The 131,646-nt window shown below is 42.5% G+C and overlaps 1 protein-coding gene across 2 annotated transcripts; it reads right to left on the reverse strand.

Annotated features, from left to right (window-relative positions):
* Nucleotides 1–40,154: 40,154 nt before the first annotated feature.
* Nucleotides 40,155–121,290, reverse strand: ldlrad3 (low density lipoprotein receptor class A domain containing 3). 2 transcript variants are annotated; one of them, XM_030096828.1, is made up of 6 exons: nucleotides 120,948–121,290; nucleotides 89,801–89,947; nucleotides 78,136–78,261; nucleotides 75,822–75,953; nucleotides 41,938–42,340; nucleotides 40,155–41,703 (listed from the first exon to the last, which is right to left on the reverse strand). In XM_030096828.1, exons 1-6 carry the CDS (start codon nucleotides 121,000–121,002, stop codon nucleotides 41,499–41,501), a joined length of 1,068 nt encoding a protein of 355 aa, XP_029952688.1. In that variant the 5' UTR covers nucleotides 121,003–121,290; the 3' UTR covers nucleotides 40,155–41,498. The 2 variants fall into 2 exon arrangements, with proteins under 2 accessions (XP_029952688.1, XP_029952687.1); XM_030096827.1 differs by having other exon boundaries at nucleotides 75,822–75,956.
* Between the last annotated feature and the right edge of the window lie 10,356 nt (nucleotides 121,291–131,646).

The following is a 131,646-nucleotide window of genomic DNA, read 5'->3' on the forward strand; positions in this document are numbered from 1 at the left end:
GCTGAAATACTGCAGCATGAATGAAATCCTGATTGTGATGCAGCTTGCATGCTTCTCCTCCTAGCTTATGTCCCATGCTGACTTCTTTACCTGCTATTCTGAAGTCGCACTTGTAAACCAAGATAGTTTGTAGTAATTTCATACATAGGAAGTTTTAATTTCTGGTGACTAGTTTTGTCTCCAGAGCTGATGAATGCTGTGTGACACATCGATGTAGGATTGTGATTTTCATTTCATGATTTTTTTCATTCATTTTCATTTTCATTCATTTTGATGTTCTGTTTATTTACCTGTTTATTTACTTGCTGGTTGCTGTTTTTGCTTTCTTTTGTGGCGAATTCAGTTGATGAAAAAATACTTGAAAGGATTTATTAAGCTGTTGGGTTTTCATTTCATTTCATTTCATTTCATTTCATTTCATTGTACTCATTAATTAGTTTTTTTTAATGTTCAAAATAACTTAAAACAAATGACGGAAAGAAAAAGTAAAGAACAAAGATTGAAATAACAAATAATTAGGCATGAAAGTGAAACCAGAAAAGAAATAGATGTGTAAATGAAGGAATGATAGAAGAGAGCAGGCATAAAGTACTCGGTAAATATTAAACATTTCACCATACCAACACAGAAATATATCATAGATAGATTATTTTTGCATTGTTAAGCATGGGTTAGAAGCCCATCACAACTTGCGTTTTTGCCTATGGAAACATACCATTTAATTATACAGACTTTTACAGTATTTATACTATTATCATGGCGAGCTTTTATGAACCTGAAAATTATAACGAATGTTGTGAAAAAACATTGATATCCGTGTTACTTTATAACTTGTCATGATAAGATATTATTCAATCTGAAAACACAAAATGTCCAAACGGTTCAGAGTGTTCTCATGAATATCTTTCAGTGAATTCAAAATGCAAATGACATGTAGCTGCTTTACTGGACGCAACTGCTTTGAAAAAGTGATCGTCTACTGAAATCCTCCAGAATTGAGACTCTGCAGTGGCAAAATCTGTCCCTGTTCCCCACCGCGACTCTATGATTTTTTTTTTTTCTTCAGATATTGTTGCTGCTGACCACCTGCTGCTTCGAAATACAGTCACCTATGCACATAACCAAATATTGGTACTACCTGCTTCAAATTTACAATCACTGTTTAGGATCGTGGAAGAAAAGTGGCACATCTGCAGTAAACAGGCTCAGGAAGAACATGCAAACTCCTGAGAGAACAGCCCTGGATATGAACCAAGGTGTTTCCACCACTGCACCACTCTGCTGGTCACTGGGAGGAGTAAACAAAGTTTGAGCTATTTCATTTGTTCAGTGGGAAAAACAGAGTGATTGTTAACTGGTTAAAGCAATATCTTCAAACTAGTTTTTTTTATACTTTTCAGTAGTTTAAACTTCGATAACCCTTCTTCAGTAACTGGCCAGTGTCACTTGATGCCAGTAGGTCTCTCTGAGGTGTGGCCTTTTATTTGTGGCAGGTGTAAACACTTCTGTGCTGAAGCATGAATGCGATGATACCTTTTAATCTGTTCCTGTCATCTCTATAAACTGACAAAACAAACCGGAGCACAATGCGTAATGTGTCGTGTCCACGCTGTGTGACGAGGTTTACTGTGGTGTTTGCTTTGTTGCACGAACAGCTGAAAAACACTGACAAAAATACTGTGTCTTCTTGATATTGTTCACCCAGGAACAAGTGTCATAACAGGAAGCTATTCAGTTATCAATCTTACCTGAGCGTGTACAGATTCACGGCTGGGTGGTGTAATTTTTAGTCATTGAATTAACAAAGCAAGATCACACATCAATATAGAAACAGGTCATTAGAGTTTTCAGCAATAGGAAAAAAATGTCTGAACAAAACAGCACTAAAACGTCCCTTTGCCTATAAATTTTGCTCGCCAGAGGCGTTTCTCAACAGTAAGTTGAGGCTCTGATAGTTTATGCAGTCAACTCTTTTTCACTCCCTCACTCTGCAGCTTTTCCCATTATCACTACACCAGCGCCCAATCTATTTGATAAACCAAGACAAACCTCATCTCTGTGCAAATGATTAGAATCGTTGTTCAAACATTGACATCAGCTGGAAACGCTTTATTCCCTGCTCTATTTAACCAGACAGGGCTTTCCTAATGCCACCAACACTAATATTGACTCTTATAGACTAATCCCTCAACGTCTTGCCTTGTCTCCCAACTCTGAATGCTGTCATTAAACAGCCCATTTATCATATTTTCAGGGACTCGCTCAAAGTGTCTCCTCCGTGTAACCTAGAGCCCCCCCCCCACCGCTGCCTGCTGATTGTTTAGTGGCAGCGCAGTTCAATGCCAGCGCGCACTTTTGGTTTTGTTGCGCGTTTTCGACACCCCCACCCCGCCGTCCTCGGCATCCCTGTAACGGACGCACAATGAGGTTCATTCTCTGCACTTGTTGCCCTCTCCCCGCATGAGTTGCTTGTGTGTCCTCCATCTTTACACTATATCAACACACGCTTTGTACCTTACTGCCCTCCGTGACCCCGGACGGGGGACACTCTCTTCATCCGTCGCCCACACATCAAACATGTGCACATCAGTGGATTTCTTTCTTACTGTGAAGTGTGTTACAGGTAAACCCCTCCCCTTTAATGTAATTTTTGTTCATGCATTGCCTGCTTTGTGCTCTCCTTTTCTGGGATCATCTGGACATTTTGAGCATCAGCAGACTGCAGAAATACTGTTCCTCTCCTCTGCAGTGTGACGCAGTTCACCTGTTCATGCATGCCGTTTGCAGCTCTGACTGAGTGATACACAAAAAAAAAAAGGAATAAACCTCTTTTTCATGTATTGTTGTCCTTTGCAGTTTTACAAATTGCTCCTTACATATTTTAATGGTTCGACTCTTCTTGGTCTGTTGTGGGCGAATTTAATTCTTCTCTCTCCCCATCAGCCTCCTTCACAACGCGACCCGCCCTCTCTCCTCCCCGCTGCCTCCTCCTCCTTATTTACCGAGTCGCTGGTGTGCCTCCCGCTCTGTATAGGGCCCCACTTTGCATTTCCCTGAGCTTGTGTGTATGTGTGTGTCTATGTATAGGAACCCCCCCCGCTTCGCCGTGCTCGCTGAAAGCGTAGAGACAGCGTCCCTCCCCTTCAGCCCTGAGGATAAGTCTACTATCATGCTAATGCCCATGTCCTGAGACTAATAGGTCCTTTTACACTGGAGGTTTTCATTCCCCTTGCCTCACTAAAGGGTTTAGTGCCAAGGCCCTTTCTCTCCTTCCTAAACTTTCAAACAGGATAAATATTTCTGTGATTCCTCCGCCTGGACGATGGGTTTGGAGACCGTTCTTTGTATAATTGGCTCCAATGGCCTTGTTACGCTTTCTGTAAATAAACCGGGCGAGATGCAGGAACGCACAATTAGAATAAAACAACAAAAGATACAGGATTGTGCTGTGCATTTGTGTGAGATCATGTGCTCACATGGGTGTGTGTGTGTGGATTTGTATGTGGTGCTGGAATTATTTAGATTAGGTCTGTTGCGTCTCTACTGTTGCTCCGTCATCACTTGATCGCAGATTAATGAAACCCTCCGAACAAATGCCGTGCAGGCAAACTGCTCTCTGAACCTGCAGGTGTTAATGTCACTTGAATATTCATATTATAAGTAGATATGGTTTGTCGCAAAAGTTGTAGAGAATCTTTTGATATGTCTCATTTTCTCTACTATCTCACATTACTGTCGCCACACAATGAAGACTTTATAGTAACACACTGCAATAATTACATTGTCCGTTTTCATGAGCATGAATTATTTTAAGCAATAGGTAAAATTTGAACATGCTATAAAAATGAAATATGAATCATAGGAAAAAAGCAACAAGTTAATGCTGAACTTTTACAGCTGAATTAGCACGGTTAGATGGTGCTTTTAAAATCTGTTTTACTTAATTAAAGATTATTATGGTTCTGTTGCTGAAGGGGACATTTTTCCCAAACAGCTTCTGGTAATTGAGCTGTCAATTACACCATGTGAGTCTGAAAAAAGTTCAATCAGCTCAATTTGAAGAAGTTAATAGCATCTTTGACTTTTGCCTCATGACACTGTGAAGTGTGGCGATGCACTTAATTACTTGGCTTGATAACATAACGTACACCAACTTGGCAGCAGAAACATTAGTCTCTTAAACGAGTTTGGGCCTGATTTAATACGACCCTGCATAAATCATGCTCAACTGCATGCTCAAGCAAATAGATTGCACTTTCTTTTTGCAGGTGATTTACTAACACCATGACTGGCATCGTGTGCAAACATGAGCATTCCATTGAGGGTTTCACATTATTCAGACCATCTTTACTCAAGAACAATATGTTGGAAACTCTATCACACAGCTGGTATTCCACAGCCACAACCAATCATGTGGTGAAAATAAAACTGACATACAAACACAATCTGCTCAACGCTCAAAAACATTCTACTCCGGCAGTTGCCACTGGTGTTATAGTAGTATAAATAGTTCTTCTGCACGTGCATGAGTAGGTGGAAAATAACAACAACGGTGGCCTCCAGAGCGTCATGACTCCCAGCCTAAATTCTCCTTGGACTTTGTAATTTTATAGCCGGGAGTCACCCACAACAGCAATTCAAACTGGCCGTCTGCTCATGCGAATGTCCGTGTATTTGCCATTGTTGATGTTTACAGTATGTTGTTCTCGGCACGTGTGTTTGTGGTTTTCATTGTAAAAACAACCAACAGCATTTCTTAGTTGCCCTATATGAAAACTGCATTTTTTTTTTTTTTTTTGAATTTCTGCCGTTTCTCTGGACATCATTTTCATCGCAAAACTTGTCGTGAAGTGAAATAGTCTTTTCTTCTCGTCTGGGGCCTCATACATACGAGAAGTCGTCATACGACCAAAAGCCAAAAAATAAATCAGATTAATAAAACCATCACACGCTCACCTGCATGCCCTTTTCCCTTTTCAAATCACAGCTTGGAAAGCTGCTCAGGTGGATTCTCGTCCTGCTCGGACACGCCCACTTTCTGCCATATACGGTCAATGCAAAGTACCTCCTGAATATTCTGCCCACTGATCAATTGACTTACGATCAACCATGGCAGAGAAGATACAGAAAGTTTAACATAAAGTGAAACAGAAGCGCTTGTGTGGTAGAACGAGGCTGGAAAATTGTAATTGGTGGAGACGGTGGAATCACTAAAAAAGGAAAAAGGAGTGAATGACAGAATGTGTTCAACTCTGCTGCATTGTGTTCTCAGAAGCGGTGGGAGACGAGGAGGAGACAGGTGTCCTGTCAAAGTTTCCCCTGTTGAAAGTGTTTCACTGCTGTGGAGCTACAAGTCTGTGTTTAGATATGAGCTCAGATTATTGATAGAACAAAATGTGGATTGATATTATCATGATTTGATTGGCAAAGATTCACGTGTGACATTTCTGCTGCGCTTCAAGTAGTAACATGGTTTATTCTGCAGATATTTCTAACCATGAAATAGTTCTAGTTACTCAAATAAAGGAAAATATATATTATCTTGTTCCTTTAACTGTATTGGAATAAATTGGAAAAAATAGAAATAATTGCTGATTTCAGTATGCAGTAATATACTGGAATGAATAAAATCTTAAATCTCAGATATGGGGAATATATTACCTGATATATTGCATGATTTTTTTTTTCCATTATACTGAACAGAATATTTATTTTAATTCACTGTGAAATTATGACGTTTTCAATCCTCTTGTGACCAAACTGACTCTATGTTATCAAAACTCACTCTGTTTACACAGTTCCCAAAGATTTCCAACTTACTGCACTCTTCAGGCACGGTGATGAGGATGGGTGTTAGTGCATGTAGGACATTCCTCATGTTTTGGGTTTTTCTTATCTTTCGATACGGTCAACAAACAATGTGTTGGCAGGAAGACAATAAAAAGGCGGACTAACTGCTCCATTCCTTGCTATGAAGCTTGTACACACACACACACACACACACACACACACACACACACACACACAAGCACACGGACACAGAAGTTGGTGTTTTATATTAACATCATCCGTCAAGCAGGAGTCGGGCAGTGACGGCTATTATTGTAACATGCTACCAGTGATCACTCAGGTCTGTCTGGTGACTCAGAAGGATTTAATAAATTACAGCAATTTCAGTTTTTAGAGAACAAAAACCATATCTGAGTAGATCAGAGGAGTATCCGTCACTTTCCTTTGACACTTTTCATCTTTTCTCAGGATCAGCACGTCTTCAGTGAAGCCAACTCCGTCATCTTGAAGGAGTTACTAGTTACTGTTATGGAAAATGATTGACCTTCAAGGAATGTAAACATGGCAGTTATTCAACATAATAAATAAAAAGCCCCCTCGGTAATAGATTTATGTATTTTCAGTTACTTCAATAGGACTGAAAGTACCACTATGTTGTTGCCTACAATAAACACACTGCCTGGCTGTGTACACTGCACACAAGCACACACTGCTTTGTGCATTTACACACACACACACACACACACACACACACACACACACACACACACACACACACACACACACACAGAACATGGTAGAAGTCAGTTGGCAGTTGAGGACATTCCCTCGCAATCCTTCGGGATGCGACAGGCAGGTCTGCTCTTGTCTTCTCGCACGGCGCAGAATGAAAGTCGCCCGCAGCGAGGATGGATTTGACTCTCGAAGCATGTGCGTCGCTTTGCAGCACAGAGTGGAGGGCAGAACATGAAGCATGAACAGGATTGTTGCTGTCATTGTTCGGGAGGACTTCCCAAAAGCAACATTTTCAAACTTTAGTCTGGCCGAATCTGTCCCGCGCAGGAGAAGATGTCACCTTTCGTACATCAGGTCCTGTCGTAGTGTGTGACACTGAGGTGCATTAGCGTGACCATAGCTCGGGGGGGCGTATCCCCCCTCCGCCGACTCGCACTGTCAGATTCTGTATGTTTGCAAGTTCGCCCTACCTTTCTTTGTGGGGGAAAAAAAAAAAAAAAAATGTCTGCCCTCATGGGAGAAGACACCTCCTAGGTCTCATTCTTCCGTTCGCTGATGGAGCAGAGCGTGCCCTCTGCTCCCAGCAGAGCGGGGACGAGTCGATGCATTCTGACAGCTCCGTCAAGCAGGAGAAATGGCTGCCGGCCGCCCCTCGTGCTGCTGGCGACTCCCCGCCCTGTTCAGCAGGAACTCAACGCAGCCCAGCGTCCGTGCACACATGCGAGATCTCATACGGCGCAGATCGAATTAAAATGTAGGTCAACGTTTTGGAACATTTGGAAAATTATTAAATAAAATAGTAGATATATGTCTACTTTTCCTTCATTTTCTTTTCCCCCTTACAGTCTCTCCCTCTCCATGTTTTCACTCATATGAAATAAAGTCAGTGGGCAGGTTGAGACCGAGGAACAGATAGTTTCATAACAAGCCAACACAGCAAGATAGCCGAAAGCATGCTTTATTTCATCATGATTCTTGCTCTATAGATGAGATCCTTCAGATAGATACTTTATTAATCCTGAGGGAAATTCGAGTATTCAGCAGCCCACATACAACAACAAAAAAAAAAAAAAACAAAAGACAAAAACGGGCAGGGTAGTAACCAGATTAACACCCATGTTAACACACAAAACATTTCTAACTTCAAAATCTGTTGAAATACTAAATACTGTATGTGTTGATATACACGGACCGACTATAGTGAAAAAACACATAACAAGATAATTACTTCATTTGTTGATGCAAACAGACAATAAACATTTGAATATACATTTAGCACAATTTATATGTATTAGTTACTACTTTGTGTAGATCATGCAAACTAGATCTTCATAAACATACACTAAAGTTTATCAACACACATTTAAATGTGTTGAGATGGATGGATGGATGTTACAGCAATTCTGGATGAAATTCACATTGTCATAAACAAGCAACAGATAAATAAAAGAAAACATTCTTTTATCCTGATAATTATTAAAGGATAAAAACATGTGTCAAGTAGAAATGATATTAAAAACATAAATAAACATTTGTGAAGAGCTTCAGAAACACAGATGAAGCGTAGTTACAGATTGCGCTCTACCAAAGGGCACAGAGTTCATTAAATAACCTGCAGCTCTTGCTGGTTTTCAGGCTATGCAGGAGGGAATAATTGTAGAGGTGAATCACCTCATCATGGAGTTTATTGCTCAATAAAAGATAAAACTTAGCAGTTTTTATAGCATCTGCTTGATATGCATTCCTAATATGTTTTAGCTGTTTGGCTGAGAAAGAAGAGAGCCTGATTTTATAAAAGCGATGTGAAGCAGTTAGAGGAAAAATGAGAAGGTGAGTTGCGAGCAAATGAAATGTGCCACCCCTCCGCCCCTTCGCCCCCCCAGGGCAGTCATTCCTCTATTTTCCCACCAAACCCTCCTCGAGGTGAGGTATGCATCAGCATGGAAATTTGACAGATAACAGTGTTGTCTTCTTCACATCTCTGACCTTTTAACTTTCCCTCTCTGCCTGTAGCTTCAGGCCATGTTTTAACTGAAATGCAAAAATGATGGTTGAAGCAACTTTAGTTTAACACAACGTGGCCAGAAGAGGATTTCCTTGCAGTGAAAGGTTATATATCTCACATTAAGCAGAAATTATATTATGTCAATGTCCCATATTTTTATAATTTAATAGTTTATTTTCAGGGAAGAATATTTCTATTCTTCCAGTTTTTGATACCTTGCGGTTGTTGATGTTTAAAGTGTGCCTAAAATTCTTTATTTGAATCACAAATTACTACAACAGTTAAAATAGAGAGGCTTATTAGTGCAACCATTGTTTGCAATTATGGTTGGATTAAAAAGTCAGCTATAGTTGCACATGGATGAATGATTCAAATAAAAGAAAGAAAGAAAAGTCATTTATGTGGTTTCTTTTAAACTGCATCTTGAGGCTGCGAGCAACAGACCTGCAACAATGAGAAACAAGCCACAAAATGATTTAACTGTCTCAGTTTAGCGGACGACTACTGTTCGGAGTAACTTGTGACTTGAGTGATTGAAGGCATTAGTCGTGTGTGAGCACTAATCCCCGGTTTACTCAGCAGCGTTCGAGGCAGCGGCGCGCTGATTGACAGGTGACCTGCAGGGAAGAGGGCCAGGTATGTACGTGACGCTTCCCTCTCTCCCTGCATGTGCGAACACCTGATAGCTAGTGACAGCAAACCGCACAGCCCAGACTTTCTCCTCTCTCTCTCCTCCAGCATTTGTGTGTTTTTTCTGAGCAAGGTGAAGCTCAACAACAACTAAAACAAAACACAACCAAGTTCTTATTACGGGAGAAACGTCTTGAAACCCGACTACAAATCTCCAAGATGACTTAATTTGCGTCTCCCGACAGTCACGCCGCGTCGCTGACAACAAATGAACAGTAATTATACGTGTGTATGATTTACTGTTCGGCTCTTTGTGTGCCCGTGTTGACGGACGGATGTCTCCAAGTATGTTTATATTAAACACATCCATGCGCACACAAATACACACAAACACGCCACTGCGACCGTTAACAGCCCTGAGCGTGCCGTTACAGGTACTGAGGAGGGAAGACGAGACGGACGGAGGAATAACGACTGTCATAAAGAGAATTCAAGGCCTTCCTCCTTGCATAATGTGAGAGAGAGAGAGAGAGAGAGAGAGAGAGAGAGAGAGAGAGAGAGAGAGAGAGAGAGAGAGAGAGTGAGGACGCCCAATGCAAATCCAGGGAAGACACGGAACGTCCCGCTTGAACTTACACGCCGTTAATCTCAGATTATCAGCATGTTAGACAGCAGACATAACAGCCTCAGCGTGACTCTGGCCAGTCATCTGAACATGCCTGAATACCACACAGCTACTTATTTGTATTTTCAGGATTGCGATGCAGTCTAGTTTGTGGTGTTATCTCGAAGGATTGAAGACAAACATTTGCATATGTGGCTTTTCCTGTTTGTGCAGACACAGACGGATGAGTCGGAATCAGAGGAGACAGGCGGGAAGGCAGACACAAAGCAGCGAGGCTGGTTATTAATTATCTACAAAAGTGGGTTGAAATGTGTCAGGTGAGAGCTTTTGTGCGCCCGTTTTGTTCTCGGAGTTTTCACAGGAACTATATGCTTGAAAAAGACGACATTGTGTGGTGAATGACAGACAGAAGTGATGTGTAACTGAATCGAGATCACAGAGCTGCAAGAATTAAGGCTGAATGGCTGAGGCTGTTCAGAAAGAACAATCTCTCCCCGAGGGGTGAAAACGCCGCACACATCTATTTCAGAGAACTTTTAAACCCCAGAGAAGAAGCAAGTTTTATTAGTTGTTTTTTGCCTACCTTTGCACTTTGTAGGCCGTGTTTCTTCAAAAACAAAGTAAACAAAATATAGCTAAAGATGTGAAAACGTCACCATATTCCTACAGCCCTCTGGGATCAGGCAATATTTTATTAAGATGTCAAAACTGCAAAATAACAAATGCTGTGCCTGGAAAATGCTTCAGAAAGACCTGTAATTATCCAAACAAACGTTTTTGATTTACGTAGCTTTGAAGCATGAATGTCAACATAACCCTTTGTTTTTCAGCTGAGTTCTTAAAGGTATTGATGATGATGATGAACATCTACACACAAATAACTGCACACACTTGAAACTTGTATTATTCTTGGTGACGATTGTGGTGGTAATGCACAGCCACAGCCCGGTAAGTGTGACCTACTTTAACGCTGCAGCCTCTGTGATAATATGATCTCTACAAGAATAGAGCTTCTACAATAACACCCAGGTGTCCCTGCAGTTTATAGAAAATACACATTTTTTTGGAAATAAGGTAAATTTTATCTACATGTTTTTAATCTCACATGCTAACATCAACAAGATAATACAGCTTAGAAAGAAATATTACAGAAAATCCCAGGTCACAGATCATCAGATCATAGGAAATCGTGTTTTATCTTTATTTGGGGTTTTCCCTCTCGTCCTTTGTGCCACACCAACCTTTCTCGTTACTTATTATCTCTCGTGTGTTTGTCAGGCCTCAGTCGCCTGACCTCAGGCAAAAACACTTTTTACTGCAGTGCTGTTAAGACACAATGGCGGACATAAGGACGCACGCTTGTTTACTTTTCACATTTTGCAGACCTTTGTGATTCACTTTGGTTTTCCCCCCGAGTGGAGACTTTGATACTGCGCCAGCTTCGGTTAGTCTTAAACAGGTACAAAAAAAGAAAAAAAAGAAAACTGCCACTCCTTGTAAACACACACTCCTTTTCTGAGAGGTAGGCAAATGAGATGATGGAAAGAGGAACACACACGTTTTATTTACTAAAGATACTCCTCATAGCGAAGACAATGTACAAGAAAAGCTGCTTTTGAACTCACATGAATTGTTTTTTTGGAGGGCAGATTATATAACTATGGTTTCTTTATTTTATTTAGTTGCTTTGTCATTTTCAAACAAATGGGCGTATTTCTCATGCCGTTAGAATGACACATCGGGGAAATGGTGTCCACATGTGGCACATTGGTGGACGTACTTTCTCTCCCTCCCTTTGCAGCTCTCTCACTCTGTGTGGCTGATGGAGATGATGTGAAAGTAGACAGATGGGGCTGGCAGCCAGACAACAGGCTGTCATCCTCTGTGTGTGTTACTGGGCTGCTTTCCCTCGCTGCCACGTCTCCTCCACCTCCTCACGTCGCCCTGATCTTTCTATTTTGTCCACATCGGATTTTTGAAGAAGTAACTTTTTAGCCCAACATTATCGATCATCATTTCCCCCAATTTCTGCTCCTCTCGCGTTCACCCCTTTCCCCCTCTCTTTCTCCCTCTCCATTCTTTTACCCGGTGCCATTATGGCCCCCACGCCTTCATTAAATGTCAATTATACACCAGAGACCACACAGTGGAAGGAGAAGCCACAATGATTTCTGACCCCCAAAGGTCAACATGCTTATGGGCATTCAGCTCAGAACAGTCTGTCAACTCTGAGGTCTTAAAAAACTTTAGCACGGCCAAGAGCCGGACAATAACTCAAGCATTCAGCAGCATCTTAAAAATGCTTTTAGCTGCTCTGGACTTTCACTCCCCACGCACACACACACACACACTGCTGAAATCGCAATCCCCTTCAGAAACGGGACAGGGGCCGGATTTTAGCAGCGCCAAAGATAAACCAGTGTCTCCATATGTGCACGAGCATGGGAATATTTTGATCACACATCTGTGCACTCCCTGGTGTGTAGCTGCGAGTCTCATGCTGCAGAGAGGAATGGGCCAGATGGTGTGTGTTGGTGGGTAGGGGCCGAGAGGGTGGGGTGGGGGGGTGCCACATGTTGTGAGTCTCCATTCAGACAAGCTGTGCAGTGTGGACATGCCCCCAGCTCTAAATAAACCTGTGGCAGCACCCAGGGTGGAGTCCGGAGCAGCGAGTGCAGTGGATAGGAGGGTGAACCAGAGGATAGAGTAACGGGGGAAGCATAACAACAGCCCGTTTGTTGTTTTTCAGTGACATCGTACCGGCAACATATTTTGTTCTGAGTATATGCTTTTGTGTAAAATGCTGCAGCGCCACATTTCTTTACCCCCTGCATATCTGCCCTCCATCGTCTGGTCTGGAGTGAGTTAAATCCCTCTCATCTGTTTATGCATCCAAATTACACAAGGCTATTTGCACAGGACTTATGTGTGTGAGTGGGAAGCATGGGGAAACCAGAGAAACAGCCTGGGAAACAATAAACGTGTGAGAGCGATAGAAAAATAGGGAGCCATCTGCCAATTTCTGCAGGACGCTTTGAAAAAAAAGGGGGACTGAGATGATATGGTTAACGGTGTTTCTGAAGTGGCGTAAAGCATCCCGACACTGAAATTTACTTTATGTCTGCTGGAGCACGCCGTGTACAGATAAGAGCACCTCCATCACCGGAAAGACGTTCCATTGGGACGTTTGTGGAGAAAGTTCCTGGGGCACATGCAAACCCACCGGCGCAGCAGTTTTATCTTTTCCCCTTCTTTCCAGGGAAGTACTCCCAGATTACTAATGCATCTCCCTGTCAGCAACGGCTGAAAATAGGTGAGCACTGACCCATTTTAATCACACTCTGTACTGACCCCTAGCTAAGGTGAGAGCAAGCGTTTGGTCTGGAGCTGCGGGAGTGGCTCGGATCACGTGTCCTGCGATCTCTCATCTGCAGCCACACAGAGGTGGAAGTTACAGGTAACGTGTGAATGAGGCTGCTCGACTTTGGGATAATCTAGTGTTTCAACACAGAGGTCATGGTGTCCTTTTTGCAACACTTTCCCACCCTCCCCTGCGTCTCTGAAGCCGGGATTCTGGACTCGCAGATTGTTTGTCCGGCTAACTAGTTTAGCGGCTCCTGAAAGGTGCAGAAGAAGTGACAGAGGGGAGATTCTCGTGGGAGACTGATGGTTAAGTTCAGCTGACTTGTTGACCCATGTCTCCCCTTTCTATCTCTCCCTCCGTCCTTGCGGGCGCCCTTATGTGGCCCCTGGCCGCCACCTTTGGCCTTGTGGCCCTCGATGCTCACCCTCAGTGTGCTGCTGTCCACCCACCGCGTCCCCTCACACAGCCCCGGGGTCAAAGCAGCAGCAGTGAAGGTGAAAACGCTCCTCTTTTCGGGCCTGTTTGTTCAAGGCTGCCATTATGCGAGTTGTAATCAAGCAACCAAGTTCAGCTCCAAGATAAACCGACCCCTCCCTCCCCGCTCTTCCCACTGCATCCCCAGGGAGATGCACCCCCAGGCTGAGTGTCCTCTCTCTTTCACTGCACCCCATCTCTGGCAGCGGACCTGCTCCCTGTTTATTCTCTTTTCAGCACCCCCTTTCTTTTGTATCCTCCTTCTTTTTTTTGTTTTTTTTTTTTGCTCCTCTGCTATCCTCTGCGTGCGGGTCTTTCTCATAACCCTTACCCATTTTGAGATCCTCCATCCTCCACGTTCCCTCCTCTTTCGCCGCACTTTCACTTTGTGCGCCGTCTCATCTTCTCCCCTCGCTTTTATCTTTAATCTTTTTGCTTCTCTATCTCCTCTATGATCTTCTTTCCTTCTTCCATCTCCTTTTTTTTTTTTTTTTTCCAGTGTGGCCTAGACACCCCATAGTCTGGAAACAGGCCCATCCTGGGCCTGCCCCTGAGGCCCTCTGCACGGCCCCTTGGGTAATGGCCATTGTGTATTCCCACTGATCCCTGACGGGGCCATATTGTGCCTCGGCGGGATGTCAGGAGCACAAAGCCAACCGGCCTGCCACATTGTCTCACACTCCAAATGAAGAAGTTCCTCCTCTGGCTCCCAACACAGCCTTGAAATGTCAGGGAGAGGGAGGAGGTGTCACTCAGCGGTGGCGGTGGTGTGTTTTGAGTCTTTTTTTGAGAGAATGGATGTGTGTGTTGGGGGGGGTTTATTGTTTGAGATGAGGGTTGCGTGTTACTCATTAATGCACCAACACTCCACTCATTTAGGTCCAAATCCTACAGGCGTCTACAACGGGGACACACACACACACACTCTGGAGGGCCTGCTCTCACACTCACGGACACGGAGACGAGCTCAACGCGGCGCACGGTGGGATCGGAATCACAAGTTCACTGGCAATCGATAGGTTCGGCGGCATCGATCGTCTGCGTTGACACGCTCGCACACAGAGACTATCAAAGACATGATTTAGAAGCTGTTTATGTGCGGGCAGATAAATAGAGATAAGGAGCTTCACAGGCGGGGCTTTACCTTCACACCTATCACCACGCAGGACTGATTGGGAAGAGACGTGCCGTTCAGACTTTTCTGTCTGCCCAACACAAGTCAATATTAACTTTCCCAAGATCTACTCGTACTTTCACACAATCCCAGCTTCTCATTTTGTGTTTACATATATACATTTTCTATTAAAATTAGCCTTTATGTTCCAAATGCTAGAGCATGTGGTATTCCTTCATGTTAAATGTTTCCAGATAAATATTTTTACAGAAATGTATTGTTCATTTATTGGAAATCAGTTATTGGATCAAATCGATTCCATTCTGTAACAAATGTGTGATTATTGAAATCATATGCAGACTCTGTAAGGAACTGATGATTAAATATAGCACAACAGCAAATGATTGTTTTAACCTTGTGACTATTTGTTTTAAATAACTTAAGCTCCATATCTATTCATGGATTAGAGGTGGTCATGATTGATGTGCGATACCACTGATTGTCTTTTACAGATACTTTCACTTTGTACAGAAATCTAATGTGAGAGGGGACCATGAAGCTTTCGATGCAGGATTAAAGAGTTGAATTTTTCTGATATTAAACTATAACGATTGAAAACACCAAAGCGCTGGTGGTGGACGTGAGGAGGAACAGGGCCTCTGTTTCTATCCAGGGGGCCGGTGTGGAATGCTGGAGGACCATAAATCCTTCTTGCAAGACCTTTACAAGACTGATCAAAGCCGTCTTTATCTTTTGAGGAGGTCCTGTCGCACTATCCTGAAGGTGATCCTCTGTCTGTGGTGGTGAGCCGGATCCTCTGTGCTGTTGCATGCTGGGGCAGCAGACTGAGGGTGGTCGACACCGACAGGCTCAACAGACTAATCAGGGAGAAACAGTGGCGTGGCGGGGGTGGAGGTGGTCTCTGTTCAGGAAGTCTCAGAGAGGAGGATGTGGTCCAAACTGAGGTCTATCCTGAACAATGACTTTCATCCCCTCCATGATGTCTTGGTCAGGAGCAGGAGCTCCTTCAGCAACATCTCTGGTAGTCGATGAACTCTCTTGATCTTGATCCACCTGAGTGGAATATTGCTGATTTGCTACAAGAAATGTATCTGTCTGTCCCATCTCTTTCTCTCTCTGTCCCCTCACGCCAACCGGAATAGCAGAAAGCCGCCTCCTCTGAGCCTGGTTCTGCAAAGGTTTCTCCCTGTTAAAAGGGAGTTTTTCCTGTCCACAGTTCCTTATGCTTGCTTATGAGGATCTGTTGGATTTTCTCTGGAAAAGTGTCTAGAAATTACTATGTCACAAATCAGATTGATTTCTTCCAAATGGATTGTGGCAGCACTAATCTTTACATGCCATCAATTAAGTTTTTAACTGAATATGTTGAATATTTATTTTAGTTTTTATCATTTTGATCAAAACTGAACTTGAGTTGTATGAACAAGCATGCACACACATCTTGTATGATGAAAAAAATTTAGGTTGGTGCAAATAAACGCTCCCCAGGATATTTTAAAGAAGCAAAGATACTTTTTGTCTAATCAGTTATTAAAATGCAAGATGGATGAAAAGATCAAAACATGGTGCATTAGGTGGTCAAGACATGTCTTGTATTTAAAGAAAAGAGGTTATTTGTACCTGACGAATGTTTGAAAATGCTTGAAATTGTGTGAGTGAGTGATCAAGGACAAGGACATTCAATTTAGATTACCAGGCCTGTTCAAACAAGACCAACACAGGTAGGTTCTCTGCTGTAGATACTTTTCTGTTCTGACATTTTCGTATGCTACACTGTTGTTTTTTGTTTTTTTTTTTTGCAGAGGAGCAGCACTCTGATATCTTTATTCATTATTCTGTTCTATTCTATTCTAGTTTTCACCATAACCAAATCTCTGGGAAGCGTCTGAGCAGTGAAGCATTCGCCTATATTTTCCTTTGTTTGTCAACATTTCATGTAGATCTGTGAAGGAATGTTGATCCCACTCAGACATACGTTCAAATGTTTAGTGATCAAATTCCAGTCAGCTAAATGAGCTCGTCAACAGTTCTGGTGTTTGTGGAGGACTTCCGTCCATCCCTGCACTGTGCTTTTTGTTTATTTATTTTTATTTGCGCTGCACTTCTACTACAAACCCACACCATGGACTTCCTAGAAGCTTAACAAACTTTTGTTTGTGGACGAGAGTGCAAATGTGTCTAATTGCCTGCCAGCTGGAGCGGCCAGGTCGGCAGGACGGCCGAGGGGAAAGCCTGCAGGTTGAGCAAACTGCCCCCCTGTGAATCCGGCGTGAGGGGCTGTTGACACTGAGCACAGTTAGATTGGCCATGGCTTATAAAACAGACACGGCTCAGGGCTCAGAGGGCTCGACTCGGGGTCGGACCCTGCTCTGCCCGCTTGTTCAGACGCCCTGAAGAGACGCTGTCTGCATGTCTGAGTTAAAGAGTCCTAATCCCTGTAACAGCAGCAGCCGCATCAGAGCCCACACTTAAAGAGATCTCAGCAAAAAACATGGCGACGGCTTTCCTATGCTGCTGTTTTTGAAAAATGATGCTGTGGCAACTTTTTACTGTTTAAAGCTTTCTTGAGTCGTACGACTGAGTTGTTGATTTATAGTACAAACAAAATAAAGTTATTTATTCAGATCATTGCAGATGAGCCAGACTGGGGATAGCTACTTATTTTTGTGGTTTTGACTCAATTCCTTGAGTGGAGTAATTTGACAATATCGGACCCAAATTAGAGTCAACCGAGGCTTTGAAGAAAGTTTGTCTAAACATGAAGAAGCATTGATTTAGTATGATGTATGTGTGAGTGTCCAGTTTGAACAGAGATGATTGGATGTTAAGAGGACTGAGAAATAGACAAGTTTTTTTTCCTGCATTTTTTTCATGTCATTTTTGAGAGAAATAAATCATGGAAAATGACTTTTAAATGCAAGATAAGTAACACTCCAGAATGTTCTCTTTCACTGAAATGTTAGCTAGACTTAGGCGATTTTTACATGACACAAATTCAAATGAAAACGCATGATTACTGTGTTTTTGTTTCAGAAAAGCTTCACGTTTAGACATCAATGCTTTGAAAATGATGCCCGTTTACACTGGAACTGTGGCTAACAGCTGCAAAGTCTGTCGTTTCCCTGCAGGACCACTAGTGGGTGCTGTTTCTTTTTGTAATGAAACTACACACTTATGTGCACAGAGTACAATAATCTATATCCATTAACGATGGTGATACATGGACATTCGTTTGGACAGACAACAAAGTTGGATTATTGGTCAGGGTGACTCTCAAGCTTCCAAGTCCCAGACGAACATGGACAGAAAGTCGCTGTCTCGGCCGCCATTGTTGTGATTGCCCATCTAGTCACGCATGTGCAGGAGAACTGTTTACTCCTCCTGTGGTGCACATGAGTCTTTTCCACCAATTCAGAGACACAATTGGAGTGTTTTCAAAAAGTTTCACCTCTGGAGCTGTTTTCAAAACGATTGTGAATCCAATCCCACCATCACTGAGAGAAAGTAAGGAATAATTGTAATGAGGACATAGTGGAAGCTCGTTGTAAAGAAAATAGTTATGCTGTAAAGTAAGTGTGACAGGTTGGGGAGTTGAAAGAAGCAAAAAAAGGGATTATCATAACTTTCAATATGAAAGCTTCCAGGTGGCCCATGTTAAAAATATATAAAAGTCAGCCATGTTGCTTTTCCTTACTATGCCTTGATCCAGAACCAAACAGACTTATAACAACTCTCAACTTTAAACATTACAGTTATCATGAAGGTAAGCTGGTGGGGAACGCAGGGTTGCTGATGATGAATGTGTGGACTTTATAGGATATTTAAACCAAAAAAAAAAAAGAAGATTTTATTGTAGGTCACTGCTTTTCCCTCTAACACGCTAACAGTCTGACTTGTTATGATAAAATTAATTCAGCCACTGCAATTACGGAAGATTCTACAACCTTGTTTGTCAATTCTACTGTTGTGGATCAGAGACTGTCTCTGTTCTGCCTCCACTCACAACTGTTACCTTCATTACCATACCATTACCATCAGGCAACATTTTTCTTTAACTTTGTGAAGCTTATATTTAAACCTCTCAAAGCATAAGTAGCGGTGCCTCATTATTCATGAACTAACTAAAAAAACTCCAAATGTCCCTAAAATGATCGTACATCCAGATGAAAGTTGGTAGTTTATCAATTGTTTATTTGCAGTTCCTTCTCAAAGTTAGAAGCTCATAAATATGCTTCGTTCAAGAGCAGAACTCAATTTTGGAAGTGCATGCACTGGTGTGACTGCAGTTCAGAATAAAGTTTAATAATGGCTGATTAATTCAAACAGATAAAAATAAACATGTTTGCATCATGTTTGCATCATTTGTTTATATTAAACAAACAGCTTGTCACATGTGATGTGATCACTGAAACACATCATAACGTCAGGGGTTAATGGACCCGTTGACTTCCCCTCCTCGTGCCTGATTGCTGACCTCTGTCCTGATGTGTTTCACCTGTGTCTGAGTGTGATTGTCTGCACTTGGTGGCAGAGGGGTATATATTGGGAGTGTTCCGTGTGTTCTGGTTGTTGGCTTGTCTGTATTTCTGTGTATGTAGTTTTGTAGAGATGCAAATTTATTCTCATCGCAAAATCAGCATTGACAATGTTCAGACTGAGTCGTCTGCGATACGTCATGATTTGATGCACTATGCATTCAAACTGTCGAAAGATTTGGTCAATCAGACAAAGCCCTTTATGCCCAGATTATGTTGACAACAGATTTCATTTCATCATACCTGTTTTTAACAGGATGAAAGCACAAAAATTAAGGGAAAAAGTAAAATCAGTGAAACCAAGAAATGCTGCTGGTGGGAACTGTAGACATGCATGTGACGAAACAAGAAAAACCAACACAGCAGGGGTTCGTCTGGTTTATAGTAAGCATTTGTTGATTTTCTCATTGAAATAAAGGGGAGTATTGACCTCCACCTCTTCTCTTACACTTTGTCAGCCTGTACATTTAAGCCACTTCAGTCAAATTCGCTCCATCTTTCTGCTTTACATTTGAACTGTCCCTGTATTTCTTCCCCCTGTCTCTCCTGCCTCCTGTCCACCCCTCCCTCTGCTCTCTCTGACTTATCTTTCCATTCTGCAGTAATGAGCGTGCTGTAGCTGCGGGCCTGTCCGTGCTCTGTGTTAATCCTTCCTTTCAGCTGGAGGGCCATTTAGAACACAAGCACCCACAGCCTGTTCCAGAATTTAATTAAACATTCTTGGTGTCGCCGTGTTACGTTGCGCTTTGCTTTCTTTCTCTTTTAGGCATGCACACGCATGCATTCGCATACACACACACACACACACACACACTGACACCTACACCAACATGAGTCCTGCTTATTTTCTTCCTTCAGTGGCTTCACTCTTTACCTTCAATTCCAGTTGTTTGTCTTCTCTTCTAACCTGGCACTGACTCTGCCTCATGCCGCCGCTCATACCTGTCCGCATGGCTGATAAATGCTGTCATCCGTCACGCCGATTCCAGCTGTTTCAGTTTTTATAACGCAGGAATTATCAGCGGCGAAATCAAATCACCACGGCGGCGGTGGCTGTCAGTGGAGCGAGGTCATCGGAGCGCGCGTCAGTCACTTCACATTTCTCAGATGTTTACTTTGCGGAGCAACACGTTTACAGCCGCGTTCGGTAATGACGCTTGTGAGGAACTCAAGACAAGATAACGCGTTGCATAAAAGGGACCTTTCAAGCTTTTACCAAGTGATTATAGGAGAGTAATGTTGCCATTTATTTGAACTGTGTGGAATTTGCTCCAGGTGTATCTGCTCTGTAAAGTCACTGCTCGAGCCCAGACTCTATAAATCATCATTTTATCTCACCATCGCCTCTTGGTTTATGCGCTGCTCTTGCAAAGCTCCTACAAATTCAGGTTTTAAGTAGAGACATGCAAATGTTCTTCCTGCATCTTCGTTTTTGTCATCTTCTGGTGATTTGTGTTGCTTGTTTGAGTTCAGCTCCGCTCAGACTGGGTCTTGTACGCGTCTGGCAGGTTGTCATGGCTTCATGGTGAAATGCTTTGAGGCTCTGGTGGCCAATGAAGAGGTGGGAGAAGAGCTTTTCGCCCAGCACACGCGCCTTTAAAATATTTTTACATTCCCTGCGCACGTGCAAGTGCACACAATAAAGGCAAACAGTTGGACAGGTGTAAAACATGTCCCGGTCAGTTATGCTCATCAGCCAATCAGGACTGAGAGTCAGTCAAGATAAATCCTTTTTTTTTTTTTTTTTTTTGCCAATGAAAGAGTGAGGAGGGCCAGAATACACAGCTCCAGTTCCCCCTCACTGTGAGTGTGTGTTATCTTCTCTGGACTAACACAGGCCCTCATTCATACGCCGGTCTTTATAACTAGCCAAAGAAAGACTAATTTGGGTGGAGGTTTTTTTTTTTTTGGCGGAGGGGGCAGTATGGGGGAGCTGTATTGTTTGTCTAATCCGCAGTGACTGGGAAGTTGTACACTGTGCAAATAGCGCATATTTGAGCAGCTCTGCTCCAGAGTAAAGCCCCTTCTGCCCCTAACGTTGAGATAAGCGTTGGGCTTGGTTTTATTCAGAAAGCACAATCTTAACGGTCATTTTTTTTTGGCTCGCTCTTTGTGCCACTTTGTTTTCGATAAGCACTGCATAATCAAATGCTTGCATAGGGAATGATTAGGGTGCTGTTGCAGAGACAATTGTGGATTTCATATCTCACAGCACTTTGGCTTATCGGGCGTTACATCTGCAGAGAATCAGAGAGCGAGAACTTCTGATGTTTGTGTTTTATCGTTGAGCGGGCAGTACAGAGACGCTGCTGGAGGATTTCAATTAACCTATTTCATTCCTTTTGTATTGAGGCTCCTGTTCTCCCCTCTGTTGCTGTGGTTTACAGATAAAATGAGAGATAAGCTGCCATCAAAAAGCAAGTAGTCTACCAGAAAATCAGCATGTTGTATATTCATCCATTCATATCAGCAAAGAACCAGACATCAGTCAGCGGTGAATGTGAAGTTTGGTGTAACTTCATGTAAATGAACCTGTTCTGGTGTTCTGACAGTATTTACCGAATACTAGTACTGTCATTCGATTCATTATTTTAAACTAATTAATTGCAACTTTGACCACAATTAATCGCATCATTTGTTAACTTGAAATCAAGACACAGAATCACCAATTTTATGCACAAAAATTGCTTCATCTGAATCTTTTAACTTGAGTGGAGCAGTTCCTCATCAGATCCCGACATTTCAGGCAAGAATGCATGTTTTCACCAGCTTTCAGAAAAGTTTCTCGTTCCCTTTGCAATGTTTTATGACGATGTCGGTTTACATGGAAATGGCAGAGACACTGAAAACGATATAGTGAGCGTGTGAGCCTCGTGTTGGCTCTGTCAGTTTCTTTTGTAATGAAACCATGCAGTCATACCCACAGGGAACAACACACTGTAAACAACAACAAGAAGACAGACATTTGTAGGGACAGACAACGAAGCTGGATTGCGATTACGTGTGACACTCAATCATAAAACTACCGAGTCCCTGGAGAATATGGACTGGGGAGTCATGACACTGTACTCAACTACAGAGGGAATAAGACCCTCAAACAACACTGGTTAAGCCACTGGACATACAGTGGAAGCAGTTTACTACACACCGGCATGTCCTACTAGTCAGTTTTCTCAGTCACGCCGCAGATCAGATGTGGTCCAGATCCAACAGCGTCATCCTGTGCAGAACACAGGATGAAGCACGACTGCTGTGCTGTTATTCGTGTTGCTGTGCCAGGAGAGAAATAGTTCATTCTCTGACAGTAAAACCAACATGTGGATAAGTCTGAGCTCAGCACTGTGCAGCAGCGGGGTGAACGTGCGAGGGGGCCGTTCGCAGCGTTTGTTGTGTTTTTGACAGTTAGCTGGCATCGGAAGTGTTTCACCTTGTTTAACGTGCAGCAGCCAGGCTCGTACCGCCACCCCAGGCTGCGTGAGGAGCGTTTGACGACGTGTCAGTGGAGATCTGGAGGCTCCGACGTGCCGCCCTCTTCTCCGCATCTTCAAGTTCCCTCGGAACACGGCCCGGGGCTAACTTTACCATCTTGGCCACTATTTGACTTTCAGATCAGTCGATCTATTAGATTACCAAAGCATTGGTTTTCCCAACGCTGCAGACGTTCAGGCTCGGAGCACTTAGGTCAATGACTGCACAAAAAAGGTTTGATAAGGAGTTCGGAACCGGCGGCTAAATCCGCTGTTTATTCTGCAGCGTTTCAAGGCTCAGTAAATTCAGACAGCTGCTGCAGTTAGCGCCATTGTGTCACCTTTTGAATTATTGCGATAGATCTCTGTATCAGAACTTTAAAGGCCTTGTGTGCAGTCCGGGCCTTTCCTAATCTCCCCGTCATCTGCATAGAACTGCATAAAACTGCGGCCCACAATGGCAGCGCAGATCAACACCAACAAGGCTAACTTGTCCAACAAAGTGCTGCTTTATTTCTGCCACCCTTTAAAACACACAAGCTATAATCTATGGGGGGAGTGTTTGGATTTGAGGTCTGAATCTTTCAAAAGCACTGCTCCCCTTTCTTCCTTCGTTGCTGTATTGAGGAATTCCCTTATCTTGCCTCACCAGTGGCGCTGCACAGAAAAGAGCAGGCCGCTTCATTGTCAACCCTTCAGAGTTCTAGTCTTGTTTGATAATGTTTTCTGCGGGTCACTTGACACCCCTCCTCTTTTTTTCCAACACCCCCCCCAATAGTCCCTCATTGTTTGTCTCTTCTATTATTCCCCCTAACCAGATTCAGGGTGTTTTCGGGGTGTTTGGTGGGGGGATGGAGGGGGATATTGAGGAGAGGGATGAAGGGAGGATAGGGAAGTTTGTCATTGGTTTGAAAAAAGTGAAAGGCCTCAGTCTGTTAGAACAGCCAGGGTGAGCCTAAAAGCCACGGAACCATATGGAGCCACCGGACAATCAAATTACCTTTTTGCTCACTTCTTCCTTCCCCCTTTCGTTTTCCTTTTTTTTTTCTATTTTCGTAAAGAAATTAGCCCAGGACCTTTTGGGTATTTTCACCACAAAGCAGAGAAGGCACATAAAAGATGTGTCCGAATTCCTCTGCTTTTAATAAGTTAATGAAATAATGAAATCAACTCTTGTCTGTCACACAATGAAAGGCTTCTTCTGAGAATGCTTTGGATTTAAAAGATTCATGATGCAGTGCAGGCATGCGCCATCAAATTTAGACATACAAATGTTTTTTTTTCTACATCTAATGGTAGTAATAGTTCTGTTAATTACCTTAAACATTTAGTAGCATTTATAGAGGCAAGTAAAATTCTGCGAGCTGATTATCTTGGAGCTGACGGCAGAGGGGCAGCTGATATGAAGCACGCCTGCTTCTGCACCTGTGGCAAAATGTTTTCATCCTCTCCTCCAGGAGCTGCCTCCATCTTTCCATGGTTACAAACTTCCCCCGTGTCATTTAAATGGCAAGGTGAGCGGAGAATAGCCGGGGGGTGTTCCGTGGGACAGAGGAGCGTGCACGTGTTCCGGGGTAGAACTCACGCCAGAGTCAATGCCTGGGTGGCCAATTAGCAAAAAGGAAAGAAAGGACCCTGCGCTATCAACCAATGACAGCCGGGTGGAGCAAAGACGGTGAAGTTTTTTTTCTGTGTGTGTGTCTGTTTTCCTCTCTTTCCTCCCTTCCTCTGTTCCTCTTTTACTCTCTAACTCTGTCTGTCAACTTGGTGTCCACAGCAAAACCCCGTTGGAATACCCAATGAGGATTACTAGACTGGAGATCTACAGACTTGTGTGTGTATGTGTGTGTGTGTGTGTGTGTGTGTGTGTGTGTGTGTGTGTGTGTGTGTGTGTGTGTGTGTGTTTATATATGTATGTATGTGCGGCTGTGTGCGTATGTGTGTGTCTCACTTGTTTGTAGAACAAAAATGTCCTAGTGTGTCCCCAGACAGACATTTGGCTGTGTCCCATTGGCCATAGAGGATTACAAACCCTCTCTTTGCCTCTTCACACTGGTCCACAGTGCTCCACTCCCCCTGGCTAATGACCCAGTGAGACACATTCATTCCTTCAAACAGCCCTCAGATCTGGACCCATCCTTGAAATTTCCTCAACGTTTAAACATCAGTGGCTGATTTCCAAGAAATCGGGGGGAAAATTCAAAATATCCACGTTGGGTTTTTGAGTTTCTTTTTGTTACTCTGTGTGATCACCGAAGGCTACATGTTGCTTCTTGAGAAGCCTGTAGGCTTTATTAGGAAGAACAGATTCCCACTTGTTTGAAGCTCTTCTGAGTTGTTTACAGCTGAGGAAACTTAAATGCTTGCAGGCAAATGTTTGACCTCATTGTTAATTGGTGAGCATCAGCTTCCCTTCAGTACGACGTTTCTCTCATGTTTCCAGAGAGGAACGAGGTGCTTGCTTTAGGTGCTGCCTTCCTCCCAGGCCTGTTCGTTATTGATTCAGGAGGAGATGGAGTGTAAAAGAGACCTGTGGGAGCCTGTCTTCTTCTCTCCTTTTTGCTTCAGCCTTCCGTCTTTTCTCTTATTGCCCCTGCAGTGATTCTGCTGAGCCGATCCTCCCCGACGCCACGCCAAGTCGTGAACATGTTACTTCCAGCAGTACAACTTATTTATCCACATCAGGGCAGAGCGGAGTGCCGCCGCTGATAGAAGCCGTGGAAAGGAATCATGTTAATGGTGGAAATCACTTTGATTATACAACACTGTGGAGTCAGCTGTTGTTAGTCATGGCAGGGTTTGTGCTGCAAAATATTATTCTAATGAGAATAATATCATATGATGCTCTGTTTATCCTGCAGGTATGTTAGTGAAGCTAATATCAGCTGGCCTGCAATATCCCAATTAACCTTTCCTGCAAAACCCTGGTAAATGCATCAAATCGTACTGCTGCCTGTGTTTGCTTGTAAGTGCAGTCTGTGCATGTGTGTGTCGTGTCAGTGCCTTTGCATAAGCGGCCCGTTTTAATGACTCCAGGCCTTTCTGTTGAAATTGAGAATAACTAATGAGTGCGTGCCGGTGGATGTGCACGTCGCTGTGTGCAAGCATGCGGTTTTCTGTGTGTGTGTGTGTGTGTGTGTGTGCCCGTGCATACGGGTGCGTGTTGAGGAGCGCAGGCCTGGAGTGGGGTGCTGCTACTGCATTTGGGTCTTTGTGGCGCTCTGTGAAGCGGGGTCGACCTTGTGGGGCTCTCCTCTGGGGCCCAGACAAAGCCGGTGCAGGATTATCCACCCCGGGACAAAGTGTGTGATTACCATTAGAAAACAGCCAACTCCAGCCCCATAGCCGAGGACTGCCAGGCCTGCTGGAGAGGTGGGCCGCCACTCATTAGCTGCAGGGAGAGGCTGAATGCAGGCACACACTCATCGCCTTACAAGGAAACACAATGACACACACGCACGCACGCACTGACACGCATGCTCTTACTGTTACACATGTGTGCGCATTCAAACTTGAGGTTTCAGAAACCGTCAACTTTTCATACAGTATGCAAACTAAGCCTTGTGTGCCGTGCGAGGACTGCGGCGGAGTTGAAAAGGCTTTCCTGGACCATAAATAGAACCAATTTGGAAGCATTCAGAATTTTAATATGCTAATGAAAGCATGATATTATTTCTACTGACTTAACTTTAATTTTTTTTTTTCTTTTTTTGCAAGTCCTAAACCAGAACGTGACAAAGTATGTCGTATTTCACAATTAAACTTGAGGTATGAAGAATGTGCTGAAAGTGTTTTCATAAAAGTGCTTCGGTACAAACTACAGTCACATTCCACACAATTTCCCATCTTTATATGTTGTTTCTATAATGCCACTGATGAAAAGACAAAAAAATAAGTGATGATACACGTATTGCAGATTACCTGAGATTTTTTAAGGATACCATCAGACGTTCACTTCCGTGCCCTGCCCTACCGCGATGACCCCACAACAACAGCCGCAGGTCTTTTGTAGCGTTCGCATCTTAAGCCCCTGATCGGTGGATTTGCCACCTCTTCACTGAAGAGTCTGCCGTGGATTAAAGGGATGAGCTGGTACTCCTCCATCTCCTCATCCATCCCTCCGTCTCTGTCTGAGGATGAGAGGAAGACGTCTTTTGTTGGAGCTAGGAAGCCCACTCGAGTCGAGCCGGAGAGGGTCTGCGATGGAGAAGGGGGAGAGAAGGAGTGAACAGGGAGGCAAGATAGGAGGAGTGATGAAGATGATGTGTTTAAAAGACACAGATCAGGATGTATTCCACTGCACAGATGCTGAGAGACACGGCCTCATGTGACACCAGGAGAGGGACTGTTAGTTTATTGTTGTAAATTGGGTAGCAGCCCCCGGTCAGTGGAGAGGTCAGGAGTTCGTCCCCCATCGTGCTGACCCCTCGCCGTTACTGCCTCTTTTTGTGTGTGAAGCTGTTCCTTCATATTTCTTTGTCTTTTACAACTTTGTGCTACTTTATAACCTCTTTGTTTCCTCATAGCTGAGAGGGGGGTGAAGACAACCGGCCAGAGCAGAATGAGCTACGACAGAAATAGATCACCAAAGAAGCATGTGTTGCTAAATCTTTACCTCTGATTGCTTTGTTTTTGTTTTCTCATCTAATATATTTAGGGACCGAGCCCCGGAGGGCATGGTGGCCGCAGGCCACCATGCCCGTAGGGCAAGGTCTCTATTGTATTTCGTTCGTTTCTTCTTATTATTATACTAACGTCCAAATAAACGCGAATTTGACCCCCTAAACATGCACGAAAACTCACCAAATTTGGCACGCACATCATGACCGGCGAAAAATTTTATAAAATGGAAAAATTGACCCCATCTGCTCTCTAGCGCCACCTAGAAACAGTAACATAGGCGCCACGGCCCGCAGGAATGTCGCAGAGAGATCAAACCTACGTTGACGCGTTCGTCTCATCGAGATCTACATTTCACGCGCTGACACCCCTGACCTAAATCCAACAGGAAGTCCGCTATTTCCTTTTCAATGTAAAATTTGGCTCAAAATCACTCCTCACGAAAAAATTATCTCCTCCGAGACCGTTTGTCGTACAGACATAAGAGTCACACGACGTGAAAGAGGACAAATTTCTCTACAAAAGTTGTGAACAACTTTGTCAAAAGTCTGACGGTGTGGATTTTATTAGCGTACAAAGTTGGAAGTCTGAAATCCTGCCTTGCTCCGGCCCTCATCCGTTATAATGGGGAAAAAAGGAAAAAAGTCGCCTTTTTTCAGCACCTCGAACAAGTGGCGACTGCGGCTAAACCGTGACTCCTATCAACAAACCGACCACATGGAAAGTTCCAGCAGGTTCTCCCGAACAAGATGATGTAACATAAGTGGGGAAAATATCATGTTATATGTATGTTTTCACAGGTAAGAAAAGGTGTGCGCTCTGCATTTTTTTTGTTCTCAGTTATAATGGAGCCGGATGGGGAAAAATCTTGCGCTTCTCACAAACTGAGGCCTCTGCGGTCCAAACTAAACGTCTGACTGCTCTGAAAGCCTCACCAACTGAAAGAAAACAAATTTTCCTATCAAACGTGATATTTTTGGTTCAGTTTTGCCAAACAGCAAAGGAACAAGGACCAGTTGTTTCCCCAAAAAAGACTTTTATTTTCTCCTCTCTCCACTCTAACTGAAATGACCATATATGGGCATACATTGCAGTTACACAGCTGACAGCAGCTGTCAATCAAACTCTGACACTCAGTGCCTTCATTCAGTGACTGTCAAAAGCAGCTGGGAGAAGCTAACAACTCCATGTTAGTGGATGACTGATGCCACCAGCTCCATGTTAATGGATGGAACATGCTAACAACTCAATGTTAGTGGATGGGAGATGCTAACTACTCCATGTTAGTGGATGGGAGATGATAACCACTCCATGTTAGTGGATGGGAGATGCTAACTACTCCATGTTAGTGGATGGGAGATGCTAACAGCTCCATGTTAGTGGATGGGAGATGCTAACAACTCCATGTTAGTGGATGGCAGACGCTAACTACTCAATGTTAGTGGATGGGACATGCTAACTACTCCATGTTAGTGGATGGGACATGCTAACTACTCCATGTTAGTGGATGGGAGATGCTAACAACTCATTGTTAGTGGATGGGAGATGCTAACTACTCAATGTTAGTGGATGGGAGATGCTAACTACTCCAAGTTAGCGGATGGAAGATGCTAACAATTCCATGTTAGTGGATGGGAGATGCTAACTACTCCATGTTAGTGGATGGGAGAAGCTGACAACTCCATGTTAGTGGATGACTGATGCCACCAGCTCCATGTTAATGGATGGAACATGCTAACAACTCAATGTTAGTGGATGGGAGACGCTAACTACTCCATGTTAGTGGATGGGAGATGCTAAAAACTCCATGTTAGTGGATGGGAGATGCTAACTACTCCATGTTAGTGGATGGGAGATGCTAACTACTCCATGTTAGTGGATGGGAGATGCTAACTACTCCATGTTAGTGGATGGGAGATGCTAACAACTCCATGTAAGTGGATGGCAGACGCTAACTACTCAATGTTCGTGGATGGGACATGCTAACTACTCCATGTTAGTGGATGGGACATGCTAACTACTCCATGTTAGTGGATGGGAGATGCTAATTACTCAATGTTCGTGGATGGGAGATGCTAACAACTCCATGTTAGTGGATGGGAGATGCTAACAACTCCATGTTAGTGGATGGGAGATGCTAACAACTCCGTGTTAGTGGATGACATATGCTAACAGCTACATGTTAGTGAATGGGACATGCTAAAAACTCCATGTTAGTGGATGACAGATGGTAACAGCTCCATGTTAGTGGACTGGGCATGCTAACAACTCCATGTTAGTGGATGACAGATGCTAACAACTCCCATGTTAGTGGATGGACGTCTCAGTCGTGGGCTCGCAGGGAGGCTCGGTCCCGACCAATGCCGCTTGCGGCTTTAATCATATATATTTCTCTTTTACTTATGATTCAAAGCCTCCACACATCTTCTCGTCCTTTAATCCATCTCCTCTCTCTTCCTGCTCCGGGTTCCTTCTCCAGGGTGGGAGACAGGTCACAGCTGCAGGGGGACGGCAGGCCTGTCACGTGTTGCTTTGTGTCGGCCTTCAGCAGAACATACCACCACGAGCTGCCCTGGAAACTGCCTTCCCTTTCAGCCACCCTACTGTAGCCTGGAGGAAGCGCCAGCATTCCTCCTCAGGCCAGTATTCTCCAGTGGCTTCACAAAAGGTCACTTTGACTTTTAATTTCCCGCCTCCGAGTATGATTCATGATTTGCTCTCTTATTTGGGCCTGTTGATGTTTATATTTGACTTTTCGAGGAGCTAAAATAAATTGGGATCTGATTGGACACTCGGCCATTTATCTACCTGGAGATAGATGCCAAAGCGCGATACGCTGAGGCGGGAATTAGTGAATGTCACAGGAGAGAAATGAATCCTGGTGCGCAGGTCTATAAATATTTGACTCTCCTTCCTCCAGCCCTCACCAAAAGAGGCTCTGCCTAATCCTGCTCTCCTTACCAGAGGGAACAGGGTGGCGAGGCGTCTGATTAATCGACTTAAACAGAACATACATCATGTTTTTGGGGAGACCTAGAAAAAGTTCGGGCCTCTCCTCTGTACCGTACAGAACATCTTATTCAGCAGGAAATCTGAGGTTGTTATAAGTGAAAGATTGCACTGATAAAGCATGCCCTGCTTCTTCCAGCATTCTTTTTGTAGTTGCTACTCTGAGAGGAGCCACATATGGATAGAAATCTCTTTCGGGTGGCTACCTACCGTTTCTTTTTTTCGGTTCTATTGTTCAGGCTATTGTAACTTTTGGGTCTATAGCTGCTGGTTATCCAGCTCCAAGCTCCTGTCACTTGAGGCGATGCTCATGGCAGGTGAGGTGCTGATTCTTTAAGAGCTGCATTTACAATTGTAAGAACCCAATAGAGTAGCTTAAATTCACATAAGTAAGGTGCATACAAAAACCAGTGCTGCGATCGGCTGCAGATGATGGAAGGATGAATTCTGCAGTTAATCCTCCGTGGATTATGTGATTGCATTTTTAGGTTTGGCTCAAGTTTTGAAGAGAATGTTGTCCTGATGCTGTCTATTGGAGGTTCAGGGCCTTGCTCAGGAATCTATAGTCAGAACGAATCAACTTTGGAATGAAAACAGTGGTTACAAGCTTGCTAACATAATCTTTAGGCTCATTCAAGATTTTTTTTTCAAGATAACAATACACCAGCTCTAACTTCAAGTTTTGACCAAATGGGAACGTTTTAAGTCTGATCTCAAAAGTAAAGACTGAAAGTGGGAGCTGATTCCACAGGAGGGGAGCTTGATGATAAAGTTTCACAAGACACACCGAAAGACAGAAATAGAAAAAAAATAAGATTTTTGAAGCTGTCACAAACAGAAAAGGGAACGTGTGTCATTTGCTACACATGAAGAGTGTGCATTTTTATACTAGTGTGTGCCGTGCAGCTCCCTGTGAGATCATCTGTGAGTATCACAGATGGCCCAGGGTCGCTATGCTGACATGCTGACATGACTCTCATTTATAACCATCAGGGGTGGATTCTGCACTCTTCGCCTCTCTCTCTCTCTCTCTCTCTCTCTCTCTCTCTCTCTCTCTCTCTGTCTCTCACACACACACATACTGCACTCTACCTAGCAACGCTTGAGACGAGACTCAATGGCATCACACAGCTCTGTGGTCCAACTCTATAGTCAGCGGAATCAATAGACGTCTGATGCTTGAGGATCTGGCCGCTGTCCACAAGGGGGACTGTTTGCTGATCACTCATCACTGTCCCCGCCGCATTATGTCATCTTCTATTCTTCTACCTTTCTGATTCATATGAAAATAACACACTGAATTGTTAATAACATGCTTTTTTCCCCCCCTACATTGTGTCTTTAAATCCTCAGGATAAAACCAGAGTAGACACTTGGAAGCAATCCAGCTTTCTCGATATTCAACAGTTAGCCTGAATTTATGAATTCTCCAAGTGAGGGAACTCAACAAGCTGTTGCCCTGCTTATCCCTCAGCGCCATCCGCCCTCCCACCCACCCATCCTATCCATCAACACAGCAACTGGTGATCAGCGAAGAAAAGGGATCAGCTCCTTCTGGTGTGTTCCCTGGGCCCGTTTAGCATAGGTCCCCACCCCGGGGCCTTCGGGCATGGCTGGCTGCCCTGACGCAGGAGTCTGGGGGAATGCACACCCCGCTGAATGCTTTCTAATGGCTCCGAATGCTCTTTAATGAGCTTGAAGACGCGGCGCTCCGTATGGTGTGGTTCACCTGGGAAAAACACAATCTGTGCGCACTGGGGACCGGACATAGGGCCGCATGTATAAACATGCACGTCTGCACACACACACACACACACACACACACACAACACACGCACTGGCTTTTTGCAGCCTCAGCACACTATTGTCCTGGAAGTGAATGGAGCTGGAACGTGGTCAGTCACGGTGCCATTAGGGCGCTGTGTGTTTGAAGACTGATTGTGTGTGTTTCTCTTACTATGTTCAGCGTTGTGCTCATCGCCCACAGCCTCGCCTTTATTCCATTTTATTCTTTGAAAAGTAATTTCTCCAAACGTTAAGTAATTTAGTATTTTAACTCGGGGCAAATGTTATGAATGGTCGGATACACAGAACTGTTGGGACCTGGTGGCCCCCCCACTCTTCTTCATGCTGGAGCTACACCCTAATTAACAATAGTGGCTCCTTTTCATCAAGCCTCCAGCCCCTCTCATTCCACCAGTCTGCTATCTGCCCCACAAGTCTCTGGGGTCTCATAAACTAGAACACTGAATTTGAACAACTTTCCTTCCTTTGGGCTTCTTTTTCCATTAATAATCTTCTTGTCTTCCAACCTTTTTTCTGTTTAGTTTTTATCCAAAACAGCCTCAGTGGGGAGTTTCTTTAAACAGTTTTATGTAATTTATTTCTCAGTAGGGTTATTTAAAAGTTTTGTGCTTTCTGCTTCACTTTACTTGTGTCTCTGCTTCTTTCTTCTTTCCCTGTACTGTCTTTCTTCGCCCCTTCACCTCCGTTTCTCCCCGTGCAGCTGCAGGACTCCATAACATCCATGACAGCGGTGTGCGCCGCTCTATCAGCGGAGGGTGTGAACGTGACCAAGCTGGGACTTCCCACTCTGCTTTTGGCCACAAAGGCTGGAAAGCCGGAGACGGAACATCAGCCAGAAAGGCACCCGCTTTTGTTTGTATTAAATAGCCGCTGCCCATTCACGTCTAAGCTCCCTTCTCATTCTGCACTTTTTCTAAATCATTATTTCTGACTTCCTTTCTCTCTAATTTCTTTACTCTCTGTCTCTGCGATCACATATAAATCTCTGCTCCAGTCCCGTTGGAGCTGAATGCACATATCGCACAAAGGTCTGGAACGTCTTTGATGTCAACCGATGTAAATCCTCCACTTTATCTTTCTTTCAAAGGATCCCTGCAGATGTTCTCTCTTGTCCCCCTCCTTACCTGCGTGCTGCGGTTCCACTCCACAGAGCACCGCTGGCCAGGTCAGCAGACCACGGTGAGCCCCGGGCCCCAGAGTCAGGAGTTCGAGACCCCTACTGGCCCCCAGAGGGAGTTGCCCGTGGGCGCCAGGGGAGGGCCAGGGCGGCCCCCTTTGACAGCTCAACACACTGGGTTTGCTGGTGACCATGGGGCCACAGAGGGGGCCCTAACTATACCGCTTTAGATAGCACCACACCCCGGTTCCATCCCCCAAGCCCCCCGGCTGTTGTTCGCCCGCTGCAGAGGGTGTGTTCGCCGGGGAGAGCCGGCAATGAGAGGCACGGCCCGGGACAAAAGGCAGTCCTCCAGCCAGCACTGTTCTGCATGGTAGCGGCTGTATTCTTCTCCTTCTTTTTTGCCTTTTCTTTTCTTTCGGTTAGCTCCTTTTGTGGGGACATGATGGAAGCTGAGGGGGGCAGATATGATGGATGGAAGTGGGGGGCAAATGGGAGCAGGCGCAGGGGATATCAGGATAGAGGGGCCCGGTGTCGTGCTCCCTGTCTGAGAGGAACGTGCGAGGCATGGGGTGTCCCTGGGTGGTAGTGGGGGGACTCAGATCGGGGGTGTCCGGTTTTCTATACAGCGTGTGTTTCATGTTGATAGAATGAGAATGGAAACTGGGGGGAAGGGGTGCGAGTGCTGTGAGAAGAAGCACGATGAAGGGATGTGAGGGTCCATGCATGGATGAGGATGCACTTATGAAGACTGATGCTGCTGCGGGAGGGGAATTGTTGGCGTCGACAATATATGCCGAGGAAAAATAACAGCTTCTTAGCTTAGTGGGGGGTTACCGCCTCCCTGATGAATCTGCAAGAAAAGTCCATATAAGCAGATCCAGTTTCAAGGCGACATATATTGGCTATTAATGCTCCAAAAACAACGAAAAGATGCCTTATATTTATGATCTCTTGGTCTGATCTATAAAGTGATCTGAATACATCTGTCAGAATGAATTCATTCAATGTACTGTATGTTGATGGTGAATAAATTTGTGTGTGTGTGAGGTTGAGAATATGTGTACATGCACTGCTGTATGTGGAGCTCGGTTCTCTGGGGGTGAAAAGACGGATGGGGGTACGTAGTGGGGAAGAGGCCACAATATTTCATCATAGACAGTATAGAACCAGGGCTGGATAAATTGTTTAAAATAATCATCATATGACTGTCCTTTAGGCAGCAGCATGTAATACCACACACACGGTGCATGACGCGGCCATCAATTGTGAAGCTTCACTCTGGTCTCGTTCTGCTCATTCGTCCTGTGTAAACCACTCAGTATATTCCAGCTTAGAACATCTGTGGGATTAAAAGTGAGAGTGTTCTCTCAGGATTTCCCTCCTCCTCTGGCCTCCGTGCTGCACCTTGCACTCTGGTATGCCGTCTCTGCCCCTCTCTCTTTCTCCACTTGCTTCCCTCTCCCACCGTTCGCCCCACAACCCGGAATGTCCTCATCCACTGATGGACAAGGTCTCCCCACCGCAGGAACACCTTTCAGCGGTTTGCATTGAAAATCAGCTCCTCATCAGACTCAAAACACTTGATCTTCAAAACATTTCTTCATCAGGTGAAGCCTAATCTATCATATTTGCTTTCAGGTGGTCTGTTTGTATCTGGACCACAATTGGTGATTTGCGGCTCTTTATCTTGTAAGACAACTATTTGTTTCCAAAGCTTGTGTAGAATGCTTGACATTCTTGCTGAGGTCAGTGAATGGAGCAGCCAGTGAAAGTAGCAACTATATACATACCAGCTCTACTGTAGTCTATCAGATTAACCGGGGCTCTTTGTTGACACACGGACCACCTGCTGCATGACAAAACGCCCCTACGACACACTCTGGCTTTCCTCCCACCGAGAAGAGATAGCAGACCTCCTCCCGGCACCTCGCAGTGATGAAAGACACCAAAAAGAAGATCAAGACAGACGCCAATCTTCCGGCCATCAGCCGGCAGTCGGGTCCCCGGCAACCTGCTGGCTTTTCCCCGGAGGACGGAGATCAGCATCTGGCAGCGTCCTGCCTGTCCAGTAGTGGGCAGCCTGGCGGCTGTCAGCGCGCTGCCCGGAGAGAGACATCCTCTGAGGGCCGGGACAAAGGTGGCCGGTCCTCAGGGATTACCCATTAGCATGCAAGTTTGTGTGTTTAACACTGGCGTGAATGGAAAGGACAAGAGCCAACACCGCCGTCTATTCTTAGGCAGGGAAGTGTTACTGTTTCAGCTGCTAATGCCGCTCTGACTTATGCATATATACGCATAAATACATATATATGAGAGGAATGTTTGTCTCCATTGGCATGCCGGACGACTTCATGACAGCTCAGCTAATTCAGCCGGGATGTGAGATGAAGCTTAGATTATACAACAAAAATTGCAGGCTTACAATCTATCCTTCCTGTCCAGATGTGCTGAAGCTGAAGAAACTTTCTTTGATTTTTACTGCATGGTGCTCTGTAACATTGACCAAATGGACTCGACTTAAAATAATGAGCAACCCAGTTGCTTTAAACTCTAGAGTTAGGAAGACTTCAAGACTTAAGTGGGAACTGTGACTTAAACTTACAAGAGTGATCTACTTTCTTTTCTGCTCAGTCAATGCTTTTGCAGTGAATCACAAGATTTGCTATTTTAAAATTACATTATGACTCATATAAAACAAGTATATTCATATATTTAGTAAGGTATGAAAACATAACATCCTTGATCAGTTTAAAACTTTCGTGATTTCAGACAAGAAATGTTTGTAGCAGAAGTAGTATTGGTGATGAACCACATGTATTGAAGGAATTTAAGTAACATAGTTATTGATATTTTTGATTTCTTTTGTGGAGTTTAGTGGATTCAAATGAGAACTAAAGCCTTGAAACATGTTGATGTTGCACAAACACAAAACTTTAAGGTGCCTGACCATTTAGGACCTGGAGACACACGTTACACAACAATTCCTCAAGATCCAGATGTGACTTAAACATGTTAAAGTGATCTCATTGTTTTAAAGACGCACGGCCAGTCGAATGTATTGTCTTCTGCAGGAAACTAAATGATGTTGCCTCCAGCTTTAAGATGAGCCTCATGGATCAAGAATGATGATAAACTGAGAGACGGGGTGTCACTTAGCATACCGTAAAGTCTTAAAAGCAGCAAAATCACCTTTAATTGGAGAGATGAGCGCAGTTTTAATACTTTAGCCACACAAAGAAGTTCAGCTGAATGGACCGAGGGGTCATTGGTGGTTTTATGATCTTTTTTTCTGATTGTCTCGCTGTCATATCTACCTGTTTAGGCAAAGACATGTTTTGTGTTCATCTGTGCAAAATCTAAAAAAAGAAAATATAAATAGAAAATATAGATGATTATAAACTATTTGGATTGAAAGAGTTAGATGTATTGACTATTTTGTCACCTCGCAGTTTCTGTGCTTTGGGGGGGTAATCTGTCTTTCTTCCTGCTTGTGTTGACCTAATGATGTGGAACGACGCCTGTATGGAAATGCGTATTTGCGATTGTCTAAAGTGATTGTATTTTCTTGTGTGTATGTATGTCTGCGATTGTGTGAAGCGCTCCTCTCTTCCTGCTGCCGTGTGTGTGATTATGTGCTCAGCCTCGCTGGCCGCCGGCTGATAATAACACAAGAGGCCGTGTGTTTGTGGATCTCTCGGCGGAGGAGATTCCCACCGTGCTCAGCGTGTCTGGCCTCTGTGTGTTTTCGGGGTTGCACGCGTGACTCCGCCAGCTGTTCTATTCTCCCGTTGGCCCCCTCAACCCTACCCGGCCCTTGTCCCTCGCCGACCCCTCCTTCCCTCGGAGGCCTGCTCTTCATCTGATAAGGGCCGCGGCGGCCAGGCCCTCAGCAGAGCTCCTCAGAGCAGCTCCACGCTAACAATGCGCCCTCCTTCCCCTCCACGCCCGCACCATTTACATGTGAAAACACCGGGTCTTATCTCCAGTTCACTGGAGCAATGGCACAACAGCCAAGTGTGAGTGTTGGTGTGTGTGTGCGAGTAGCCTCCAGAGAGCTTCATGATTGATCGCAGAGGCTGAAAATAAATCATTCTCCATACTGAACTTTATTTCTCTTCCCTCGCTGTGTTTCCTGGAGAGGAAGGTTATCAGAAACTGCATGAACGTATTACATCCACTGTAACCTCAGGACTGCCATTCACTGCCTGGAAGAATGAAGGGCTTTATTGTAGGTTGGATTTTAGCCAGCTTTGTCACGCTTACATTGTATCCAATACCTGCCGGCTATGGATATACCGAATAAATGACCCCCAAGAGAGGAAGACACGTCTCTCTGCTCCGTCTCCTTGGAGTTTGTCCATAGTTTCTGCTCAGCTCTCCTCATCTACATGAACATTAACACCACTTTTCCCCTCGCCACCGTCACAGCAGTGATCACCTGCCTGTCACAGTCTGCAGCGTCTTCTCTTCTCTCAGCAGAACACAGCTCAGCAGCTCCAGCACAGAGAGCGACAGAGGCCAGCAGCGGCGGCGGCGGCGGCGGAGAAGTGTGCAGGCTTTTAATTAAAGTCTGTGTAGTTAAGGGCCCAGGCTAAGCAAACATGGGCCTCCAGCATCAGAGTTTAAGATGAGGTAGAGGAGAGCGGGGTGATGGGAGAGAGGGGCCGATCTGGGAGAGCGAGGAGAGCAGATGAAGGATGAGCAGAACGGGATAAAGGACAATTAGGGAGCAACGGTAGAGGGGTTGGGAGGATGGACGATGGAAGGGGCGTGCGCTGTCAGAGATGCTATCAGAGGTTATCTGATGTATCATAATGTGGTGCGGATATTGGGGTGGGAGGGGCCAGAGGAGACCCAGGGCTTCAGGGGGACACTGCAGTGGAAATGAGGGTGGTGGATCAGATTATATCTGTTCATGAATTCACTAAAATGGGTGAAACATATGTTAACGGTGGATCCATGAAACATAACGACGTGAGGCTGAATGCAAAGACACACACACACACACACACACACACGCATGAATGTCTTTTGGGGACGTTGCACTGATTGCTTCAACACATCTTCTACTTCTGCTCCAACCTAAACCGACATGACCATCACACACACACACACACACACACACACACACACACACACACAACATTATGAGCAATGAGAAACTATTCCCATTACTGCCTTACCACTCGATGTTGTTTTCATGATGGTGTCATGGCGACATCTATTGGCAGAACGTTGTCACTGCATTCATTAATCTAGACGCTACACAAAACCTTCTCAGTTAATCTAATGTTACTCCCATCCTGTCTCATAGCAAGTGTATGAGTGACTGTGGTGAAAAATAAAGGGACATGTTCCATTTCACTGCATTTTAATCACATTTACAACATTCTTGTTTGACTTCTAGTCCGTGCTACATTGTGAGTGCAAACTGGTACCACTCAGAGGAAAACACTGTATGTTTGGCAGCTCGACCATGAGATGATACATTAGTTACTTTGAGTGTTCAGATATGCATTAAAACAATATTTTCACTTACGATGCAGAGCTATTTTCTGCAACACTTTCCTCTGTGGTGTTGATTCTTGATCCTGTTTTCAATATCTCTGTGATGCAACACATCTGAATGCATTGATCATGTCATTGGCCAACCAAAGCTCAGTATTACAAGTGTGTCTGATGAGATCCCCCCTACCCAACAAGCAGTCAGCATTAGAAAGAGCCCAGAAAATTAGATTAAGCACACCTGCCTACAGAGACCTAAACCCTGAACTCCCCACAGACCTAAACAACGTCACCTGTAAGGCTTTCAGTCTGAGGCTGGCAGAGGATGAAACAGACCACATAATGTGAGACCTTGAGTTTTAGAAAGTGGCACAGAAGACAGATGGATGAAGACGGGCTTGTTGTAATTATTTCATATCAAACCAGTCCCTGGAGTGTAAGGAACCCGTGCTTCAGGTAAAGTTGTAGCAGAAGAAGCATCTGGTGTGAAACAAATCCACATTACCTGGTAGTATAACTGTAAAGAAGGGACAACGTACTGGTACACTAATCATGGTATGTACTGTAATTAATTTGTTTTCAGTAAATAAGGACCTTTGTTTTAGTTAATTTGTTTATTTTTGATGACTAAGGTTCTTCAGGGACTGTCTGGTACAAACACAGCTTTCTCACAGGATGGATGGAAAATAATGATCAAATAATGAACTAATTGGCCTGATTTTGTCAAAACGGAAAAAAGAACACATGAGGTTAAGTTATCCCCAGACTTTAGATATTACAGTCCAGGTGTTTCTCCTGTTAATATTATTGTTGAAATATCTGGAGGATTTCTTTGATAATCTTGTGTTAAAATGTTTTGGTGATTTCACTCAGTCTGCAGAAAAGCAGATTTACGGAAACTGATGGACCATTCTGAGCAGTTTTGCCAAAACTGTGAAATCATCGGGATCCTTTGTGCGCTTCATGATTTAATTAATTGACTCGGAGTGTCAAAGTGAGTCCATGAGGACATTAGTATTTGGATTTGATTTAACTCCTCAAACAGCACTTGTGATAAATTAGTACTTAACCCACTAATACTTTAAGCGCATTTGCATTTCTGCTATCAGGAATTTATATTACATTCAAAGCGCAGAAAGAAGGGATGAGAAGTCCTTATGGGCTGTTTCACAGATACGGAAAAATTTTTTTTATGAGAACGAATCAGGAAAAAAAAAAAAAACAGTGTTTTTTCCAACCCAGACATAAAGAACAGAAGAAACCAACAGGTCAAACTTTGTCCTGAGAGAAGTTTTCCAGTTTTACAGCAAATAACATTACATTTTACTTTACAGATCTTTTCACTTTTTAATGAAACAAAGAAGAAATATATGATTGTTTCTTTCATAGATAGGTTCGGGGGTTTCATCTATAGAAAAAGCTTCAAAGTACTATCTTTGGTTTGATTTTTTTTCTACCTACATCGTATCTGGATTCCGAATAAAAAAGCACAACTACATTTTTTTTACACTTCCAGCTGTCACTAAATTCTACTTTAAATACTCTTGACCTTCTCTACATTTTAATGTACAGTGTTGAACAAAATGAACGAACAAACGGACCTTTCACTCAATGCCTGAAACTACTGACAAAGGTTTCATTTAAATGAAAAGCTGTCATATTTTAATACATCGCACTGAACTCTAAAGTCTTACAGGCTGCTTGTGATTTTCTGATTAACCTCACTTCTTTCACAAAGGCACTTAGACTGAATTAAGGCCTCGGTAAATTACTTTTTCTCTTCTTGTCTTGCATAAAAGACTTCTTGGTCTCAGATGGAAATGTAATCAAAGTATTTTTACCAAAGGAGGTTTTTTTTTTAATTTTTGCTGAAGGAATGACTTTAGAAATTCAAAGTTAATACTTGTGTAACTTTTGTTCAACATTACTTTAGAAAACGTGACTGGTCCTCTTCACATTATTAGCAGGAATCTATCCAAATGTCAAGAGATCATCTGGAAAAAAAGAAACCTGCTCATCCTCTGAAGGAAATATCTTAAATTTAACATACTACTTTTTTAAACTTTGACTACCCATGCTAATATTTTACACAATAATAGAGCTGCTTGTTTATTACATCTACAATTTTGTAGTAAATCCTTAAAAATATCGAAATCATGACCTATATTTTCAGTATTTTACAATCTTTTTTTTTTTTTTTTTTTAATAAAGTATAAAGTGGAATTCAAAATTAAACTTTTTGTAACATTCTAGGTTTTTGGGATTTGGGAATTTTGAAAATGATGAATGACTGATTAAAATCTTCAGCTGCTGCACACAGGAGAAAAAAAATCAACAGTTACACTCATGTTAAAACATTACATGTTAACAAATGAGCGACTGACTCCTACTTCTTTGGGGATGGCGGCTGTGGCCACTGAAGGCCTCTCAGACAGTTTTTCATCAAACTGATCACTGGAGATATTACAGTGTAATGCAGCCATGGTCCCAGCAGGGGGCGCCAACACTCAAAGCTCAGAGTCTCCAGACTGCAGTCCCAGTCCAGGTCCTCAGGACAGGGCTGAGTCTCTGGGTTGGAGCAGGTGTTTGTGGGGGCCCGTCCCGTCCTCACGCTGCCCCGCAGCCTGGTCCTCGCGTCCCGCTGCCTCTGAATCACCCGTCAGTCTGGAGCAGAGCAGCTACAGCTGGTCCGACTCCTCTCTGGAGCCCGGCGCCACAGTTCTGGGTGTTGGGGGTGTGTGGGATGAGGCGGGTGTGGAAGGACGAGCCGTGGGCGGGCTCAGGCGGTCCTGTGGGCCTTCGTACTGAGGAAGCTCGCCCTCCGAAGGAAGCTCCCCATCCGGGAGGTAAGGAGGAGGAGGCAGATCGAACCAGGGAGGTCGGCTGAGGAGAAACACGTTTCAGTTCTTTCCATTTATTCCAAACAAATCTGCACAACGCAACTGATAATCCAAGGTCAAACAGATCAGTCTAAGAACAGAAACCAACGAAGTGTCATTTTTTTTTGTCTGTGGTCTTTCACTCTTAATCAAATTTCAATTAGCTTCATCCCGATGACGGCAGACGAAAACAAAGAGAAAACATGCACACAGCTACAGGGATCATTGTTTCCCTCACCTGGCATCCAGAACAGCTTGTGAGTACGACGGCGGCGAGTCCATGGAGAGCCCGGAGGGGCCCAGGCTCCCAGACAGGAGCTGCAGCGCCGGCGTGGCGGAGCTGTAGTGGCCTGCGGCGGTGGGCGAGGCGGGCGAGAGGCCCGGACCGCCGGGGTGAATGTGGCCCCGGTCCAGGATGACCAGGCGGGACAGCAGCAGGGGCTGGTGGTGGTGGTGGTGGTGCGAAACCCCTCTGACGCCCCTGGGCAGCAGCACGCTCCGCTTCCTCTGGTGGTGGAGGACCAGGGCCAGCAGCGCCACCACCAGGACGAAGATGACGGCGCTGCCGATGACGGCGTAGGTGATGCTGGGGTAGTACCGCAGACGGTAGTCCAGAGTCACAAAGTCCTGGCCAGGAGCTTCTGTAAGGGAGGGATTGATGGATGATGGATTAGACGGAGAGGAAGACTGTGACAGAGGGAGGAAGGAGGGATTAGGAGGCGAGTGAAGAGGGAGGACGCTGGAAGATGAGTTGTGGATTCGCGGAGCGGAGTGGGCGAGACAGTCGTGAATATCGAGCAGTAAATTGTTTTTACGTTCATTTTCAGATGTGTTCTGTGTGATTTAACGGCGGAAGCCTCTCGTGGAGATGAGAGTGCTACATTATCGGCGTAACGGTCGCCAGCCTCTCCACGAGGGCGCTCGGAGACGAGGGGAGCAAACAGCAGAGGTTACACATGAACCTTCGTTTTATAGAGGTGGACAAAGAAAAATTGAGAGGTGAAATAAATCCTGGTGGAGAGGTCCACAGATTACCATGTGGAGGATGTCTGAAGGACTGAGGAGAGCAGAGAACTTGATGAGCAACAAACACAAAGCAGCCAGGAAAGCTGCTACTAGGACCAGAGAGCACTGCGGCTTATTATTCCAGATCAGATGAGGGAACAGCACTTAAACATTTCCACTGACGGATATTACAGCATGAGAATTTCAATCAGCCACTTGGGATGAGGCTCATGTAAATGGAGTTTGGGTGAACCAGCTGCCTGCGCCGTTGTGTTCTGGGGAGAGAAAGTGGAAGAACTCCTATTTATTACCGAGCTGCAGAGAGGATGTGTTAATGAGGAATGAGCTGCATGGAAGTATTTTACAGTTGCTGTTTCACTTCAAATTAAAGGAATGCCTCGGGGGGGCTGTAAACATCAACCCTCTGTGCGCCTCTTAAAAGTTCAAAATGCTCTCTGTGTTGTGTGTTTCTGCTTAAAGGGCCACATGCATTAAAGCTCAATACTTTATTAAAACACAACAAAACAAAACAAAAATCCACAAGTCACTAGTGGGCAGCTGAGGCCATTAGCTCCAGGGAGACTCTCCTCATCTTTTCTCCGGTAAAGAGTCAATCCGGCCTTTGAGGTTGGTCACATTCATTAGTTTAATCTGTAAATAACTCTCAACTACTAATTTGTATCAAAAATATAATTTCTGGTAATGTCTTACAATCCTTCTGTTCAACCTGTATTCTTCGTAGTCTCACTCAAAAAGTGCTCATAACTACATGACTGTATGTACGAGTACGAGTTGATGTTTCCATACATTACACTCTGTGTTATCCGATCGCAAAATACTGAAGGACACTTCCTCAATACCAAGATTTCCATTCCAGTGCAGAGCGGCTCGTGTGCACATCGTCCGCTTGGCTCGACTCCAACGCCCTGCGACCCTGAGTTTGACAAAGTGGAGTAAAAGATGGATCGGTATATTCTCTGAAGAACTCACTTCTTTGTCCACAACTCATCATTTGGACAACTGAAACGTCTGTCTCACTCTGCTTGCCCCGTGATGGACTGGCGCCCTGCGCGGCGTGTTCGCTGCCGTCTGCTGGGCTCCGGCACGCCTCCCGCCCCCGAGGAGGATGAAAGTGGTCCAGAACATGGATGGATGGAAGAGATCTTGAGGTTGAATCGATAGTCTGAAAATGCTTCCATCTGTAAGGATTAAATGCCCCAAAACTGCAAAGCAGGCAAGACCATTTTTGGAGGGTCTTTTTGAAGTATTACAGCCTAAAACAGTCTTACAGGCTCTTGGGGGATATTGTGTTAAGCGCAGCGTTGAGATTTCCCCCAATTTTTACAAGGTAGATCTACTGAGCCTCAAAGAAACAAACCAAACGCGCAGAGCTCCACAGAAAGTCGACCGGCGTGAACCTTTCAGATCAAGTTACAGGTCTGATCCGCAGAGCGTCGCCGACTCAAACGCTTAAGAAAACTATCCCCGCTTTCAGATTTATAACAACCTACGTTCATATTTTGCTTCTGGCTGTGGGATTTGAACGTGGACCGCACAAAAAGACGGAACAATGTTATACCACCCCAAAACTGAAGACAAATATTATTTATTGTCCCCTGCTTTCATTGAAAACATTGTCCGTCTGAAGAAATTCACCGAACGCAATTCCAGATCTTGTCAGACGATAGTAACCCCCGTTAGAGCTCCAGTGTGAAGTTCAGGCCTGATCGGACAGAGGTGTCAAGAAAAGTGTTCAGAGGCAATGCAATCCCGTGTTGAGAGAGGGTTTATGGCGTGCTTAAAGGTGTGATTGCAGAGTTTAGATGGGCTGGAGCTCAGCTGGAAGGTCAGGGTGTCTTCCAATTACAAAGGTCTTGGTCTTGTCCTCGTGTCTTGACGGACGCAATGAACTCCAAATCGCTGTTAATGGAGGTTGAGCACCTAGCACGACGGCGCTTTGAGACTGCCAGCGGGGTAAAAACTCACTATATGTGAAGTCCACTTACTGTGGCAGCTTAGCAAAAGTCTAGAAACAAGGAAAAAATGTAGCTGTGAAAACCTTTTGTAACCACAAACGTCGGTGGGAGCGTTGTGCTCCTTGGTCACCTGAAGTGACTCCTGAGAATGAGCAGCTCAGTCTGGAGGCTTGTTATCGTCTGACATGCAGCATGTAAGGACAAAACCAAACTTCTAGTGGGATTTTTCTGAATTCAGATGAGGAAAATATTATTCTCCTCATTCGGCGCATCTATCTTATAAAATTAAAAACTAAAAACCATCAAACCAGGTCATTTAAAAACAAAGATATGCATTATTGAAGCTCGCTCGCTGTAAGACTGTTTGTGTTGACAAAGCAGTGAAAGTAAAAGACTTTTTATGAGCCAGCGTTCTCTTTGTTCCAGACGCCCTGCGGCATGTTTCCTCTGTCTACCTGACCTTGAAGGCCTGAGGGAGCCTCTGCAGTGTGTGTGTGTGTGTGTGTGTGTGTGTGTGTGTTTGTGTGTGTGTGTGTGTGTGTGTGTGTGTGTGTGTGTGTGTGTGTGTGTGTGTGTGTGTGTGTGTGTGTGTGTGTGTGTGTGTGTGTGTGTGTGTGTGTGTGTGTGTGTGTGTGTGTGTGTGTGCTCATACAGTGTATCTCAACAACCACCATCCTGGCATACAGCCTATTTCTGTACCCGTGTATAGTGAGGGGGCCCCATGCCTTAATTAAATCTAATCTAATTCAGAAGCTCCACCCGTTCGCTGCCCCAACCGGCCAATAAAACAAGCCCCTCTCGACCCCTCCCTTGTGATTTAAATTTGACCAGTCCTTCACGCTACCAATTAACGATGAACTGGACTCTCCGCAGAGAAACACGACAACAAAGACGATTTATTTCCATAATTACCTGCTGAAAAAAACAAAAACAAAACACAAATAAGGAGATCCCACCACTGCCAACCTACGCTGCCTATCAGGTTTCAGAGCCGTCCAGGGGGAGCAGAAAAAGACACGCACAAAAGAAACTCATAATGCTGTAACATTAACAATGGGAGGCTATTCGGTACATTAGCGATAGAGACCTGAAAGGCTGTTTCAACTCGCACAGGAGATGAAAAGACAGAGGGAAAATAGAGAGAGAGAGAGGCTGGGGCAGACTCTCGTTCTGCCAGAGGAGAGAGGTCCTGTGTGTGTCTGCCCCCCTGCTGTTTGTGTGATTGAGCTCCGCATTCTACATTTCAATTTCTTTTATTCTGTGAGGTGTAGTTACAGCAGCGAAAAAGCTGTGATCATCGAATAGAAAGACAGGTGAGGGGGGCTCTCACAAAAACAAGAGTGTTTCTAATTCAGCACGAGAACCGTCATCACACTTCACTCTCAAACACACACCAGAAGCCCAAGGATGAGCAACACTCAGGGTAGAACTACAAACTGAAGTTCTGTCAAATATATGTCATGAGAAAAGTGGAAAATCACCTCAAATCCAGAGCCGACTTCACCTGACATCCAGGCCAAACAAAAGGCTGTACGAGTAGACGTTGAGATTTCTGTTTGTCTCACAGTGCAATAAGGGATACACCTGACTGGTCCCAAATTCATTCAACAGTAATAAAGAACTGCTTTAACTGCTCAACAACAGATGGTATTGCTCCCCGAGCTCTGATCTCCACTTCACTGAGTCAGTGTGGGATTACACGTGGGGGCAAAAGCCAATAAAATGGTCTAAACTCCCTCGTAAACTGCAAGGAAAAAAGCTCCCCTTGTCAAGCTCCCAGAAAACCTGTGCGAAAGTGTATCTGCACATGTGGTGAAGAGTACGCTGGCAGATTAAGGCAGCAACGCCAAATAATGCTCTGATTTTTCAACACAAAATGCCATGTTCAAACTGCTCACCAGCTGCAAAAATATTGATCTGTTTTCAGCTGTTGCAAAGTCGCACATCCCCACCAGCATGTCTGACGGTGTTTGGGTGGATGCAGATGCCATGATGAAAGTTTAACACATATTCTGTTAACCAGTGCAAAAACTGTTGGTACTCCATCAGACGGTCTGGTTTTATAAAAACACATTATAATCATGAGAAGAAGAGCTGTTGTTGTTGGGGGGGGGGGCTCTTCCCAGAGTGACTCTTCATACATTCACGACAAAAACCACTGGAAGGAAAAACTCAATTATTTTTTATTAAAACCCATTTTTATGGCAGAATTTGTTCTCGGTGTGACAGAGACTGATTGAAAATGATGAAATGAGCCGATTTTTCTGAGACATAAAGATGTGGGGATTGTTCTGTCACAGCTTGAGGAATAACTAGAGAGTGAGCTACTGAGGAAGTCAATCAAAAATGTTGTGTATTTACAGCTCAAAAAGAGACAAAAATAAAGTAAATAAAGTAACAAAGTAAAAATAAACCCTAATTCCAACCCTTAGCCCCTTTTAAAACGAATTCAAAAGCTGACATTTTCTTACTTTCAATAGCCTATAACCAAAAAAAGATTTACTGTCCAAAGGTGTTTGTGCAAGTTTGTTTGATTTTGGGAGTTTGAAGTTTAAATAAAGGCAAGAAGTCAAGCATACAGATGGTGCTGTTTGATGGCAGGATGTATGTCTTCTTGGAGCATTGCGAGATGGAGAAACTCAATCAAGCATTCACTGTGTTTTAAGCAGCTCCATCATCAGATTGCAACAAATAAGTTGCTGCACAGACCGTTCGTCATATTTACTCATTTTTGACTGACTGATTCACTTCCTGGTTTTCCTGCTTCCTACATGCTGTTAAGCTTGTGTGACGATGCTCTGTGTTATAGTTACACTGTGCAGACATTATGGTTACACCTGTGTCAGCCGGGTGGATGGTTGTCGGGCAGAAAAGCTGCTGTAAGAGTCACAAGCAGCTCAAATATTCCAATCCCTCCATCTGAAGTGTAGTGATAGAAAAGACGTGGTTTAAAGGGGTTGAGCTGATGCACTTACGCCACACATTATTAGCCTCACTCTGCAGTTCTCCCAGTGACTCTGCTGCCACCTTTTACATTGCATCCATGCTGTGTTCATAAACTCATAAACCTCGCATATGTAGAAGCTCGGGGAAGAGGGGAAAGGTGCAGCCATTCACGAGATCACTTTAATTATATCGGAGTGGCTTCTCCCCACATCTCTCCACCTCATATCCTCCTCTCCTCCACATCCTCCACCGCTCCGAGTGCCGTCTGTTTCCCCCTTTAGTGCTCCTTCATTGCTTCCTCTTTGTGCTCCCCTTCTTCACCTCCCTTCCCCACCTGCTATCCCACCATGCCCTCCTCCCCGCCAGTAATTCACTGTCACAGAAATGACATGCAGCGCGGATTTATGATCTACAACTATTGCACTTAGTGTGGAAGATGCACTCAATATCATGCAACAAAAGAAGAAAGCAAAACAAAATGTCTCTTCTAAAATGTTTAATCGCTTCATTTTATACCTTTTCCCTTTAATTTACAGTGTTTTCCTCTTGCTAGTGCACCGCTCACTTCTTTGGATCCCATTATTCCAGACCAGCATCAATCTTATCACCCAGAGTGACTGATTAGAGACACACAGAGGTCACAGCTATGAGCAGATAGAGAAGTTTAATGTTACAGAGAAGCAGAGAGTGTCATTTTACCTCTGGTGTGGTCTCCTCATCCCGAACTCCACACACACACACCGCTCCAAACTTCTGTTAAATTTTACAGATGGCAGAGTCACACAGACCCCCTGCCGTGCGCCTTCGGCACCAGTAAAGAACTTCTTATTGCCGGGGTTTCTTTGTGCCATATTTTTTAAACCTGCCTGACAATTCTCATTTTTTCTGACAGCTTCCTTTTCACTTGTACTCTTGTGTGAAGTAGAAGAAACTGGAACGAGAACAAGGGGTGACAGGTAGTCAGGCTTGACTCTGTGGGGGTCACAGAAAGATTGAAGACTAATACTGGTTATTATTTCCTAGAAGCAGCTCGTCCTGAATGCCGATGTGGGATAGTTTGAATATAGTATGAAAAAAAAACAAAGAAAAACTGAAATGTCCCGCAAAAGCTGGTTCAAATCTGAGCTTCTATGTAAAGTTTGCGTGTATCAGCTCTGTCCAGGTATTCCAGGTTGTTCTGACAGGCCACACGCACACACACAACCACCATTTTTCTAGGACAATTATCCAGATATGTACACCAGAGTGACTCAGACAACTTTTTTATCCACACTAACAGAACATTTATACTGAGAAAAATCTTATTTTTGCACTTATTTGATTTCACAAAGACAAGTCATTATGTTAATATTTTACCTCTAAAGCCCTTTTATTTTCTTTATGTGAAACAGTTTCTTTTGCTAATAAGTAAGTCAGACTCTTGTCAAGACTTCATAGCTGTCCAAAATGTTTTCTTTACACAATAAAAATTTACACTGACATTGACATTGGTTTTGTTCTTTCTCCTTCTATTTTCCTTAAACTTGCATGTTCTGCATTCTGAGTAAAAACAATGCAAATTCTGGCAAATTCATATCCATGTGCATGTCCATGTGACGCTGTGACACAACACTGGTGGACACTTTATGAAGACAATACCAAAAATATCCATAACAGCGCAGAGCGGCTTATGAGCGACATGAAAACAGGAATCCATCAAAAGATGTTACAGTGCAGAACAAATGGGACAGAGCGCTGGCACACACATTCATGCCCACAAACGCACAAAGCTGTATGGAGCTACTGAAGCAAAGTGAGGGCCGATGTCAGCGCACAATAGGCTATTGAGCATGCTGTGATTAAAACAAGCTCCCGGGCTCTCTTTTGTCTGCCTTTAATCAAACTATGCCGCAGATCAACAGCAGACAAGCAGTTAGGTTGCTGAGATACAAGCCGCCCCTCCTCCACCTCTTTTTCATAATGGAGCCCTGTCCTTTATTCTGATTGGCGACTTGCCACTAAATATGCCGGCCAACCCCTGTCAGAATATGCTCATCCCAAGATGAATGAGCGAGATGAAATGAAAAGAAACCGGGCTAATAAAAGGCTCCACATATCTTAATTGCCGCACTTAAAATGTCCCTAAATAAAAGGAGTGAGGATTTTTCCCTCCCCCCATTCGCCTTGATCCTGAGGGAAAAGTTCGAGGGTGCACAGTTGTGCTGTACTTTCCCCAAGCACAAAGTCCCGGCTTAAAGAGTCCAAACTAGAGTGGGTGTGGAGGGTCAGGTTTTTTTTTTTTTTAAATCATCCAATGGCTTCAGGTTTTGCAACGGCATGTCAAACACAGCTGCACTGAGCTGATAGACACTTGTTACAGCAGCACTTTTTGAAGCCGACTCCAGGTGTGAAGCTGCCGGCTCACGGAAGCGGTGTTGCCGCAGTTATGGAGGGAATGATGAAATAACCAGAAGAACTGGCAACAGCGAACTCGCACTTCTGCCCACTGTGGAGTTTTACTGAGAGGAGGAAACCAGAGAGGACAAGACAATAGAACCACAAGGGGGCAGGCAATTCACATTTTTCCTTCGTTACACACACACACACACATGCCCAAACACACACACATGCAGTTAGTATTGGGCGGGCATCCAGAGTGGGAGGGGGGCAGTGGGCTGAAGGGCGCAAGGAGGGGAACGTGCCATCTGGCTTCAAACATTCCCACAAACAGATGCACACACATGGCATTAACATACAACGTGCATACACTTCAGGGACATCCGTTCCATGAGCAAAAGCTTCTTGTAAGTTAATCAGGAGAACAGTTCAAACACACACGCGCGCGCGCGCGCACACACACACACACACACACACACACACACACACACACACGCATACATTCATAAAGAGCCTGCCTTCACATCCTCATATGAGTAAAAACAGCAGTACAAACAAAATCCCAGAAATCCTTTCATCCCAGTCCAGAGCGGGCTGACTAAAACCCGAGCCACATGGAGGAGAAATCTGATAAAAAAAAAAAAAAGGGAGGAAAAACTACAAACAGTAAGTTGTGGGTTATTTGGTGCAGTCGACCGTTACTCGTGTCAGACTCCTCCACGAGCACAGTGGAAGCTGGAGGTTGAAAAACAAACTCCTAAAGTGACTGCGGTCTCAATAAACAAAGCTAAAGGACGATTATAAAACTGGAGCTGTCCCCGTTTTTCTGTCTTTCTGACCCACTTTACACCTGCAATTAGACTTGAGTCTGCATGAAGAGTACCAGACAGTCCCCACACTGTCTGCCTGTTTGGATTTCTTGGTTCCAGTTTCAATGCACAGTGTGGAGAGGGGATGCGTGGGCGGAAAGGCAAACATGCAGGTGAAGTGCTGATACTGCACACCCTTTTTTTTTTTCTTCTTCTACACCAAGCTTCTGAAAACTGTTTTTGCCTTATTTGTGAGCATCCAATTGTTTCCTCGCTGATTCTGGAAATGGCAGGAGGTTTATTAGCGGAGTGGAGCCTGCAGGGGTTTTATTTTTGCCCCCCGTGACACTATCTAATGCGATCCAATCATCCTGCAATCCGGATCAACTCCATCGGTGGTCTGGCTGATTCGGTCACGTCCCGATAGCGCTTGAGAGAAACGGTGCGCCGGCGCCTTCCATTAACATGCAATCTTCTTTATCTAGATAACACTTCCAGATAGAGATCAAACTTTTTAGCTCCAGAAATAAATGAGGCTTCGCCTCACTCCCCACTCATGTTTCCAGCAGGGCAAGTCGAGATGTATGGTGTTTGTTTCTATGTTACGTCTTACAGATGAGACATGTCCACTGGGGCAGAATTGATGAATGGCCTTTGATACAGGCGCCCATGCTAAGAAACTGTGAAACATTGAGACATATGTGATCCTGTTAACCTGTAAGATGCTTGGAGTCCTTTGTGTTTAGAGTTTGCATGAATTCACTGTGTGTGGTTGTGTTTTCTTCCCCCGCAGTCTGACAACACATTGTGAAAACTCAGAAATCCTCCCATTCCTCAGCTGCTCCACTGTTCATATATGAACACAGCTTTCATCTTTTGAGTGACAAAGCATTTCAGCCAATGGTGTGAGTTTCACGTTGCTAATCATCTGCCATTATCAAGAACTACGTGAGGAATAATGGCGTCTTGAGAGAGAGAAGTTTTAGCGAAAGCAGCTGCACAGAACTACTGTGGCCCATTTGCAATGTGGTCTTGCTGAATTGAAAGAAACTTTAATCATATGTGCTCTTGAATGTCTTTTCTTGCTACTGATCAGTCTTCACTGTGTAACTTTAAGGTGTGGAACTTGATGGTCGATGCCTTTATTGTATTGTAGTGACTTTTTTCACAGACATTCCCACCACCAGGCCTTTTGAACAACTCCTTTAATGAAATGCCTTATTTATTTCAGTTCTATAAAGCTACGCTTAACTTGTTGACTTCAAAATTAAAGCTACTGCTTGTATAGGTGCAACAGATTCCATACTACAAAAAATACAACTGTAATTCAAACTGCTTCTCTCTTGGGCTCTCCGAGGTGTGCGCCCTTTACTTTACCCTTTGCTTTACTGTCTGATCCCCTTTGTTGTCGCCTTTGATGTGACATTGTTTGTTTCAACCTTCAGCTCCAACAAGCGCCCCCTCCGCCCCCCCGGTGAGACATGAAAAATTGATTGATTGAAAGCTGTTCTGCCAAGCCACGCTAGAAAGCAAAGCATGTTAACCGTTCTGTAACAGCGCTGTTCCAGAGCCCGTTGGCATCCCGCTATTAATATTCATGCCGCATGTTGTCACCCTGTTCCTGTTGCCGTGCCCCGTCATGTACTGTGTGTCTGTTCTCGTTAGCCTTCACAGAAAAAGAAGAAATTAATGGCAGGCTGCATATATATGTGTGTGTGTGTGTGTGTGTGCCGGCAGTGCTGAATGACCCTGCTTGCCATTTTTTTTTCTAATAAGCACATGTTCATGTCTTTACAGTTTCTTAGACAGCAGTGGAAAGTGTCAGTATATTTGTATTGTATGTGCTTACGTGTTTTTTTTTTTTTGTTTTTTGTCTGTTGGCTGTCTCCATTTCTGTTTCCCTATCACTCAGTATATTCCTCACTACGTGAATCCATGTGTGTGTGTGTGCGAGTGGCGCTTTAGGGAAAGAAGGTTTTCATGCTTCATCGGGCCTCTATTTGCCTGTCCTGTAATAACTTGTCCGCTCCATTGCTTGCTACTATCAGACCCCCGCATAACACTCAGTCACAGCTTACAGTATAGGCAGCGACAGGAATGGAAGGACGGCGGGTTAGAGGTAATGGATGACTTTAGCATCGGGAGAAAACCCTGGATGAGGTTGAAGAGAAAAGGACAGATGGGAAGGTCAGGATGGGAAGGGTAAAGGACAATTGGATGACAGAAATTTCCACGTATGGAAAAGTGAAAACAATGGAGGGCATTGTTGGCTTGATGACAGTATTACTGATTAATGAAGTGAAAACTATTACAACTCCCTAAGATGTAGTCACCGCTTTTAAGATACTGTTGAGCACATTAAAAGAAACTGGGAATAATAACAAATCTGAGATGGTGCATTTAAATTTTAAGTAAATGAGTTTGTAATAGATGCAAAGTGATGCTATGGTGAAATTCCTGAAGCCACTTTTAATGCCTTATTAATAAGTAGCTGGTGAGTTTGTGACTGTTGCATTCAGCAGACCATCGCAGCATTGCTGAGCAGTTACTAAGCTGTAGGTTAAACTTGTAGGGTGATTTGGTTCAATGAAACTGTTAAAGCATATAAGAATTAAAAATGATTAGTCACAAATTAAGTGATTAAAAAGAAATCATACTGTATCTCACAGTGAAGAAACAACGCTGTAATCAAACACTTTAAACTGGCTTTTTCATGAAGAAATGCTTTAGCCTAGTTGGGGGTATTTCAGTGTATAAAAAAATATCTTAAAAGGGTATTTTAAGAGGAAAAAAAACGCTGAAAACCAGGTTCATTAAGAGCTGTCGCTGCATCCTTTTTTGTAACCCATAGAATGCTTCTACTGAAGTTCACACATGAGAGCTTCACCTCCTCTCTTTTTTTTTAAAGAAGACCTCTCAGTGGAGGAGCGTGATTGTGAAGGGTAGGCTATTTTTTCCCCCCGCTGGAAGCAAAAGAAGAATGAGCGGGGTGAGAGGTTGCTCGAGATCGCTGAGAGGCTTTGACTACAAGCCTGTCCCACCAAACCTGATGGGCACGGTCTCCATGGCAACTGTGCTTTGGGGCCGAAAGGTGTGTTCTGAGTGAGTGGAGAGAGAAAGCGGCCGCTGGTCTGAGAGTGGACGAAAACACAACTAACACACGCTCCCGGATCATCGTGCAGTGGCGATATCTGCATCTTTCTACAGATTATTATCAACTGCAGCGCGTGCCTTGTCTGACAGCATGACGTATACAGCGGCACACGCTCGTCTGACACCCTCCCTGACCGGACGCCGATATGGGACAACAGTCCATTAGGCTTTGAAAGCTGACAAATTACAGCGACCATTCACAGAAAGAGCAATAACGTGTGTATGAGATCCATTTAGCTATCAGCTTTAATGACACGAAACCACGAAAATAAATCATACGTTTACATTTATTTGCTGAAATTATTAAGGAACACGCCACCGACTGCTGTGAATTGAAACACATACAAAAATATTTTATGTTTATTGGCAGCGTCTGCTGGAGGACAGGGGGGAGCTGCATACATATTTAATAAGAGCATCCTTAAACATCAAAACAGCGCTTAAGAAATAAATAAATAAATAAAAAAAAAAACGCCAATGGCTTTGCTAAAGATTTTTGTTACTATCCAGCTGGATTTTGAGGTTTGTTCCAAAGGTGAATCATACCTGTATGAAAAGCATGAAATACTTTTTCAATGTTGGGATGAGGGTTTATTCATCTGCAAATGATGCTATCAAATTATTCTGTGGAGAAAATCCACTATTTTGGAGACATATTGAGGAGAGAATGACTATTTAAAACCAGGGCCAATTACTGGGAGTCTGGCAGCGGAAGCCGTGTTTGTACTGCAACAGGACTAGTCTTTTAATAACTGGGTACTACAGCAGTGAGGACTGCTTAGCGCGCTCACATCGTGTCTATTCTCATTCTACTCATTTTTATCCAAGACACTGTTTCCACATTCTTCCGTCTCTCTCGATCTCCGATCTTTTGTTCTTTTCACCATTAATTCAAGTTTTGCTGTCAGTCAAAATTACTCCGTAACTCTTCAAAGCATTCAGGGGTCTTCTTGCCATCAACAGCTGTGAATGAAAGGATTTCAGGCTTGATATACGAAGTGAAGGCTGCGATATTCTATCCATCTGTCTGCATTTCACCTTCATCATGTATTCCAATTTAACAGGACACAGAAATAACAGAGCTGTCGACAGCTGGAGCTGAATCTTGCAGTCATAAGGACCTTGACCTTTAGGCTATCAGCATGTTTGTCCTGGAGGCAGTGGAAAAAGGCCACATTTCTTTTTGTTAAAATAGTTTTCTTTTTTTTTTCCGGCAACAGAATGCCATAGCATTGCTGCATGCACTAATGGAAAATAAGTTTTCTTTGCTGGGAAATCAATCTAAAAATGTGCCATGCTCAGAAAAATGGCCAGGGGTTATTACTGTCAATGTCTAGAAACTGCAAAACACTGGTGTTCTCCGTTGGTAAAAACTGGCATTTGTCAGTAAAAGCTTGTGTAAAAGTCCTCCAGCGGGACTGCTGGGGCTTTTCCGACACTCCGAAGGGAGCTGGCCCGTTTCCATACGCTGCTGCGAACGGTTACTGCTAATTGGTTAAAGTTGCGTGAGCAGGTTTGTAGTGTAGATGTTCAATTTATTGATCACATAAGTGGGAGTTAAGGCATCATCTCTCTCAGGCTGCCACTCATGCGCTCACCTGCAGCATCTGTCTCAGAGTGCTCCGCTGGCTGGCAGATTCATAGCCGGTGTTAATGCTGCTTAAATGATTTTATCCCTATTTAAAAACGATGATGCACAGCCACCGTCGGCTCCCAATAATAAAAAATAGACTCAAACAGCAGAAACGCTTTAAACAAACAGAAGCACGACCACCGTGTCAGACTGAGCTCTCAGCTTCAGCCGTGCATTCAAGAAAGACACATACTGTCACAGACTCAAACAAGAACACGCATGAGCACACAGGTTTTGTATTCCTCATGGTTACTTTGACTACTAAAACAAAACTTTTGTATTATGCTACACTGAGAAACAATTGTTACACAGACACGATTGCACAAGACACCTTTCACTCACTTTCACCCTGGATTTGTATTTCATAGCAGCATCACAAGAATTTAACTCACATCAATCCAAGGTTCAGTGCATGTGAACTGAAGTCCTTATGTCAGCAATTCTCTAAAACAAATGCACACAAACTCGCGTGTTAACAAACTGTGTACACACTCTCTTCCTGTTTGTTTCTAAGAATACAGGTCGTGCAGGGCCAAAGGCCAGCATGGACAGGCTGTTCAAGCTTGTTAAAGCTACGGTGAAAAGTCCCCGCCCCCATCCCCGTCCACCTCCCCACCCCACAGACCCAATTTATCCTGGCAGGCTATGGTCCAATACGTTTGAGCTCAGAGAGGGAGAAGAAAGGAGCAAGGAGGCAAAACTCGGGTCTGGCATCAAATCCGGTTGGAGAAAATCCAGCAGTGACACACACACACACACACACACACACACACACACACACACACACACATTCATATTTATACTGTATCTACACAAAGACAGTAATGGAAATTTAGACACACAAGGACGCTCGCAGCAAAAACATACTTTGCGGACACTTCAACACATAAATATCAGTGCCGACTTACATTGCCAGATATTCCTTGGCTTCCTCTCTTGTCCTTTTTTCCTCATGGTTGAGAAACAGAGCAGAGATCCCCGATGCCCACTGCACCATTTAATCCCATCTCCTCTAACAATAGGTCTGGGCAGGCTTGTGGGAACATAAGGAGCCCCAGTCCGTTTTATCGAAGTCAGACAACATAACAAAGCCCGTCACCGAAGGTCTGCGGCTCCAGTTCATATCTCGCTACTGAACTACAGTGGAATCAATGGCTTCTGCCTGAGTGATAAGAAATGAAGCATGATGGTCACTTGTGCAAGTCGCACACATTTGCTTTAAGCGTTAAGAGTTGAAAAGGCGTGGAATGATTGGGGGTCGGTGCCAAAAGGGGAGGCTGGTGCTTGGGAGCCAGAGATAAGGCAGGCCCAAAAGCATCCGCTGAGATAAGTGACTGACCTTTTTACATTTGAGGGAAGGTGGAGGTAATATTGGAGAAGGCTGATCATGCACACGATGCAGTTTGTAAGAACAATGAGAGGCTTTGTGGATGAAAATGAGATGATGGAGGGGAAAAAAAAGTCCCAGCTGAATTCTGATTTGCTTCACCAGAAAAAGTGCTAAGTATGTCACCCGGTGTGTGTGTGTGCGCGTGTGCATGTGTGTGTTTTATGCATACTCCTTGCTGCTACAGCAGTTCACTTCTCATTTCTCAACTTCTCCTCTATTTTTTCCCCCCATGCACGCCCATTATTGCACTCCAGGTGAAGTGCGCAGTTGGAAATAACTGAACGACACCTTCTCGGAACAACAGAATGAAATGGTCGACCAACTGTAAAGAAAAAAGGGAACATTACCAGCAGAGCGTCATGCCCTGCTATTTACGAATAAGACGTGTTCGATAAACAATTATATGTCCTCCCTTTTACTAGTCTGAAAATATTAGAAGTTTAAACCTTTTGTGAAATGTATAAGGCTACTTAACTCTCACGCAAACTCTCCAATAATCACTCTCAAGCATTTGGATACTGACAGGATGGAATGACAGCTGCTGCTGGTGGTGGAGAGCCAGGACGATATTTACCCAGGAGATGTTGTGATTCGGTTTGCTCTTTGAAGATAACTAGTCATCACAAAAAGATATGCTGCTTGCACTTGACTACGTTGAGGGTAGAGGCTTCAGGAAGTGACTGAAAAACATGCTGAGCCTCAATATAATATAATACCATGAAAACAGCTGACCTCTGGTATATCGCACAGCATAAAGTACATAGTACTTCAAAATCATTTAAAAATGTGATTTTCAAATAAAAAAAAAAAATCAGATTATATTTTGGGAGACAACGTTTTAAAGGTGCATTAAGGAGTTTTTCAACTTTAAAAATACTTATTTTCCACCATAAATATGTTTCACATTTTTAATGATGTGTACAATGTGCCCTGACATATTCATTGTAAGTACCGCTAACAGCGCTAAATTGTCACTTGAAAGTTGCAGTGCCGGTCCGACACCAGAATTTTTTTGGGGAGAATTTGAGAGGAATGACGTAATGCATGGCCGTAATGCTGGCCTGATTTAGTTAAGTTTCGTTTTGTCCGCCATTACTCCGCCAGATGCTTAGTGAGCAACAACTGAGCAGGATCTTCCAGAAAGTAAGAAAAGACTGGCTTCTGGCACTGCCACAGCTCCAGCACAGACCCCACCAGGCAAAAGAAACTTCCATTTTACTCGAGCGCTACTAAAAGAGCAAGGAAGGAGTTCCCCTCTTCCGTGCACGCGAGCCACAGGCACGAGTTTTTCACTAAGCTGCATTACGCCCAAGGCCTGCCGGGGCCGCTGTTTCGCATAAAACGTGCAAACTCCTTAAAGCACCTTTAAATACATGACTACAAATTCATCCAAACTTTTAACGGTTTTGTGTGTGTTTAATTGTTTTTCAACTAGTTTCTCAGTTGACTGTTTCTAAGCATCATTTTTGCTTAGTTGACAGGAAAATGAGCTTCCAGGAACAGTCTTATTAAAGACAACACATTTTCATTAAAAAACAAACAAACACAAAAAGACTTCCAACCTTCTCGAGGGGTAAAAAGTGAACATTTCACAGCCAATTAAAACGGCTGCTCATAAACTAAACCATGCTGTATATTAAAGTGTGTGTGTGTGTGTGTGTGTGTATGTACAAAGGCCCTCAGGCTTATTGGCTATGTTGAAGCCATGGGATTGAGGCTGAGCTTAACCTTGGAAATCTGAAAGATTTTCTTCCATTTCTTTAGCTGAAGCCTTCTCCTGTAACTGTTCGTTCACTGCATTGAGTTTCTCCTCTCATCTTTATTGACGGCATCCTCTTCCTGTTTGATCACTAAAAGATCGGTTAATATGAGTTTTGATCCTCTCTCCTTGATGTGTTTGCCTCGCAGCTCATATCAATCCTCATTTCTTGAGGCCGGTTGATTTTCCTCTCAGTAGGACCGAGGCGAGCGACACATCGACTTTAATGCGCTCCTCTGCACACGCAAGCCGTGGCGCACGTTAGCCTGCACAGCTGCACCATTTCCGAGGTAACTGATCCCCATCCTTGCACCCATTCACGCGTTTGTTTCATCCCGGCAATTAATGCTTTTTGAAATATGGCGCATTCACTGATGATCCCATCCATCAGCGCCAGGCTCAGGCACGCACCCATTTATTTCTGGAACACAGAAACACAATCAGCCGCCCACACCGCCGCAGCCGAGACGGACCACACATCAAGCCGCGGCGCACGGTGCAACTGAGTCAACTTCGTGCCCGTCTAATTAATAATGCAGCTTCCAGCTTTGCATCATCCATAGCCTGAGGGAGTAGCATGATACTGTGTTAGGGAGGGTGATCAGGAAGCATGCTGGGGATGGCGAGTGTGCCGAGGCCCGACTTGCACAGATGCAATTACAAGAACCAAAAGTAGGAGGGTGCCTGAAGCTGTGCCCCACTTCAATACGGCGAGCTGAAGCTACTCTCAGAGGTAATGTGTGTCTACTGGACTACAGAAAATATATTTAGATGTGTCGTGGTCAGCATTAATCAGCCTGAAACTTGAGAGTAATGCCAAATGAAAAAGCAATTGGGTTTTCCCAAACACTTTATGCTTCACTTTGAGCTGAGTCACTCATGTCATTGAGTTCTCCTCCTCCCGGCAACAATTACCTTTATTTTCTTTGTGCATGTGCACTTTGCTTTGGGGGTGATTTTAAGGACAAATACAATAAATACCAAGTGAAAACAAGGTAAAAGAAAGAAAACAGAAAAATAGTACGAAGCTGAGGAAATGACACAGACCTGGAGCTTTGTACAACCTGCAAGGAGTCTGAGAAATTATGAGTGAATGAAGAATTACTGCATATGTTCTATGCAATACAAACGCATGTAGTTCATGTTAGTGAATACACTTTTGTTGGAATGGCAGAATGTAAAAACCATGCTATTAATAAGCTTTTATTAAAAGATAAACTACTCACAAAAAAATAGGAATATTTGGTAAAATTTCAGGATGAATATAAAATTCTCTATAACATTCACAGGTGAACTTGATGTGACCTTTTGAAAACTCCTGAATGTGCATGTGAAATTGTTGAACGTGTCAGTATTTTCTAAAAAGGAGCTAAACAAGGCGAAAATCACCACAGGTGTTTGAATACCAGTTCTAATTGAATCTGGAAATGTATTTATCGATTCATGGATCAAACAGTCCTCATCAACAACTGTACGTCTTCTCAGACATAACCGAGTCCAGCTAATCTGATTTAATTGTTTCGAGTTAATACAGAGTAAATCACGTAAAACCTCCATCCAAAGGTTGTCTACGTGGCACAAATGAACAATATTAGAAAAAAATAAGATCCACAACCACAGTTTGAACTAACTGAAAAACTCCCACTGAATGACTGCCTGGAGCAACACATGTCCTAAGAGCAGCAGGCGTCAGTTTATTTCTATCTTCAGAAACAAATGTGGGAGAGCATCAATGACGCTTTCCTCCAGGTCAACTGCCTACACAGGTACCGCGTGCAAAAGACTCCTGTTATTTATAACGAGTGCATTCAAAGACATTCTTTGGAGAAAATACAAGTGATGGAAAATAAGCAAAGAAATTCACAGTTTAGTTGTAATTATTTTAGAGCAGCAGCAGTGGTAAAATATTTTGTAGGAGACTTTCAATGCTGTGAGAAAACAAAAAAGAAAAGCCTCCCTTCAAAGTCTCGCTGCAGGAATATACCTAGATGTGCATATCTTATTACGAAACAGGCAATTGCCTACAGGTGAGCGTCAACAAAGCAAAAAAGATTTTTACAATTACAAACGAAAGAAACCTTTGTGAGATGCTTTAGCAGCAGATAACCCGTGGACAAGTTTAAGGTCCGTGTAAATATACAACGTCAGCCCCGTGTCTCATTCGAGAAGTGAGAATTTCTGTACATAGAATAGTTGTGCAGTTTGGTAAAAAAGAAAATGCTTGCTGGGTAAAGTCAGAGGTCTTGAGGGCAGTTATGTGAGAGTTTCTCACAGAGGGCAGAAGTGTCACTGTGCTTCGGTAACCCCGCGCTCGCTGCTTCTGGCAGGTGGTTGTTGTTCAGGACTTATCTTGCAGGACTCCACAGATTTACAGATTTAAGATTAGTATAAAGAAGTGGAGCTGCAGCTTTTTTATTTTATTTTTGTTCAGGGGCGGGGTGTTAAAATATGTATTAAATAAAGATAACAAATGGAAACAGAAGCTTTGTCTTTGTTTGTTTTTGAATGCCTTACTGCATATTCATCTCTCAGCACATCAACATTTACTGAGACTGCAAACTGTAAACTCACAGAAAGAGGGCAGAGATGTGATTGTTGGCTGCTATCCACTAAAATTTTTCAAGAAAAAAAAAACAAACCAGCATAAGAGGAGTGTACTGCACTTTTTAGGAATGATCATTTGGAGAATAACCAACAACAAAGAAATATATTTGATTTTGCATCAGTTTGATAAGAAAGTGAGATAAAGATTTCACAAAGCTATCAAATCTTTTCAAATGTTAAAAACATAAGAATTTTTTTAATTGAGCTGCAACTGACAATCTGAACTACTTACACTGAACTTTGCCGTACATGCTTCAAGATCTATTCTTATCCAGGATATGTAAAAGATTCAGATGGGATTGCCAGATAAGTATTATCTGAAATTATTTTCAAGATATGCTCACTTCTTTTCTTAAAAATTAAACACATCTAAGACAAGAACCAAGATAATGCCTGTGTTATGCGATAACTGCAAACTGAAAGTCGCCAAAATCACCATCATTCCTTATTTATAGAGTCATACATCTATAGGCTACCAGGAGTGTCCAGACTCGGTCCTGGAGGGCCGCCGTCCTGCATGTTTCAGTTTCCTCCCAGCTGCAGCACACCTGATTTCAATGAGGGACTCGTTAGTGGGCTTTTCTGCAAGCCTGAGGACGACATCAACATTAGCCTGCGTTTTGATGCAACAGGGAGAATTCTAAAACATGCTAGAATTTGCCCTTGAGGACCGGAACTGGACACCCCTGATCTAAACATGAATATGTAACTGCTCGCTGCTATGCTCGCCTAAAAGTCATCACTGGAAACATGACTGAAAGCTTCCTGGTGCAAAATGTTGCACAGATAATTATGTGTACTCAATGAAGTGGAAAGGTAAAAAAAAAAAAAAAAATATCAGAACCTGTGAGTCTTTGGTGCTTTTTGCAGAAAGCAGACTTCTGAAAGGCAGAGGAGAAAATGTATGTAGTGTGCTACTTCTAAAGGGGCTCCATTCATCTATCTTCTATTATACTTTTAACTTGTCATTTTGTTCTTCCTTCAAGACTTCAAGATTCAGCACATTGAATACTGTAGGAAATAACATACTAAGTCTTGAGGGCGGGGGGGCCTCAATTCTGGAGACTGAACATTGAGCACAATGTGTAGTTAAGCATTTTAAAGATAGTCCTCAAACACTAACATACTATATTAACTTCCTGAAGCCTCTACCTTCAATTAAGTTAAATGGAAGTAGAGTAATTGTAATGATGGGTTGGTGTCATCTTCTCAGGCCAGAATAAAAACTCTCACAAAGGAAAACGAGCCCAAGCATGGTCAGCTTGCGCTGCAAGCAGCTGCCCTGCAGGTTAATATACGATTGCTGTGATTAAATGCAGTTGTGCATAATTTCAGTGGATTGATTATATGCAAGCATTTTCTTTGACTATTTTTTTCTCCAGAAGCATTGCACATGCGATCTAATTTCCATTTTTAAGATGAACGTTATGTCAGATCGTGCTGGTTCATGGGATGACATGTCTTTGTTTCTTGAGCCATTTTAAAGTTGCTGTTTCCTCCAGCTATCTCTCCACCTATCGGTGGGCCAGTGCTTGAGAGATAAGTAGCTCTTTACATGGATAAAACAAAACCAACTAATGTTTCTGGAGCTGCCTCGTGAAGACCGGCCAATTCTGGGGAACGAGTTGCAAAGATTTGCTTTAAAGAACCTTGTAAAAAGACGTGAAAGACTCATCGTTCATCAATGCAGCACCTCTCTCGAAACTATATCCTGTAATTATCAAACTGCTCACACATGTATAAGCAGATTTGCACACTCACACATGTCCTGTAAGCACATTTGTCTGCTCTATCCAAACTAAGCCGCTTTAGTGAGGCTCCAAACATGAAAGTGAACGGGTGTCCAATGTTCGCTATACCTCATGCTTCTTTTCCTGCCTCCATCCTCCAGAACGGTTTTAACATGACTGTGGCACGTACATGTGCTCCAGGCAAGATCGAACAATGGGATCAACAACGGGGAAAGTGCTGAGAAGGAACAGTGAGAGGAAACAAAAAGAGAGAAGTAGTCTGATAGAGGAGACACAAAAAAAAAATACTGCAGAAAACAGAGAAGTATTATCATTTCAAGTATTCAATTTAAGCTTTGTGCATGTGAACAAAGTGACCACAGACTGCCAGAGGAAGCTGGAGCAAAGAACAAAGGCGGGAGCAGAAAGCGTATGATGAGAGGAGTCAAGACAGTGGGGCAGGAGGTGGTGAAATTGTAAAAAGAAGTGATGAGAAAAGGGTTGGAGATAGGCGCCGAATGCCAAAACTGAGAAATGTTGATGGGAGTCTAATGGCACATGAGCAGAATGAGTCAGACAGAAGGAAGGGGGGTGGTGGGGGGGTAATAAGAAAAAAAAAGAAAGACGGCTTTAGAGAAAGATGGTGGTGAATCTCAGTAATTACCATGAATGAGACCGCTGTTGCATACTGGGACTAATCTAGGCCCCCTATTCAATCTGTGTTTCAAAATGACCCCCTTCAAAATGTCCCACTGTGTGCTTTTTCTCTGGTCCCTCGACTTCCCTGTCGCGATTCAAATCCTGCTTTCCATTTCATTTGTTGTTTTCATCCTTACCTTCTCTCTTTGTGTCTAACCTGCTTTTTTTCAGTCCCACATCAACACTCTTTGTCTTCAATCCACTCATCCTGATCATTCACTCTGTTGTTTCTCTTTCCCCGGCGCTTCCCTCTGTTCTGCTCTTACCTTTTGCTTCCTGCACCTGTCTCTCAGGTTCCTGCCTGTTTATTCCCATTTCTGCAGATACCTTGTTTCCTTCATGTTTTCTCATCTTTTCCACCCGCTCAGCTCCTCTCTTAACGGCCCTTGATGTTTTTTTTTCTTCTTCTTTCCACTCTCTACCAGCACCCATGACCCCTTCCCCATTTACAGTTTCCAGCTCTCTCACTCCGTCTGCCTCTTTGTCCTCCCCCTTGATTCCCCGTTTCTCCATACAATGAATCCAGAAGGTTTTATCTTTTTTCCTCAATGGCTTTGCCACTCTCCCTAATCCCTCATCTCCATCAGCTTCCCTCTTGCTCTCTATCACTCTCTCCCCTGTGCTTTCCTCCCCTCGTCCGCTTCGTCGTCCTCACACTCACATATTGCTCCTTTTTCATCCCATCTTCTACCCCCTCGCCTTCTTCTACCATCTCCTCTCACATTTCTATTTTCTCACACTCACTGACATGCAATCCCTCCTTTCTCTCTCTGGGGCACTCTTTTTTTTCCCTTCATTCCACTAAAGCGCCCCCCCACCACCTTCCTTTTGCATTCCCCTGATGGATGCATTCAAGCCAAATGTATACATGAATGCTCACATCTCTAAGTCACACTCACCTATACCATCATCCAGACACACATCTGCATCCTATCACGGCTCAGTAATTGCCTGGGCGCTGTGTCTTTGGAGTAATACCTCCGGTGCAACCGTATTATAGGAGAAAGCGCCCTCGCAGCAAAGGCAGACAACACATTTACAGGAAATAGCCCGGCCTATTACAGTGAGAGCTGGCCTGGCCCCTAATGCATCGCTCAAGATGTGTGTTTACTCACGGTGGCTGCAAACCGGATGATGATGCCATTTAGTAATTAATGCCGGATCAGTTACTGTGAGGCTGTCCATTAAATAAACGCTCACCGCGGAATCACCCAAACATTTTTACAGCATTCAGCACTTTGAGATCTTTTTAGCGATTCAAAAAGCCAAATAAAACCAAACAACTGGAGAGTCTGACAGAGCCTAAATGAGGGGTATTAAAGGAACCACTTCTAATGATAACCTGCAATGAAACACCAGCTGCCAGTGTTGATTACTCCCGATTTGTATTTCTGTTAGGACAATTTTTTTATTCCACGTTAACCAAAATTCTTCAGCCGAGCAAAACTCGGAACACATTTCTGACCTAACAGTGTGATTTACTGGAACAGGCAGGAGTTATAATGCTACTAAGTGACTCTGCTACTTACGGATGGGTGCATTAGACATGCCTATGCCGAGAGAAACGATAATATGGTAAAAAAAAAAAAAGAAAAAATAGTACTGGGAAATTAAATTGAGCTCTGGGCACATCACCATCTCTGTAAAGTATGATATCTACATTTCTCCTACTTTCATAAAAGCTATTAAAGAGAAAGAAATTCTACTCGCTGCACCTCTTCTCTCCGGTCTTCAACTCAAACTAATGCGTTTTAAAAATGCAAAAGCAGCAATTTCCCATACTGACGGGCAAAGAGGAGCTAAGATATAAAAAAGTGGTAAATTTAGACATTAATTCAAAATGAAAAGAAGAAAATCTGAAGTGATTATATTTTTCCTTTACTTCCTTTCTACTATACATGAAATTATGAAAGACTGTAATTTACAATCTGTTCCAGTTACAATCCTCTCTACGGAAGGCTTTAACAAGAAGACTAATGAGTCGTCAATATCTGGTATTGGTGCAGGAGAAACACTTCTGAGTCTTTCTTCTTTATATTGTCCCAGACTTTTAATGTCCCTGCAAGCATCCATAAAGCACACGCAGCGCAGGCAAGCTCATTTTTACTAGGAAAAAAAAAAAGGTGTATTGTGAAAGGTACTGTAAATGACTTCAAATGCAGAGATTAAGAGAGAAAAAAGTATGAAGAGGGGCATAGAGAGGGCCTTATCCGAGTGCCACATACTTTACACGGTGATCTCATCTCCTTTTCTGCTGTCAGCCAACCTGTGAGTGTGTGCTGAGGGGCCGGCAAGGGGGCCCGTCTTTCAGCCAAGTGGCGACGGAGCAGGGAAACACGACAGTCGAGACCAGGATTAAAACACTTGAATGCAAATGCGATGCTCGCAGAAGCATAAATCAGTGAGTTAATGGCCTTGTTTTTTTGTCCTATTTGGGGTTCCTGTATTTTTTTTTTTTTTTTTTACTATCACTTTAATGGTCTAATATTTCAGAATCAGACCACTAATTGCAATTCAGTGGCCGTTGTTTGACACTTCTGCAATATAAGCCCCACACAGAGAACTTTTGTCTCCTTTTATATAAAATGTGAATACATTAGAAGAATATTCTCACAGTACAAAACAACTGGAGTGGAAAAATACACCACCTAGAACCTGAACCTAGCAACCACACAAAAACCCAACACCACTGCATAATTAAAGTGACCTATCCCAGGCAGTCAGCCTCTGTGTGATACCATTCCAATTACAGGCCAACCATTCCCCAGCCAGCCCCTCAAAAATTACTTTAAAACTTGTACGACAGCATTGGTTGTGCCAACATGGCGGAAAAACTCCAGAATACGTCAAACTGCAGACACTCCCCCATCAATTTTAATGTCTATGAGGAAGAACAAACATGTTGTCCTGTGAGAAGAACCACTCACTGCCTGTCTTCAGCTGAAAAACCTCACACCTCTGAGGCACATGGAGTAGGATTAAAGTTGGCTTAATTTTGTTATGGGTTGCTCTGCCTTCGTCCCGAGATCAGCTCCAGGGCTCTTGTGACTGAAAGTTGGATGAAGCGGTGCAGAGGATTGATGGGTCCAGAAGCAAAGGCTCTGGTCCCAACTTTTATGGGAAGTGTTGCTAACATCCATTTAAAAATAAGGTAATATAACCACTTGGCATGGAGAAGGCGCCCAACATCCCCAGTATCAATATTCTATGCTGTATTAAGCTGCTCTTTGGTTTTTGGTCATGCACCCTGCTAGTGTTGTGCCTTCTTTGTTGTTGTTGTTGTTGTTGTGCGACTGCTTGTTTCTTGTTGCATGAATTGCAGCTTTACTCACATTATATATCAAAAGATCACTGCGGCTTCATATTTGGTCCACTTAGAAGAGATTATAAACTGGGTTGTAAGTCACATTTTTATGATAGCTAAAAGAATATTGGCAACACTGAAATTGCTGAGTGCGTGAAATAAATTCGCATGAGGAGAAAATAATTTTGTAAGAGCCATCTCTGCCGATTGTTGGCAGGTTGTTGCGGTTATTTAAATATTTATTGCTGTTGCATGATTTGGACACTTGGTGGCAGTAGTTGGGCACAGGTTGCAAAAGTTAGAGGGCAAAGGTCACAGAAAGAGGAGGGGACAGGTAGGGGGAGAGCAAGTCTCACTGAACTAGGAAACAGGACAGGGGCAAATAGGAGAAATATACAACTTTCTAAAGGAGAACCCTTTATGCTCATCATTTGCTATTAAACCAATAAACAATCAAATAGACTAGAGGAAGATTTGGCTGGAATTCTATTTACTGGGTCTGTGTGAGTTCACTCCATACCACTCGTACAATGGAATTTGGAAAATTTTCATTACAAATTGTACTCTCTTTTTTTAATGTGTACATTGTTCCAACTTTTTGGAATTGGGATCTTGTTTACAAAACAATTTTCTGACCTGCTGCACTTCCAAACAACTCTGATGGAAGTGCAAGCAGTACAAGCACTTATAGTATAAAATTACAGTCTCGGTCTCTTGTGTCCTATTCCCGCCTTTCTTCCTGTTGAGGGACACATCAACAGTTAATGGAGACAAACTGTCTGCTACATTACTTCTATAACTGTAACTACCAGTGAGGGAGGTTTATAATAGGCTTGGCGCCTCCTATAAGACTGGGCCATTTCGCTAATTGAATTCAAAGTACTTCCTGACTTGAATTACATTCAAGTTAATCACAATTGCTGTTTTTTGTTTATCTATTTTATGTAAAACGAACAGGAACATTTTTAATTTTGGGATCCCTTTTCTCTGTCACAATACATTATTTTCTTACTGTTTGTAATGAGCTGACACATTCAACAACACTAAACAATCAAAACAGCATAACGTATATTAATTACTTTACTTATGTAGCACCTTTCAAACTGAAAACTCAGTGTGTAACAAGAGAGAGAATTAAATAACATTAAAATCATCTAAGCCACCAAAACCACAAAAATCTAAATATGATAAAATAATAATAGGTTTGCCTAAGGTTTTATGCCTTTCGTATAAAACAGCACAACTCTACTGAACAGCAACAGTCGGGCTTGTGTTGTTTTGTTGAGAAATTCCTCCACTCGTCTGTGGGTGCAGGTCGTCACTGGACCAGCATCACCATAGAGACTGAATGAGGAAACTGGGAAGAAAGGAAAAGTTGTTCATTTACAGAAGCCTGAAGAGTAACGGCTAACCGGTCCTGTGCCCCCGCCCTCGCGCATGACCACACAGCCAACGACAAAAATCCACCCCCTTTTTTTCCCCCCTCCAACAAAAGAAGAGAGGTTGACAAAAGATGGAAATGACTACACACACAACCTATACACTCTCCACATAAGAATACACAAGCTACGACTGTACAAGTCAGAAACAATTTTATCTGCAGTACGAATGAAAGAAACAGGAAGCTTCACCCCCTCAGTTCAACGCTGCCAGCGGCAGATCAACGCTTCTCGCCAACTCGCCTGGACTGTAGCTGCCACGAGTCCCCAAAGCGTCGCTCCGTGAACATGCTAGAGGCAACGGAGAGCAAAAAAAAAAACCTGAAACTTTTCCAGTGTTCCAATCCATGGGTGGTGACATGTGCAACCTCCCCTATTTGTGCCTGTCAAGTGTGCGTTGGCTCTGATAAACTGGCACTATTACATTCCACTCCTACACCTCAGTCTACTGCCATTATATCCCCCTACACCATTTCACGCTCCCTCCCACACCTTTTCTCTTCTCTGCCAGCACTCTTGAGCGCCGCCGATGAAGGACATGAGCCGACCAACCTCTCGTTGTGGGACTCGTCGCCAACACAAAAAAACTGCACATGGATTAACTTGTCATTTTAATCTACAGCACCTATATTCTTTGGGGCCTGAGTCTGACAGAAATCAATATGGGAATGTGTGTAAAGCTATTAGCAAGCTAAAAGGATACCAACGTTAAATACAGACTGAGGGACTTTTAATCACTCCTACATTCATTTTTTCTTTATATGTTAGACTGACACAACATATTAACGTCCATTCTGCTGGCAGTGTTAATGTGGAGGCAGGAGTTACTGCTCGGTGTCAGCAGGCAGTCACTGCATGCAGCCCGGGCTGAGTTACGGCTGTTTATTGGCTCTGGGAGCGGTGGGGCTGAGGAGGCAGGCTGTTGGAATACATAGTCCTCATGCTAAACAGAAGATGCAGTACTGGCGAATCTATCGAGGAGTTCTTACGAAGCCTTAGGAGGATACAACAAATGGAAAGCTGCAGATTAGCCTCTGTGGGAGGGGAGTTTCCCTGGAGTTTAAAATGAGGGATTTGACTTCTCAGAGTGTGCGCTCACTACACAAACCGGAAGGTTACAACTGCTTACTGCACTGTCGGTGGGGAGAGGGGAAGGCTGTGGATGTGCGCTTGCAGTCGAGGATAGCGGCATTCTAGAGATATGAGAATATCATGATCTCTGTGAAGTAAAATATCTAAATATCAACTGTTAACAAGACTGTTAAGGATAAAGCAAGTCTGTGGATGTGCCTTTGGTTAGGACAGAGGGAGGAGTGCATTATGGTGAGGGACAGCGGGATTTTGTGAATGTGTGATCATTGTTGGGATAGAAGAAAGAGTCTCAGGACTTGGATAATGGGGCAGTCTGTGGAGGAGTGCATATGGCGGTCAAATTAGAGCTTACTGACACTGACTCGCGCTTTAATTGGACAGGTATTTATGCAATGCGCCAATTTCCCCCGACAGGCACTGTGAAAACAAGTTTCTCAAATTGAGAAGCTTATCGGAAAAAGCGAAAGAAACTGGCATGTTTAATTATACACGGTCATTTTCATGAAGAAGACCTCAGCGCGACAATAATACAGATCTCGCTTTTTGTTTAATGTGTGGGTTGACTTTTATTAAATCAATCAGGGTCAGGGGTGAAGGCGGCTGCCGACACTTTGACAGTACAGTCATGTAACAACTTAATGTTACATGTCAGCCTGGAGCCCAAGGCCTCCTTCTGGATGACAGCTCTCTGAGGACCTGGAGGCCAATCATCACTTCGATGGGCTCTCTTGTAAAGTCCATAACGAAACATTAACGAAAAACATGGGGACAGTTGTGCTCCTAAGGATGCACAGTGCACTACATTCACACACACACACACAGACATGCATATGTATACATTTTCGGTTGGTTTAGAGATTCGCTGCTCGTCTCTATAATGGACTGAAAATAACAAAATATGCTAACTACACAACACAACAAGGAACTATGAAAACAAAGACCCACCCTTGGGTGCAATTCTTTTGTTCTAAGTGTGATGCAAGAGACCCTTGAGTCAAAAGACTATAAATAATTTAGTTTACAATGCAATGTAATGTAAATCTCATGTAGATGGCTTTATCCAGCAAACAATGTAAATGTATTCCAGGATGTGTTCTGAATTTCTAAATTTCTCAGCTGCTCTGCATTGATATTTCCCTTCTGTTCAAAGGAAGAAACTCTCTTGAAGATTGGAGGCTTTAATGCAAATTAAAGCATGTGTACGGACCTGATAATTTTAAGGATTTAATTGTTCCCCGTAATGCCCTAATATTAAAGAAAAACACAATAACACTCTAGTAGACGCAGCAGTGAAAGCTGAATTTACTGAATCTTCCTCATGTCGTGTGTAGAGCAGCGGCACATCATGAAACCTAATGCTGCGTTAACACAACTTCACAAAGTTTTTAACGTCTGAGAACATAACAACAAAACACAATCCTTTGATGCTGCAGACTATACAAAGCATGCCTTATCTTCAAAAACACACAAAGCCGGCAGAGAGCGTTTGAAGCTCCCAAACCATCCCCTGGCCCGCTATTCCCACCTTCACATCCTTTACCCTTCGCTTCACTCTGCTACTTTTTCTCTCGTCTGAGCTTCTCGGAAGGAAAAAGGACAAGATGGGGCGTCTTTGAGATAGAGGAGGTTTTAGCATCTATCACTATCACACGCTTTCACAGTCTAAACACACTGTCTAATACTCTTTGTCGTCTGGTGCTAATTAATGCGTAATGAGAGACGCTGATGTGAGCATTTTGAATCAATTACTTCTCTTGAACTCTTCTGAAGGCTTTCTCCACCACCTCGTCGGCTGCGGTCCTCACTGATGCCGGCGACCTTCGCAAAGTTGCGTCTGGAGGTTGCGCTCTTCTTTTGTGCAATTAAACATGCAGGGCGACTTCTGTTTGATATACTTTGACTCTTGATCTTTGTGCATTCATGCGCTCACGCACACTGCACAGTGGCTCTGTTGTTCTCGGAGACGGCTTTCCCAGCATCTGGCTAAGTCCCGTTCTGCCCCGCGGCAGTTTCTCAACAATTCATTGCAGGGGGCAAACACGAATTCCCTTGTTCCGCTCGCCATCCCCTCCTATAAGCAGACTGGAGGACCGCTGGGTGCAAAGAGAAGCACAGCTTTGCAAAACTAGCTTTCATGTCATTTTCTGTTTCCAGAGTTAGCTCCTCGGCCTCGGGGCTCGACTTGAGATGGATGCAGCTCTCATCCTTCCCAGCTTATCACCACCCCTCACTCACTCCTATCCAAATCCCTGCGTTTCTCTGCCAAATCACCTGTGTCTCTTTGCTTACCTCCATCTTCCTGCCCATTGCTATTCATTGCTTCTCGCGACTCCATTTCTGGTCCACTATATTATGTTTATGTGGTGCACTTCACAGTCCTTTATCTCAGATATCCATTACAGTTGTCCCGTCGCACTCCTTTTATCTCACTACGCGATGATTGCACCAATGCATTTGCTGAAGATTGTGCATTGTTACAGAGGACCGTGTGCCACTTTACCACCTCTCCGCTATTTGAAAAAATCAATTACCTCTAAAATAAAACAATAAACAGTAAGAGCAGCTCTGTGCTTTTCTGTCAGCGCCTAACTGTGCTTCATTGTTTCAAACAACTCTGATGGGAAATAGAAACACTGGAGGCATTTAAAAAAAGTAAAAAAGAAAAAAAACAACAGCTTGGTGTTGCCTCGGCAGTTTTTATTGTCTGACACCTTCAGGGCAGCATAACCAAGCCTATAAACACAGTAATGATCTGTCCACAGACTGACAACTGGCTGATCTCTTACTGGGCCGTTCGAATAGCGGAGGCAAATGTGGAAACACGGACGCGAGTAATTATAAGTAGAGGAAGATGAATTGAAGGGAACGGCTGAAGGGAAAGCAAGGAAGAAGATGCTACGCTCAGGTGGCTAAGAGCGGATATTGTACGCCTTATCTGTCACCTGCAGGTCTGCGCTTATTATAGTGAGTCAGAGCATGAATGTAAGGCAAGTAAAAACGTGCACGTGTGTCTGAATGTGTGTGCATGCATGTGGAATGCAAAAAGTCAAACCGCAGAGAAGCTCACACTCAGTGTGTTGATGGAAATAATAAAACAATGGTGAGAAAACTTCTCGTTTTCACCCAAAGTGGTTAAAAGTTTTCACTGTATTTGGAAAAACACTATGATGAAGAAGAACGTTGAGATTTAACAGTACAACCTGGATCAACGAATGATCAGAAGGTGAAACGCTCAAGAATCCAGGAGAATATTCAGAACATCTGAGCTCCACACACACAAACACCACAACGAACTCTGCGCTGACAAGAAGTCTTTAGGAATGTAATAACAACAGCAGACCCAAACAGACTCGGGTGAGAACACAATTTCTCAGAAGCTGAATTGAAAACGTGCAAACAGCTCAGTGGGAAAATGCAGTCATTTTTATGATAAGAAAAAGATAAAAGTGGGTACTCCATCACCTGCAGACGCTTTAGGGATGGAGGTACTCTGGGAAACCTCTCAGTCAACCATCGCAGCTCCTTTTTTTCTTTTTATAAAACTGCCTCAAGGATTTTTTTTTTTGCCTTTTTTTAAGAAATATAGTTTCAAAATTGCACTTAGGGCAGACTGTACTCTGTATCATAAACCACTCGATGGATTTTCACTGCGCTCATACAGAAGTACATGAACATTTTATGGTATTATGTGCCAGAGCAGAAAAACACAGATACAATTTTGCACTGTATTTACAGGAAAGAATGAAGAAAAAAGATAGAAAGTGATAAAAAGACAGAAGCACTTATCAGCAAATTATTTTTTTTCCGTAGATGAAAGAACAGTTATCTTGATTGCATTAGATTTTCTTTTGCCCACAGTCGTCTGCAGCAGCCTTTGATGGCCTCAGCTTCACACATGGTTTCCAGTATTCCTGTTAAAAGCTGCTTTCCGAGCGCCCGATTCCACAAGCGATACAGAGCTACTGTCTGCCGGCTGACGCTGGAGCTGGTATTGTTCACTTGTCAATGAGGAAATGGAGTGCAGTGGACACAGATATCGATCAATATTTCTGCATCACAACACATTTCCATTCAGCATTCTGCGCCTCTGCAGTCTGAGAAGGATGGGCTGGTAATTATGGACGGACTAACCTTCATTTCTCTCCTGCGAGCACACTAAAGGAATAATGGGTTCGCTCCTTCTGTTTTACTAATTAAGTCAATTAAAAAAAAAAAAAAAGAAGGTTGACTAACGATAGCTTATTAAATTTAGATCGAAGAGGTATTCCATTAGTAGACTAATTATATGAAGCATAAAAACAAATTCTGCAGTTATGACTTGATGTGCATTTAGTCAGAAGTCGAGGTGCCGTTTTTCACAGTCCAATGAAAACTTAACAAAGCATAAGTAGCACCAAAATCTTTCACCTTGATTTACTGTGTTCATAATTTAAAGTGTACTGAGTTACTGCCGCAGCGCTCCCTCCCCTGTTTATCAGGCATGTTTTGTCTCTGGAGTTTCAGTGAAGTTTCTGCTGAGTTTGCTCCTCTCCCTGCTGGTAATAACATTACTGTCTGGTGGCCTATAGATGGTGACAGGTTACTGTCATTTTCCTTTTTTTTTTTTTTTTTTTAAGTAAAATCATTTCTGTTTTATTTTGCATTTCTTGCAGACTTTTTATCTTCTGACATAAATCAATGTGACAGCTGCACCTCAACAGGAGGATAGAGATATACACAATTTTTTTTTTTTTTTTTTTTTTGTTCTCCAATGTCGGGGAAGAAACTGTCCACATTCGCTTGCCTGAGGTTACATGTACATCAGAGCCGGACTGTTTACTAGTGGAGGCACAGCTGAAGTGTTGACAGTGGCTGACAGTCATGCCAGCAGAATGAGAATGGCGTTTCAGATATAGATGGTAGCTGCTACTGAATATGACATTCTATACTGGAAGGCATCGGACCCGCGATCGGGGATCAGAACTGCGATCTGCGTCACAATGCAAGTCAGCACAATATCATCAGACGTTAAGCTAATGACGCTGGGATGTGCGCCTCGGCATTGAATAGGAATGGTGGAGCAGCTTTATGTCTTCTTTGGTGCAAAGTTTAATCTGTCAGCAGCTCTGCAGCATCTTCATAAACCACAGGCTGCAGAGTGCCTTTTTAAAGGAACGTCTCCAGAGATATCGGATGATGTGACATATTGAGTGACTGAATATACCCTAAGCCCGCTATCGTCGTTTCAATAATGCATCGACCAACTTCCACCTGTTGGGAAATCTGCTGCAAAGTTTACTGCCAATAACACAGACAGTTTTGGCCTGATAAAGTGCAGCGAACAGATGAGCATGACGACGCTTACAACCCTCTAAATGCTTTGTGTTGTGCTTGCGAGTGTACGCAGCGTGAAGTTAATGAAGAAAATGAAGACACAGAGCCGACTGCTATGGCAATACTGGAAAAACTCATTTAACCCATCCAGTATTTACTTGTGTTTCTGCAGCTATTTTGAGCAGATTGAATCACAGGCGCTGTGTGGGATTAATCGCTCTCTCTCATCTCTCTATAAAAGATGATCATCTACATGACCGGTCTTGGGGTTGTGTAATTACAGTACGTGTAAAAAGGGAGAACCATTTGTTACCATCTTATTAACTGATTGTTAGCTCGTGTGAAAACATTCACGTTTTTTCACTCGGAGTCGAGCAACTCTCAGGAAAAAAAAAACTCCTAAAATCTGGTGTTGGCACAAAACCAAAATGCTAGTTTTATACTTTGTTCTTCATAAAATATATCCTACGTTGACTGAACAGGAACATGACCGCACCCATTATTAGTTTGTTTTGGTGTACATGTGCTCCTTCCATCTGGAGTTTGAGATGAAAGATACAGTTTTTACTGCACTGTAATATAATCAGGGCTCAGTAGTTATACTTTAAATGTTGCCATATAGTTTTTCAGAAGACTTAGCCACAGTAGTGTCCTGGCACGACCTGTGAGAGTTCCACATCTATTTTGTATTGCACCAGTAACAGTCTTTTTCTTTTATAGTAACTGATGTAATATATACTCTGTAGCAGTAGTTGAATGTGCTTGTGGATGAAACCTATATTTCATGGTGTTTTCTCCTCCTGTTGCCTTCTGTATTTTGAATTTACTCTTTGAAACTCAGTCTGTTTCTTCATGTATTGGAAGAACAGGACCTCCTTTCGCTGCCTCGTTTACCTGCAGTCGTCAGGCAGAGTTCCTCGTCGCTGTTGTCCTGGCAGTTGTCCTGTCCGTTGCACAGGAAGCTGCGGTCGACACAGCGGCCGTTCCGACACTTGAAGCGAGCCTCCGAGCACACCAGCGGGTTGCCTGCTGAGACAGGACAGAGCTCAAAGGTCAAGTGTCAGTTTACCCATGGTTACTGAGAAATATTTAACTCACAGTCTCAGCAGCAGCTTATCTGTGTGTGCATACAACTTTACGTGTGATGGCTGCTTGTTGGCATGTCTGACATATGTGGATGAAATGTGTGTTCTCTTGTGAAGCAGGGGCGAATGTTGTTGTGCTATCGTACAAAAAGTGACTGTGCAACGACAATAAAAACATATCTGTTTGTCTCCGTCTGTGATTATCTTTTGATTTTTCTTTTTTTTTTTTTTTTTTAAAGAGATTTTCTGAGATGGTAGATTGTGCAGTTTGTTAGAAGCGGGTTTGCGATGCTTGTTGATCTTGTCCAATCTGCAATCCTTTTGATTTTCAGGATTTTTTTTTTACAAATAAATACTTGTTTTCAAAAACTGAAGCAATAAAAAAAAGAAATTGGAATGAGAAAAAAATTGAAACATTAAGGATAAAAAACAAACAAAATGAAAACATTTCAAACTTTTCAAAAGATTGAAAATCCTGCAGAGCACCGCCACTCCTTCAGCACATGTTCCAGTTTTGGTCTTTGTTCTGCCTCTACAAAATGAGACATAATTATCTTGTGAGAAGATCCAGACAATTACACAGCGGTGACGCAGTGTGTGCTGGGAGCACGGAGCAGAGCTCCATTGAAATGAGGAGATTAGATTTGTGGGCATGGGGCCCTGCAGGCGAGGAGCACCACCTCTGACAATGGCCTGGGATCGGCTTGATTCACGTTTCCCACTGGGATGGCAGCGAAGGGGTCAAACAAGAACAAACTAGAAGTCTGATGGTAAAAAAACTGCTCCAGGCGTTTCCTCAGTTCAGTTAAACGGGGCTTACAATATTTCAACCGTTGTCAAGAGGTTTCATATAGCAACAATTTACATGTCATATGACACAATTGAAAGTTAGAAAAGTCATCACAGAGCACTGGTTCTGACGTTTATCATCCATAAAATGATGAGCAAGAATTTAGGGCAATCGTGAGGAGACAAGAGCATTGGACAAATTCTTTAGAAAATGACTTCATTGTTGTGAAATGATTAAATCTGGAATAGCCTTGGGGAACAGTTTGGTGGGAAAGTGACGGCTGAGATGATTCGGTCACGAAGGAGAGATGAGAGTCAAGTCGGGGAAGAGACGCTGACGATGGAGCTGCTGGGCAAGAGGAGGACAGGAAGTCCAGTGAGGGACGACATGCAGGTGACAGATGAGAAGAAAGAGTTTATGAGGAGTTTACTGAAAATCCTTGTTCTACTGTGGCCCTCCTAAATGGGAACATGTAAAAAGAAAATGCTTGTGAATGAGATGCAGGAAGAGTAACTGCTTTGTACTTTAGTAGCAGGAAAATTAATGTAAACATTTGATTCAGTAATCTACAACCATAATAACACAGACATGATTTATCATCATAGAATACTTTTTAAGTGCTGAAAGTAGGAGTTTAAATGTATGGGGTGAGTTTTGTTTTATTTAGTGGTAGCGGAAGACAATAGAGATAATTAGGAGGAAGTGCAGATGTAAAGAAAAAAAAAACCTGTGAATTGTTCCTTGATTGAAATGCTCCTTTTTTCTTCCTTAAGTGTTCAAGATATACATCAACTGGCACTCTGAGTTCTTTTTAATTAATTTCCATCAACAAACTAATTGACTTGTGATTCATTGCTGAAACATAAATTTGGTTCAATGGAAGGGGCTGTCTAACAGTTTAACAATTTAGGATGGCACTTTCATTACAAACAGACTAAAAAGCTGTTAGAAGCCAACAGAAAACTTTCATTCTTTAGTCCAAAAACGCCCGAGCCAACGTTTCCAATAAAGCACTCAGCTGCATTTCTTATTGGAGCAGATTTCTGAACTCCACAATCCTAATTCTGTTGACTACTTTGTTGTCTATATGGATGTTTTTCTTCTCTCAGACTTGTAAAAGCCGGATCAGAAGAAACTTCCCAAAAAAACGGAACACTTAAACAGTACATAATTAGGGTGAAATGCAGCAGAATTCAGTAAAACATGTAAAAATTGGTCAGTATGACGTTTACAAAGAGACAGATGCTTCATCACTGATTGTTGATGCACTCAATTGTTGGATTTGAAAATTTAACTTTAATTTTCCAGGACCACAATTTGAAACTAGACTTACTGCAGTTGTCCTCGTCACTCCCGTCAGGACAGTCGCTGAAGCCGTTGCAGCGGAAGCGTCCGATGATGCAGTGGACGCCATTGGCGCAGGCGAAGAACGTCGGGGCGCACTTTGACTTGACCTTAGCTGCACGAGGACATTGGGGGGGGGGGGGGGGGGGTGAGAGAAGAGCAGTAAATTATTTGTTGAGGGATCAGGAGATGAAGCAGCAACTTTCAATGCAGTACATCATATTTTATGACAGCATTAGCCTTGGCTGTGATGCACAGGAGAAAGGAGAAACCCACCAATAAAACCAACAAGTTTTTTTTTTTTAATGATTGCAATTCGGTAAGCACAGTAGAGCATAAAGCATATGCTCAAAATTAAAACTGTAAACCACACAGCTTCTTAATATTATGCATGGTTTCATAACTGCTTTGTTGCATTAATATTCAGCTTGTTATGTTTTACTTATCTTCACAGCCTTATAAATATGATGAGTAAGAGGTAAAGATCCGGTGCCCCAAACACTGATGGTGGGAGAAAACAAGTTAATGACAAAGACAAAAGGAGCAAACTGTGTGGGAGAGCGTTTGTATAGATTCTGTGATTGATCAGCCTGAACATGCCACGGGTTTTATCTCCCTGGACAGGCCCGGGACTGAGTGACGAGCCCGCAGAACATCAATGCCCGGTGTGCTTAGCTTAACGCTAACTCTCAAGTTTTAGCTCAAACACATTGATCTTTTCTTGCAGAAGGAGGAAAAACAAGATAACACGTAGATACAAGCAAAGACATCAGAAAATAAAGCTGCTCACTGGAGTTTGATCATTGTGAAGTAAGACTGCACTAAGCCAACAAGTAAATCCAAATAGATGACACATTTGGGCCTTTGCTGCTGTATTTATAGGTTTTAATTAGTGAGCCTGACCTGCGCTAAATCTTTCATCTATCAGACCTGTTTAGTCTGAACGATGTTAAACAAGTCGATTTTTTGATCCTTTCGGTAAACTGTCTTACAGTACAAAAGTTTCAAGTCTCCATGGAGCGAGAAAGACAGTTCCCCAGCTTTAAATATGTGTCGACGAACTTGTTGAATTATCTTTAGATCATGTAAAAAAGTTATTTTTCGCTACAAATCCGCCCCTGTTTCTCTTCCTTTAAAATGATGTCAAATTTTCAGAGGATTATCCTGCACTCACGGGTGTTCACCAAGTCTGCATTCAGTGGAATTGCATATGCAGCTTAACGTGTGTCTGCTCTACAATATCTGCAGCAATGACTTGAGCCGATGAAGGTGTAGCATGAATGGAAACAGTAAATTTTAATCCAATCTATCTTGTCTTTCTGCTTGCATTTGCATGCACTCCTTGTTCTTGTGTGGACGTTTTTCAGCTAACTCAGCCTTGCTTCCACAATCCTACCACATGTTTCTCACATTAACAGGTAACAGAATTGCACATTGTGCATGAATGGATGACTGTCTGTCTGCAGCCTGTTCAGGGTGTATCCTCCTCTTCACTGAATGAGAGCTGGAATGGACTACAGCCGCCACAATCTCAGCTCGGATTAATTGGGTATACAGCATTAGAATGAATGGATAGCTGGATGGAGTAGCAAATTTGGCTGTGAGTACTCACTGCAGACAGAGAAAGAAATGCTTCCATTTACAGTAAAGACACTGCGATGATGACTCAAGTTAAACAGCAGTAGAAGTTGATGCCAGTGAGGGAATAGCATAACAAATATTATGAGCGCTAAAACACAATGAAAGGAACACGGAGCAACCCACACATCCAAACACACACAGAGGGGGAAAGAGAGTGGGCATGCTAAAAATCTCCAAGGCAGCTACCAAACATTGTGTGAGTGTGAATTTTTTTTTCTTCTCAGCGTCGAATACAAAGGCTGGACTTGGCCTGCCCATAGGTTGGCACTGTGCCGTCTCAAATGCCACGGGCGCACATTTTTCCCTCTACAATATATTGTGGTGGGCTGATTTATGAGCTCTTTCAAGCTGTGGCGATTATATGTAGCAAGGCACGGGGAGGGCAAGGCAAAACAACCACAAGGGTTTGGAGCGCCCATCTCAAGGATGTAATGTAATCTGCTGAATGTGGGTGGAAGCTTGGATAAAGCCCCATTTACGAGTCTACAGTCTGGGAAGCCTTTGTTTACCTGGACTGTGGCGACTCAAGACAACCAAATCTCATTTTGTATGGTACGTCATATTCACTGCAGCGCAAAGACGAAAAACAGACATGGCTTCCAGCTGTATGACAAGATTAAAGAAAAAAAAAAAAAAATCAACAACATCCAAATGCATGCTGGTGTAGATGGGTAAAATAAAATTGGCAACCAAGAAGGAAAGCATCATCCTTTATTGTCAATCTGTGCTTGTCATATATTTATGCCAAAAAAATCTAAACAGAACAGAGCAGGCCAGACGAGAATAGAATAGGAAGGAATGAGGGATGCACTGATGCCACTATTTTAAAGGACGACTTCAAAAATGAGTACTAACCTTAACCTACTTACCAAGTACTGATACCAACACTTATTATATACCATGAAGCCTAATTCATACTCCATACGCAAATGACAGGTGTCGATGCTAAGTGTACCCAGCTACACACTGCCTTATGGGTACTGTAGACCAGGAGTCCCTGAGCACTTTTTCACCATGGACTCGATTTTATATAACATAATTTTTTTCATGGAATAGCAGGATGGTGTATAAAAAAGTCAAAACAAGGCCTTTAGGATGCAAGAAAAAAAAAAATACTGACAAAGTACCGGACCGCGGACCAGTGGTTGGGGACCCCTGCTGCAGACTGTAGATGATGATGATGATGATGATGATGAATTTATTTCGAGCTTTGACAAAAGTAAAGTTAGTACATGTTATAAAAAGTACTTTGCCAATTTTTCATCACAAAAAAGAAGGAAGAAAGAAAGAAAGACCGACCTCACTGTGTACGGCATACACGCACACACTCCAGCTCGTCGGTGTGTGAGCCTGGAAACTCTTTGGGATGCAGCTGTGTTTAAGTTGCTGGTATTGCACAAACTACCTTTCGATCCGTCTCCTGACATTTGGCAGAACATTGTTTACAGTCTGCCTTACGCTTGTCCTTCTCGTTAATATTAAAGAATCTCCAAATCGCGGACATTGTTTGTAAATGCGGACGACATCGCTGAAGCATGACATCATAGAATACTTGCACTCTGTGTGTATACTGCATGCAGTACTGCACCTGATGCCTGAAACTAGTGTCGGCATCAGTGCCTCCAGAGACGCAACACACTGGAACATAGTAGAAGAAAACAGAAAACAACAGAATGGAATAGACCACAGTGGAAGAGAAGGAAAACAGAATAGAGCAGTCAAGAACTGATCAGACCATAACAAAATTAAAGCAGAACTCAGAACTAAACAGACGACAACAGAAGACATTACCAAAAAAACCACGGTAGACCAAACCAGAACAAAAGGAAATGAAGGAGAACAGATGTGAAGATAACATAAAACAGAAAAATCTGGTTTCAAAACGAATTCATAATTATTTTGCTTCTGTAAATAAATGTTTTTACAAAATCTTAGAGTTTGTATCTCTAAATGAAGTTTTGCCATCTAGTAAAGTTTATGAATGAATAGAAAAGGATTTGCATGAATGTAAAAAAAGATTTGCACTTGTATAAAAAAAAAGTTATTTGCAAACATCCTGTTTACAGATATGAAGCATAAAACTGCAAAGAGACTCTAGAATTTCAACATGGACTGAGGCGAGAGTATTTTATTGCCATCCAATCAAATTGAGGTGTAAAGATGAAATTCAGAACTGCAACTTCAGAGTCTCGCCTGCAGTTTTATGCTTTGTGTCTGTAAACAGGATATTTGCAAAGGAACTTCTATTTTTTTTCACAAATGCAAATTTTTTTTCTTTTTACAAACAAGAAAATACATTTCTGCACATTTGCAAACTTGAATTTTTCGTGGAGATTTGTTTTTTTCTGAGGAATGGCAAATCTTGAACTCACAGAAAAGGGACTGTGAACAAACCAGAACAGAAGAAAACAAACCAATCCAGAAGGGAGCAGAACAGAACAAGCCAGACAACTCACACAAGAAAAAGAAATGGATGAAGGTGATAGAATCTTATTCAAAGTGATAACAGAATTCTTTACAATCGTCAATTGTACTCTTGCCACTCCAGTTATTATCAGCTACGGAGCTGTGCTGGAAGGACAGTGGGGATATTGTGCTGAGATCCCTCATTCACTCTCTCTCACAACTGAATCCTCATTACCGCTTCTACTGCTGGCTGGGATTCATTTGACCCAGTGTTTGTGCTGCAAATCAGCTCAACAGTCACATGAAGGACGAGCTCGTGAAAGAAAATGTGTGGATGGGAGGGACTCAGCTCGCTGGTGGGATCGGGCTAATGTTCCCAGCTGTATTTTGGTGTGGCTTGGCCCTTAACGGCCTTTGCCGAGCAGCTTTCACAGCAGCAAGACAAAAAATTAATTAGATGGAGTAAACTGAGGGTGGTAGAAAAGACCAACTTATTGAGCTTCCTTTGATAGTTCTGTGACGGTCTTTAGTTCTCTAAACTGTCTTGGTCTCCTCCAGTTCAAAGTTAAACACTGTCTTTGAATCAGGTAGCGCTGCTTTATTTGAGCTCCACAGTTTTATTCTCTAACCTTTCACAATTCATTCCAATGTATCTTTGGCCCTTTGTCATTGCTGTGCTTCTGCTTTACTTTCTTGCTACATATATTCTTTCTCTCCCCCTAAAGCCTTTGTAGAAGTTGTTTACGAAAAGGCAGGCAGGGTGTTGGAAAGCTTCCAAACTTAGTTCCAGTGTTCAGCTGAGCAGCACAAATGAAAACGAATGAGGTTAGCAGTCGAGTCGATTCCTCGAGGTAAAACTATCACTGGCAGAAAAACATGAGCGGTTCACGTTGGAGGACGCAGGAACAAGGAGATGGAACTGCCCTGATCTGTCTCTCGTCTGTCATCTCTCATACAACTCCATGTTATTTCAAAGCATTTTTAATTACAATTTTTCCACAAAACCCTTCGAATTTATTTCATTAGATTTAACAAAACAAAACAAAAACAACAAAAAAAACAATTTCACTTTTCTTAATCTAAGGTAAAACAAAGTTTAAACCCTTTCTTACTGCAGCATATTTTGGATTTGAGTGTAATTTATTTCATAATTTAGCACAAATCTGAAACAGAATATCGCCGGTTTTTCTGGAGCTCCCTTGTGACTTCTGCATTCATGTCAGGCTGAATCCAACAGACCGACTCCTGTACGCTTTACTCTTTCCCAATACACACCTCTATGCCCTCCACAGTTCTCCCCCTTTCTCTTTTTTTCCCCGATTCCTCGGAGGGCAGAATAACTTGTTCAGCACAGGTAGGCTCAGTGATGATGGGCATGCATGATTGACAGAGTGAGGAGACGGAGGACTGGAAAAAGTGACTAACAAGAAAGAAAACACAGTGAAAACCGAAGCCGAGCGAGAGCAGAGACAGCCGAGAACTTCAAAAGGTTTCTCTGACCTTGCCGAGCATTTCTGAGGGGAGGAAATCAATAGGTAATGGAGTCAGGGTGTAAGCAAGAAGGGCACAAGTAGTTTCAGTCTAGCCGGCCTGGGGATCAAAATAATCACTCCGTACATTTCACTGTCTGAGCGCTGCACACTCCGACAATACAATAGTCTTCTGTGAGAGGCAATGCAACAATATATAGCTCCCTTCATCTCAAGAGCCAAACATTTAGGTGCTCAACAAAACCATCCGACTCTGCGTGAGATGAGGCAGCTGGTTTGGCTCCATCAAACAGCATGAGGAATATATCAGTAATTTTTCAACAATTTCCAATAAAAGGGGATGAAAAGCAAGGGCAATTGCGAAAAAACGGTGGCTGATCCGAAAGATGAGAGCGCTGCTGCAATATTCATCATAGACGGCAAAATACAGTTAGAATCTCCTTGTTTGAATTGGTCGTGCTCAACATTGTCTTCGAAAATGACAAGGCAGCATTTTTTATGCCTTTGAAGATTTCAAAGATATCATTTTGCCTAATTTGTGACTATCAATGAATCAGGAACAGTATTCAGTCTGAAATAGCAGAAAGACCGGGAGACATAGCAAGAGTCAGAACGAGAGACTGTAAGACCCTACTGAATATTTTATCCCTGTTCCCCAGTATTAATTACACCAGGCTATTGATCAGTCAACCATTAAGCTCTTGGAATTCTTCAGACTCGGTCCCATTAAACCTTATTCGGCTTTCCACACTTTTCCTCACATTACTGCTCTACACACACCCTGTATTTTCCAAGTTCTTCTGTTTCAATTTTGCTCTCTTGACAGGGTTTTTTCCGGCGAGACAGAAAACAAAAGTGCACAAACCAAGAGGCGCTCCAGTTTAAGTACCGCAAATGGCAGCTCCTAATATCACCTGCTTTTTCTTTCCACTGAGTCTCCCTGAACCACACACCCACACAGTGCCACAAATACAAACACTCGCAGTGAAGCAGGGCAGAGGGAAATAAAACCCTCTGACAGAGCTATAAGGATCTGCGAGTTTGGAGCCTGCGCCTCGGTCACTCTACTGATGATATTAACAAACATCTCTAATTCAAACCGCCCACTCTTCTTCTCATGGCGAGTTTGGTTTGTGTTTGTCCAGAGATCTAAATCGGAACCAATCTGTCTCAAGTGTTGTTTTCTTTAAGAGTTCCACCGCTGCTGGTGAGGAGAACTTTGTCGTTGAAAAGTGCTTCGGAGCTATTTTAAACCCAAAGTCTCATGAGAATTTGGTGGAGGTCAGCAAACAAGTAAAACTGAACAGCACCATTGAAGCTGCCCCAGGCTTTTGTATATAGAATAAAATGGAATCGATTATACTTTATCAATCCTGAAGGACAATTCTTCACAGCACTGCGCCACACAGTGTAGAATAATTGAATAGTATATTAAGATACCAAAGGAGTAAGAACAAAACAATAAATAAGAATACATCAAGCAATAATGCAGTATTATTTGGGGAATTCAAATAATTCAGGGATTCATTGTGACAATTTATTTTTACTCTGATTGTTGAGCATGGCTACCTAGATTAATAACTAGAGCACTATGTCATGACAACTTCCAAATGATATTAAATATCATTATACTCTTAAAATGGCTGGAAAACTTTCTGCTGCTCACCATTCCTTCAGTGCGATCATCACTGACGAACTGATTAAGACAGATCAAGTGTAACAATCCCATCAGTCCAATGCATTTGGCTTGACTTTCAAATGAAGCTGAAGACCACAACACTGCAAACATTTCTAATTTTTTTAAATCAAGCCACACAAATTATATGTTGCTTGATATATGACCCGCGGCTAAATATGACTGCTGAAGACGGGAGATGACAAACACGGCACATTCTAGTAGAAACTTCATAAACAGATTTGTAGCGTTTTAGTTCTTTATCTTTCTTCATTAGTCTAAACTGATCAGTGATGATGCCACGACAGCTGCAGCTTCCCGCGTTTTCACTATGAAGCCAAGACAGCGAGCCTTGAATGTGAGAAGTGTCAAGTGTTTTACACTCAACTTTCTGAGCTCGCCATCTGGGCGCTCACAGCACACTGCATTTTCGTTTACTCGACAGTGTGAACACAGTTATGTGCTCAAAGTCTGAGTGCAAAAGTAGGCATATTTCACTTATTTGTGAAAACAGCCAGTGACAAGCACAGAATGGCTGAAGATACAACATGTAAATGCTTAAAAGAAAGAAAAAAAAAAGGTAAAAACTGGACACTTTTGTTTGGCTAATAAAGTCTGATTTTGATATTCTGCTCGAGTGACGGTGTTTTGAATTAAAAGCAGAGTTCTTATTGTTAGAGTTGTCGGGGGAAACAGACCTTTTTGGGTGCACAGTCAGCACTTTGAAATTTGCTTCTTTGTCTTTTCTCTTTCCTTTAACAACAATTCTGACTCCCCTCGTTCTGAGTAGCCGTTTCTGCTTCATACATCATGTCAACTCACCCCTTCGGCCGTTCTATATCTCCCTCCTCTGCTGTCTGCACGTGCCCTCCCAAGACGGGGGCAAAGAGGCTAATCCTGGCTGTGAGGCCACGCAAGCCCAGTCAGCTCGCCCCCTTCCCTCCTCTGCCAGCATCCATTTCGTCTAACGCTCTCCCGGACTGCAGTCGTACCCACACCAGAGAGGAAAATGGTACTTCTGAATGGGGAAAATATTCAGCAGGCTGTCCCTGAACGTCTTCTTGAAGACCTCTGAACCTGCCAAAACACATGCATGTGGTCACTACTCAAAAAGCTACTAACCAGTTTTCATCTGAGCTGAATAGCAAAGTAGAGGCTGCTTGCCTTAAAAAAAAATTGGATGGATAAAAACGATGTGTACTGCCGGGGGTCCTGGAGTCACACGCAGCAGGACAGTATTACAGTGAGCTGCATATTTAATGCAATAATACTTTGTGTGAAGATATTACCTTTCTCTCTCAGCACAGTTATTTAAAAGCCAGTAAAAAAAAGTATTTACATGGCTCAAGTTGACCCCTTTGCTTGAGGGAGCAGCAGAATGCTGGAGTAAGACAGAAGCCTGTCTTTTCCAAGTGAATAAACAGTCTTGGCCATTCAGGAGAATATTTTTGGCCTGTCAGGCAGAACAGTCTGGGACACTATTACAACAAATAGATTGAGGCAAGTAGATGCAGACTGGGTTTGCACGATTCGCCTCCAAATCTCCTTACTTACGGGTAGTACTCAAATAAATTAAAGTCAGGTCAAGTAAAAAGAAAAAAAAGCAGAAAGAAGTTAACTGCTGGTAAGAAGACAAAAATCAAAAAGTGTCATCTCAAGTTCATGCCTGGGTGGATCTGTCTTGCATCACTTTTGCACTAATTGGATTGATTGCACCACATTACACTCTGGAGAGAGTGTGTTTGAAAAAAACTTTTTTTTTTTTTTTTGCAGATTTCTGACATAGAGAAAAGTATGTTTGCATGTTTACCTTAAAAAGAAAAACTTCAATTCTGAGTCAAAACTGACCTTGGCTGTGTGTTTTTTCATAAACAAAATTCTCATTAATGGGACTCCAGAGAGCTGTTACCACAAGTGACCTTTACTTCAGGCTCCAGATTGGTGGTTCTTGGATGGGAAACACTCACTTCAGCCTGATCTGCTGGCTAAACAACACAAGCTTACAGAGGATCTACTCTGCAGCTGTCTTTTACTGCAAGCGCATGAGGTAAAAAACAGGCTGCAGAAAAATGAGCCAGAGATGTATATATTATACACATTTCACACACTAAATCATTGAGTATGCATGCATGCACACTGACAACACACTGTCGATGTCTAACAAGCGCAGAATTGCTAAAACGTTAACGATGTGGAACGTTACGGCAGTGCATTTCCAGGTACTTCAAATAGATGGAGAGGTTGGTTAAAAATTATGTATGAAATATGTTAATTTTCCCATGAATGCGCGATATAGCACATGTTCACGGGATCTTCCTGACTGAAGCCATCCGCTCATATTAAAGACGGGAGGAAATTTAATATCCTGCAGTGGTCAACACTGCTCTGCCTCGATGGTGATTACTGTGATTGGAAGGAACAGCGGTCGGACATAATCAGATACACTATGTGATATCCGGGTGTATAAAGGTAAAGAAAGTCAGTCTGATGGTAATATTACGTTTAAAATGAGGGTGATTTGCTGAGGAGTCTGCACTCAGACTCATTAATCATGCCGGTCTCTGACAGAAGGAGAGTAAGCTAAGTCAACAAACTGTCTTCCATTAAATCCAACACCCCACTTTGTTAAATATATACATAACCGGGAGTGTGTGTGTGGGTTTTGTTGGAGGGGGGGTGACTAATTATGATCTTCTTGCAGAGGCTCGAAAGCTGCAGTCTCAAAGTTTCCAGGCATTGTGTTTTCTTCAGATAATACACATGCAGACAGAAATCCTGGTGAAGCCACCGTAATGAGTCCTCCTTCCGGCCCCTTCTCCCTCCTTTACTCCCTTGTTTCCCATACCGCCATCTGTCTGTCTTGTCTGTTTGTCTCTGCAGAGCCTGTAATGGAGCCAGAGATTTGTCTTGGGATTTTTTTGTGGAGGAGTCACCAAAGATATCGACTGACAACTAGCCTTCTATTTGAGGATAATAAGGCCCACTTACGCCAGAACAGATAATGTAGATGTCTGCAACAAACATAAATAGTCCTCTGACAACAGAGGAAAGCTGACTGTGATGCCGGGTGATAACTAATTTTTTTTTTCATTTTAACCACAATAAAGTCGAAATAATGACACCCATGGGCAAGAAAGAAAAAAAACAACAACAAAAAAACTTAAAGTATTTGCAGCAAAGAGCTTAAAATTCACTGGCATGATTGGTAGAATATGAACTCTGACTAAATCTAATTCTGATTCAAATATTCCAAGTGCATCCAAATACTCTTTCTGCGGGTCTGACAGGTGTTGACAGTTTAAGGTCACTGAGTGATGAGAATCTGGGCCACAGAACTTGTCCGTGTAGGTAGCATTAATGAAATAAACAAGAAGCGAGTATGTCTGGCAGAGGTATACGTAATGAAAAGAGCCTAATATATTAGACAGCTCTGCATATTCACATTTAATGACCAGGCAAAAAATGATTGATAACTGTAAAAGTTTAGCAATCCAGGCAGTGTGCGAGTGCATTCGTGCCTGTATGTGTGTGTATGGAGGGTGTGTGTGAATGTGTGTGCCTTGGGACACAACTTTGTGACAAGTTGCCTGCCTGTTCCCCGAGCTGCCAACAAGCGAGAGCAGTAAAAGAAGTGACTGCTTGAGGAGGGGAAGAAGGGAGAAAAGACGAGAGGTGACAGAACGGAGGGGAAACCATATGTAATTTTCCTTTTTTTTCTGCTTCTTGGCTGAGAATTAGCTTGGTCAGAAGAAAGAAACTGCTGCAGGAGACTGAAAACAAGCCTCCGCAAAGCAAATTACGAGCCAAAAGCCAAAAAAAATCATCAGATGAGATGAAGAGAGGAGTGAAAACAGGAGGGCGAGGAGATGAGAGAGACGAAAATGTCGGGAAATTGGGGGGGGGGGGGGTCAATGCACTGTGGCAGCGCCTCAAAGTCAATCTTCATCAGCAATCCAATCCTTATGTGGGGCTCTGGATGAGATAGGGAGGGAGAAAAGGCGGAGCAGCAGACCAGAAAGATCAAAGCCGACTAAATGCAGGGATCAAAAGTGAACTATTACTGTAGCCTTACAGTAGAATTATGTATGTGCCACTATTCGTGCACACAGAGGCAATCGGCCTTTGCTTTGATGATATTAAGTCTCGCCCTAATGCCAAACTGGGGCCAAGAGACAAGCGGAGAGGGGGGAGGAATGGGTGCACGCTGTGGGGGAGAGAAATTGGAGGATTGAGGAGGGAGGTTGATTTAAATTGGCAGAGAATGAGGTTTAAATAGGCCTCATGGCCGTGTCTGTGGACAGAGAAGAGGGCAGAACTACAGCCTGAGAATGAGAAGAGTTCAAAACACGACGGTGCGCTGAACAGACCATCCAGCTTTTCAGTGCTGACGCGCACAGACAGGAGGTCAAGGCAAAGATAATGAGGGGTCTGCTGGGACTTACGACAGCCTTTTTCGTCACTCTTGTCAAAGCAGTCCGGCAGTCCGTCGCACTGCCACCCGCCCGGGACACACTTCCCATCTCCACACATGAAGTTCCCGGGGTTGTTGCACTCTGTGGTGAAGTTGCTCCCTGGAAGCAGCTGGCTCTCTGGATTGATAAACACACGAAGGGACACAGCGATAAGGATGACAAGATATAGTATTGGTGCAATCAAACAGGTAGGGGGGATACAGCTGTCATTCCAGCCAAAATGGAAGACTGCAAATATCTCCTGTCTCTAAAGATGAACAAATACTAAACAATAGGTTTTATTTGAAAATTATTATTCAGTGTTAACAGTATGGGCAATATCATAACAGGAGACATGAGGATACAAACACCAAAAAACACTCGTATACAAACAGAGCAGATATGCACCTCAATACACCTCAGACACTGATATACAAGCACAGACCTGAAATAAACACACAGAAGCATGCGCCCTGAATTAGTTTGGGGCATTTGGAGTTGACGCAGTGCAGCTGCAGGATAATGGGCTGGAATGTGAAACATGGCCTTTTGGCTGAGGTTTGCCTCTTTGTGGCGAGCAGGTTAGCCCGTAAACAAAACTATGTGGCAGTAATGAGGAGTTCTAGATAGACTGGGGAGCATTTCTACGCCGCAGCGCAGCAACTGGGTTCAGTTGGTAAGTCACTTCATTATACTTGTGAGCAACAGGCGGAAGGTGAACCTGCTGTGAGAGAGTTTGGACCTGTACAACGCCCCCCCTTTATTTCTTCATGAAGGGCAGTGATGTGAAAATGAGAAAAATGGTAATAAAACAGCAGTAAAGAAATAAAACAATGCCTCCAAAGTTCCCGTGTTTCCCTTAAGGATGGTGTAATGTGATCCCCGTCGCACTGTCGTGATGCTTGAAGAGCGGATGATCTGTCAATTCTTTCAAAATTCCAAAATAAATCAGATACCTCCCACTTCGGCAGAGAAAACTAGGTTTGTTTTCTCATATGAATCCTTACAGAGACACTACATGACTTCTAGTGCACACACACACACAAAATGTCTTTTTTCAGATTTTGTGAATTCATATCCAAAGATTACATTTTCAGCAGTTAGTTGATATTCACTCGGCTGATGGAGCGGGCTCCCAGAAAACGACTAAGTATCTGACACGCAGAAATAATCTGCTCTTGCATCATCCTTCTCTCGATGCCTTTCGACACAGCTGGCACTGGAAGCCATGTATAGATCCATATTTAAATGAGACAGAATGGCCCTTTCAGTTCTCTGTGGGGATGATGCAAACTCCTCCTTTGTCTTTTGCAATGCACAAAGATGAAGTTGAGAGATGAAAAGGGAGCTTCAAGAGAAATTCATGAGAAAGTATTAAGACTAACAGTCCTCTCAGTCTGATTATACATTTTAGTCAACTAAAAATAATCATCTCTTATTGGATTTAAACAGTAATGAGACCTGTCGTGATGAATGGTTTAGAGCAGGTGTGTCAAACATAAAGCCTGTGGGCCAAAGTCGGTCCGCGAGAGGTTCCAATCTGGCCCGCCAAACCACCAAGCAAAGAAACTATCAACTTTTTAACACAGTTTTTCTGAGAAGCAGCTGAGATATCAATGGACTGCCATGAAAGCTTTATTGATAGCAAGCCAGCATGATCCTCGAAGTCTTGTTATTGGGGTGAATTTCTAAAAACGTGCAGGCAAAAGGCGGCAAAATGCAACTGTTATAGATGATTTTTGGACAGTTCAATGTGTTTTGCATGAGATAGTATTATCAAACTGGCTTTCTGTTGAGACTGGAATACTTTTTGGTACTTTTGAAATGTTATGCAATAACATAGATTTTATCAAATATTTATTAACAGTCACAACAATGAAAAACTTTGAAGTTAGGTTATTATGCCACTATTTTACTGGTCCAGCCAACTCAAAATGAAAATGAGCAGCTTGTGGCCCCTGAACGAAAATGAGTGTGACACCTCTTAGTGGCAGCGGCGCTGGAGGAAGCAGAAATAAAAATGCTGAGGTTGTCATACGGAGTGAGCAGGTTGGATGTGATTAAAACTGAAAAGTTCTGAGGGACAGCTAAAACCTGGCACACACAACCGGATCTTCCTCTCCTGATCTTATAGTGCGTGGCGTCACTACGGAGCAGACTACTAGCCAGATCTTCAGCAGAGCGTCGTTGCCTTTACACTCACTACCACATCTCGTGTAGTCAAACGTGACTTTGAACAGTTTTCTTTTAATTCAACTCTGAAGCATCGATATGTTTACATTAATCTCCACTATCAATAATTTACAAGGACGCTCACTCCCTCAGTTCATTCGTTCATATCTGCATCTCTCCTTCAGCCCCCCAAACATTGAGATCCCTCAGAATCATGGCAGGAATGGCGGAGATGCAGATGAATGAATTAAAACTGTTTAGGGGTCATGGAGGTCCTAAAGAGGGCAAAGCTTTTAATGATCCAACAGCTTTAAAGCAACAGAATGCCATCTGTGTCTTATCATGCAACTCTTCAATGGGATACTTTCACGCAAAATCTGTTCATCTTCAACTTTTTCATCTTTTTTTAAGAGCGAATCTCTACTTTTTTGACCACATCAAACTTTGTTCACCTAAAAGTTTTCACATTTGGTGTATACCTCTCCAAGAGCTTTTCATAAGCGTTCACAGACCAACAAGCAGGCACTCAGACATATACAGTTCACTGCAAAAGACAACAAAGAAGAAAAATATGAATACAGAGTCACACAAAAGGCAGAACTGAGGAAAACCACGTAAAATGACTTCAAAGAGCTGACTGCTTGAAGTATCAGGTTAATTGGAAAGTTGCTTTGAGAGCATGAAAGGACAGAGAAAGGACTGTGTGCTGTGTGTGTAAGTGACTGTGTTTGAGAGACGGCCAAAAGAGCAAAAAAAGAAAGATGGCTGACAGACAGCTCATCTTTTCCCACGAGTCTCTGACACCGCCAAAAGCAAACCTTTTGCAGGCAGCACTTCTCGCATCCAGATTGTGAGTCCATCTTTTGGCAAGCTCAACACATCTTATCCCGATGCCCTTGTCACTCCATCGATGCCGTAATAAGCCCCAATGCTTACAGTGGTTTACCGCTGAGCTAACGAACAAGTACACCTCATTACCGCAGTAAGTGTAGCTACACAGCTCATTACAGAAGTGCGCATGAGAGAAACACTATAATAAGTCGCTGCACTTCCTCCATGGACACTGCTACAGTCCCAAGGTGACCCGGAGACTTCTAATGGAGACAACCGTGCCGATGCATAGAGCCTCCCTCCGTCATCTCGTATGTTTTTAACCATCATGATGTGGATAGCTGGGGGCAGAGCGGTCCTACAATGTGTGTACTGCTGTGGTCACATGGTGGAGGAGATAAGACGGGGATGACGAGGGAAGTGTGGGCCAATTACTCAGAGTAAATATTGACTATGCTACCCTTGCCTCTGTACACCCATCGTCTGCCTCCTGTCCCTCACCCTTCACCATGTCTGCGTCCACTAAATTCCCGTTTAGGCTGTTAAATCGTGGAGAGTGGAGACGTCAGCGGGATACTGTTTAAATTAGCATTTTACATTTTCAGTCTGAATCACTCCCATAAAGTTTCAGTGGTTCACCCTGGGTGAAATCCTCTCTTTCCACAATATTGGCTCAGCTGCCGTCGCTGCTACTCTTTGCAGAGAGCGCCTCTTACCTCGGTTATAATTTGAAATAAAAACGAACTCTCAGCATAAACACAGGCCTAATTTCCCAGAGGCCTTGAATAATACTGAAATTCAATCTGGAATATTCTAAAGGCAAAACAATCCCAAATGTAATGTTTCATTGCCTCATGCTGATTTATATTCTACTTGATGTGCAATTAGGGAAGCGATGGGAAGGTGGATGGGATTATATTATAACAGATTGAATCACCTTGTTAAATTATTTCTTTAAATCACACCAACTCTATTTCTCTCATTGAAAATCCATATCTATAAATATGTAAATATGTCTTTCCTTATAAGTTTACCTGCAAAATTGGTGAAGTTTTTAACATAATTAAAAAAAAATCATGCAGATTTAATGGCTTTCCTCGAATTAGATCTGAGTATTATATTCAGAATTAATAAATTATTAACAGGTATCGTGTGCAAACAGAAACAGACGGAGATGCACTATATCATGAACACAATTAATTTGTGCAGGAGTACTTTGTTTAAATATAATGTACCTGTTGAACCCATCTGTTACACGACGTCGCAACGTGTGCTACAAACACGCCGTTTAAAGAAAATGGTGTTGGCAACGCAACAGTGTCAACACAGCAATGCAAGTAAAAGCTGTCCTTGCTCCACAGCAAGGTTTCTTTAGTGCTGCATCTTCAAAAGAAACAAAAAATAGAAATAGCTTGAAAACGAATCCTTCCTCCAGGTAAAGCTGAATGTGAGATCATGTGCGCTCGTCACCAACGGAAAATGGGATTGAGCAGAAGTGACCATGTAAATGTAGCCAATATCATTCAGGCTTTCAGTGACCAGCGGAACACTTCAAAAATATGTCTGAAAGTTACATTCAATGCACCTCAGTCAAAAGAATAGGGCATCCAGTGTTCAGTGAGTAAAGTGTAGGTGCTATAAATGCAACAACTTTTTAAGATCCAAGGCCAGTCTCTGTGTTTTGCCATAACTGATAAACTACCTGCTTGCTCAGAGGACACAGTCAGACTCTATTAAAATGTAGCAATGTCCACAAATCCACTGGACTGATAACAGCTGTTGGTTTGAAGCTGGCTAGTAAGAAAATCTGGCCTAATCTCTGGCTGCCCACTTCACCGAGCAGTTCATTACACACTGCAGACTCTTAATCATAAGTAACTTAATCCTTTATATACATACAGGTTTTAAGAGGGTTCAAGTGAGGAAACCCCTTTCAGAAAAGTCTGTTGAAAACCACTGGAGGTATTACAACGCTGTAACTATGAGGCTTTGTCGACGTATGAATATCCTAAGTTCAGTGTCAATGAAAACTGGAAACATCATGTCATATATTTATATGTATATGATCTGTGACAAACAAAAACAACAGATGTCATGGAAAAAGTACAAACAGGCTCTTTAACGAAAACAGACATTTTGACGTTGACAAATGTCTAAACCAAGAAAAAAAAAATCATGCCTGTGTACCGAGATGCAAACACAAATATGGAATTAAACTGTTGTGGATGAGTAACTGGAAAGCTCTGGGAAACATGCGCCCACAATTTCTTAAAAGGTTTGTCAATTATTCATCATCTTTGACTTCAGTTGCTCATTTGAACAAGCAAAAATCAGGTCAATGCATAAATGGCAAGCCTCCAACTTTCATTCCAGGATTTTCCATGGGTACACTTCATACATAATGATTTCAGGAAATGGCAGCCTGGAGACTTTGGAGCACCCTGAGCAATTCGCTGAATATGCAAAGACAGGTCAATCCACCCACATCTGCTACTGTCTTCCAGGTCTCATGAATATTTTCATGCCAAATGTCAGGACGCAATCCCAACATTGCACAGCTAATTTGGTAATAAAATCTATATTACTCTTGACAGCACCTATTGAAAGTTTAATAAACCTTGAAGCATATCAAGGCCTCACCTCCTTTGTAAGACCACCGTAGGCCTGTTTCGACCTTGGGATTTGCCACTGGCAGCAACACACCGTGGACGATGCTCTGATGCTGGACAGAGGCAGGACAGCTCTGTTCAGCTGAAGTGCAGAGAGGTGTCACGAGGAGTTCACCAACAGTATGTGGGAGGGAGCTTTTAAACGTTTCCACCGCGAAGGGACAAAGGTGGAGCAAGAGGCAAGTGAAACAAATAAAAATCAAGATACAACTGGACTCGTGGCACATTTATGACAGAAAAAGGCAGGGAGGTAATAAAAATGGAACCGAGAGGTGGACAGTAGCATCATTTTCTGCCCCTGGATTTCCAGTAATAGCTGCCCTAAGCAAGTTCTATTCCCTCTGCTCTGCACATGAAAGGTCAGTGATATAAATCTATATCTGAGATGACTATTGGCTTGGCTGTTACTGTTTTAACCTCATCTTCCTCAGCAGGCTTAGATGTCTAACCTGCATTGATTAGTCGAGGGTAAAAGGTTGAGCCTCAGATTGAAACGGCACAGGAGAATTGATTGGTCTGACTTTGTGGACTTTGTAAGCTAGACTTGGAGTCAAAGTAATGCCGAGGCTTTGGGAGAAGCATCACAATAAAATGTTTATCAGGGAGAGATTTCGAGCTTTCCAGAAAGAGAATAGAAAAAAAAAAGGTTTCTTCCCACAGAAAGCCCCTCCTTTTCAACTCTCCCTAAACGAAAGCTCTTTGTCCATCATGCTTGGGGGGAGGAGGAGCGAGTCTCAAGTGAATTATGTGAAATTCTGTTTGGAGCTGAAAAGAGTCGGCCGAGTTACTTTACTGCCTGATAATGTCAATACAAACACGGACAGCAAGGTCTGGTTGTGTAGTAGGATAAGGGAGGAGTGAATCAATACGGCCTAGCTCTGAATAAAAACTAGCTTTTCCAGGCTCAAGGATAGAAACTTATTTTTCAATTACGCCAGACTCTTAATGGGCTGGCTGCACAAGCTGGAGGCTGTGATGCACAGTGGGGGGTGGAGGTGATTTAGCCCTATCTTTCTTTGTGTGTGCGCATGTCGCATGTGTGTTTATGTGTCTCGGGGAAAAAAAAAAAGAGGAAAGAACTTCCCAGAGAGAGGAAAAGATGCTCCCTCCTGTTCCTTTGGCTCACTAAGGCATCCAGCATAAATAAGCACAAGTGTAAAGAACCTGGCCTGCATCAATTAATGGCACCCTGCAGACACACACACACACACACACACACACACACACACACACACACACACACACACACACACACACACAGGGAGGGCAGCATAAGCACAGAGCAACAGAGCAAGTAAGGCCTTAACGGGGGGGAGATAGAGAAAAGAGCAGTCATGCATGGAAACAGACAGCAAGCCGGAATAATATGAAACCGGTTAGTCTCACTCTGAGACGCTTTCAGTATTTCGTGGTGAATCGGGATGAATCGTTCGCTATGAATCCTCTGGACTTGAACCGGGATGCCACCAGCTTCGCAACCTGCAATGTTGCTATTCTGTTTGCACTGTTAGCTGGCGATAAAAGCTTAAATAAACAATCAACAAACTAAAGCTAAAAGAGTAATTGAGCAAAACTCCCAGTTCAGTTCAAACATAATTTAATTTTAATGCATGAAGAGCACAGTGCAAGTTGGAAAATTTTTACAGCTGAAATTAAACCAGTGTACATTAATTAGATAAATAACATACATAAAATATTTTGTTTGCTAAATGGAGGTCAGTCAGCCCCGGAAGGGAGACTCGCTGCATGCTGTGCTCACTCACATCAGTCAATAATTCAGTGAATACCTGATGAAGAAAATAGAGAGAAAACAGCTTTAGAATGCAATTAAGCTTGTAAAGACAGTCAAATCAAAAGTCATTAAGTAGATCTTATGCCCTACAGGCCTAATAATACTTGCTTAACATTAATGCACTTAAAAGAACTAAAAGGTCTTTGGTGCATGTTGTACATTCATTCTGTTAAATTGGCTTTTGCATAAAAAATGCATCTACCTGGGCAGTAATTTGTTACCATGGTGAAAACATTTACACACACATACAAAAAAAACAAAACAAATACTGATGCTTCTGGTTACCTAATCAAAATTAATAGATAAAATTGGCATAGCACGGTTAAAGACAGCGCTGTCTTGGCAGTAAAATGTACTGTCTATATGATTTGTTATTGCTCTGTTTGTATGTACTGTACATGTTACATGATCTGTTGAATGTTCTCTTATCTTTACATCTCTGATCTTCATATGATGTTTTGCCACTCTGACGCACTTTGTGACGCTGATCTAAATAAATAAATTTTACAAACTTACTTACTATTTGTATTGGGCTGTTTTCTACATACATGGGTTTTCTGAGGCTACTGCGGCCTAGTGGTCAAAAACATGTTTAAAGCTAATAATGACTTGTGTTTGCCCTGTGGTGGACTGATTTGACTTCTTTTTCAGCTCTGAAATTGATAAAAATGTATATACGATGGATGCATGGAGACGGTGATTGCACATCATCCCACAGTTGCACACAATCATCTAAAAGTGATAGTAGGTGGAATTACCATCACTGGTAATTCTAGACATAATTGTATATGCCAGTTTATATTTTCCAAACACAAATAAGAACAAACTCTCATGAGGACTCAAAGATAAGTTTATCTCAGCGGAAGCTGTGGGTCAAATATCAAAAATTGTAGCAGGCGGAATGTTGGCATAATATTAGAAGCATATTAATATTAAGTATTGTAAATAAAAATATCAAACTGCATAAAGGAGTTTTAGCATATGGCTACCGCTGCATCCTATCGATTTATAATTCAAAAGAAATATACAATTTTTTATTTAAAAAAGACTATCTGAGTCTAGCATCAAGCTACTCATAGTCAGAAACCCTGAGATGCTTTCACTGATCATGTATGCATGACGCTGCTGTCCTATATGCTTCCTATTTGATGTGCGTACGCTGCTGGATCCCCACATCCTTGTCAAACATTATTGTTCACTTGATAGGAGACTGGTTTACTCAATATGTGGGCCATCTTCTCTGAGATCCTTTTAATGTGCAGAACAGCCTAAAAAGTAAGACCATTTCACAAGAGAAAACCGGCTGTGAGCAAGTCTTCTTTCAGCAACAACTTCTGTTATTCCAAAACTAGAAGAAGATGGATATGAGAGGTCAGAGCGGCAAACGCGTTCTTCACTCTGGGTTATTTTGTTTTACGCTGCTTCCATCCTCAGGGCAGGATGAGGAGAGTGAAACTTAGCTTTGTTGTTAAAGGCAGAGTTTTGTTAAAGCAATCGCTGCAATTTATTGCTATAATATGTACCAACCTGCAATAAACTTTAAAAGAAAACCTCCACAAGTTTGCACAAGTCTACTTGTGTATAGTTGCAACTTGCAAATTAAGACATATTGATAAGTTCAGTTTTCAACAGAATCCTCATTTACATGATTTCAAGTGAAAACCGCAAACTTTTTTGCATTTTGGGTGTGCGCTTTACACAGCAAATGAAATTTTTGAAAATGCTCCTCCTTGTGAACAATAAAAAAATGGAATGTTCCAGAAATTGCTGTTACTGTGCATGTGTTCTACAGTTGTATTAAATAGTTTTGAGCATGCACAAGAAAACTGAACAGTTTGTTGTTCACCCTTAACTTAATGGCACTTCTCCAATAAAGTGTACACTCGCTATTGCATCATCTGCATCACATGTCAAGAAACATACTTACCTTGCACTCGACGCTGAGCATGCCAAAACAACAAAGAAACAGATTAAAGAGCTGGAATGTTTGCAGCATACTGCTCTTTGCCTGCGTTTGTGGGTGGTTATATTACATAAAAACAGCACCCTCGAGTGACACTAAAAACAATATTGTTTTTAGTATTTCTGTTGTTTCTGTGATAGTTTTGAGAAAGTAGCCATATAAATGAGAAACTTTACTGAAAATAGAAAGAAAAAAAAACCATTTCCATTTAATTGATGTTTGTATTTCACCCACAGTATTAAAAACTTCTATCTCCTCGGGCTCACACCTTTTCCTGTGTTGTCTCAATGATCCCAATAAAACCATGTTTACACTTCGTCACACAAAGCTGCTGAAATGCCACATTTGTTGACAGCTTAGGATGATTAGTCAGTACTGGCTCAAAAATAACCCAAAATCAACAGAACTCCAAGGTCCTTTCAAACGCTGAACATAGCTTAAAGACCGGCGGTTCGGCCATAAACGTCCTTTCCTTTCACCACAACTTCCTCTTTAAATTTAAAGTGCTTTACATAATGTTGTTGACCTGTCTTGTTCAAAGCGCCCCTGCACTCAAAACTGTGTGTTTTTTTTTCCCTTCCTTGTTCCTGCGGCTGAGTTTTTGAGCTTCACTGTGCCAAATGATGTATGAGCAGAGTTTAAAACTAGAAGGCTGTTTTCATATTCATCTGCTGAAGGGCGGAAAGTTTTCCAGTGCTCAGTGAATCATATTTTAGGGAGTATGCGAATGCATTCTGTGACTTCACAAATAGTTTGGATCAAATTCGGCAAACACAATTAAGATGTGGAAACTTCAAACCGAAAGTGCGTTTATGCCAAGTAGGGACTGACATGCCTTATGTCCTGCACTGACATTATTAAGAATGGAAATATAACAGTGTATGCAGAGATTTGGAGAGTTTAGAAGTAAGGAACACATGATATTCAAAATAAACTAAATGGCATTTCCTTCACAGCTAGCTAAACGAAAACGTCAGTGTACAAATGTTAGCACGGATAGCAATAGTATGATGTGAAATTTTCAATCCTGCAGAGCAGATACGCCACTTGTGGACGTTGCAGTCAGACATGAAACAACCTGTGTGCTGCTGACACATTTAAAATTAAACAGATTTGTATAGTTGCAAGAAAAAAAAATCATGCATGAAAAGTAGTGAGGAAAAAAAAGGTAATTTTATGGATTTCTAAAAAAAACTATTTTTTTGCGTTTGAAAATAAACTCATGTCTTTAGGAGATTTTGATATTAGAATAAAAATTAATTATTACTTAGAGAATAGCAACCACGAAACAGGTGCAGAGCAACTTTACATTTGTGTTGATGCCACTGGGTCAGTTGAATATCTAAAGTTTTGCTCATATATCTTTGGTCCAAATAAATAAATGAACTCCACAACATTGCAGTCAACAGACCTACAGTTCAAACAAGTGGACCAAGTCTGAAAAGTAGGTTTCTTTTCACACACTGAAATCTAAATGCAGCAGAAACCAACAAGCTGGCAGTGCAAGTTTCACAAATTTCTCCTTAGATCTTAACTGGAGCACAATAAAAGAATTCCTGCAGCTGTTTTACCACTTTCATACATTCTATAATTCGATGTGTTCTCAGCTGGTAAAAATATCACCACAATAATTCAGCGTGATTTTATTGACTTCAGCTCAGCACACAGCATTGTTGTGTAAGTGCAAGTTATCCTGCAGGAAATGTGTGACAACAGCTGTTTAACATTCATTTGATTTTTCTTTATCATTTATTGCAAGTTAAAAAGAAAAAATACCAGTGACGGTGCAGAGAAAGCCAGGATACAGAGCAAACCTTTCTCTCTCTGCAGCTATGGCTCAGAATACACAACTTCACCCGCTGTTATGCGATCGTATCATGACTATTGTAAAAGTTAGACAGCGAGACTGTGACAGAGCTGCACGGCAGCAATGTTTGTCATTTTTAATTGAGTCTGAAGAGCTTCGCACTTTCAAGGATGAGTGGTGGAGATGCATCGACTTCCGATCTGGTCATCATCACTCCTTTGTTTATGGAGGATGTGAAAACAGACACAGCTGTAATCAAACATGTTCTTGAGGTTGTAATGAACTTCTCTACTGTGAGCTTTAATCTAATGTGGCAGTGTAAAAACTTCTCAAATGAAGATAAGCAAGATTATTATAGTGACAATGCTTACATTAATTAAAAACTGAGTGCAGTCTTCAAGTGCTTATTCCCTCACCTGAAATTATTGACTACAAGGTTAATTTTCTAAAGGCTCATATTAAAAAAAATGTTCCTTCACAGCAGTAAATATTTTTTTTTTTTTGTGCTTTTCTCATTTTATGTGACATTGAAGATACAAGTATAGCACTTGCACATCTGTGTGTACAACTAGAAAACATGGATATATCAGTATACCGTATGTCAATATCCTGAGGAAAAGAACACAGTTGAAACACAAATCCTCCAACCCACTCATTCTGCTGAATCAAATACCAAAAGAATCACAACACAGACGCAAGAAACTCGCTCAGAGAAATGCAGTTAGACTTGATTTTGGGATCCAGTGTGTGGTTTGAGAGGATGTGCGGTTCAAAGTGTAATCGCACCAGTGACACTGCAGTGAGTGTGGGTGTGACATGACACGCGAGGGCGCCAAGAGGCATCGGCCTATTTGCATATTCATGAAGTTCAGAGTTTTTTGGTGAGATACAAAGGGGTAGACTCACTTTAAGTTCCTTCCATTAGTTTATCATGAGGAAAACATACAAATCTACATTTTATATGACGTAGTGAGTAAGCGTCCACAGAGCAGGAATCCAAGGACATCCTAAGAAAGTCTAGAGTGCCATCTATATAGGATGAAAGTGGATTAGTCACTATCAATGCAGTTGTTTTTGTGTCATGAAATAAATACACTGCAGTCTGTCTAATATTAAGGAATAATCACCTATTGCCTCACTATCCAAAGAGCCATTAGAATATGTCAGCCGAAGAGAACATTACATGATGTGAAAAGCCTGAAAAAGTCATTAAATTGAGCTACAATGCTTTCTATAAACAAAGGCAAGACAGCAACAAACAGAAAACAATCATTATCTCAGCGTGCATATTATCTATAGAATATTTTTCCACAATGCATCTGCAGTCTTATGTCAGCCAGTATTTCTGAATAAATGTACATCGTCTCGCCTCCTATGGCGCAAAGCTTCATCACAGACATTGTGGAAAAGCAATAATTTAGAGGACCATTATTCAAAAAACAAACAGCCCATATTTCCTGAAAAAAAAAACATCACTTGTAACCAATCTTAGTCCACATGCGCCACACAAAATTAAGCAGCATGAGTTGCGCCTCATAGGATACAGTCACAGCTCAGCACGAGGCTGTTTGCTGTTTGCAGTGCTTCACAATACTCTTTATTGTCTCTGTGTGAAAATGTAAACAAAATATGTTCAAGATGGATATCGACTTTATGGAAAGACACACTGGCTCTGTGTACTTTTTCTCTTCAGCTACCTTTTTTTTTTTGCCAACAGTAAAGCAGCCAGTGAGTCTCACAAATCTCCGGCCAGACACTGACATCCCGGCCTTCCACTGTTCCATCATTTGCAAGGTTCAAAGGAAACAGCCTTGATAACGACATAAATAAAGCCATAAAATGCCTGTTAGCCGCAGATTTATTTCTGCTCTCAGTACAAAATCAAAGATTTTTCTTTTTTTTTTTTCCCAGCTAGGTTGTGACCACCCAGTGACTTGAAGGCAAACCCTCCTAAAAGCCTGAGCCTTGTTAAAACGGCTGCATTATTGATGACACAACTGTGGGCTGAAATAGCACCAGAGAACAGCCGGCAGGAAAAACAAAGAGAGGGATGAAGAGGGAAGCAATGTGCTAATCAGACCAAAAGAGTGGTCTGGAATATGTGATTTTACAGTATCAACGCAAGAGAAATTGTATACAGATAAATATTACATGGCAATATTACGGTGAATTGAAACCTCTTTTCCACAATAGATATTTTGCTACTCATGGAGATAATTTACATAAACAGGGATTGAATACTATCACAAGTAACCATTAACTGGTGTAATATTAATTGCCTCTACTGAAAATGTTTGGAGAAGTTTAGTCTTTTGATTATTGGCTTTAAAATGTATTATGAAATCCACTCAATATGCTAAACAAATGATTTGTCTCCTTTACATGAAGCTGCAGACAATAACAGCCGTGGGCTTAAAATGAACAGTTATAGTTTAGCTATTATAGGAAATTAGTTCCAGCAACTGATTCTTTAAAAAGCTGTTTATGTAATCCTGTGAATATTTAAAGGCTGATTGAAACATAAATATAAACGTAAACTTTTCCCCCGCACTGCTCTCTGGCTGCAGTAGCACAACATTCAGTGTTTCACTTTCCTATAAGTTAATAATATATAATAGTTTAACAGCCTCTTTTATCAGACAAGGCCTGGTAATTATCGTCCTCCTCTGCCTTTGAATCCTAACAACAACTAGCTGAATTAGTCTGGCTTGGCTAAATATGGGTCCATTAATCAGACACTGGTCTCCCATTAATCTGGGATCATAGATCACACTGAGCCTGTAAATACCAGCGGATTGGTTTATTTTTGCTGTTTATGAGTCCATCTGCATTTACATTAAAATGGAGATCAGGACATAAATGCTTTACAGTGCCAGCTCTATAGTGAAGCCATAATATCCAGTGTAGCATTTACTCATAGGATGTGGATATAGGGCACTTTCAGAAAAAAGAAAAAAGAAAAAAGTTGTTTTGTTGCGAAATTTTTTCCACCACTTGGCTTGGGCTTCACACAAGCAATTGTCCATCTAATCCTCTCAGAGATGACAGTGGCAATTTCAACAGAATCCCAGCCTATTAACATCACCTTGGGATTACCTTCACAGCGAGAAGTAGCAGACGAGGGAAGGAGGGATGCGACTAAAATGAGATTTAGATGTTGGAAGTGCAAAGCTGCTCACAGCATAGATGTTGACAAAAAGCGGTGTTGTTTGACGCACACGCACGCAAAGAGCCGGAAAATGAGCACGCATACATAAAGCCCGACAAATATCGACTTAGAGGCTTGTGTGTGCTTATCGGACTTCAGGAAGAAAAGAAGTTCTCCTGTCAAACAAACATCTGTTCCATTAATTCCAGTCTCCAACATTAGCCATCGGTGGCACAAAACTAAATGCCAGCCCTCTGCAGCGTCTCTTTCATCATCCGGTCAGCTGTCGCAGAATGCTCTAGTAAACAGCACATACCCTTCATCCGCCGCTATGCCGCGAGACCCCTTGCTGAGTAAATTGGCATTTCAGCAGTGGCGGCCAGATACTGAGAAATGATGCAAACGGTGCCACAGAGGGAGTTTGCCAGAGCCGACCTTGCCTTTACACCTGTGAGGCTGTCTCGAAATGCTTTTAGATGACGACCCTGAGCTCTGAACAGGACCTGAGAAAAAAAACACCAGGGAAGAGGATTCAAAACACACTGCCTGCAGTCGAACAAACAGCCTTTAAAAAAAACATTTAGGCTATTTAATGATAAATAGGGCAAAAAATAAATTAAAAGCAGAAACTGAAATGTTGAAGAAATATATGGACTGAGAGTATATCCCATTTGATTTAAAAAAAAAACAACGCTTTAAAGAAGGAGACTGAACTATTAATTCTTCTCAGCATATGCAGACTCATTATGCATCATGGAAAAGATGAACTGTTGCAGAGGGTATGATGAGGAGGAGGAGAAAAAATTGCACCCTTTTGCTTAAATAGTGCCTGGGGAGAGAGAGAGGAAGAGAGAGAGAGAGAGAGAGAGAGAGAAAGAGAGAGAGAAAGAGAGATAAAATGATGGAGGAGAGGAGCACATAACACAAAAAAAAAAGGCACTGACTGCCTTTGTCTGTCTCCTAGTCTGTGTATTAGCAAGTAATGAGCTCCTAATTGTGTAGCCAGGCCATGGAGTCACTGCAGGGGTTGAAAAGCAGCAGGAATTAACTATATCTGCCAAACGTCGGGGCTAAGCGAGCGACAGAGGAACAAAGAGAGAGAGCACAAGGTGAGCGCCGCAAGAAATAAAGGGAGGTGAGACTCAACATTAAGGAGAAGAGGTTCAAGGGAAATGATGAAGGGAAATGTTTATTTTGACAGTATGCAGATGAGAGGAAAAGAGTGCCGCTGGCCCTTGACCGTACTCTCGATCTCTTCCTCGATGTCTGTCCTCTCTCCCTCCGTCGCTCCGTATAATGCAATATACAGTATATCGAGCCGAATTGAAATGAGTCAAAATGGTAATAAGTGAAATGGAGAGGCCCGGGTTTAGTCGGTAAAGGCTGTGTGAGGAGTTCTTGCAGTGGCAGCTGATGCTGTAAGTAAAGGTCACTCAAATGGAATTTCAGGCTATGTCCTACTGTGAAAGGCCAACTTAGACACAGAAGCAACGTGACAGGAAAAGACATGAACGGTGATGAAAAAAGGTCATGACAGGAGACCAATTTTTTTTTTCCCCCCCCCAACTGGTAATTACAGTGGGAGCGATAAGTGCACACACAGGGGATTTCTCACTTTTTTTTATTACCCTTCATACTTTCTGCCATCTGTGTGACATGGAGTGGATGTGTGGGAAAAGTGTTTTACAATCCCTTTGCCTATTTGAAATTGAGCGTACCCATGCAGGGTGAGAAAAGTATTAATTTGTTTACATCTGTTCCAACATGACTGCAGTGTCGACTGCCGTTCATCGTGAGTCCTGGCTGGCACTTAATTCCACTTTGCGGGCAAAGCAGGTTCCCCTGGCCGCACTTCCCCTCCGCATTAGTCAGACTTTTAATTTCATTACGCCGAGTCCTGGACCTCTGTGTTGTCATGGTAATGGCGAAAAAAGTACTCTCACACTGCCGAGAGAAAAGCTTCATTGGGCTCATGTTATGAAAGACACCCATTAACTCTCCACCATGTAACACACCAGCGCTCCTGCTGCTCCATGTCACATGCGCGCTCACAGCTTTCCCCCGGGTCAATATCACCACCTACTCGGACATTCTTCCACTTTAGCCATTGTTTCTGATGGCCTTTGCTCTACATCTATTTTCTTGAGCGGGCTTGTTGACCAGGTGACTGAGCACGCATCTGTCTGCACCCGCGATTAGCTCCATCCACCTCATTTCTCTTCAGCGCTGCTACGCGAGTCCCATCTGCGGTAATGGAATGCAGCGCGGCGGCTGTGGGTGGAGGATGGAGGCTGGTCTGACAGAGACACACTGCCCAAAGTGCTGTGAACAGCACCGCTAAAGACACCAAACCAAATGAAAACAAATGGCCCACTGGGAAGGATGTTTTCTGTCTTAAGGCTCGTTTTTTTTTTTTCTTGCCCCCCCCCTTTTTTTAAAACACTGGATTTATGTGCTTTCATGTGTGTCTGTAGCGAGTTAATTGGGTTCAGCACTCCCACTGTAACTCATCTGAGCTAACTTGCAAAAGAAGCAATTACGAGCACCACAAAGTCACCTCAATCTTCTCTTCTAACATGCGCATATATGAATATTAAATTAAACGTACAGCGTGTTGACACCATGCGTGACGATGAATGCTCGGCACTGCACGGACGTACCTCCCTCTTGAAAAGTGTGCTTTACGAAGAATCAATATTTTCATGCGTGTGCGTGGGTGTGTGCGGTAATGCAGCGGAGACGGCGTGACCGTCTGCAGAGGTCAGTCAAGGAGGAATCTATCATAATCCATCATAATCAGCTGCTGTGCTGTTCCTTCAGGACAGATGAGCTCCTGACCCATGGCGGACACGCTGGAGATGAGAATCACATGAGGGTGAAATGTAACATTTACCAGCTTGACTGGGTTCGATGTAAGACATTTCCAACTTTATCGGCGGCGCCGTAAATGAAGCACAGGGGTCAAAGTACCTAAAAAAAAAAAACTATTGGAGGAACTTTATTCCCTCTGAATGCATTTTTATTATTTTAGAAATGCTACTTGGAAAGAATATATCATTAGTCTAATATGAAACTGATGTATTGATGGACAAGAACTGCTTTCCTTGCATCAAGACTCCGATTCTGTGTGTATTTTTTATCAGTATATTTTATTTAGAATATTAACTGGGATAACTTTAGTTAATGAATACCCATAGGAATTGCCCAGTTGCATTTTGAACAAGCAATTATTTCTCTGTACCCGTTTGCTTTGGTTGAGGAAAGATCATTCTGTTATCGTAGTTGCACAGAGAAGAAATGAGAAGGAATGAGGGATGAGAAGCACACTGTGCTTGGCTGTGCTCGGCTCATAAACAACTACAGGCATATTCACATGACAGAGAAAAAAAACAATGGGCTATTGCTGCTTGTTTCTTGATAGTGGCCATGCGGGAATGTCTGTTGGCACAAGACAGAGAAAGGAATGGGCTAGACAGCCAGTAATAGGCATATTAAATTTTTCCATCACCATTATTCTGGCCAAAATAGCTGCGATTAGCAATATTATCGCAATAATCATCAAAATATGTTTACAACTTTGAAACTATCACGAAAACACACTGGAATCAAATATAGAACATTGTTTGGGACAACTATAATTTTTTTATTACGCTTTTCTTATCAATGACCTTTTTTTGCCCAGTGGGAACAGCATCAATTATTTTAACATCATGAATTATCCCTTAACAAAAAGGTTCAACCTGCACTGTGGTGTCAAAAATAAAGTACACTCCCTTGAATTAAATAAAGATAAAAACAAATATCAATATAAAATACCCAGAACAACACTGTTATCACATTGTGCTTACTCTCTGTACTCAGAAGAAAATTATATTTCACTACGCAAATAATATTGTATCTTAATATAATAGTTGTTCTAGTCTGGAAACGCTCTGCTTGTTGCATTGCGCTACATATGCAGCAAAATAAAAATGTGCATAAACATTTACAATATTGATAGCAATGTCTATGTATGTCTAAAATAGACATAGTATTGTATTGTATAGCGCTGTGCAAGCTCCTGAAAACTAATTTACAGATTACAGGTACTAGATAGGAGAAACGTAATGGCAGTACAACCAATCTACCTTGTTCTCTGGAACAGTAATGTATGCCTCATTTTTGTCTATCTCAATTAGGATGCCAAAATAATGTGCACATAGCTTTATTTCCTTTTCATTGAAGCTGTCAGCGCTATGTGGGACAAGCTAATGCAGATGTGGCACGCCTGCTCCTGAAGGGCTGCTGCACGGCCTGCTCCCCATGTCGTCATGCTCCAGCACACCAGACCATAATGAGTCGCTCATTATCAGACTTTCTGTGGACCTTCAAGATGGCACATTTATTAAGTTCAGGTGTGCCGGAGCTGAGAGTCATTGAAAATGAACAACTGTGGTTTAGTGACTTAAACTGGATACATGCTCTGCAAGAACAGAGAAATTTGTGGAAGTAGCAAGAATAAGAACACATTTTTGAACAAGACTCTCCAAAATTTATATGAAACTGAAGTGCAGACCCAGTGGATGTGATAGGAATAAAAGCCTACATGAAAAGTTTTGCCCATGCTATTTTGGTCTTTTTGAAATCGGTCATGGTTGACGTAAATCATTTTCAACTGTAACTCCCCTGCATGTGCTCTTGGAAGCTGGATGCTGTTTTTAGCAGGAACATTTAAAACGGTGTCTACATCACAGGGACTGTAGAAGGATGTGTCTCACATCTTTTGTGTTGATGTCAGGAGGGTTGAGTGAGCTCGGGAGCAATGTGTCACGTCTCCATTTTTACATGTTAATACAAAAGCAACTAGTGCTAAAGCTAACCACTGGCAACAGAAGGGCAGAGAAAGAGCAGCTTCCCACTAATCATCATTAACTAGTGCACTGCAGTGCTGCAGGGGCATTATGGTGGCACATACAGTATGTCACATTCCGGCATGTTTTTTTCTCTGCTTGGTTCAATTTCTGAACACAGACATTTAATAATTCCACATCAACTGCAGAAATGATTCCAATCAAAAGAGTGGGAAATATTATGGGTCCCTGTTGCACAAATTGTACTTTCATCAAATTTCCTCCAACACATGGACCAACCAACGCTTGCACTTACTGCATTTCAATCATGTGATACAGTGGGGTTAACAGTTAACACAGCCACTGTAAATGCAGGTGTCAATCAGAGTTCGGCTTTTGAAGGTAGATGAGTTGGCTAGCCTTTAAACTAATGGAACATTGGCTAAACCAGTTACTAGCTGATTACTGTTGCTAACGTGGCTTTCGCAGCTAAATGCATGTTTAGGGTGGCAGCTGTCATCCAAAGTTACCCACACAGAGGTTTGGTTTGTCTTTTTCTTTTTGGGCAGAAGCAGACAAACAATGATTGTCGTCAGAAAAGCTGCACAGTTTACTGCTGCTTGCAATGTTACAAAAGTGACTCCTTCACATCCCAAAACACGAGGGAGAAGTGTCATCTAACGTTCATCATCAGTCCAATATCAGTGTTCATCAGATAAGCTAGCTGGCTAGCTTAAGGGAGGTCATCGCTGCGGGTGTTATGTGATTGACATTAGATGACTAGATTGCTCAGACAATACGAGACATTGGCTTGCTGTTGACCAAATGTGGACATCGCTTCATTCCCTGGAGACATTTGTCCATATTTTCTTTGGGTTTAGGAAATGGGAAAAAAACAGACCCTGTTGTTTATCAAGTTTTGCTGTCAGTCAAAATTTCTCTGTAACTCTTCAAAGCATTCAGGGGTGTGGCTTTCATCAACAGCAAAGGACGAAAGGATTTAGAGCTTGATACAAAGTCAAGGCTGCAAGACGTTTTTTGTCCAAAAGCAGCTATACACTGCATAAGAGCCATCCAAGTCTGTGGCTGTCTCACCAGTCCCTCATTAAGCATTTAAAGTCATGAGCCATATAGCGACCAACCTGACATATCATCCTGAAATATAACAAATTAGTCAAATCCTGGGCCTGCAGCTTCTCATTAGGGCAGACCGTACAGGGACGGGCTCAATTACCAACCCCGAAACATAAAACCCAAGCAAGTCTAACAGTTTTGGTGTAATGATCACCCAAGCCAGTCCTAGAACTTCCTGTCCTTCCACCTTCATAATGAACCAACCTCCACTTTCATTTGTTCTCCCTCACTTCTGTTTCACTATGTTCCGTTTTAAATAACAAAAGATAAAAAATGATTCTGGCCCCTCATTGCAAAAGGAGCAGGAACTCCCTTTTGTCTTTGGTATTCAGCGAAGAATTGAAAAGAATCCATTTTGCGGCCTAGTGCTGGAGACTGATGCCAAGCTATGGTTGACAGGAAGGCAGCATTAAGGCAATTAACATGGGCTTTGCATTTGATTTTGGCTGGCGAGACTGACTCTGTAAACAGCAGGCGGGATCGGGTGATTAGTTCCTGTGAAGATGAGCGCCTCGCCTTCTCTGGTCCCTGTCCAAAAGAGGATTACCCTTTTATACATATCGCACAGACACTCTGCACCTTATATGTACACAAACACACAGGGAATGAATGCTAGAGAGGAAACCCGGCCGTTGGGAATCAAAGACTGAGTGAATGGAAAGCAGGGGGCAGACTCATGGGGTTAAGCTACATTTTGTGAAGTGGAGTTACGCCTCTTCCTCACATTAACAAGCAGCTTCTGCGTTACTTCATCTCTCAGACAGCAGATTTATAGCGGGTTGCCTTGACCCTTTTATCATTCATTTAGCACAGAGACTAATTCTTTACATTCACCTCAATTCATTGAGCGGGTTTTTAAGTGTATAATAATGGGAAATTCAATATCAATATGAAAGAGTCTTGAGTCAAAGCCCTAAAATTAATTGTGACAAATAGATAATTATTTTAAGTTAGATGAATTGAAATTGATCTTATTTATCTGCTAATGCATTTGCCTAGAAGAGCTGAATCAATTGCGTAATAACTTTTTTGTCCCCAGATTAGAATTTCACCTGAGAGGGGCTAAATCAAACATACGTCTGTGTGAGAGGGCATGCAGTGAAAGGTGAAGAGAATTCATCTGGCACTGTCAAGTAAATGTCAATCTAGTGTGAAAAGAACTGTGGGTCACAGCTTTTCCCCACAGATATTGGTGCGTATCAGTAACTACGGTTCAGCCGTCCTCTCCACTCACTTTGTCATGCTTGGCTTGACACTCTGGGGTTCAGTAATAAGGTTCATGATGGCAAGTGGCATAAATATGGCATATAGTCTACACACATAGGCTTTAAAAAGAATCTGACAGATTGATATCACCCAGACACAAACAAATATTCCTGCGTTTATGGGGAAAAGGAATAGCAGTGCAGTGTGTAAATTTCACAGTCTACAGCTTCGCAATTACAACTGCGAGTTTCACTTCAGCAAATGGCTTGTTTCATGAGCCAGTGTTTCTTCTGCGTTAGTCTGTGGATTAGAGTCTAACACTGACCTATTGTACAGCCCGATAATACTGTGTTGTGTAATGGATGGAGAAAATAGTTCCACAAAAGGTCTCCATGATCCTAAAGATTAATCTAATCCCATAGATGGATGCATTAGCAGCAATGCTGCGCCTCTAAAACAAGATTCACCTGCAATGTTATTGAGGCAATTTGCATATTTATCACACGATGCCTGTGCTTACGCAACTACACTTGGTACACAAAAGAGATAAACATGGAAAATAAATGCTTGTGTGATTGCAATCAAAAAGTCCTGTCTCGTTGAAACCATTTTTCCCATGATTAGAAGTTTCAAAAATTGCCTCTAATTTCAAAATCCGAAAGCTGGTGGATTGAGTTAGGCCACTCAATAAAATGAAAACTGTGGGAGCTGTATCACAATTACAAAATAATTATGTATGAGGCTAAAGGTGTATCCACACAAAGGTTTAGAGCTGCATAATTATCACCCCAAACATTTGGCTGCTGATTACAAACTTCCAAAACCGGCACACACATTTGGCAGTGTGGAAAACAAGTGAAAGGGTCTACTTTAATTGTTTCCGGTGGCATGACATGTAGCCCAATTCTCTTCACGGCAAAATGAGATGTTGAGTTATTTCTAAACTAATTACACATGGCAAAAAAAAAAAATGAATAAATTGATAACAAATAGATATTTGGGGGCAGGTCAGTGACAAAGGAATGATGAATATGCTGTAATCCAAGCTGAGTAGGTGAACGCTCACCATCATCACCAGTGAACGCACCTGATAAAGGATACAGCATCATGTGTGCTAAATGCAGGCAAAAGTTTCGCTCCAGTCGTCAACCTCCCATTCACTAATCTTTCGACACCAGTGCAGCTCTGTATCAAAATACTTCTGATTTTCAGCTTGTCTTGGTGTTTTATCATATCAAATCACTTGATCAACAAATTTCTTTTAGCTGTGATTTTTCTTGGTGTGAGATCGTAAAGTGGCACGACACTATATGAAAACATCGCTGTCTGAGCGAAGTGAAACCTTCAGGCTGCTGTATTTTTCATGAATAGGAGTTGCCAGTTTAATCTGCTAAACAGCTCTGTTAGCTTTTGGTTGTTGGTATTTGAAAAAACTGGCACTTTAACATTTGGACGTGTTGTTGTTAATGAACTGACCCCAAAGAGCGATGCTCATTAAATACAAAATTCAAGAATTAATATTGCATTTTCACAAATATATTCAATCATTTCAAATTTGCCTGAGTGGTTTACTCCTATTTATTATGCAAAAACTCACAAATACACATTTATTTCTGCTCTATACAGACTGAAAGTGATACATTAAAGTTATGTGAAGATTCATTCTGTAATGTAGATGACCGTCTTCATATCACATTCATGTTTTACACAAGTCCAGTTGCCCTAATGTCCATGTTCCTCTCCTTTTGTTGACCTTTACGGTAGGGTCTGTTTAGTTTGACACAGGGTTGTTGGAATTTCAGCCCAGAATAGTCTGTCAGTGTGCACATTGGCTGCCACAGTGGCTGTGAGACACAGTACAGCAAATGACTGTTGATCACGGGGGACAGCGGGGGAGCCAGCTGTCAGCGTGCCAGGGTCCGTTCCCCGTCTGACAGCAGGCAGAGCCACACCGGGGACACATGCAGTGGGTTGTTCTCTCACAGGAGGGATCTTGCAAAAACGGATAAAAGTAGGTAATACCAAGGTGACTGGGCAGGGTAAGATTGAGAAATTGCTGCGTAAGCTCCAAACGAAATTATCCACCAACTCTATAGCCGTCTTTCAACTGAAGGTCTGGACGCCTCGGAATACAACTGTATACTGAAGGTGAAGAATAGCTTCAATATATTACGTTAGAAGACACAAAATTTTGAATTGCACTTTAAAATGAAGAGAGCTGCTTGACAGCTGCATGACTTCCCAACCAGCAAAGTCACAGTCATATAAAGAGAGACGGCAAAGAAAGAAACCATATTATGAGGTGCAGAGATGAGTGAGAGACAAGACACAAATTAAGACAATTGACCTAAGCATCTGATCATACTAATCACCAAAGATTTCCTCAAAGCCTTTTAAGAGATTGCACCGACTGTAACATCACTATGAACTTGACTTCACCAGCATCTAATTAGTTCATATCCAGAGGGAGGGCACTATGTGTGCTAAGAACTTCTTCCAGGGGTTCTATAATTATCACGTTAAAGAAATTTGGCTTGAAAATGCCCTCATTTAATTTAGCAGACTCAACATCAATACAGTAATATTATTTGGCAATTTCAAGCCACTGTGGGAGCCTTGGACCTACATACGAATCATGGACAGAAAAAGCAAAACACTCATTTTTTGTATTTTTCATCTTGTCAGTTATTGTAAAATTGCTGAGTTTTAATGTGATGCACATCTAAACATTTTCAGGTTAGTGTGAACATAAGGGATTTAGTAGGAGAAGGCTCCACACACTTATTAGAACTTGATCTATAACAATTGGAAAATAAAGAGAAGAATAGGTTCCACAGTTAGGATCATGTGTTTTCTGAAGCATATATTTTGGTCAAAATTCAGATACATTCTATCCACCAGAATAGTTTTCTCAGAATAAATCGTTGGTCACTGAGCAAAATCTCAAACGAACAATGTGGGAGGAATAGATGCGCCAGACAGGTGGCCGGCCAGTTGTGCTGCAGTATTTCCCACAAATCTTTCCTTCTGAGCAGCGCAATCATGCTCTTTAGTGTTTCCCTTCATGGTTATTGCAGTTTATGTACGTGACACAAATTATCAATTGATAAACCTTCATTCCAGCAGCTATTAGCTGAGTTCAATTCAGATAAACAATGAATGTCAGATGCATCTTCCATATTGATTATGCTTTTGCATAAATTTCTGCTGAGCCTCTTCAGAATGTTTTGCTACTTTGAAAAGACAATGGACGGGATGCTGCGGCACCACCCACCTCAATCTGTGCAGGGTGTCTTTGCCCTGAAGGACTGCTCAAAAACTGAAAAACAATGAGATCTCAGTTCAGGTGAAAGGGGCTGTTTGAAGGGATGAGAGGAGCAGAGAGTGCAATTCCCTAAAAACATCTGAGGTTTTTAGGGTCATCAGCCACCCCCGAGGGGTGCAGAGCAGATCACAGCAAAAATGCTGTCCCTTCTAAACTACTCATAAAATATTTGTGCATGTGTGTTGGTGTGTGTGTGTGTGAGAGAGAGAGAGACAGAGAGAGAGAGAATCTGCATGCACACTAAAAATCTTTCTCCTAGCCACAGTTTTAAAAATACTCATGGATATTCACTGCTAAGGCACTACTTGCAAACAAACTTCTCAGCACATTTCAAGTTACCTTTGGGCCTGAAACTGTTCAAATCAATGTCTAGCACAAACTGTACTCACGATTAAGCTCACGGGGAATTAGTTATAGACAGCTGACAATGTGCTGGGTAAAAATGTACAGCGAACACATTGTATTTGGCTCACGTTCATTATGTCAAATGCAACTGTTTTTCAAAACAACGCTCGTCTATAAATAAGCACATTTATTCGAGGTCTGATGTTACCGTCCAAGGACAAAGTGGATCGATGCAAAGCAACCACTGGGGATTAAAAGAGCCTCCATCACCGCATGGCAAATTAGGTAAGATCAATCTTCAATCAATATGTAATGAGCTGTCTCCCAACTTTTTCCAGTACATTTTACTCCTCCGTTTCTCTCGGCCTCCTTCGATCCACACACACCAGAGTTCATGAAATATTTAGCATCATGACTTATAGATCAGAGATTCTCAGGACAGTGCACCTACATACCCCACAGAGCAATATAATATGATTTACACCTATTGGTCAAAGTTTCAATTATGTGCAGGTGCCTTGCTGATAAAAGTGAGTAATGTGTAGAACCATTTGATGACTGATGAAGAGAAACCACACAACCACACACACATATGTGCTTACAGCAGTTAAAGTTGCTCTGTTACCAAGGTCTGAAATGTGACTCCGGTCACATGGTTGTGTTTAGCAGCTCCGGGAATTAAGGCCACACTGCATTGGCCTTTCTTAATCCCAGGCCTTCTCAGCACATGCAAGTACTGCTGGAAGCACCTCAACCATGTCGGCCAGCTCGGAAACACACAACATCTTTCTCTCTTTCTTGGCTCAGAAATAAGCACGGGCAGAGAGGTGTATTGTGGCAGAGAGGCGGCCCATTTCTGTGAAGCCACAGTGCAGAAATACAAAGCACAATGAGCAGGAGACAATGTGATTCTGTTTTCTTATTCACTGTGAGAAATGACCTGTATAGCCTGCCTTTGGTTATGAATGGAACGGCCCTCCCACCTGGCCTGTGTGTGTGGCCTTATATCTTAGAGCAGGTAATGAAGCATGCAATTGTTTGGTTTTGGTTTTTACACAAGAAAACTGCAAAAACAAAGTAACCCAGACATTTACTAATGAAATGATGGTCACTGTCCAGACTGCACAGCGAATTTGTTTTGGATGAACTACCCACTTCACTGTTCCACTCAGTGTGCATAACAGCAACATGTAAAGCATCAAGGCTTCGTCCAAAATTCCTCACTGAGGCTAGAAAGAAGTTGGAACATCTCCATTGGCTCATGGCTGAAGTAAAAAAACTGTAATGCAAATACAGAAATAGTACAAAAAGCTCTAAACACGGGAAACCATGTTCAAGCATAACTCCATATTTTCAAAACTGGTGATTGCCTGAATATAAGTTTTGGCCTTATGGGAATAATGATAGTTTAAAAAATTGCATTTCAGTATAATGAGGCATTAAATTGCCCATCTGAGTGAATTTTTCACATGTCTGTTGATAGTCAATCTATTTACATTACACCTAATTAAAAAACCCTGCATTACTCCAACTACAACAGAACACTAAAAGAACATAAAGAACATGTTTCTTTGACTGAAATCATAGACCTCAGCATGTCCTAGAGCTCCACACAAAAAAAGTAAAAACAGTTAAACAGGAGCACAGCAGAAGGCTGACTGCTGATTATAAACAAAATGGAAAACTGTGGATGTTGTTTTTGATGGGATATGGAGACACGTCATGCTTTGGTGGCATGTGGCGTCATATGTCGACCACAAATGGTCCAATAAGGACAAGTTGGAAAAGCATAAATTGCCTCCCGTTATTGCACTGGTAACAGGATTTCCCCCAACAAATCCACTGCCCTCCCACACATGTATACTGGGACAATACCAACACCTGGTCGAGCTACAACCACAGCTCTGCGTCTAATCATGCATGACAGTCTCTTTGTGTTTGACCTGGAAGTGAAACCTGTCCTTGCTGGACCCCGTCGTCACCCACCTGGATGAACAGCTGCATTTTACTGATCTCCAAATCAAAAATGTCATTTGGTCTCTTCTTGGATCTTGGAAAACCGACTAAAATATACAGGCCACTGAGCGATTGATGAATACTTTAAAATGAATTATCCTATTGCGGATTGTTGCATCACTGCCTGTAGACACTTTAGACAGAATACAGTACACAAAAGTAAAAATGTTTACTGAGGGATGAGTGAGGAACAGAGCAACAACCTGACAGCTGATGAATTTTTAACCAAGAACTCCACAACAAGTCCCATTTCAGAACCAGACCTAGATCATAGAATAGACAATAAGTCATCATATATTTCAGTTACAAAACATTTCCTTACTACTTCATGAATAGCTTTTCACACCTTGAAGTATATCATAGTTAGGACTGAGTGATGATTAGATGAACTCGGCACCCTTAGTCGACTTTTTGGTAAAATCAGTGATGCTCTGCGTTCAAGAGAATTTAACTATGTAAATAATTAACCTGTGCAGCTCGAATCAAAGTGTGCATGCCTCAAAAAGAACATGCAGAGTTGGACCACGAATGCACATCATTATCCAAGGTTTTAAACCATTCCAATGTTTCAATGCGGCACCCGAGGGCTTTGTTACAGCGCACAGTGAAGCGCTCACTTTCTAAATATATCAGGCATATCAGTGTTTGCTGGGCTAATGATGGGCCACTTAAAAAACTGTTACAAACCACCCAGCCCAAATGGTTGCTGTAGAAAACTAACAAGAATCCCAGAAGCTGAATTTTACCATGAAGACAATTATTCCTGAAGAACAAAATCACATAATTAAAATATTGAACTCATGATAGTTTATCCCAGAGGATAACAAACACTAATAACACATCATTACCACCTACATAGGTCTTCATACAGAGCTATTCAGGAAGCGTAGGGACTTTTGTTTAACACACATAAACTTTGGTGTGTCACACAGTGGATTGTTATTGGAATGCCAACAATATTTACAGTCAATCTACTCAAACATTCAGTGTGACAGTTACTGAAAATTCTGAATCTGTGATACACTGCTCAGATAATTCATTGAAAAAAAAAATCAGTATTTTCATATAACAAGACAAAATTTATTCTCAACTATTATATCTATGAAGGAAAATGTTCTTATTTTACAATGTAGACAGACATCAAAAGAAAAGAATGATTATTTATGCATTTGAAACCTATTTTATTAGCCCCACCCCAACTCTGGAAGGATTGAAAACATCTTTAAGAATGGAAGAATTTTTTGGGCCACGTCTTCAAATGCCAATATTGTAATTAACATTTGAAAAAGTAATACCTAGCCACTAAAACCAAATTGATTTTGAATTTGCAACAGACCTTTAATAATGTCTGGTTTAAATGTCAAATGAAATGTAAATTATTTTATCAGAACAGCCCCTTTATACCTTTATTGATAATGATAGGCCATTAATGAGTTTGGATTTTAAGTAATACCAATTTCCTGTATGAACACACGTTTAGTTCTTCAGCTCTATATAGACTCAATACACAAACAACAGCTGCCATTTTTACCCTGAGCAGGCGATGATAAAATGTTGAAGCGTAATTTGTTCTTTCAAAACTGACAACAAATAAGCAGTGCAGAAGGAAACAAATTTCAGTAATATTCTTGGAAAAACATTCTGACATTAATCATGGGCACATGCTGCTTTGCTCCAGTAGAGAAAACCAGAGTGGGCTTTGGCAGCTCACGATAAATCTCAGCTCCACGCCTCATGTAATCAAATCTGCACTTCCCTCTCACTGACATTTACACAAACTTATTTCCTTTTCACTCAAGACAGTTTGACTTGTGAGAAATCATGGGTGTTGCTAATCATATAAAAGATGGCGCCATTATTTTTCAGTGTCTCTTTAGGCAGTAACTATGTGACAGCCCAGAATATAAAGCCTGAGGCTGTTTATGATCCTAAATCATGAGGGTGGCACCTTTTCTGCAACTGTGTAAACACTGTGTGGGAACAACCAAACTAGGGGTGCACAGGACATCCACTGGACTATGACCAATCCAGTGAACTCAAACACTTGTTCACCAAAACACACAAACACTCCTAAGGAAAAGAAATGAATCCTAACACTGCAATCTACCTCATAACAACTGTGATCTCCCATTTGTAAAAGTAAGAAAAGGTAAAGCACCAGATGGGTTTTGCATTAAAGCAAACCTACTAGAGCTGTGTTAAATAATGCCTAATAGCATATTGGTATGCGATGACCTCAAGTCATTACAAATGTCAACATCTGCAAAAACAACAGCAGCACTGGCTGAACACATTTTCAAGGAATGTGCTATATAGCTGATAAATAACTGAACAGAGTAACTCTGACTAAACTGTTGTCATGAGAAGGGATTCCTGAAACATCAAGCAAGATTGACACCAAGGGTAATGAGTAACATTAAGGAAAACTGTCACCCTGCTGAGACCTTACTGTGCATAGCTGCATGTTACCGCCATGCAGTTTTCACCTGGTATTTCAAAGATGCATCTCATAATTATAAAAGAAAAGCATGCATTAGCAGTTAAATGATGACTTAAAATTTCAATCAGGCATGAATGTGAGTGTGTTTGTGCAGCTGTGTGTAATGATCTGTCCAGGATGTGCACAGATTTTGCCCACAGCTTTAGGTTTCTGACCAAATGTTGGATAAATTGCTAAAGAAGCAGGATGGATAGATATTAAGAGGTTCAGACTGTTATTATTAGTGATTTACTATGCTTAAAACACATATACCTAAACATGCAACAATGTTTATCTCTGTTCATCTTAACTATTTTGTATCTTTTTCGTTAATGATCTGATGAGTGAACACCTTTAAATGTTGCCCATCATAACTGTGACTACTTTGATGATTTCCGCTTTTAGAAGCTCCTGTTTTCCAATGTTGAGGTACCTGCAGATGTAACATTGTCTACTTTGCTGTAAACCTTTTTTAGAGAATCCATCCATCTTTCCATCCATCTAACATCTATATTGCTTTATCAAATTCAGGATTGCAATGGGTTGGAGGCAATCCCGGTCAATAATGAGCAAAGGCATGGGTGAAAAAGGCATGGCTCAAACAGAAAAACAGACCAGAAACTCCTGTAGTCACACTTTAGGGCAATTTACTATCAGCAGTCACCAGGAATGAAGCAGGAGTTTTGGATCTGACTATTTGAGGAAAAAAAACATGCACAAAGCAGGAGAACATACTCAAACATACCACTTTCATTGTTGACACGTTTCGTGGCCAACACAGGTGGCCTTCAGATATTCACAGTTTGCAGTCATTGGAAACGGGATCTGTCGCTGATTTTGAATACCAGGTAACATCTGCATGCTTTAAAGGGCTGAAGGGGCAGCAGGCTGTCCTAAGTATAAACCGCAGGGGAAGAAGTGTCCTTCAGCTGCCGTGGAAGGGCTGCAGGACAGATTGACTTGTCAGCGCTCAACTGTCAACAAGCGCTCACTCATAACGGGGGAGACACGACTCCTCCGAACACACACACACACACACACACACACACACACACACACGCACACAGTGAATGAAGGGTGTTTCCAGTTCATATATTCCCACTCTGAGGACGCTTTGCCCACCGTCTCAAACAGATAAAGAATAATTTTCCCCTGGAGATAATGAAACATATCTATTCTATTCTAAATCTCAACCGACACTGCTGCCAACACTCCCAATTTATAGATTATTATTATATATAAAAATGGCATTTCAGTCGGTGGAAAGGCAAAGTCCGATAACTTTTCTGCAGAAAGTTTGCGGTAACTCGTCGAAGGGGGAGAAGGAAGAGATTGTGCATCGCCCCCCTCTTCCTCCGTCTGTCCCACCGAGGAGCTGGAGCGTGTCCGCGCCTTGACAACAAGCCGAAAAAACTAACTTACCGACAGTTCTGGAGCCTGAACCCGAACCCAGCAGGAGGTACCAGATCCACATCATACGGTCGCCTTTCTGCCCCCGGCCTAGTCCTACTGTCCTGCCCCGCTACGGGGCCAAAAACTGGGGGCAAAAAGAAAGAGATCGAGAAAGAAGAAGAAGAAAAAAAAGTAGTCCGATGCAGCAGCTCCGGGACAGTTTGACTATAAAAGTTGGACTGTTTGCTAGAAGTCGGAGCTCGTCTGCTCAGGCGGGTTCGCGCCGGGACAGCGGTATGGAGTCCAGTTTGGGGAGGGAGGGGGGGCAGGCTGGAGCTCCGGAGGGGCTTCTGGTGGCGGCGGGCAGGCTGTGGAGTCGGTCCTCGGTGTGCCTGAGCAGAGAGGGAGAGGCGGAGTCGGAGGCAGGGAGAGCAGAGGTCGGCCGGTCCGAGCTGCGGCTCCCAAACTGCGGACTGAACACCGCGAACTGCCCCGTTAGGGGGAAATAAAAACGTGAGTTATTTCGTTTCGTGGTTGCAGAAAAGTCATACCTGCTGTGTTGATAGTTCAGAAATAGAAATGGACTTTTCTAAGGGTTGTGGAGAAAACCTCATCAGGATTTTGTTACAATGTAAACTTCATGATAGCGAATAGTTACTACTATTACGTCATTATATTATCTATTGGCACGTGCTTTCAGGGTGACATTATAAAAAACAAAAACTCTTGAAAACTAATTGCACTTAGTTTAAAACTTACTAAGAAAGAACTTTAATACTTCGCATTGATGTATTCATGTAAGTGGTCTCCATCCAGGCTCTACTCTTCTTTTAGTCTGCATCTCTGTCAATCACCTGTCAAATCACCTGGAGTGACACCTGACACCTCCAATCAGATTACCGACACCCCTTTCTGGCCCCGCCCCTCAGCTTTAGATTTCCTTTGGTAAAGCCAGAAAGCTACTGATGCTTCATCCTGACGCAGTATGAAAGGTGACCATACTTGATTTCCAAGAAAATGCTTTGCCCAACCTCGACTCACTTTGATGATATTCAAAGGTTATTCAAATACGCCTTTTGATTTGATTATATACAAAGTGCACCTCATTTTTTGTTCAGCCAAATATTGTTGTTCTTTATTCAAAACACAAATTCAGGCAGGCTTAAGTTACACAACATGCTCCATTAGAAAACATATGTGATAATATTGTGATTATTTACATTAAATACAAATTAATGCTGTTTTTGTCTCCTGACACACCAGCTGTCTCTTGGCCCCGTTTTATTTGTTTGTTTGTTTGTTTGTCCTGACTCACATGTATCTGCTGTTTTCACCAGCAGTCATTTCAGAAGCAGAAGAATCTGTTGACTTTGGTCTCTTTGTTGTGCTTCGAACCTTTAACAAGTTTTAATCATCTAATTATTGTGATTGTAATTAATCACTCACTTTTGATACATCAAACTTGCATTTTAAATTGGCAGAGCATGAATGAATGAATGGTTTATTTTGAGCTGATACGGAATAATAACTTGCTTTTATCTTTACAATTTTCAGATTTACATGAGTAGACAATATATAACTCCTAATACACAAAAAGCACAGAAAGGAGGGGAAAGTGGGAAGCATGAATGCATAGTGCATGGAAGCATAATTATTTACAGTTTAGTCAGTTTTTTTGCAGTATTGTGAGGCCCACCTAAAATAATCTCTCTTCCACAATCAATACAGAATAGGCATGATTTCTTGTTAGACAGTTAATTACATAAAACAAAATGTTCTGAGTTGCTGTTCTATTTTATAAATCCAGTTTTAATTGAAAAATTCTCTTTTACTACCATATAATGTAAATGATAAAACAGTAGCTGCACAAAATCAAACAGGCTGATGGACAGATTAGAAGCAATGCTCGTTTTTAGGAATCTATAAATTTGACTCGAACATGATGTGAACAGTAGATACTGTATGTCCAGATAGAGGAGGACATGTGTTTGGTCAGCAAACATGTGAAGGAGCTATATGCATTCACAAAATACCATCAGCGTATCGCCTCTCCTGCAAACCAGACCAGTCTGGATCAGCCCCAATATAACTGATACCCCAGAATTTTTCTTGGGTAAGGTTACAAATCCATATGTGTGTTTTCAATGGGGGATGAAAGTCATTTGAAACTGTGAAAACTAGATATGGAGGACGAACAGATGGCACAGGGGAAAACTATCTGGAGCAATCTTTTAACAGATGGTTAGTCTTGATGAAAGTTGAAAGAGGGAAATACTTGTAGAAAATCAAAGCATGAAGGACTTTGTGGTTTTGGCAAAAAGCTTAGTAAAGCACACAGAGGAGGATTTCTTTGCTGTCATTGTATTTCTGGTCAGCTTCTTCCACTGAAGAATTTAATATTTAAACAGCAAGTGCTCCATTCAAGCACAGATACACAACGCATATGAAATCTCCCAAAATACAGAGAGAAAGTGAGATAGAGCAGCCATACCGATGCTTTATGCTGGTGCCAGTTTAAAGTTGGATTCATTTAGAAAGTGACAGGGAGAAGGATGGAGGGACGGGAGGCTTCACCTTTCCAACCTCTCCCGTCTTTATCATGCAACTGCAGCTGGATGCAAACAGACATCCTCGCTTCAAACAAACCCGTTTCCTTTTGATAGCATGCTAACCTGGAGGCATATGATTGGGATGAGTCCCAATATCACACTCCACCAGCTCACTTTATATTCATCCACACACCGCCTTATCAAGCCAAAGCCCTGCACAGACTCACACTCCATCGGGAGGGTCTTGGCATGTCAGTCGGATCTGTTGAAACTTTGTCAAAGATTCCGACTTGATAGCTTCTGTGGGGGTTGTTGTCCTAACGTTCCCCAATTTTTGCCTGTGGGGGGACTATTTTTGTCCCGTCGAACGCACATGTGCGGCAAGTAACTACTGTTGGATAGCTGGCAGACACTGAATATATTTTAATGATTGCCACAGTTAACAAAGGCAGACACAAATCTCCTTAACCACAAATCCTAAATATAATCAACACTAATAAAACTTAATGCTTGTTGAAGAGGAAGAAGATTTGTCAGTCAATGTTAAGTGGATTTTATTCCGCTCCCCTGGAGTTATCATTAATGTTAATGCTGAGCTGTCTTAGAAATTATACAGTCTGATCCATGAACCAGAACGCCATAATCTGTTTTTGGGGGGTCTGCACTCGAGGGCCGCGGGGTAAAAGAGTAGAAATGTGCTCAAATACATTACTGATTGACACAGTGTTTCAGTAATGCCCATCAATTAGTTTAGACTATCTATAAACAGCTCAGACCTAATTAGCCGCTGGCCAACAAATGGACTCATTAGGGGACATTAAACTCTAATATGAAGGTTGTTATTGACTTAATCGCAGAAGAAACCTAATTAGTGGCCAGATCTGGAAAATGACTCTGAGGTAGACAATCAGATTGGTAAAAAGGGGGGAGTATCACAACCTGGAATGACTTTGCCTGTGGGAGAGCGGTGGCACTGAGAAAAAGATTTAGCCAGAGATGGAGCGAAAGCCAAGAGAAGGTATAGAGAACTCTAGTGTGACAGTGCGGATGTGAAAAGAGAAAACAACACTTACAGAGCAGTGGGGGGAAGACAATGAGTAAGGAAGCCAGCGGCAAGAAAAGTATCAGGAGGTGGATGAGGAAAGTTACTGGAGATGAAGACTGTGGTGCAACAAAGAAGTGAGGAAAAAAAATCTGGGGGGACAATGTGACAGAAGCTGATAAGGAATGAGAAGCAAAATGCATTTGAACAAAATGCTGTTTAAAAGTTGAAAGAGGTAGTTCAGGTTGTGAGAACTGGGGCTATATGAGGCATGGTATACCTGCAGTAGAGGATAATCTTCACATCCCTGTTCCAAGAGGCATTCAACTGAATCCTGAGCAGAAACAAAGTGGAGTTTTGTTCTGAACAAGGTCGCCAGCAAAACTTGTCTAGACAATCAAACTCAGAACATTTTGCATACTTTACATTAACGTCAAGCGGCTCTTATCAGGTGGAACGGAAGCGGTTCAGACAGACTAATCTGATTCCGTGAGTGCTGTTATTTAGCAGTGAAACACTTTACAGCTCTATCGCTCACCTGAGTAGTTTTACAGCGACTACTAAACATGCCGAAAAACTTTTGTCTTGTTCCGCAGCAGTTATTTTGTGGTTTAGTGGAGGTACTTGTGTTGGTGGAGAAAAAAAAAAAAAAAAACAACTGATTAAAGGAATATATCATAGTTTTTCATTTTTATTGCTGCCAACGAATAAATACCGTTAGTCTGACTGTTGTATAAAAGCAATATCCCACTCAAGGTGCTTCTGTCGTTCTATATATACAAGCACGACTGTAATTAACGGCAGCCAAATCACAGCCCTGCTCATATTCAGTACAACAACACTCTTTCTTCTATCATATTGCTTATTGCACTCTTCATAACCACAACATTCCTTTGACAACAGCCTGGATGCTTCAACACTTTAGTTCAGAGACAAACTTAAACCAAAGTCACCTCTGCAAGAGAGAAGAACTAACTAGTGAAGTAAGCACTGTGTTCAGAAATGTCAAATTAAAGCTCTTGGCTTTTGTTCCTCCCCACTACGTACTGCCAGATGAGTGTTACACTGGGGTTTCAAACATGTGGCCCGTGTGTCAAAACTGGCCTGGTACATGGTGTAACAACAAAATAGATTCTTACAAATGGAAAATCTTAATTTAGCATTCAGTCTTCCTCAGAAATTCAACAGATTAAGGTTTTGTTCAAATAAACTTAGTTCACTGTAGGATTTTCTGAAGAATTTTTCATAATGTACCTCTTTGTAACAAAACAAGGGGAAACAGTTTAAATTGTAAATATTTATGAATATTCTAATTCCACTGATCTAAGATTATTTGAGACGACTTAAGGTAAGGTAAGGTAAGGTAAGGTACTTTATTTGTCATTTTACAGTGAACGCACAATGAAATTCTTCCTCTGCATTTAACCCATCCTTCGATGCTGCTTGACCCCCCACACTAGAATAAGTTGGACATTCCTAGTGTAAAGTGACGGAGATCTTTTGAACATCTTTTGAGCAGTGTCTTCTGTGATTTTTGTGCAATCCATCTGATTGTTGTCCCTGTTCACATCTGTGCACATTCACCTTACTGTCCCAACAGAGGTTAAACCTCATACACAGCAGAAAAGGCATTGGCAATGGATAAACCCTCTGATTCAGAAATCATGAACTAACCCTTTAAGATGTGACTTCATATTAGAAGAATCACATGCAGGCAGTAGAGTATTATTGAAAGTCTTGCTGGATAAATAACAGGCTATCAGTCTTGTTTTGGTGGGAGCTCAGGTAATAAATCAGTTGATCTAACGAGATTGTGGATTGAGGGCAAGAGAGCAATAATACAGCTCCCGAGAGCTGCAGGATGGCACGTCCTTGTCATGTCAGGCCGCCGTCAAGGTGTCTGCCGTGCAATGCCGAGGTCCCTCAAGGACTGGCAATAGCAGGCTCGCTCTCTTGACAGTCATCCTATATTTAATAACCAGCATGCTACTGTGAAGGATGTCGCTGTTTGTGGCTATGTGAGTCAGAAACCATGAGGAGAAAAAAAAATAAAAAAACAAGACACATTGAGGAACAGTGCATTGGTGATTCAAGCAACTGTCTCTGCTGTCCCATTAATAATTTGATTTTAGTGGTGAATGTTTAGCACGTCACCCGTCCACTTGCTAAACGACTTTGCACACACACTTACGCAGTGCTCTGTTAATCATAGCCGCCCACTCATGCAGAGTTTTGACCACACCCAGGCTCTTTTATGCTCTGCCAAATGCTTTAATGGAATAATCCTTTAATTATGTAATCAATGCCATGCTCCTTTGACATTAGTGAGCAAACCTGACGTCTTCTCTGCCGGTGCTGCGGGAGCATTAGATAGGCATCAGCAATTGAATCAAAGGGAGACGTACTGGGTTGCCTTTGTTTATGTGTGTGTGTGTGTGTGTGTGTGTGTGTGTGTGTGTGTGTGTGTATCTGCGCGTGCGTGTGTGTGTGTGTGTGTACCAGCTAGTGGACGTCAATCTGTGGAGCCCAGGCTGAGAATCAAATGAGGAGCAGATATTGATTTGGGATTTCTGAGGCAAGGGCCAATCACAATTTGAGTGAGAATTGCCTGAAGCGTCAACAATTACTTTCTTAATTAATCGAAACAAAATGATGTACAGTCAGAGAGGGGCTGAATAACAAACTAAAAGCATATAGATGATCAGAAAGACAACTTTAAATGCTTCAGCCTCATGGTCGCAAACACTCAAGTAATACTGGAGAAAAGCAGGCCATCAGTATGAGAATTACATTTAGCACAATTAATGCAGTAACGATTTATTGATTCACTTTAATGCTTTAGATTTCCACTCCTATAATACCAAAGCATACATAGGAAAAAAGCCCAGTGACATATATATTGACTGTATTTTAACGTTAACAGTCCATTATCACGTCCTGTGTCCAAACAACAAGCAGAGACGTTTCCAAACAGCAGCCTTAAACAAAGTGGAGTCCAGCTGAGAGATGGCCAGTCTTCTTTCACTTACACACAATTAACAGTTAACTGTAAGCATTCATCGTGTTGCCACTCCTTAGAATGTATCCTTTTTTTCCAGGAAGAATAGAAACTAAACAATGCCTATAACCTTATATGTCACTCAAAATGACGGGAATTTTTCCTCGATTGAATTAAAACCGTGGTTGATTGGCGGGAACTGAGCCACCAGGGGCGGCTTGTCAGAGTAAGACCGTCCTCTGTGAGCGTGTGTTTTGGCACAGCGGTGCTCCGAGCTAAATGCGGTCGAGTACAGCAGAGGTCGCTTCGAATGTTATTAGCGTTGCAAGTATTAGTTCAGAAAGTGAACAAGTATTGAATAAGATCAAATTCTGACCTGGAGGCCTTTCAATTAAGTTTGGAGATAACCAAATTACAACATGTCTGAACTGAATTTCATTGCAAGAGCCCGTTACTTTGTTCTCAGACTGTTAGTGTGCTTGGTGAGACCATACGTCAGGTGATCTGCAACGGCTCCCACGAGGCCATCCATGAAAAGCTTCACCTGGCAGTAATTCCAAGAGGGAAAGTCAAAGATTCACCAACATCATGGCAGTCATCCTCAGTGGCAAGCAAATACATATATATAGCACAGTAACATCTACTCAACTGTCAAGCTATTTCATACACGATTTAATAACCTCAGGGTGGTGCTAGAGGAAATGTCAGGGCGATCACTCAAGTGTTCAACGCTCATCCCATGGGTAGTTTGAATATCTGTGTCAAACTCAGGGCATTCCATTCAAAGTTTATCAGCAGACTTCAGCCCGGATCAAAGAGGAGCCAGCATAGCCCCCAAAAAAGAATTGATACCGTGTTCAGATATAATGATGACCAGTAACTGTTTGTGTTGCCCTGAAAAATAATGTCATCAGTCTCACAAAATACTGTTTTATTTCATATGGATTATTATTTTTCGTTGCTCTCGTTCCGTCCCCCTGGTCATCGGTTGACTCGCACAAAGTCGGTTCAAATTGCCCCCATAATGAAATGGACCTTTTTGCATTACTCCCATCTCCACACAAGCCGGGGTAAACATGACGTACTGCGCAGACCAAATCTAATAAAATATTGAGGAGCCGAAGGAATGGAGGGGTATCACAGGGAATGAGGAAGCGAGTGGAGGAAAAGAGAAGGACAAACGAGAGCATTGGGGCGAGAAGGTCATGTGATGGAGTTAGGCCAGGATGAAAAGAGGCACCCGTGCTCCCAGCAGGCTTGGCCTGTTTTATAGCAATCATTTTGGCTTGGCCCACTGCTCACACCCGCAGGCTGCCTTCATTTAGTGGACCACCAACTGTCGCAGGTGTTTTTTTTTTTATGGGCCAAAGTGGGCCACTCATTCCCTGCCTCCCTGCCACGGCTTGGCCCTACTCTGCATTTTTCATCAGAGCGCTCGGAGCTATTTTTGTGCGTGATAGAAAAAAAGCCCAGATTTACAGTAAGGCGGCGCTCAGAATAACCTTGAGAATATTATACTGGAGCTGTATATCTACAGGAAGTTAGGCGGAATAAGTGCCAGCAAGTGAGTGACATATTTGATCTATTGAAGTGAGAATTAGAAGCAACAGCAGATAGCACTTAAGAACAAAAGAAAGTTGGAGACACCAAGGATGGAAGCCAATGCACTTAACATTCAGGGTACGGGCATCAATATAGGATGGCTGGAAAAAGAAGCTTAGGAGCAGAGGTGTGTAATATCTTAACTAAACCCAAAGATATTGCTGCAAAACGGTTTGATCAAGAGCGTGACACAGCGGGGGTGCAAACAGTATTCAGAGGAGAATGACAAGTACCTCAGCAGCCGGGGTCAGAATGGGAAACTTGGAATTTAAATCTGCAATCAATTCAAGCTTGTAGATTGACCGTAAGAGGAGGAAGCTTGAAGACGGGGGGGTCAAACAGAACCAGTAAGAGCCGTAAGACTCGGGAAAAATAAGCAACACCAAGAGGAAATGAGGAGAATGGAAGGAGGGTGGTCGAATTGCTTACTGCGAACCGGGCCTTTGATCAGAGGATGAAGAATTACCAGCTCAGTGCCCACTGCGCTCTGGTCCCAGAGCTCCACCGCGACAGGAAACCCTCATATTCAAACATCAACTCATTTCTCCCTACACATGTCTGATTTATTTATTTTTTAGCTCCGTGGACAAATAAACACACGCACGCAGTCCACACGTTGACAGATGCTCCCAAACAAATAGATGGCTTTGTTGTGTTGACTTACCTTGAATGAACTCTCATTAGAGCCGTGGCTGTGGAGCCGTGATGGGGTGACGGCAGTCTTCACGTGTCAGCCAGCAGGACGCTGAAAACAGTGCTAGAAAAGGTAAGTGTAATTAAATACTGCATTATTTGTGAAGTGTGAATATTCTGTGAGCTTTCACATTTCAAACAGTAAAGGAAATATTGCAAAATAGTAAAATTCTAATAAAAAGAAGAAGAACCCCTGCGAACACACGACGTGGCCGCAAATATACTGAGACATGAAAATTTATGGGCTGTAGTAGAAAGCGTCTGAGCTCTATTTGGTTACCTATCTCTCTGTCTTCTTCAGCATGCCTCAAGCTTACCCTGCTGGCTTGTATGGAGGTGTGTGTGTGTGTGTGTGTGTGTGTGTGTGTGTGTGTGTGTGGGCTGATGGGGGTTTCCCACCTGCTGTGATAGGAATTGAGGAAATGTGAGCGTGGAATGAACTTAGCTTTGATCGTGTTTAATCCTCAAAGGAGAAGGGGGGGCGACTTGAGCAGGTTAGCAGGGCAAAGGCCATATCTGGTATTTAGAGAGAAAGGAGGATTGCAGCTATTGCATGTTTGTGTGTGGTGGCTTACCTGCAACCAGTGAAAAAGATTTATTGGATGTTTAAAGTGTTTTAGTTGTATGTTTAGAGGAGAGGAGTGATCCTGGTCCTGGAGGATCACTGACACTGGCCTGCATTATATCTTCAGTGGTTTCCATGCTTCAGCACACTTGAATCTAATTAATGTGTCATCGTCAAACTGCAGAACGTTGGATAATTAAGCCACTCTTACATTGGAGCGTATTGGAGCAGGGAGATGTCAAAAACATGTCAGACCGCGGCCCTCCAGGACCAGGGTTCTTCCCCCCCCCCCCTGTTTTGTCAGGGTTCAGCCTGTGGGCTTATTCATGCTCAGATCCAAGTTAGACTTTTCCGTATCAACATTCATACCTCCTGCAGGCATGCACCAGGAAGGGTGTACACTAAGAGATCTTTGTCCCCTCTTGGTTTTGTTTGTTTTTATTTGCATTGTGTGTGAAAAACTAAATAGAAGCAACATAAATAGATTGTTTCACCTAACCTTTTATTGAGACTCAACCCATAATGGGCCTCATCCAATAACATTTTGTGTTGTAGTGGTGACTTTTTTATTGCTGATTTACTTGTAGTGAGATTGTATGGGTGTACTATTGCAGAATCTCTCTTTCTTCACATTCATTCATTGCATAAATGATCTTACCATCTTTTAATACACAATGCACTCCACCCATTCAAGAGTGAAACTTTGCACGCTCACCACGCCAAATATTCCTTATAAAGGTACACAAGTCCCCGTACTGACTTATTTATTCCCTTAAACGGCATCAAAAACAAGGAAGATAAACTTTACTAGTTCAGAGGCAGGAGTCCTTCTGACAAAGATCAAAAAGAAGAAGAAGAAGAAGAAAACTCAGCGATGCCAGTGGCAGAGTTATAGGACCTGAAAAGTTCAAGCACAGGAGAAAATAACAATGACAACAACAACAAAACAAGCTCAGTAAAAACCATTGCCTTCCATTCAAGCTGTTTCAAAGTGAAGCTGTTGAAATTTAAAATACGGCTATTATATTAACTAAGCAGAAAGCCAGAAGAATCCGAGTGTTTTAACTGGTGGACTGACAGATTGGGAGACGTGTTAATTCGTGCCCAGGGTCAACTTCCCACCTACCCACCCAGTAAACAGTGCTATCTGTGGCACAGAAACATCTGCTAAATATGGTAATTTGTCTCCGGGCTCATGAATGTGTTGCTTTCTCTACTTTTTGATAAATGAATGATGCTGAAGGTGGGAGAAGAAAAGAGCACAGCCCCCTCTTTCCCCC

This window comes from Salarias fasciatus, chromosome 7 (genome assembly GCF_902148845.1).
Source record: "Salarias fasciatus chromosome 7, fSalaFa1.1, whole genome shotgun sequence".
In the NCBI taxonomy this organism is placed as follows: Eukaryota; Metazoa; Chordata; class Actinopteri; order Blenniiformes; family Blenniidae; genus Salarias; species Salarias fasciatus.

Excerpts from the sequence above, each read along its gene's own strand:
- ldlrad3 (XM_030096827.1), bottom strand. The coding sequence starts at position 121,002 with ATGATGTGGATCTGGTACCTCCTGCTGGGTTCGGGTTCAGGCTCCAGA. Across the intron at positions 78,262-89,800 it reads GAGTGACGAAAAAGGCTGTC|CTAAGGTCAAGTCAAAGTGC; the intron begins GTAAGTCCCAGC and ends GTCCTCGTGCAG. Across the intron at positions 42,341-75,821 it reads ACTCTGCCTGACGACTGCAG|AAGCTCCTGGCCAGGACTTT; the intron begins GTAAACGAGGCA and ends CCTCCCTTACAG.